At 44.6% G+C, this 118,359-nt stretch overlaps 3 protein-coding genes and 1 non-coding gene across 7 annotated transcripts; 3 read left to right on the top strand and 1 right to left on the bottom strand.

Moving 5' to 3' along the window:
- Nucleotides 1-14,622: 14,622 nt before the first annotated feature.
- ZCCHC14 (zinc finger CCHC-type containing 14) lies at nt 14,623-71,203 on the top strand. The gene is made up of 13 exons (XM_005432287.4): nt 14,623-15,834; nt 29,832-29,955; nt 53,203-53,276; nt 56,089-56,160; nt 56,373-56,482; nt 58,450-58,544; nt 58,637-58,691; nt 60,162-60,435; nt 61,791-61,882; nt 63,321-63,448; nt 63,863-64,003; nt 64,090-65,565; nt 66,907-71,203. The coding sequence occupies exons 1-13, from the start codon at nt 15,271-15,273 to the stop codon at nt 66,960-66,962; spliced, it is 3,261 nt and encodes a 1,086-aa protein (XP_005432344.2). The 5' UTR covers nt 14,623-15,270; the 3' UTR covers nt 66,963-71,203.
- An 850-nt stretch (nt 71,204-72,053) lies between these two features.
- On the bottom strand, nt 72,054-81,575 carry MAP1LC3B (microtubule associated protein 1 light chain 3 beta). The gene is made up of 4 exons (XM_055726413.1): nt 81,418-81,575; nt 78,652-78,707; nt 76,091-76,197; nt 72,054-73,996 (listed from the first exon to the last, which is right to left on the bottom strand). Exons 1-4 carry the CDS (start codon nt 81,455-81,457, stop codon nt 73,822-73,824), a joined length of 378 nt encoding a protein of 125 aa, XP_055582388.1. The 5' UTR covers nt 81,458-81,575; the 3' UTR covers nt 72,054-73,821.
- An 8,268-nt stretch (nt 81,576-89,843) lies between these two features.
- TRNAM-CAU (transfer RNA methionine (anticodon CAU)) lies at nt 89,844-89,916 on the top strand. The gene has a single exon. It is a non-coding gene; the product is annotated as a tRNA-Met (tRNA).
- A 349-nt stretch (nt 89,917-90,265) lies between these two features.
- Nucleotides 90,266-118,054, top strand: FBXO31 (F-box protein 31). 4 transcript variants are annotated; one of them, XM_055726688.1, is made up of 10 exons: nt 90,266-90,683; nt 98,095-98,166; nt 100,495-100,581; nt 105,042-105,118; nt 106,484-106,651; nt 107,401-107,475; nt 109,142-109,251; nt 109,998-110,151; nt 110,783-111,147; nt 112,342-118,054. In XM_055726688.1, exons 1-10 carry the CDS (start codon nt 90,302-90,304, stop codon nt 112,562-112,564), a joined length of 1,713 nt encoding a protein of 570 aa, XP_055582663.1. In that variant the 5' UTR covers nt 90,266-90,301; the 3' UTR covers nt 112,565-118,054. The 4 variants fall into 4 exon arrangements, with proteins under 4 accessions (XP_055582663.1, XP_055582664.1, XP_055582666.1 ...); XM_055726689.1 differs by lacking the exon at nt 100,495-100,581 and having other exon boundaries at nt 90,267-90,683; XM_055726691.1 differs by lacking the exon at nt 100,495-100,581 and having other exon boundaries at nt 90,580-90,700.
- Nucleotides 118,055-118,359: the final 305 nt, after the last annotated feature.

The following is a 118,359-nucleotide window of genomic DNA, read 5'->3' as shown; positions in this document are numbered from 1 at the left end:
TATTCCGTATTGGTTGCTGTTTTTCAAACAAGGTTTCTTTCTCACAGCCTGTTTTGTAGTGGATTTAAGCAGATGCACTCTGCAGTCTGGAATAGCGTGTCTAGACTGTCTAAACACATGAAACTCCTTTGCTTCCCAAAAGCTGGAGTAGAAAGCTATCCTACACATTTTATGTGTTGTGTTTAAAAAAAAAAAAAAAAGCACAGCACAAAACAAACCTCCACAAAACTCAAACGAAGCCAGATTTACCGCGTTTCAAGATCTGCTTAAGGAATCAGCAAGCAGGATTCAGGAGCAGTTAACAACAGACTGTTACATGGTACCTATTAACATGGGATAATCCAGGAGGAAAAGAAAGGATGAGGGATAAAGGAACATCACCCTAGAACAGCAAGGCATTTAGAAATCAAATCAGGAGAATTCTAAACCACCAGATTAACTCAGCTGTCACTGTCAAGCGACACCCTGGGCACAAAGCATGGGAGGCAGCAGGGATGGAGAAGAAAAGGGTATCTGAATTTTCACTGTGATGAAATGCACACCTTGGTCCTGCCAAAACAGAGGACCCCAGGAGCACACGGTGCTGATAAATCCCAGCTGGGACCTCTTCTAACATGGGGGGAAACTTGGATTTGGACAGAAACTCCACTGTTCAACTCAGGCACCGTGGGATGAATAGCTCTCCCCAAAAGGAGCAGAGCTGGAGGCTACCTTCCCTGTCCTCCATCTCATTCACTGCTTGCCCAGAATAATTTTCAGCCAAGAATACAGTCTTCATTGGGCTTCTACCTCCTAGAAATGCTCTTCTCATAACCACCCCAAGCTCCTCCTTTGCCCTCTGCTCATATTTATCATAGAATCATAGACTGAATCATAGAACGGCTGGGGTTGGAAGGGACATTTTAAGATCATCTAGTCCGGCCCCCATGCCACAGTCAAGGACATCTTCTACCAGCCCAGGTTGCTCCAAGCCCCATCCAGCCTGGCCTTGGACACTTCCAGGGATGAGTCATCCACAGCTTCTCTGGGCAACCCATGCCAGTGCCTCACCACCCTCACTGGAACAAGGTTATGAGTATTACATGACCCTTCCCTGCAAACTTCCTTTGTGATTAAGGTCACCAAGATTTTCATGAGCCTGTGAATTTTGGATGGTTAATTTTGAAGAAAGTCTCAGGCTGAAAGTCAGTGCCGAATGAATACCTGTTTCAATTTCTCACTTATTTCAGATGCCCCAGGGCATGTCATCTTCATTAGAAAACCGAAGAACATACAGGGGTCTGAATTTTTAAAGTAAGGGGCCCAAGTCAAATTCTGGAGTGAAAAGCCTCCAAGTTATTTGTTGAAAGTGAAAATTTGGAAGCAACTGGCTTTCAAGCCACATGCAAGCACCCAACTGATTACCAAAGCTGCTGAGTACTCAGTTTTGGTCTTCAGCTCTGAATGTATTGATCCTACGTGCCTACACATAGCTCTGGAGCGCTGCAGAGCATCCTTTGCTCCTACTGACATGCTGGCAGCACTCAGCCCCATACAGAATCCATCCTTAAATCTGCATACAAATTTGCAACAGCCTGCTTTCCCTGCTGGGCAGAGGGCAGCAAAATTTTCCCCCTAAACAGGGAAATCACATCCTGGGAAAAACCAGAACCATCTGAAATGAAACCTCGACCCAGCTGAAGTCAGTGAAGGTTTCACCATGAGTTTGAACAGGGCTGGGATCTCACTCTGTCTGCAACAGGCGTCTGTTCCGGTGTCCCAAAAAGACCTCTTTAAACAAGAGCAGGCTGCCCATGGTTTTCATCAGTCTCAAGTATTTCCTATGTTTATTTTCTTGGCCAAGCCCCAGATTTGCCAATTGCTGTACTCTGCCGGCCTGCTCTCCCTCCAATTTAGTCAGATGTCTTGAGTATTTTCCCTTCCTATCCCAAACTGCTGAGCTGTGCCACTCTGAGACGTGAGTCCTACCCCACGCTCCTCCCCAAATACCTCTGGTTTATATTTACTCCACAAAATGCTTCTGGATCATTTTGGGAAGAAAGACGCTCCAGCAATGTAAGATGACACCATCCTTCGGTGGCTCTTTCCGTGAGGATGTGACTGCAGCCCGGCAATTTGCTATTCCTGTCCCATGAAATCAGAGTGCTTCAGAAGCATGAGAGGGACCAGAGACTTGGGTGTGGGGTTTCTTCTTGCCCCTTGCTACAGCATCAGGGGAGACGCTGGAGATGGGCTGCCCATGGAGGTCTGCCGGAGTTCTGCATGGACCGCATGCGAACCACAGTTTCCATCTTTGCGACAGCAGGGAAACCACCCTGACAAAAAGGATGGCCTCAGCAGACACCAACACTTGGCCAAGCACAGTTTTATTGCAAAACTGCTGTCTCAGACAAGTCATTTGCTTCTTTACCACCCCTGTTTTTTCATCTGTCAGCTAGAAATAATTGCTGGCACATGATGCTAACTTTTGGATCCAGAAGGACCAGATTCCTCCCAGAGCCGGGGAGAAAAACAGGCTGTGTGCTGGCTACTGACATAGCCCTCACCCACCTGGTCGAGACACTGCTGCTCCTGCCTCACACTGAAATTCTGGGCAGGAAAGCACAGATCAGTCTTGCTGGTGGGGCTCAGGGTCAGCCCTCCGTCCCATCTGCTCTGAATCACCCACTGTGGCTTGGGACAGGAGCAGACAGCTCCAAATCCTGAGCCATGCTGGCTGAATTCCACAGGAAAAGCTGTCAGCGTGTGATGCAGAGCCAAGCAGCGCTGGGCTTGGGGATCTAGGCAAATTACCTTTCCCTTCCCCTCACTGCTAGCACCTATCACTTTCCAGCCACCAACACCAAAAATGTTCGTATTCCCTAGTTACCTTGCCCACCAGAAAGCCACATGCTCCAGAAGAAGACTGTGCTGGACAGGCAGGTGGGGAAAGCAATGCATGGGGATGGATCTGCCAGCATCGCACCAGGAATCACTGCAGAGGCAGGTCAAGACAAAGATATTTCCTAGTCCGATGCTTCATCTTGCTTTTTCCATGTGTCAGCAGCAGTGTGCCACCCCTGCAGCTGGACCTTAAAGAGGAACTGGTGTCCCATGTGTGGCCATCCGAGCTCTTTCCATTGGTGGCCTTGGGGACAGGAAGAAGAGCCAGGGTGTCCATGCTGCTGGGAGTGACTGACTGATCTGAATAGTTTCACTAACACTTCTTCCAAAAAACTATGGACCTTCAAATTGTTTTTCCAAAGGTTTAAAACCAAAAAGGAGACTTTCATCCCCTCTGCCATGCTTTCTCCCAAAGTCTGTGTTCCTTTTCAAAAGCCTAAATTGGGAGTACTGGGTTGCTTTCTCTTTTTTAAAAAAATCCTCTTACTTTTTAAACTCATGCTGTTAAGACTGGTCTCCTAATTTCTTTGGATTGTCATTTTTTAACGCTGTAGATGGCTGTTGCTAACAATTTAGCAGCACCTGTGCTGAGAAGTGAAGACCAAGTCCCATCAGTCGTTTCGGTGGTCAGACACACTGCATTTTGAGAGCTGGAGAGCTGTGCACACCCCTCTAACCAAGGAAGGGTTAAATACTGCTGGGTGTCTGCTGTATACAGCACAGACCTGTGGCTATTCTGCCTTTCCAAGTGGCAGAATAGCCACTTGGAAAAGCGAATCCATTTGATAACTGGGCGGGTTTTGTCATACCTGAGGTTGGGTGATTTTTGGCAGGCTCAGACTAGAGGATGGGGGCCCCATCCTTTAGTGTCTGTCCTCACCACTAGACCTAGAACACAACAAGTGATAGCCATACAAACTATTTTTTCCCACTACAGCTACTACTTGTTCTTTCACTTTTTGTGGTTAATACATCAGGTTTTTTTATGTGGATTTTCTATTCACATTCAAATAGTGTCTGGAATCCCTTGGCAGTGTTGAGATCACATGCACTCCTTCAAAATGCATCTCTGCCCCGTAAAAGACCCATCGTGCAGACAAGTTCCAGGAGAGAACCCTGACATTTCACAGCTGAAGGACAGGGAAGTGCTGCAGGAAGGTTTTTTCCGAGGAGGGACTGATGATGCAGGGGCCACCCCTGACAAGTGTCAGTCACCCCTTTTTCTTACAAGCATCCAAAAGAATGCCACAGCTCTCTAGATCTGTGTTTTGGGCATAACAGCTCTCATTTCCAGGCTGAGCAAAGCCAGCGCTTTGTACATCCATACTGTTGTCACTACCTCTTATATAGGGACAATATAAATTGGGGAACACTGGACTTCTTGGAATCATAGGGTGGTTTGGTTTGGAAGGGACCCTAAAGCCCCCCCAGTTCCACCCCCCCGCCAGGGGCAGGGACACCTGCCATAGCCCAGGTTGCCCCCAGCCCCGTCCAGCCTGGCCTGGGACACTGCCAGGGATGGGGCACCCACAGCTGCTCCGGGCAGCCTGGGCCAGCGCCTCGCTGCCCTCACGGGGAAGAATTTTTTCCTTATATCTAATGTAAATCTGCCCTCTCTTAGTTAAAAACCGTTACCCCTTGTCCTATCACTACAGGCCCTGATAAATTGTCTGCTCCTATCTTCTTTATAAGCCCCCTTTAAGTATTGAAAGGCTGCTATAAGGTCTCCCTGGAGATGTCACCCAAGTCTCATCAGCATCACAGTCAAGACTTCTCCCATGCCCAGCTGATGCTAGTGCCAACACACAGAAGAGTGAGGAGGGCTTCGTCTCACTGAGTTTGCTACAGGCTGTCACTGGCTGATGTCCTTTTGATCTAAAGCTGCCACACCAACTCTTGCCCACATGCATTTCAGCAGGGCAGCCAAGTCACTGTAGTTAGCCTGGCTGGGCAGTACGAGGACTGGGTCCCAAAATGGGCACGGATTTGCCTGGTCTCCAAATGTACAGGCCAATGTCACGTTTTCCATCATTTCTGGGGTCTGCAGCAACAGTAGGTTCCTGGCACCCTCTAATGGAAAAGATAAGTCACTGAACTACCATTCCCTCGGTCTGTGAGTCTTGGCTCCTGCATTTCTATTTTTAATCTAATACCACAGTAATAACTTCTAGCCAGGCACGATACGCCCCATGCCAGCATGGACCTGGAGAATGTGCTGAACAAATGTCAAGGCTGCTCTGGGGAAGGAGAGGCTGCCTGGTGATCGCCCTCCAAGCCCTGGAAGGCAGCGCGCACAGGGACTGCTGCTTTACTTATGGAAATGCAAGGCAATAGCTAATCAGCTCTGACATTTGTACCTTGTTTGTGAATTTAAGACACATGCTAGTGGGCTAGTCATGTTACATCGCCTGTCCTTCCCTTTCTCCCTCCCTCGGCCACATCTATAGGGTGGCATTTTCTGGGATGTTTTTCCAAGTTCAGCAGTCTGGAAGCATCTCAGATCTCTGCCCAGGTTAGCCTTGGCTCTGGAGCTGGTTCATAAACAGAATTACTGCTTGAATTATAAGGGGTTTTTAAAGCTTAGTTCTTGCTAGAAAGTGACACCCATAGCCAGAGAAGTCCTACACACAGCCCTTTGGCAGAGCTCGTGAAAGATTTGTCCCAGGGTGGTGGGGGACACCTGACATTTAGAGGCACAGAAAAAGCCTGGGTGGTGGCAAGCACAGCATTCCTGCAATGATCCGGCAGCCTTGCGCAGCCCGTGGCCAGGCCGAGGGGTCGCTGGCTTTTGGCGTTCCATGCAGGAGCTGGGCTTTTGTCTGAGGATTCCTGGATGGACCATGGGGAAGGACTTGTTTTTCCTTGGGCAGCTCAGTGAGGTTGCTGCCCCAGGTAAAGCACAGCATGTCTGCCAAGTGTGGGTCTGCCCATTGCTCACCTTGCAATAGAGGATGCAGAGTATAAGTAGGACCCAGCCCACGAACTACACTCTTGTCCTTTATACACTATACCCAGAGATAAAATAATTTAAATAACCATTTAGTACAGTAAAATCTAATTTCCAGGAAACACTGATCCATGTCAGTCTCAAAGCTCTGACTTTACTGCAGCGTGCAAGAGGTTTGCAAACTTAGCATTGCATAAGGTAGTATTTCCCTTGGCAAAAGGCTCCCGAAAAACAATGAAAGCAAAAGAAGAAAGCAAACTGCCCTGAGCCTGGCAAATGTGCCATTGCTAACAAGACTTTAACACCCCCATAGCTACCTGCATGTCTTTTGTCTCAACAGACACCAAAAACCAGGCTGCAAAGTGCCAGATGATAAAAAAGCATAGAGGACTAGTATCCCCTGACAGCTAGCTGAGATCGTCAGATGTATTTTACCGGTAAGTTTAAGGCACAGTTGAACACAGACCTCTGGAAGTGAAAGCTAGTACTCAAATTCAGCAGGTCTCTTCTAAAATCCCTTTAAAATTCTTTTACTTTTAGAATCCCAGTTTCCACAGCAACAAGACACACAGCTCTCTGCGGAGTTTCAAGCTATAAATAAACCCTTGATCTATAGTTGTGATATTAGCTATGAGGGCTTTAAAAAATTGCATGTGGTAATGAAGTGAAAGGATCGGTGCTGAAAGGAGACAAATTTAATGAGGAAAAGATGGTTCCTAATTCGGTTTAGAGCGTAGCTTTGAACAAAGGAAAACTGGCAAAACACACCGCCTGGTAAGATCCTGCCTTTTCTAAGGGTCCTTTTGATTGCAACCGAATTGTTGGAAATGGTGCCTTGCAACCTCCGTTTTACGTATGTTTAAACTCTGTATTTAAATGGTCATCTTAAAAAAAAGAAGGAGAAATGGCCATTAGCCATTGTTTTCACAGCCTTGCTGTTCCTGGAGAAGCGATTAAGCAGCTAACAGCGGGCCAGATTTTAACAGCCTTATGCATATTGAACCTTGCCTGCCATACCAGTGACTCCACTGGCTCCGCTTGAGCGAGCGTCCCTGTTTAGAAAAGGACTTCTACGTGTGCTAACTTTAAACATGTATTTTAATCCTAATTGCTTTTTTGAACTGGGATCGTTGGCTGCTACAGGACTGCTTGCAGGGGAAGATGCTATTCCATGAGACGCAGTCAGAGGGCAGGAATTTGGTCTGCTGGATCTAAAGAAGTGCTGTTCTTACCCCTTGACATCAGCGTATAAACAAAGACGCAATCCCATGAGGAAAGATAAATATTAGCTGTGTTAGAAGCAAAGAGGAAATTAAATAACTATCACATGGCATAAAAACAAGCTTGTCAGGGGAGAAAGAACTGGTGGTTTTGAGCTTGCAGAACAGATTTGTATACAGTAGTGAGGAGGAGGAGATGAGGAAGGAGAAGAAAGGAAACACAAATCAAAGAGTTATTTGGAGTTTCCTCTATTACAGACAGAAGGTCTGTGTTACTCAAACAGACGTACCGCATGTCACCAGTTTTTTGGTGTTTGTTATTTTAAGGATGGTCTTAGGAAGAAAATAAATTCCACTCTGAGGCTTCTTTATATCCATTTTAGGCAGTCTGTGGAGAGAAGCCCAAAGAGTGGGGCTGTGGAGATTCCTCCAGGCTGGTACATCCTCTGCTCTCTCTACCCAGGAGGCAGCTTTACTGAATTGCTGGGAAGGAAACCCACCAGCAGCTCCACCTTGGTTGGGGCAGGTTGGGGCAGAAACCCACCATCATTACCATGGAGCTGCATTGCTGCTGCTCGTCAATGGATCAAAAGAACTGGAAGAAAAAAGATGTCTGCTATGACATGGATAGACTTGGGCAAAATCCAGGCAAAACTTGCATGTGTCTACACGTAAATGGGGAGCTGCTATGTGGCCAGCAATGCTCTACACAGTTCCCAGTGAAGACACTTCTGCCTTGGGCTGGCAGGGCAGAAGGGCTCTGCAGCGAGACTGGGGTAATTTATTTAAATGTGATCCCTTCAAGTTCAACCTGGGATCTGAACATCAGTCTGGGTTCTCCCTGGCCTCATCACCAGCTGGAAAGATTATGTGGGTGGTGGTCTGCAGTTGTACCTCTCAAATTAATTGGCTTTGCAACCCAGGATAAAATAGGAAGCAGAATGACATTGCAGTCTCCCATGAGCTACACCAGCATCAGGTTTTTCTTCTCCTGGAGGTGTTGGCTTGCCCATGGTCGGAAAAGTGAGATACAAAGCATGTTATTCTGGTCACTAACACAAGTGGTCTGATGAGGAGACCGATGCGGACAATACTGTGTGTTATAAATCTGAAACAGGACAAGGCAGTCTGCTACTGGGCCAAGGGCTATATGGGACAGCGCCGACAGAGGCACGTGCACCAGTTTGAACTGATGTCTCTTTCTAACATTGCCACATTCAGAGCAAAACTGTGCTGTAGGAACTTTTTGGTGGGAAAGAAACATCACAAACGTTACCCTTACACAAAAAATAAAATAAAATAAAATAAAATAAAAAAATCTAAATGCCCAGATGCAAGTTCTGGGCTCAGCATGCAAACAATTGATTTCTGTGCCTTCTGCCTTAGTGACATTTCTTTCCAAAGGGTTTTCAAGCTTCTGTGCTGTTCTGTACCACTTATTCTGGATAAAAGCGAAGCAAAAGAAGACATATGAAAAACCTCCCCCTTCAGAGAACACATCAGGCCTAAGACACACACTCTGGCACTGAGAGTACATTTCTTTTTCTATGATTAATTGATCACCATGCAAGACATTTTAGAAGTAGTCCTTTTAATAGAAGACACAAAAAGTTGGAATCAATAAGCAATAATAAAAGAAAGGGAAAAAAAAGGCATTGCAGAGAAAGCAGGCACCAGGCCCATTCTCTGAGGGTTCTGTCCTGCTCCCACTGAAATCAAAAGGAGTTTTGGAGTTGGCTGCAGTGGGAACAGGAACAGTCCTTAAGGCACTAATTAGTACAGCTGGTTGAATAATGCATAATGAACAGTTCATTCAGCTAATTTCATCTCTTTTTCTATTCATGAATTGCCTGTGAACCAATCCCAATTTTCTCATTTTGGTCGTCATTCAGAAGTTATTTGTGGGTTTCTTCAGGAAATCATCCCCAGCGTGCAATTCCAGTGCACATTGCAACATGTAAATATTTGAAGTTTGCACAGAAGTGTTTGAAGTGTGGGGCTAGCAGGTAGGGCAGATGACATTCTCTCTCTTGTCCGAGCAGGTATTTCTGTAACCAAGTATAGCATGAATTTCAAATGTTGCAAAGAAATGCAGAACTTTATATTTGGTAAATAATTACGCATGTTCCTGTTCTTCCTCATGCTTTCTCCTGAGCATTTTAAATGGATATAGCTCGTTAGTGGAATACTGACCAAGGGCAAAGAGAGGAGGGATATGATGTGAAAACACCCTGAGGAATGTCACTGGAATAGTCAAGTAAATACTTCCAGACTTTCCTTTCCAGCTCGAAAGTGATTTGGCTGTAGCAAAAAGTACGTTAACATTGTGTGATGGATAAGAGTTGGAATCAGCCTGTGGATAGGAGAGCATGAATCCGCTCTGGGTTGCTGCACATCCCTCCTCCCAGGCTGCCAGAGCAGTGCCCTGTGCATGGGGCAGGGGTGGGCTCTGGCAACCTGGACCCCGACATGGCAAACAGCTGTGCTACCTCAAGTAAAAGGAAACTGAAAACGATTGCAACACAGCCTTGTTTTGTAAAGAGTCACCCAAAATGTGACTTTCCTGGGGTGAGATTAAAGTAAGGAAAAATTCAGAGCAGGAATCCAAAGGAAATAGCTGCCCTGTGACTGGGGTGGTGGGGACAGGGAGGCTGTAGCTTCAGCAAAGGGTGAGACATCCCTGTGCTTCCAGCCAGGCAGAGCAGGAGAGGGAGGGACAGGCCACAGCACGGGCAGTGAAAGACAGGGAAAACCAAGAATGTTTCTTTTGCAGCCGTTTCTGAGACGGATGTAAGGAGTAAGGGCAGGGAGGCGGGGGAAGCGTTTTTGGCAGCCAGGGACTGTGGATTTTCATGCTGAAGCAAGCCCTACAGGGAACCGCACAAAGCCAGAAGGTCTGCCTGGCTTCTGGGGCCAAGAAGGGACGTGCCAGGGCTGTCCCGCAGAGGAAGGGACATGGGGGACGCGGGGCAAGGGAAGTTCAGGGCTGACTCGCACTTTGAATTTTGAAAGGTGACAGATGAGACAGCGTGGTGATCCGGGGGGGGCCTTTACTCAGGGAGAGGCAAGTCTATCCCTTATGCCTTCAGCTGGAAAAAATCCCCCAAAAATCCGTATTTAAAGACATGTCTGTGTCTGCCACAGTCTATCGGCAGAGGGCAGTGACACTCACACACACACTCGTGCGCGCGCGCACACACACACAGACACACAGACACAGACACACACACACCCCACCCCCCCCACACACCCCCCCACCCCCACCCCCCACCCCCCCCCACCCCCCCCCCACACCCCCCCACACCCCCCCCCCCCATCCACACACATCGACATTGCTGCCAGCCTTTAATCCACCCTGCTTTTGCTGCTGTCACAGCAAGGACACCTTCCACCACCCCTGTCCGAACGCGTTCAGGTTGTTGCTTGAATGTCACACTGCAAGGGATGCTGCAGGAAGTCCGACAGCTGGCCTCTTTTTTTTTTTTTTTTTTTTTTTTTTTTTTTCCCTTTTCCCAAAGCCCACGTGATATTTTTCTATGTGCTTCAAAGCTGGGGTTTGTTTGTTTTTTCAAAACCAAGAGCTCCAATTCCAGCATCTGCAAGAAACCTTACAGGAAATCACCCGTGTGCACAGAAGTAGTTGAATGAACATGCAATGGCAATATTTATTTTTCCCTTCCATATAACGGCGCAGACGGCACGCAACGCTATCGCTCCTGTCACTCACTGCATCCCAGCAGAAAAGGGGACGAGGGAGTTTAGGGTGGAACTGCAGGATCAAAAGATTTCTCTGAGGCTGAATGGTGAAGAGGAATGGGAGAGGTGGATGTTGGGCAGGTCAGAATGGGCAGTTTTATTCGGCAATGGGGAGCAAGGTTTTGCGAGAGGGCAGCCAGGAAGGGCGTGTGGGGAGAGGCAGGGGATGATCAGCAGCAGAAACTTTGGGAGAGGTGGGATAGAGCAAAGGAAATACAAGGAGGTAGCACTGATACCACAAAAGGAGCCCACAACTCCAGGGCCAAAGCCCACAGAGGTCCCAATTAAAACAACACAGAGTTGGTCTGTCAGGTTTGATGTACATCGATATACAGAAATATGCTTTCTCTCAGCGTATTTTCCTGGGACAGCATCCAATCCCAAAGTGGGGGAAAGCTGGCTTGGGGTGGAACCCACGTGAGGGAAGGATGCCCATCACAGCTAACTCATACCCAGTGAGACCAAGACAGCAGCGGGTTCTTCTATGGCTTTGCAAGTCATTTTGGTAGAAGACTTAGAATTTCCAGGCTGAATTTCTGGCAGAAGTGCTAAGATTTAAGCCACATTGAGGAGGTCAAAAAATGCCAAACGTGCAAAACCTTCTGTCCGTTTAATGACAAGCGTTGAAGAGCCTCATAAAGGAACCAGAGAACTTTTAACAAGTGATAGACAAAAGCTCTGAAAAGGTCCCTGCAGAGGAGTCCTGTGGGCTGCGAGCACTGGGTATGAGATAGATCTGGGTAACGCAACTGGCCTTTTAACCAGCAGCCTCCTAAACAAAGGTCCCCCTCTCATGTTGATTCTATGGATGGGTAAAAAAGCGAAATACCTCCTTTCACACTGGACTCAGTTACCCACCTCACACTGAATTATTTCAGTTAATTTTTATATGCTTTTGGATATGTCATGTTGCCTTGAGTCAAACTCACATGAAGAAGAAATTATCTTCGTGGATTTGGCTATGTTTGCTTTGACATGCTGTTTAAAGGAAAATCAATACTTCAGCCAGGCTCCTTGGTTAGACCTGAGGAAATCTGAGTACAAGAATTCAGACCATTAAGGCAGCAGGTGAGAACTGAAGTAGATGCATCCAGTTCTGAAGAAATGGACCCTCTCCCTTCGCCTGAGACATTCAGTAACAGCCTCTGCATGTTCTGAAAATACGAAGAGAGGAAAACAACTGCACTTTCAGTTATTGTTTACCGATTACTCCGACTCTTCCCCAGCTGTTTGTCTCAAACATGCACAAGGAGAATTTACAGGAAGCGAGAAGATGCAGGAAATAGGGTGATCTGGGGATGAAAGAAGGAGCCAGTTTTGGTGTCCTGAGGGCTGTGGCTTACGGGGAACACGGCTGTACAGGCACTCCAGAACGACCTTCACTCACAACCCGCTGTCTCGAGCAAGCGGTAACACGAGCTCTTACGAAGTTGATTTATCTTGCTGAGGGTGGTTCTTTGCTTTGCCCACTGGCTAGCCAGGAATTCTTGGTGGCTTGTGACAGAATTATATGTCATGCTCCTTTTGGTTTCTCAGGCTTCACCCAAAGCCACTTCTAATCAGAGAAAAGGCTCCCAGTTCATACACTACACTTCAGATTAGAGTTTGTCTCACTGTCTGGCATTGAAGACAAACAATTTCTGCTCTGGCTGTAAACCACAGACTCACTCTTTAGCAGCAAAATTCTGATTCAAACTTTCATTTGGGCTCAGGCTTAGACCTGGTTCCCAAGCAGAAAAGTTTAAACCTTTACCTTGCTACAGAGCAGGCAATTGTCAGATACCTGACTTTGAGCACAGCGCAGTGCTTTCAGAACGGATTAACTCTGGGATAAAAACCAATATAAGCAGAAAGGCCACCAAAGAACTCAATGTCCTTATGCCTACTGCCTGGCCTGTGCTGCAATTCAATGCAAACCTTTCCTAAGGGACTGAGAGCACTTCCTCTGTTTTCTGCATATCCTTTCCTCCAATGGACAATGCTGGGCACGGCAGGAAAAGGAAGCGCATATGGTTTGCACTCAGTGGCGGATCACTACAAGGAAAGGACACAGAGAGGCTGTGGGATTTTCAAGGACCCTCTCACAGCAGGAGTCTGCAACACAGAAGCAGAGTTGTATAGCTTTACAATATATGACATTATGCAACCCCAGTAAGCGTCCTTTGATTGCTTACTCTTGCATTTCAGAGGACTTCAATAAATGCAGTTGATGGTCTACGATATTCCACAGGGAAATAAAAAAGGATAAACTACCAGCATTTGGAATTTTTGTGGTGCAGCAGTTCATCTTAGCAAGGTGTATAATGAGATTTCCAATAAACTGTCACCCAAAGGAATAAGCCTCTTTCTTTTACATGACATCAACACAAGTGTTCACACAATTCATGTGACAGAAAGCAGCCTGCGTTTGGGCATCATGTGCACCCCATAAAGATCAAGTCAAGACAAAATGCAATGCTGCTTTTAAAAACCTCAGTGTTAGCTCTTTTGTTTATCTGTGTTGCAGCAATATTGCACTTGCTAAAATAAAACACACGGTCCATCTTCCAAGATTACAATCTTATAAAAAATCAAGTCTGGAATCATCTTTGCTTGCCTGGGGCTGCATTTAAAAATGTTATTCCTGGCCCACTCCACTTAAAGATCTTCCCCCATATCATTTATCTAACTGATGCGCCGTCTGGCTACTGGGCTACAGCAGACATACAGCCAAGTCCCATGGAAAAACATTATGAAAAAAATAAATTATGCGTCCGCCCCTTGGCTGCCGGGTGCCGCCCGTGCAATCCATAGGCAAATCTGAAGATGATAAAGCTGCTTCAAAATGTGCATTGCCACATCGCTGTCGGCCAGATCCCCAGTTTAGAATGGAGAGTAGGGGGTAAAAAAAAAAATAATACCATTTTGACACCTTCAGCATCTCTTTTGTTTCCACACTGTATTTAAAGACAATCTGAAGTCAGCTGCCAAATTGGCTGTGACCGTAGAGCACGGCTTGGTTTGGTGAGGCTGCGCAGGGAAACGCTGGTGCCAAGAAGCTTTATCGGAGTTTTTGGCATCAGGCAGCCAGCAGCAGCTCATGCCATACTGCACCCCTCCGCTCCATCCTGGAGGCTCTTTGCCATCCCAAAACGCTAGCTAAGGAAAGAGGGCATCATAGCCATTCCCTCTTCTACTCTGCGAGGCTCTTCATGACTGAGATCAGGATACTTTTGACAGAAAAATCGGTGAAAAGGCACATACAGCCCCACATGAGGGTTAGCCAAGAGCACGAGTCAGCAGATGGGCTGGGAATATGCCTTCCAGGCAGGACAGAACGAAGGTGGTCAGAGAGAATTTGGGAAGTCAGTCAGGACAGCGGCCTGAGGCACATCTCCAGGCAGCACTGGCCATGCCGCAGGAACGGGAGCCCCAGTCCCCACAGCAGGGCAAGGCACAGCTCTACCCCGAGGGGGTCACTGCCCCAGGCCTGGCCCCGTGGGCTGTGACAGGGCTGAGAACACCATTTCCCCCCAGAAAAATCGTGCTCCCCGCCTCAGGGTCACCCCACGCCCCAGCCCGCCACCGCGGGCGCCTGCACACAAAAGGCGGGTTGTGCCCCCCCCCCCCCATATTTAATCGTCCTGTCAACCAATCAGCGCCGGGGGAGGGATTAAAGGGGGCTAAACGCTGGCGATTGACAGCCCCCCTAGACCCCGCTCCTGTACGTGAGGAAAGGGGCGGGGGGAAGCGCGCTAGCAGCCAATCCCCAGGTGCGAGTAGACGGCTCGGCGAATCGGAAGGGCGGTGGGCGGGGCCCGCCGCGGGGTCAGGCCGGGAGTGAAGGCGCTCCATCGCTCCTTCTCCTCTCTCTCTCCCTCCCTCCCGCTCCGCTCCCGGCTGGGACTTCTCACTCCGGGATCCCTCCGCCGCGGACCGGCGGTGCGCGCGCGGCACCGTCCCCCTCCGCCTGCTCGCCGCCTTCTAGCGAGGGATTATTTCCCGCGGTTGTGGCGGCGGCGGGGCGGCTCCGGCTGCGGCGGCGGGGCCCAGCGCGGCGGGACAGGCTTGCGCAGAGGATGGAGGCGACCGGCGCCCGGCTGAGAGAAGGAGCCGCCCCGTGAGGGAGGACGCGGGAGCGCAGAGGCCTGCTCGGGGCCGCCGGGCCCTGCCGGGCGGGGACCCCGCGGCCAGGCCGCGCCTCACTGCTCGGGCCTGCTCCCCCGGCGCCGCCGGCGGCCACCCTCGGGGGGGCCCGGCCCGGCCCTGCCCGCCGCCGGGGGCTGCCCCCCGCGCTCCTCGCCGCCGGGCCCCCTCGCCCCCCGGGGGGCGGGTTTGCCGGGGGGGCGGGAGCGCGGAGGGGGCCGCTTGGGGGGTGTGGGGGCGCCGGCCTTGCGGGCCCCCCTCGGGGCGCTGCCGTCCGCCCTCGCCGCCGCTGCCCCGACCAGGGTGTGCGCCCTCCGTGCCGGGGGCAGGCGGAGCACCATGGTGGAGAAGCGGTGCCCGCGGCTGCAGCGGGACGGCGTGTACCGCTGGTTCTCCGAGCTGCCCTCCCCGCAGCGTGTGGAGTTCCTCTGCGGCCTCCTGGACCTCTGCATCCCGCTGGAGCTGCGCTTTCTGGGCGCCTGCCTGGAGGACCTGGCCCGCAAGGACTACCACTCCCTGCGCGACTCCGAGATCAAGGCCAACAACCCCGCCGACCTGGGCAGCCTCACCAACCTGACGGACGAGGTGGTACGCAGCAAACTTTTGGTCTCTCTCGCCCTGCTCGGCTCTGCCCACCGAGAGGCGGCCGGGGTCCTCTTCCGTACCCTCACCCACATCGATTCGGTCATCAACAACTATGGGCTACAACTCAACGAGGGCCGCACGGGGGATGAGTTCCTGTTGCTCTTCACGATGGCATCCAACCACCCTGCTTTCAGCTTCCACCAGAAACAGGTGCTGAGGCAAGAGCTCACCCAGATCCAGAATATCATGGCCAGCACCAGCAAGAATCCCAGCACCTCTACCCTCAACACCATGGCAACCTATCCTGGCTGCCATAAGGTGGGTATCCTGCTTTTGCTCACCATCATGGCACTGGTGCAGGGCACTGGGTTGCTTCTTCATCTATTCTTGCAAGCCTGTCCTTTAGTACAGGCATCCTGGTGATAAATGGCAGCCTGAGAGGCTGGCAGGGATCACTTTGCTTGGTTGATGATGGGGATGGTCAACAGAGGGCAAAAAGAGGGGATGCGTGGAGTTTTTACGGGCTCGTGACATTTAAATGAGAAGGGGTTCACAAGCTGATCAACAGGCAGCAGTATAAACCTTAACTGATTGCTTCTGGTAATACATCTGCTGAGGGGACAGTCCTGCTGGCTGCATGGAAGACCAGCGATTTAGTAGGGGAAACAAACATGTAGTATTTCTAGATTCAGGAGCAAGCGCCTGTTTAAAAGTTTCCCTGGAAGAAGTTGGAAAGGAGGGTCGGCTTTGGGAGTAGCTGTCCAGTGGCAAAGGCATCTTGGTGAGTCTGGGGTTTTGTTCAGATAAATGTGATGGCAAACAGTTTTGCGTTTCTGATACTGAGCTTAAAGAAATGTTGTGGTTGCCTGTCACCCTGAGTCTCTCGGGTGTTGATCCTGGTGTCAGTGGTTCACCGTCATTAACTTGCTGTTCGTTCATTCAATTGCCAGCAATTAAGCTAGGCAGTAACGTTTTAAGACGTGCTGTTAGTAATTAGACATGTTACTGACTGCTTAAGTACTCTTAGCCTGCTACAGGTTAGGGAGTCAAACTGTCTTTTTGACTGAATTTAACATGTTTGAAAGTTCAAACCAAGTACTAGTTAAGTGGGTGTATGTAATCAGTTAACGGGATGCAGGTCTCTGTCAGCAAATAACTATCTTACCCTTCTATTGGGAAAGGTGGTGTATACCTGAAGGCTGCAAAAAATCCCTGTATTGGACTAGTATCCTAAATAAAGCTGTTTCTGAGGGCTCAGTACAGATTCCATTAAGTTGAGTATTGAATTTCAGACTGAAGACAGAAATCTATGCCTGGTCTTCTCCTGAATACAAATGTCCTTCCAGTTTCATGTTTCTTTGAATACCCCTGCTTCAATTGTAGAATTTAGATAAGTATTATTAAATTTCGTGTTTCTCTTAATCTTCCCTTCCTATGTCTTTAAACACTGCTTGTTCCTGACATTTTGTTTTACGGGGAAAGAACGAGGTATGGGAAAGCCTCTTTATTCAGTTTAAACCTCTACGTGAATAAAATATAGATGGAAAGAATATTTCACACGGATTGTAGAAGGGTATAATTAAAACCAGAAAAAGCTGCCTTTCAGACGCTTAACTACTTGCAACTTCCCTTATTCCAAAGATGCGAAACCCAAGGTTTGAAAGGAAAGACTGTAAATCACATACAAGTTTTCCCAAAATATGATGAGCAAAAAAAGGTACAATTATACAGGCAGGAATGTTTTTTAGAGTAAGCTTTCAAAGCTTCACAAATAGTGCACGATTTATGTAGCTGAAAAACTCTGGCACTATTTATGTCAATCTAAGATGGACGGAGAATCCATCCTACCATTTTTCATGCCAGTAATAAGGCATACAGGGCAGTCAATTGATTATTGTGGTGCGTTTTTTTTCTTCTGAACTCGCCAAAGGGTTATTTCTTTAAAAATACCTGTTGTTTTTTAAGAAATTGGCATTGAAGAATACTGGTTGTTGAGTACAGCATAGTTGAGAGGCATCAAAAAAGGTGATTTTCCTTTCACAGTCTCTTGAATATGCATTTTGTTTGAACAGATGCAGATTTCCTTTTTTTAAGATTGTTAAATTTTTTTCAGTGTTGATAGTCCAGTAATTTTTTTACTTTTAGAGTAAGCACTTGGCTTAAAACAGGAGTTGGGTAAAGCAAGTGGAAAAAAAATGTCTTTCTCCATTCAACCCTGTTTAAATATGCACAAATAAATTCCGACGCTGTGGGCTTAGATCTTGTGATGTTACCAAGTTATGTTGTGACAATACTTGTGTTGAAACATCATCTAGAAAAAAAACAATGTGGATGTCAAGAGAAAGTGAGCTGCACTGGGCTACTGCCTGCCAAGAGTCCGGCGCTCTTCGTCCTCTTCAGAATTGGAGGAGAGTTTCTTCCCTGGTGCCAGCACTTTCTCATCACTCTTGTTGCTTTACTAGAGCTTGAGCTACGCTAGGCTGGTACTTGAAGTCAGCACTGTGTGTTAAAATGGTATGAATGCTGCTCCTAAATTCCCAAGCTCAAACCTCTTTGAGCTCATCCTTAGAAAATGAGCTGGAGAAGTGGTCACCATTTGAGGTCCTGAGAAACTTTTGGAAGCTGGAATGGCATGGGTGTGTAATGGCATGCAAATAGGGAGCCCTTTGTGAAGAGGGCTAGTTACCCTTCAGCATTTCCCTTGTGCGGAGTGTGGGAATAGGGGCTAACACTTGTGTGACTGCCTGGTTTTTTTGTATAACTAGAGGTCTGTTACAATTTCTGATGATTTACATTTAACGTGTTTGTTAGAGAAATGCAACAAAAAAAGTTGAACAGTGCTCTCTGTTCTCTTTGCAGAGATAAATGGAAATGCACTGCTTCTGCTTAGTCAGTCCTATTAAAATATGATCCAACTCGTTATTAGCTCCAACTTTTTTACTGAGGGTTGGAGCTTGCAGTCTTCTTTCCATCTCTTCTCTTTCACATCTTATAGTGAAATCTCTCAAAAATAAGTTGTGTATAATAGTGAAGAGACTGAACAGTAGATAGAAAATTACTGTAAAGATTTCATGATACTTCATGCTTTGGGGGTAGGTGAATACATTTAAGGTTGGTTACTGATGCAAGCCACTGCTCTTTGTGGTTGTCTTATGCAGCAAATGCTGACTAGAAGGAGGCTCAACACAGCTGCCCATATATTTTTGCTTTAATTTGTGCTTTTTGAGATTATTCTTGGATTATATATGCGTTATATATATATATAAATCTTAACTTTACAGGAAAAGGTGTCTGTGGCTGGCTTTAAGTAGGTCAGTAATTATTAGATTCATGGTTTTACTTGATAGTACAAAATGAACATTAAGTTTCCTTGCCCCGAGTAGGGAGAACACTGTCCTCTCTACAGTAGACTATTGCTTTAGTCTCTAAAGATGATCATTTCCACCCTTGTGTATTTTCTTCTGGTTTTGAATGGTGACAACGCCTGCAGGACTTGAGTTGTGAATTCTTGAAGCTTTTTGCTTGTAGGCATAAAATCTAAGGTGGATATATGGTATTTAACAATTGAAATTGTTGTTTATACCTTTGCCACAAAGGAGAGAGAATGGTTTTCTGGCCAGCACTCAGAACCTAGCATCTGAAGGCTGATTTCTATGCTGATGTACCATGCTTAGAGCTGCAAATTGCTGCTCCCTTCATAGAGGAGGGGGAGCTGGAAGCATCAGGGCACATGAAAATGAGTAGTCAAATCTTTCCTGCTCTGCCTGTACACATCTGGGTGCTTTTATAGGCAGACTGACTGCTACTGCTGGATTTGTGACCCATGGAGAAGCGAGAAATGTCTCAAAACTGTCTCCCAACTTCTTGAACCACCCATTCAGACTTGGGTTGCATAGGACTTGTGACAGTGAACATCTGTCTCTGCTGTAGGTGAAAACTTAATGTTTCTATTCCTTCTTGGTTTCTTTGAGGCTGTAGCGATGCTATCTTTACAGAACCCCTTAGACTTATGTCTTGCAGATAGAGACATACCAGGACCTGCTTGGATACTGGCGCTCATCTAGACGTAATAATATGACTGTCTGCATGGGCTAACTTTTTCCTCTCAAGAAGTCTACATATGTTAGTGACACTGAGGACATGACTTCCAGAACTAGAGATTCATGAATCTGCCACCTTGTATTTCTTGGAGTTGTTTCATCAATTCATTGAGATCGTTCTGTAAAAACAGGGGAAATAAGATAATGCTTTGGCTACTTAGCACCTGCTCTGCTAGCTGGCTGGGACAAGAGCTCTTCAGTGCAGTTAGAGCCATGGTCTGGTTGTGGCTTCAGCTGCAGAACCAGGGTCATAAATAGCAGGTCTGACTACGGTTTTGTAGCTGAGAGGAAACAAGAGGCAGTGACACTGTAGTTATGTGGCTGTTTCAGGTTGGTATCTGGTGAATGGGAAAAAAGGCTCCTGCCTAGTCAGCTTCCAAATACTGCATCAATGGCTATTTCAAGTTTATAGCATAAGATGCTATTTTTCACCTGTTCTAATTCCATAGGCTCATCTAAAACTTGGAAGTAAAGAGTGTGTATTGGGAGTGTGTAGAGCTGATGTTCTGAGGGGGCTGTTTCAAATACCTTCACCTGTCTGCACTCTGTGCTATAGGTGATTGAAGTTACATACTCCAGAAATATTCAGATTTTTTTTCATCTGTGGAATGATGAGTTGGAAAAAAACCCTATTACTTGTTGGGTTGAAACTGAGTCCTTAAGTCCTCATGGAGTAAGCAATCTAGCTATTAAGTGATCTAGATCAGTTGCCTTTATGGCCTTTATGCTAGCTTTGTAGGGATAGAGTGAATCACGAAAAACCCAATTTTAGCCTCCTAACCCACTGAGGATATTTCATAGCTTTAGTAGATTACCGTGTTAATAGCAGTTGCTAGCTAGGATTAGAGGTGTTTACTCACTGATATCAGTAGTTGCTGTCCCAGGAATGATCTAATTTTCAAAAACACGTGCGACTAACCTTGGGAGCTGTAGGGGCAGGTTTTGCAGCTTCCATTTGGTGACACATGCCAATCTTTGCCCGTCCTTTCAGTATTCTGGATACTTGAGGCTACACGGATTACACTTGCCTCTTGATGTTCCAGTCAAGAAATGTGAGGCTTCCAGTGCTGGCTCATTTTTTACTGATATTCTTGTTTGAAAGTTGTGTGACTCTGATAAAATGGTTCATACTCAAACCTGTAATATTTTCAGAAATGAGCTTAACGTATAAAGGAATCCTTGGAAGATAAAGGTCTCCTGTAGTAAAAGTATTAATTGCCCCCAAATTCACTTTGCCTTATCCTATGTTACATGATGAGCTTGAGTTTAAGAACCTAAATGAGTTTGCTTGGGAAGTGCACTGTACATCCAAACATCAGGGACAGAGCAGCCAAAAACTTTGTGTTGAGCTAATAATGTTGCTTTTTCCGTGAACTGCTTTCCCATTTTTTTGTGCAGGCTGAATGAAGTTTTTGTTTTAAGAGTGAGTTCCACTTCACTTTTTTTTTCTATTTACTCTTTTCTACTAATTGCTTAACTGACAACTAACAGTATACAAGGTAATATTGAAGTAGGCCTCATCTCTTCTGGAATAAAAATGCCTATTGTAAGGTGTTGGACATTTTGAACTGGGCCAGACTTGAAACTGTTTTAATTGAATCTGTGTACAAGCTGTATGCAGATCCTGCTTGGAAGAGCAGAGCCAGTAGTAGTTAACCACACCTAACAAGCATTCCAGTGTCTAACTTCAAAGGTACTGAACAGCATCCTTGTGTGAAAGTATTTAACCATTTGGTCTAGTGCTTTTTCTTAAACGTCTGAATTGCTGAAACGGAGATCCTGTCATCTTTTAGCTGGATATTAGATACAGCACTGCCTCTTTCTAGCAGGATAGAGCTCTGATTCTTCTATGGACTTCTCAGTGCTGCAGTACCTATGATACTTTTAAGTGTGCTCTGCTAAAGGGATGTGTATAGTCATCTTCTGTATTCAGATACAGCAGTGTCCATTTTACTACTTGATCTTGAGTGCTTTTTCTACACCACCACCCCCCCCAAAAAAAAAAAAGCCAACAAAAGGAATGTTGTTCCCAAGAATCTAAAGAATATAGATAAGAGTTTCTGTGAATCTGCAGAATCTTAGTATAGAAATACTAGATGTAATTTGTCTGTCGAAATGAGAAGCATTGTCACACTTAAACTAGAATTTGACTTTACTCTTTGGCAAAAGAATTGGAACAAGTTGAATTGAAGTTATTCCTTATTTAAATTTGAAATGGTACTAAATCTGGCAAAGAGATATATTTCTTGGCATGGGTTTTGTAATGAGCAAACATCTGAATTCCTTGCCTTTGCCTCATGTTAAAATTGAATTTTTCCTTTGGTCCCATTTGTATGATTATCCAATAATATCCATTTGAAGAGATAAACTTTTTAACAGGTGTTCTGGCTGATGCAGGGTGTCAGGGTTTTGGTAAATAGCTGAAGTGATCCAGAAATAAGAAGATCAATTACTTAAGAGCAAGATCTTAATTTTAATTAAAGACCTGCCAAGTCACAATGATAAATAGTGAAAGTGAATATTTTTCATGCGTATTATGAATACTTTTCCAGTGTCACCTTTTTTTCACCATAAGTAGCTTTATTACACCCAAGCAATTACTTAAATGGATAGAGGAGGGGAAGGAGGGAGAAGTACAATTCAGTGAATTTGTGACTTGTCAGATAACTTTTGCCAATCTTGTTAATTTGTGAATTGTTACAGAAGAGACTGGAGTGGCAATGAACCATTCTACCAGGGAAAGGCTTATGGTATCATTGCTTGGATTATACTTCAGTGGATTTTGGAACTGCTTGACTCTGTTTACCTCCCAAATGTATATGCTGGCCCTGTGGGGGCAATTTCCCACCCATATGCTGGCAACGTAAGTATGGTAGCTTGAAAGTCAACATGATAATGTTTTAAAGGCAGATGTCATTAAGGGCTAAAGGCTTGCATAGCAGTTAGGACATAGCTACATTTTGAATTCTCTTGGGAAGTATAAGGTAATTTTCCTGTTTTGATGCTATGCTTCTAGCTTTTGGTAGCATTCAAGTGGACAAACTGGGACATACTTGCCCATCAGTTTTGGGATACAGAGCAGTAGTATCTCTTCCAAGGTCTGGTTAGAAGCAGTTCTCTGTTTTGACTTTGAGGTGTTTTTAATGATTGGTTTGTAAAATTCAGATTTTATTTCTCTTTCTGTTTTTGAAGGAAAAAGGAATAAAATATTCTTGTCATCTGTCTCTTTTGGAAGTATGATTCTGATGTACCAGAAGTCTAGAATGAAAGTGCGTTGAACTAGCACAATGTGAGTGAACTGGTTGCACTTGCAGCTTGTCCAGTAAGCTATAGTAAACCATGGAAGATCAGGTAGCTTAAACAGGTTGTTGGTTTATAGCTTATTTGTATTAATACTTGTGTTTTTCATGTTGCCTGTTACAGAGAGGTCTTCCCTTTAGTTTTCCCTTTAGAGTTCAATCTTTAACTCGGTGTATCTTTTCAGCGGGAAATCCCATGTTTTTTGCCTGTTTGGCAAGCTCATGTGGTTAACTGTTGGAGACTGTAGTGGTGGCAGCAAGCATTGCATTAGCTAATGTTAAAGAATTCTGAAACTTCTTTGCAGAGCGTGGCTTCGCCTGTTTGGCTTAAGGGGTGAGCGCACATCTTTGCACAAACTACAGTTGCCAGGTGTTTTCAAATGCTTCTTTTGACTGTCTGCCTTGAAGGGCAAACACCAGTGCAAGGTAGTTAAAGTCCAGTTACTCTGTAGTAGATTTATGTTCCTGGTGTTAACAAAGTATTCACAATTCTTTAAGCAGTGGATTTTTAGTAGAAATTACTTAGTCAATAGAATCTAGCCCAGACTTCTCTGGTCCATCTGCTCTGCTGAATGTATAATGGAGCCTTGTAGCAGGTGTGTGATTGTCCTGTAGCATTTTAGTACTGCATGCCTCATTTCATTCCAGTAATAGCCTCACAGGACAAAATCTATTATCCTATTTCACTGTGAATTGCCTCTTCACCCTTTGTGTTCAAAGATGGATATGTTTTTACCGGCCTCCTATGAGAATAGGTGTGGGACGTTTTGTAGTTGTGGAGAAACATGGACACACATGACTTGATTGCACCTGGTGCTTAAATCTTTTTTTTTTGTAGACCCTGGCTATACATACTGCATGAATTTCTAGCACAAACACTTTCAGTTGCATTCCTGTCCCAGTCCAACAGAGCAACTGAACACATGAATTTAAATGTTGAGCAGTGTTGAGGACTTTAAAAGGTACATGAAAGGTTGGGTGTGTTTGAGTTACTTAAACATCCTTGTGGAAGAGCCCGAATCTTCAAAAGGAGTAGTTTTTAATGTTGTTCTTCTACTAGGAGAACAGTTGGGTATTTGCATATATAAGTAAATGCAGAACGGGTGCCTGAGGCTATGGTTTCACAAGCAGCTGGGCAGACTAATGGCTTGTTGCTACTTAGAGGAGGATGTTTGCTCAGTCTTGCTCCTCCTGGTTTTGTAGTCTCAGTAGATTTTGAGTTTCAGCTCGTTGCATTGGTTGCTCTTGCTTCTGGCTCAGATTTAGCCTACTGAACAATCTCATACATCAGTAGGCTGACATCTGAGTGTCAGCAGTGCATTTCTAAAATATTTTTTTTCCCCCCCCAAGTAATTTGGGAACCTGAGTTATGTTCCTGCATTGGGAAATAGCAGCTTATCTGCCTAAGCATGCAAGGGCTGTATCCTTGCCATCAAGCTTCTGCTGGAGCATTTTTGCAAACAGCATTGCACTGTGTTAAAGACCTTGGTGTTAACCTCAAAATAAGCTGCTGTTAATACTCACTAATATGAAACTGGCAGGAGTGAATGGAGTTGACTGTTCTTTTTCCCCCCAGACTTCAGTGCTCCAATTCCTGAGTGCACTCTTATACGTTACCTGCATCAGCCTCAAGCATGGAGGTCAGTTTGTGATTATGAAAAACCTTTTTTAATTGAGACTTCCAAAGCAAGTATTGGCAGAAGCATTTATCTGTGGGGCTTCCCCAGTGTATCATTGGCCACTTTCGAAAACAGCATCATGTGAAAAAGTTTTTTCCTGCGTGATCAATGGGAGAATGTTTGTGTAGCTTTTAGCTGCAGCCCTAGTATCTCACGTAACTGACTCTTTGCTTTTATATTTTGTTCACTTTTCCTGTGTAATGCATGACCTAAACTTCATACCGACCTAGGTATAGAAATCTGTATTTTATTCCATCAGATCCTATATTGTTACATGTATACATGTTACTTTAGGTAGTAAGCTATGTTAACTTTTAGTATTGGCTCCACTTCAAACTAAGTCAGCAAATACTTTGCTATTATGCCATGTATTCTGTCTTCTGCTTAAGTTATTTTTAAAAGGAACATATTGCTGTTTTGGTAAAATTCTTGCCACATTAAGTTGATTTCTCTCAGTCCTGTTATTTTTATGAAAGACTTTGCTATATTAAATGTTAGGCATTATCCCTGGGGAAGCAAATCTACCAGTTACTGAAGCTGGCTTTACAGATTTACCATATTTTCCATACTGATTTCCACTGTCTTGGATCATGGCAGAGCCACTTCAGGTAAGAGTGGCTGAAAGAGAATCACCACCTGTGGAACTAACTGCTCCTGGTTTTGTTGTGTGGTTTTATTTATTAATTTTTCTGCATGTTTTATGATGGGTCAAGTGTTTTGGAGAGCTTTGTAGTGTAGAACTTTTTTTTTCCTGTCCGAAGAAAATCTCTGCCTGTTAGTACATCTCTTGCCAAAAAGAAGATCACTCTGCTGAAAAAAATGCTGCTGTTTGCTTGCAGGTGAAAAGGGGAAAAAAATGTGATAACAGCTAAAATTCTCGCAATTACATCTGATACCTTGGCATGATTGTCCTTGACCCCTGAATCAAAGCAATTTTTGCTCTTCCTGGTTAACTCCTGGAGGTGGAGGCCTTCAGGGTGGCATTCTGTGATCCTTCTCCTCTAGCCCTTGCTTGGGAGGACATATTTTGGTAACTAATACCAGTTTTGCTGCTGTCTTTACTAATATGGAGAATGAGGCACAGAAGAATTCAGTCTGAGCCTCAGTTAGTCATTAGGTAGTGATGAATTTTTGTTGTTATTTTTAGTTATGGCTACTACTTTAACTTGAAATTCAGGAGACAAGCTATGTTCTAATCTGGAAAATCAGAATTCCATCTGTGAGCCAGATGCTTTGCTATGGAGGGAGTAGATGCAACATCAGAGATGAGTAAAAATAGTTTAGGAATCTCTTCTGCAGCCATTTGAATCCTGCATCTTCTAGAGTCATTAATAAGCCTACAGGCCACTCTGATGTTAATACAACTTATGAGTAACCTAATGAAACTATGGATAGGTGAACAGAGGGTTTTCCTTCTCCCTGACCCTCTGCAAAATGCTGTGCTAAGAGTCAGGTTAGGCATAGTGAAGAAAATTTCTATTGCTTTAGCTCTCTGGGGTTGCTGTTGTATTTGAGTAGGCTTTGTGAACTGTTTCTGCTAATATTCTCAAATTTCAGTGGAAAAATCCAAAATCTCTTGTTCAGATGTCTGATACTGTACCTTCTTAGACCTTGAATGAATCATGAATTTTTCCGCATTTATAAAATGTCACCCCTGTGGTTTGTTATTATACATAGCCTGAACATTTCTGGTTTCTGTGATGCCAGCTTATCCACCTTTGCTGTGGACTGTTACAGCTTTAGAAAACAAACCTTTAGCAGCTCTTGAGCAGCAGATGCTTATTCTTTAATGGCATCTTGGCTTTCTTCAGAAATGTTAAAGATCCTAAAAGATCCAAAGCAATTTGCTAACCACTTTTCAGAATCTTCATCTCACTGGAATGCTGTGTTCTTTATTGAGAATCCAGTGAGTACTTATTAATAGTTGCTTCTGTTGACTCCAAACTAGGGATTACAGTAGTGTTCAGATATGGTGAACATTCCTCCCAGAATTTACCTTGTACAGTTGAATTTGGACAAGATCTCCCTGGACATCTACTGTTAAGCTTTTGCCACTGTTTTTCTCAACCGTCTCAGGACAGTATCTTCTCCAGTTCATAGCTGACAGGTTCTGTTCTGTTTTCCTTGGCCTCAAATTAAAAAAATAAATTAAAAAAACCCAACCGAAAAAACCCAAACACACGCTCACATGCCCCGTTACTATTTTGGAAATAAAACTTTGATTTGCAAAACATTTTTTGTTATTTTACTTTCCCTAAAAAAATCCAAACGTTTGCAGTATTGCTATGTTTAAGTCAGTGGAAAAAATTATTTAAAACTTGGAATGAGAGCTTTAAGCAGTCAGATTTACTGGTTATAGCACCATTCAGCTCACTAACAAAGTGCTCCATTTGGAACTAATCAGAGCTTTGTGATTTTTCTAGGCCAATTTGAAACTGCTTTGCTTTGATGTGCAACTGAATCAGATAGTATATGAGCTCAGTCAGTCAAGACATATGGGCTAAATTAATCTTCACCAAGTATAAAAAAATTAAATCTTTATGGAAAGAATTGGAGGTTATGTATAAACAAAATACAAATTTTAAACTGCACGCGATGTTTATTTTGAGGATAGTGGCGAGAAGGGAATACAAGATAGGAGGCAATATATTGTAACAAACTGCTTGTTTAGAGATTTTTTTCCGAGACCACGTGGTGATGTTCTTACTCTTTCAAGTACTGTAAGTGTTTATATTTGCTGATAGTCCTGAATATTTGGAACCTCGTTGTTTAGGATAACATTGTATTGCCTGAACATAATTTTCTAGCTTGCTCTGTGACTCAGTTGCTCTTCTGAAATCTCCCATCGCCAGGAGGATGGTGGTGTCATTGCTCAGTCCACTGGAACTTCCTCCCAGCAGCAATCCACTGGAGTGAGAGTTTAATGAGCTCCAGGAGAGAGGCGGTGTGAGATAAGCTTTGGTAAAGACTGACATTGGCAAGGAGACTTAAACTATTCCCCACCTCTCCCCAGGCTTAGAGTTTAATGGCTAGTCTTTCTAATAGGAAAGCCTAATAACGGAGGTTTTTTTATTGGTGGAAAGCTGTGCTGGAGAAGCATACGAGTAAATATTTTTTCATTGAAAAGCAGACTAACAGTGCTGAAAAGGAAAGCAGGTACTTGTAATCCTGCTTCCTCCCAACACTCTGCCTTTCTGGATTGATTTCTTTGCCACATACAAGCTTTTTTTTTATGGATGTGAAGTAGACAAAGTCTTTCACTTGTGCTGCTGGCTTAAACTGCATATAAATCCGTAAACATTGGTCTTAAAATGGAGCTTACAATAGGTAATTGTATAGAGTAGGGATGTGCTATTTTTGGCTTGCATTGTGTATTCTGATTGATGTCAATATGTAAGGCTAATGATAGGGTGAACAAAGTATTGTTTCAAGCATAAATGATTCTAACTCATGGCGCTGTGTCGAGTAAACAGTGTCTGAGTGAGACTTTTTCCTTACAGGGACCTGTAGTTGCTGGTATTGGTTGCTGTGAATCAAGAATAGTTTCTTTGGTTACGTAAAGATGCACATTTTCTCCTGTGATTTGTAAAAGGCTAAAATCCACGTTAAATTCTAATTACAGCTCTCCATACCAGGATTTCAGGTTGATTCAAAATGTGGCAATTGAAATTCAAGTAAGTTAGTAGGAGTGCTTTTGTTAGTCTTAACTACCTCTTTAAAGCACACTTTCCTCTTAAGATACTTAAACCCTTGTGTTCAAGACTGCTAATGTAACCGTTCATCTACTTCTGCTTCTCATTACCTAGAAAACAAGAGAGTAATTGCCTTGTTATGAGGTAGGCTTGAATGTTACAAGTAGGGTGGTTTTGTGTTGCTACATAATTGTGAATGCCTTTGTGGACAGCAGCTGAAGTGGGCAGTGTTCAGTTCCTCTTTTTCTATTGACTTATGTTTGTTTCTGTAGTTTCAAGTAATGGTGAAAATGTTTTCTTATGCTAAATGCAGTTTAGAAGGTATGTATTGGGTAATGAAGTCCATTCAGATGATGCAGCCTTCTGCTTGGGCATTTTTAGTGTACAGTTTTTCATTGAAATATGATCATGATAGCAGGCTTTTAAATGGCAAAGACAAGAAATTGAGTTTTTTGATAAATTGGAATGAATTTATTGTAATCTGTGTGGAAATACTTTGAAACGCCTTGAGTCTCCATCTGTGTAGATAGGTGACTGTCACGGTTTAACCCCAGCTGGCCACCTAGCCCCATACAGCTGCTTGCTCGCTGCCCCTGCATCGGGATGGGGGAGAGAATCGGAAGAGTAAAAGTGAGAAAACTCGTGGGTTGAGATAAAGACAGTTTAATAGGTAAAGCAAAAGCCATGCATGCAAGCAAAGCCAAACAAGGAATTCATTACCACTTCCCATTGGCAGGCAGGTGCTCAGCCATCGCCAGGACAGCAGGGCTCCATCGTGTGTAATGGTAACTTGGGAAGACAAACACCATTGCTCTGAACATTCCCCCATCCTTCTTACCCAGCTGTATATGCTGAGCATGACATCGTATGCTATGGAATATCCCTTTGGTCAGTTGGGGTCAGCTGTCTTGGCTGTGTCCCCTCCCAGCTCCTTGTGCCCCCCCCCCCCCCCCCCCCCCCCCCCCCGAGTCCCACCTACTCACTGGTTGGATGGTGTGAGAGACAGAAAAGCCCTTGGCTCTGTGTAAGGGCTGCTCAGCAGTAACTAACACATCCCTGAATTACCAATGCTGTTTCCAGCACAAATCCAAAATGTAGCCCCATACCAGCTACTATGAAGAAAATTAACTCAGTCCCAGCCAAAAACCAGCACGGTGACATAACATAAAAAGGATATTTTCCAAGATCCCTTTTCCCCTAGTCTTCTTCTTGAAAAGTTAAGAACTGCACTGTGGAGAGGTTAAGGGTCTTGCAATATCTCCACAATTGACTGCTGTGTGACTATTGTTTAAAAAAGAATTATACCTTAAGTAGCTTTTTAGATTAGCCAAGATAATCTAGATTTGTGAATAGCTGCTGACTAAAACAACTTCCCTGAACTGTTACTTGTGGAAAATCAGTAATAACACCCTTTGGTTTCTAAAGAAGCAAACTTCTCCTAACTGCCTTCAAAGTGGTTCTGCTCACTCTGGAAGAAGGTGTGATGTTTGTGCATTCCCTCAGTGTATTTTATTGGATTTTTGTGGTGGTTTTTTTTCTTTTCAGGTCACTCCAAGGTCCGAAACCCCCATCAGCAGCGTCAGTAACAGTTTGGAAAATGTACTACATACATCAACACATTCCATTGAGGAGTCGTTACCCAAGAGGCCTTCGGGGAAACACTCCAAAGGTGTGTCCTTTTCCGCATGCGTACTTCTAATGGGGGAACAAACTCATATCTCTTGATGGTGATTAGTGTTATTTTAATTGTGATTGGAGACTGGGATTTTGCTTTACTTCTGGGTTGGGTTGAGCAAAGGAAATCATAGAAAGGTTTTTGTGTAAATGTTAATGTATCAGTGAAAAATGGTCAGCAGCAGACAAGTATGCATATTCTTCTCTTGGGAAAATAAGCAAGACAGTCCCTTATGAGTCGAAATACCACCTTAGCTCTCATGAAGTACTATATTCTCAGAGTTGTTAATACATCTGACTCTCTACCTTCCGTCCTCATAGTAGCAGGTTACTTCTTGGATGAACCATATGGTAATGAGTAGTGCTTTACTGGGGAGAAGAGAAGCCATTTAAAACAGCAGTTACACTTATGTTCTTGGGAAACAAGAGAAACGTGGAATTGGAAGCTTAAGTGAGATGCTGAGGGAAGAGGAGGGGAAGACCGGAAAGTCCTTGCACCTTTCTCAGCACGTATGCACTCTGAATGTGGTTAAAAAATTAGTTTTATTTTTGTAATGCTATATCACATGCTGACCTGGTCAAAAACTGGGTTTAGCAAATTTGAGTTGATAAGTACGCATTCCATTTCCACACTCCAGGCTATGATTACAAATATTAAAATGCCTAGGTTAAAATCTGACTAACAGTATTTTTGTTTAATGCATACAAAAAGTACTGTTAGGTGGGGGAAGTCTTTGAACTGTAAGCTGCTATTTGTGTAGAATGGCTTTTGTGAACTCTTTGTGGTATTTAGAAAAACAGCTCTATGGCAGAACAAATGCAGGGAAAATATACCATCACATTAGCAGCATTAGTATATTGCCTTCAAACATCATTACAAATATTGTCATGGACCATATCAATTTTTTTTTTTTAATTTGGAATAGGTCTTCGGAGTTCTGTTTCCTTTTCTGCCACTGGCTTGCTGTATAACGTTGCAAGTAAAGTTTAGCACCATGTAAATGGTGATAAAGAATTTAAAAATACGTCTTTGCTCGGTGGAACTGATACAGGTTGGAAAGGGTTAAATGTCCCAAGGAAATGTTCTTAGCTTGCCTCCACCAGACATCCTTTTCTTTGACATCCTCAACTATAATCCTAGTAGCTGTAAGTAACAATAATTTTTTACAGTGGAATAGTGCTGTAAGTAGCTATTTCTCCAGCTGTAAAAACTATCAGGGTAGAAGAAAATGCAGTACTAAGCAGAAGCATGGCTAAGTTTGTGGCTTTCATCTGATTAAAAATAGGACAGGGTTCAACACTATTTTCATTTGTACTCTGTGATTGCTATTCCAGTACCATATATGCCAAGATTAGTCATGGTACACGGTGAAAATTAATTAGGTTTTCCTCTCATCTGGTTTTCTCTTATAGAATACCTGCTTAGTTTTCAGGGAATGTAGCTTTTTAATTTATAGATTCCCTTAGTGGTGGTTGGTAAAAGGAGTTTGTGGAACAAATACAGTTTTCTTAGGAACTGATACTCTGCTTTCTGGTTCACCAGCAGCAAAGATTGTGTTGAGCTTTCCTTGATACATGATGATCTGTCTGGTAGGGAGTTCTGTCTCTTAAGATTGGAGCACAACTGAAGATGATTTGCCAGCCCAGAGCAACCATTGCTGGCTTAGAGATTTCTGATTCTTGTGGCAAACAAACAAGTGCTAATTTAGCAGGACCAGCTAACTTTTTAAACTAGAGCATGTGAAATTCAGTCATGAGTGTATGGAACAGACAGGTTGCTTGGCCAGTTGTGTAATTCTTGTGTTGATACTTTCTAGTGAGTCTTGTTCCAGACAGCTTGAGAGGACAGGATTTCTTCTCACTTGTGGTCAGAAATAGTGAGCTGCCTAAGTTCATCATTCCTCTCTTGGCAAAGTACTGGAGCTGGAAGTGTCTCAGTTAAAAAGGCTGTAGCTGAAACAGGAGAAAAATGCAAAAGCTCATGAAAGGTGCAGTATCCATGGTGCTTAGTTGGATTAGAGACAGTTTGTATTAATTCAGTGAATGGTTTTAATCCTGATTTGTAGAAATGTCAGTAATGTAACGTACTCTGTATATGGTTGAACAGTGAATGGGTTTGTAGTAGGCTTGGACCTGAAAGCTATCAGTGGCTGTATTTTCCCTAATCCATGTTTTGAAACTAGCCTTTAGCGTAAACTATTTCAAGTTTCTACATGGGAGAGACACGAGAAGAGTGGACTATATTGCTCAATGCTTTTAAACTATGGTGAACGTCTGTATGCACTTGTGTTTGCATTAAGTGGTTAGCTGGAAACATTCATACATGCTTCATGTAGAGACTTGTCAAATACATAAGCTCTGAATAATTTCACCACCCCGTCCTCACAGAATATTGCTGCCTTGGGAAATGAATTTATATATCATGTGTCACTGTGAGAAGTCCATAAACCTTTCCTTTGATCTCAGAGGCCCAGCTAACCATGAGAATGTCATCAGGCACTGGGACACTGCATTCATGCTGTAATGCCCAAGTTGGAGTGGTGACCAGCAGGGGCAATCATGGTTATTTAGCAAAATTCACTCGTTTTCCTATGCTTGTTCTTCAGTCTCAGCTAAAGCCCCTTCTCCCTTCTGCATGTATCAGTGCTTAAAGCAGGGTAGACTAAGAAGGACATTTCTGCAGAGTAAAAGTTGTGACACTAGGAAGATCCTGTACCTGTTGACATAAGCATTTCAGGTATCTGTGCTTTATCTGGACTCTTCTGTTGTAAAATAGTTGCCTTGTGCAAAGCTTAGAAAAAAACACAGAATGAGTATTGACCTAGAAGGATGTGGACCTCTTTTGAAGTCTAATAGCTGTAACATGCACTATAAATTGTGGTTTTCAATCATATTTTTTGATTAGTGGTTTAGGATCGTTCACATCTGTGAAAACAAGTTTGGAAGTTGTTTTAACTGGAGGTGACTTTAGGAAGTGGAGACTTTCCCTGTTTTCAGGGACTGTCTGTTGTGCTTATAAGCTGCAGACAGGCTTATTTACAGATTTTTAAGGTATTGACAGATCTCGCTGGTCAAGGAGAAGAGAGGTAAACACAGATGGATTCTTGTGTTACATGTCACTGAGATTCCGAGAGAAATCTGTTGCTAGATCTCTTTTCCACTGTTTGTAGAACGCAGTCAGGTTTTAACTATGGTTTTAATGCTGATCGGAACAAAACTACCAAATTCAAATGAAGGTTGGGCACTTTTTGCGTACTGTGTGTGGGTTTAGTGCCACACTGTCTTCCTGGTTGTTGCTCTAAGCTTTTTTTTCTGCAATGCTACAAGAATTGAACCAGTGCAACTATAGCTGCAGAAGGTGTCAGAAATGTTGATTCTAGTTTTGATGAGATTTCATGCTTGCCTGATAGGTACCTACTTTAGCAACAGTGTAGTGGTGGTCCCTTCTCTAGGCAGGTTGTGTTTCCCAGCACAACACCAACAAAGTCCACAAACTTACTTGGAGGGATTCTGTTAAAGGCACTGATGTTGATTGTTTCAAATTTAGGATTTTACCCTACATTTTTGGGGGAGTTACCTTCAGAACGTTTTCCCAGCAGCAAGTCACCCAGGTGGTTAAAGGTCACTGGTTAAAAGTAGTATATTCACTAGCAGCCTTTGTTTTGTAGGTAGTCCTGTGCAGGTGGCTAAGAAATTCTGTTGTTATGCCAAAGTCCAGAAGGAGCGATCTGAGCTATGGGAAGTCCCATTCACAGAGCTGATTTCTAACAAGCCTATGGATGTGGAGTTGTTCTGACCTTGTGTGGCAATTCCCAAAGGGCGGTAGTTACGGCTGTCAATGCTGAATGAAAAATTCAGCTTATTTTGTATTTTTCTAAAAAAGCAATAGGAATTTCCCGTACACCAGGGATGTTACTCGTTACTCTTCCTGTAAAGTTCCAAGCAGAATGATTTGGCCGTTAAGGGGGATAGCACTTTAGGCAAGTACTACTTTGTGCGTGTGACATATTTTAGCAATGTATTAAACATGGTCAGTGACCACAGCATATTTTCCAAAAGCACAGTGGAATAAAGTACATTAGACCAGATGTTGAAGTACAGAACAAAAGAATCTTTATAATAAAGGCAGTGCAAGTTGCAAAACATTACAGTATGAAGACTGCGTCTTCATACCATAATTTCTCATAATACTGAGTAAAATTTTGATTTGTCACAGCCTCTGTTTTAAATTTTCTGCAGTGGAAGTTCTGTGTTGGTATTTATAAGATGCTTATTACTGCTGTGAGGCTTTGCAGGTGGCACTTACCACTGTTTTCCTTCATAAAGCAGTCTGGAAGATGGTTTCCTCGACTGAGCAAGTCTAATTTTCTGCGAAGTGACAAAAATCCCCCTGTTTTTGTGTTTCCTGTATATTTATCTTGCCTTTCCGCTGTTGCCACACAAAACCTCAAAATTGTTTCCAAGCCAGTCTGATTTCAAATGAAGCAACTGTTGAAATATGATCCTTATATAGTGAAGCTGAATCACAATTCTTGCAACACATGCATCTAATGATAGGCACAAACTGCTTTCTGTGGACAGAGAGGAGTAAAGCTTTTTGAAGTAAAATGGGTGCAGTAGGCTTTACTCCACAATATGTACTCCATTTAGTACTCCTGCTGAGCACAGTAAAGCTTCTTGCTTAATTGAAGGTATGCTGCTAGTCCACATACAGGGTCCTGCAAAGCCTCGACAGTGTCCCAGGCTAGAATAGCACATGACTTAGTGGAGAAAAGGAGCCGCAGTCTGTGGACGTGAGGAAAAACAAACTGCAGAGAAAACTCATCCCGGTAATATATTGATTTAATTTTGGATTAATATTAAGATGTAAAATACATCCTTGTCTGCAGTAATCCTGTTGACCTCAGGTAGGTTAAGCTGATTGTTAATGTGCAGCAAGCTTTGGTATCTAAATTATTTCATTACAGTAGGCAGCAGAAATGTGTGGTATAAGCTATCCAGAACTTCTAACCACTATTTTTGCTACCCAATTTATTTTTCTTGGCAAAATGTATTTGTATGGTCTTGCACCTTTTTTGTCTCCCACTTTGACGCATCCTTTTCCCCAAGAAACTAGACTGCAGGAGCTCTCTTAGTTAGTGGCAATCAACAGTCTTTTCATCCTGAAATGTTTGACACCAGTTGTTCAGTCTGTTGAAGGCAAGGAGAAAACAGAGAGGGAGAATAGCTCTGAAATCCTGTTGGCTAAGAGTCCAGACTTTAGTGCCTTGTTCTGCATTAGTTGTGTAGCTGGATTATTCTATTTTTAAGTAAATACATCATCTCCAACAATATTGGGTCAACTACTGTTAGGGTAGGGCTTAAAGAAGTATTTAGGCTATGATAAACCTTCAGGAAAAATCTTCCTCTACCAACTGTATATAATATTTCAGCTGTTTGTATATGTCTTTGTCCATTTTATCTCTGAAGTAGTAGAACTCTGCTTCTCAACTTCAGCAATGGAGATTGCTAGATCAGACACAAGGCATTGCATTCCTGGCTTACTGTCTCTAATATACTAGTGGGTTTATGAGTATCAGGTATTTAGAGTTAATTCTAGAAACCAAATCCAAGGATTAGTGTACTTAAAAAAAATAATAATGTTTTGATGTTGCATATTTTCCCCTGTGCTAGAAGATTATTGTATATTAAGAAATTTCTTGAAGCCTGTATGTTGCATAAATCATGCAGCAGCTTGTCTTACGTAGTTGGAGTGCAGTTAAGGCTGGAGGTTTAATTTTGCAATGGAGACAATACTCATGAGTCTTTAGTTTTTAAAATAAAATAAAACCCACTGCATTTCCTAACAAGTTTTACTGATTGTCCTTATATAGACAGGCATAGATGCCCATTTTATGTCCCCAAAGCCAGAGGCCAAGTTAAAGAGCTCACCCTTCGGCTGTGTCAGAGCTGGCAGTAGAGTTCCACGCTCCTGAGGCTGCACCTGGACTCTGGCAAATTTATGTTGTTAACTGTTAATAAGTTAACTTTTATACTCTCTAGAGGTTGGAGTCTGTATTTCTCTGGTGTCCTCGTTACCTCCCTTTCCACATAACAAGACTTGTCAGGAGTGATCTGGGATTGCTGTGACAAGATGCAAAGGGAGAGGAGGGGAGAGCCAGCATGAGGATTCGTCTGACTGAATGAAAAGTAGACTTCTGATCTGCCTACTCATGCAATAATTGTCATAACATTTTTGTGCAAGTATTTAGAGGTGCTCCTTACTGAATTTGTAATTCATGGCCTAGACTCCTTCCCAAGGGCAGCCCTTTGTGGTTCACAGGCACTTTGCATGAAGACTAAAAGGTCTACTACCCCTTGGCCAAGAGCTGCAGGGAGCTGGCTTCAGTGGAAAGTCATGCTGTATATGTTTACCAGCGACTCTTGTGTATTAGAGACTGTCATATGAACTCGGGCATTTCCTATAAGCAGTTTTAATTGTGTATATACCAGGTGCCTCCTTGTCATGTATTCACCTAAAATAATGTTTATATCAAGTATGTACCCAAGGGCATTTTGTTGAAGCTGCTGAGTGGCCCATTCTCTTGAGTCTTGTTTGGACTTCTTCCTTGGCTTCCCTCCATAAAGGTGATGGAATCTCTGTGTTTGGGTAGCTCTGTCGTGCTGTACCTTATTAAACCTTGAGCCTGTTGATGAAATTCACGTGAATTTGGCAAGAGGTATTTGGGAGTTTTTCATTTACAGTAGTGTCTGGATAGAAGAGACTCATTCATGCTTGCATCAAGAGGAGCGGTAAGAACAGTTCAGGCCTTTATCCCGTTTTGTTTGCCCAGCCCCTCACGGTGGTAGCTTTTTGTGGACCAGAGGCAACACGTGCTGATTGTTGCCCAGATCAGGACAGTCCTGTGCATGTCACTGTAGGGATGCAAGACTGAACTGGCGTTCTGCAGAAGTAAATGGGTGTGCAAGAGGCAGGTGTCTTGCTGTGGTACTTGTGCCTAAGGAAGGGAGGTAGCTGGTTATGTGTGCATGTTTAGGGAATATGTGGGAAGGTTGAGAAAATTCAAGGTAGATGTGGTAGATAAGGAAACTAGTATTGTCATAGGTCTGTTGTAGGGGATATGAGGCTGGAGTCTGCAGAAAAGACATACAGCATAGGTCCATGGGAAATAAGGCTTTATTTTGCTAATTACTAATTCATCTTGCTTTTATTTATTATTACAAAGACTTGTTCTGAATTTGTGTACCGGGCAATATAATTTTCTTATTAAGCATTAGAAAATGACCAGCTTTCTGCTGAAGTAAGGTTTGACAATGAAGCACTTGATTCTGGAGTACTCTGAAACCTGTTCAATTTGGCTTTAGTGGGAGTTGGATGATAGTTCCGTTTATAATGAATTAGAATCAAGCTACTCTGAAAAATAAAAATGCTAAGAATAGCGTGCTGGTAGATTCAGCCATGCCAAGGAGTTTATCTCACTGTAATGCATTCCTCAGGCAGATTCCTGATCACTGAATCATATAATAGGATGGTTTGGGTTGGAAGGGACCTTAAAGACCATCGAGTTCCACAGCCCCTGCCATGGGCAGGGACACCTTCCACTAGCCCAGGTTGCTCCAAGCCCAGTCCAGCCTGGCCTTGGACACTTCCAGGGATCTTGGATAATGACAGTGTAGTTGTCAGTGTCTTAACATGGGATGATAAACTCGTATTTAATACTATTTGCCTTTTTCCATGGCTCTCCTGAAGCACAGGAGGCAACACTTAGGCATGTATATTCCCAGGAGAACTCTTGTATTGCTACTTCATGTCTGTGAAGTGCTGGAAACGCATGCTATGGCACATTAGTTGTTAATGCAGATGAATTTAATAGCCATTACCTCAACAGCTATGGAAGCAATAGCATGACCTTCTGCCAGTAATGGAAACAACATAAGCAACTTGAGCTTTTTAATTAAAATTGCATTAAAACTGCAAAACCAGTTTTTCCTCAAATCTGTAGGTAATGGCTTAATGCAGTACATCTTCTGAAAAAATGTCGCAGAGTCAGAATAAAATGAGTTGTGAAAACTTTGCCTGATGCACATCTTGGTGGAACTAATGCTTAAACCTGCATTTATACAGAAAAGCCTTTATAAGGCGAGGGTGGGGGGAGAGGAAATTTGAAATGTCAACACTTATTGAAGGATAGAAAACATGTCATGCAGGACTTAAGAGAAAACTTGAAGAAACTTTCAAGAAAAAACAAGGGTGAACATTAACTGCTGAATCTTGTCTCCTGGCAATTCCTGCTGCAGCCTGATGGCAAATAGCTCACTGGGACTGGACATTTCTTTGTCTGCTGCTTGAAGATTGAGCGAGGGATGTGTGAAATGTTCAGAAATGTTCAGCTGTTCATTGCATCTCTTTAGAACTTAACACCCTTTAACATCTGGAAATGTCTGTTTTGAAATAACCCATTTCATTGCCATGTTAAACAGAGGTATACAAGAGTTTAAAATAAATGGCTTGCTTACCCTATCTAGGCTTATGTTTCCCCTAAACTAAACTGGACAAAGAAAAATCGCTTTAAAGAAGAAAATGGGAGTGATTCACATGTGTTCCTCAAATGCCATAATGTCCTTGCAGTCTTTTTTTTTTTTTTTTTTACATACTGTCACAAGTGTACTACTGACTAAATGGTAATTTTCATATGTATGGCATACTTAAGAAGCTTTCATAGCTGGTTAGTTGTTAGCTGGTAGATGTTCTTTCCCTTCCCTTGTCAGTTTATTGTTAAATCTCCCATTTTCCAAAGCGTGTTTTTCATTTTCATATACCTTTACATTTAGATTAGTCCTTTTCTCCAAAAGGTGGCTCCCTGAGGGTAATAGGCTTAAAGAACAATAATTTTATTGATAGGTAGCTGGAGTTTTTACAGGTAGCTGCATATACAAGTCAGAAATGTTGTCATCCCTCCCAGATTTTTTAGGTCCAGATCTGAAAATTAATGAGAACTTGAAGTAAATCTTAGGTTTCTTGCCTGATTTTTTTTGATGTCAGCATTAGGATTCTTACACTGAGGCTTTTTCTCTGCAAACATGGGAGGCTGGCAATTTTGGAAAGTATCCGACTATAGTGATTATATAGTCATTGTAGGACTTGAGATAGCATGAGAGGAATTGGTGCTCTTGGCAATTGGAAACAATAAATTCTGGTTTCAAGCAGGGCAGTAAGTCACAGGAGGAGATGCGTTATTGTTAGTACTGATCACTGACATGACATATTGGTCTGGTTTGAAAATGAGGAGGTGGGTGGAGAGGAAGGATGAGAACATGTCACAGAAAAAAAGTTGTTTACTTTGCCAGCAATTTTCTTTGCTTCCCCTGCTACTACAGCAAACGCTTCTCTACTCTGCTTCCCTTCTTTCTAATCTGGAAGTGACCTTATTTAGTAAATGACAACACTTTATTTCCATGGAAGTGATCATGATTTCTCACATTTGGTATCTGGCACAAGGGAACAGATGGACTGCAAAGAAGAAAACGAATGTAATAATACATAGCTAGTTGAAGAGACCTTTTGCAAATGGAAATGGTAACTCATGAGTCTTAACTGCAGGACGTGTGCAGTGAGAGGGGAGGAAACTGGTCATGTTTTTTTAAACGGCATTCTCCTGCACTTTGACTGCTAGCTGATGCCAGCCTTGATTCACAGGTCAGAAGACAGTGATTCTTTTTTTTAATATTTTTTTTGACTGCACATTCAAACTCAGAAGGAGTTAGTGCCTAGTGTCCTTTGAGGATCACTGTGCAAGAGCTACCGATTCTTGTGTTCTAGATATGGCAACTTGTGATTTACTGTAGTCTTGTTTATATATCCGTCCAGCTAGGGTAGTTCTTGCTTCACATCAGGGCTGGCTTAATGTTTGTAGAGCTGTCTGAGGAGAAAACCTCAGGTTTATATCAAAATGTTTGGGACTTTTCTAATTGGTGGTCACAAATGTTCTTCAGAACACTCTGTAGACAGAAGCAAGTTCCTACCCTTTGTTTTGCTTGAATAGTTAGATACTATTTCTTAAATTCTACGTGCCTTCACTGTTTTAGATCTCCTTTTGCTAATAACCAAACAAGAAAATGGTGCTATTAATATTTGGGGTTATTATGAAGAAAAACTGAAGCTGACAACAGTCAAAGCAATGAAATTCTGTGTATTAATTACATTTTATTTGGGGTTGGTTAAAGAAAGTTGGATTCTTCTGTTTAATGCGGGTTTAAAGTAGTTTTCATCAACTGCATCGGCTGAAAAATGCCAGAGCAGAGCCAGATACTGAGACCTGGATTAAGAGATTTGACAGCTGTATGGGTAATGAAAGCATCTACAGTTGTTTGTGCGTTGATGCTAAGAAGGAAATTGAGAATAAAATCTCATTTGGGGATTGCAGATAGTGGAAACTGGGAGGAGTTTAGGGGGTTGCACTACCCCAAACCTGCATATAGCAGGGTATCTTGTACTTTCCTTCAGCATTTGATGCTGGTGGCCCTGATCCGTACGGTATATCTGTTACTGTGCGCCACAGAAGTAGAGGAGGACACAAATAGTCAGCTTTGGCATTGTTAAGGTGCTTTGTCAGATTTCATTTCTAGTGGCATTTTCTCTTGCTCTTTTATGCTGGAAAGTCATAGGCTGTAATTATGCAAAACAATGGTTTTGATTAAAGTAAATTTTGTTTTTCAGGTGCACGGAAGTGCTAAGCTAAAAAGTTAACGTTTCATTTGCTCTTTCTCAGTTGTTCTTTTATCTCACTGGAAGAAAAAGCAGTGCACTTGCTGTGCTGCATTACTTCATTGCCTGGAGTGGATGCATTTCATCAGTGTATGGTGCAGATGCTATTTTTAACAGTAACTCAAAGGGGTAGCCCTGCTAAAATTACATCATTAATATACACAGCTGAAAGGAAATGGCATAAAACACAACAGTGCCTTAGAAGATTATCTCTATTGTGTTTTCCACTTCTGTGGATGAATTATTCAATGTGTATCAATCAAGCAGACATACAGTTGGACCACCACATTCGCAAAGGATTCAGACTGTTTTCTTGGAAACAGTCCTGTGGAAGAGTGTAGCAAGTGAACTTTGCAAAAACAGTATGTATGAAATGGATATTAGTGGCTTGGGAAGCTCAATGTTTGTGCTCCTTCCTGTCCCTGTTAAATAGTTCAGGGATTTGCTAGGTACCCTACTATTGAAAAAGATGGTGGGGAGCTAGAGCTTTGAACTTTAGTTTTGCTAGAAGTGTGTTTTGTTTCATTCTGTACTACATGCTGAAGAATGTGGTGGCGAGTGTGGAGATTCAAAGCCTCAAAGATTTTGAGGGTTTTAGTGGATGGGGTTTTGTTTTGTTTTCTGTTCTTTTTTTTACTTCAGTTCCTGGGCATTCTAACTGCCTTGGCAAATACTAAAAATCTACTTTCGTCCTCTCTTCCCTCTTGTATTTGCTTCATAGATGTGTTAGAGAAACAGTTGTCTAATAGTTCTGTAGTATCTCAAAATAAGCTTAAATGCTGAACTAGAACTTTATTCTGCCTCTTTGAGTTACTGGTCAGATCTTGTCTGGGATCCAGAATGAAGGAGCTGTGATTTATACAAAAGTATAAAAGGGAGCAAGAATATTAAAGCCTGAGACCAGCGACCTGAAAATGTACAAGGACATAACTTCCAACAAAAGGAGAACCTCACCGAAGTGGTTATGCAGAAGGATATTTGTTTCTCACTGAACTGAGCACTTGAATGCATTTGTGGCTCTTGGCAAGACTGTATGTACTCAAGGTTTTGCCTATTCTAGATTAGTCCCTTATTCTGGTGTTTTTATGTAGTATGTTAACAGAATATTTTTTCATTGTTAACAAGGTTTTCATGCTATAATCCTTTAGGGGGAAAAAAATTGAAGCTGGTACGAAATGACTTGCTGCTCATGCTTGCTTGTTGTGGCAGCCTGAGTCATGAGTTTCAAGATGCTGATACTGTTCTCAAAAATGCAGAAAACAGCACGTGCATACTTACTTGAGCATTAAACTATGCTGGTCTGGAGTAGCTGTCTTTCAAATACATCTGGCTGTGTGTGTTCATGTGCCTTTGAGTGTGCAATGTGTGTTTCCACTGTATTTTTGCTTTGGAGTTGGAAACTCTTTTAACTCCTGTAGGTAGGTGAAGAAATCCTTCGGCCAAGGTTGGAGCAGCCGGCCATCTGATCCCAGCACTCTGGTGTTTTATCGCCAGATTGCCCTTCAAGCCAGGGCATGCTGGCTGAGCAGCTGCTGTGTTATCATCTCACTGACACGGGTCCATCCATGCCGATATATGGTTACATGCTGCAGCCCACAATCTGTATTTGACTGTGCTGTAGAAAAAAAATTATATCAACATGTTTGTATAATATGCATAATTAATACAGATGTACATGTAGTGGTCAGGTCCTGACAAGGTGACTTTTAAGCTTAAAGTGTTGCTGGGCAAATCCTCACTGGATGCAATTGTGTTTAATTACAAGTGTAATTGTTTTTATGAAGTGGGGACTGGCTCTTACTATATAAGTGGCATCTAGAAGACTTAAATGAATAAAATCTTACGTAACAAAGAACTAATGGGTAGTAGGCAACCTTAACTCAGTTCTCATTTTCCTCATCCCTCCAAAAGAGGTGGCTCATTGTTCAAACTGTGCTCAAAGGTGGCATGTTGCATTATTTCAGTGGTGGGTCTGGTGTGTTGGTGTGAGGCTGGATTTGTCCATCTGTATTTAGGACATTGCTTAAAACTTCTAAGCAGATGCCAGCTCAGATTCCCAGCTGTGGTGACTACCTGAATGTGTCACACTTCCCTGCTCTAGTTTCCTTTCAGGATGCATTGGCAAGGTTTGTATTCTAAGCTCAGGGTAAGTGTTCCATGCAGACGTACAAACTTCAAAGGCTTCAGTAGAATTGGGTTTGTTTCCTCTGGTGATGTTTGGGATGTAGCGAAGCCTGGGTTTTCTGGGGTTTGATACACTGGAGCACAAAAACTGTGATAGGGAGAGGGCCTACACTGCCAAGAGTGTTTTTTGTGGCAAACTGACTTTGCATTTTTAGTTTTGTGGGCGAATATAGCGTTCGGATTAGAACTAATAATCTGGCTCGCCTTGGGTTTGCAGGGGTTCGGTGAATTATGTGCCAGAGAAAATCCTTTCTAGGGAAGCATAAGACCTCTCTAGGATGAGCTGACCTTTTCTTAAAAATAAGAAACAAAGCCAATGTTTTGTTGAAAAGTGATCTAAGAACAGTAAATAAAATAATCACTTCATCAGATAGAACTAGACTAAATATACAACTGCATGTTACTTACCCAGTAAGTATTTATATACGAAGTTGAACATGTCTCCTGATTGCGGAGATATTTTTACTAGCATGAGCTGTGTAATAAGATATGGGTAGCCTGCTTATTTTAATTGCCTAAACAAGAGTGTATGTTAGTGGTTACTGAAGCTGCCTTCAAACTGAGTATTTGGGCTTATGGTCACTTTTGCAGGAGTACTTCTCAAAATGAGCTGCCCGTTCCCCTGAGAAGTCTACTCTACTTACATCGGAGAAGGAAGATGAGTCATTGGGCTGAATCTCTAAGCAAATTGAGTACACAGCTGCCTTCATAACTTACACATGCTTTTCTCAGTTGTATGAAAATAGTTAATTAGCTGCAGTGACATGTAGAACTAGCCAGCCTGGGGAATTAGGCAGTAAATATATTTTACAGATTAAAAACTGAAGCCATTTAAAAACACATCAGTCCCACAGCCCCGAGCAGCAAAATGCGAGCACGTGCTTGGATCTTACCCACTCTGACTAGTCTCTGAATTTATTGTAGGATACTTTTAAGCCTTCAGCGTTGCATGTGTTTACCTAAAATTGTGCTTGAAAATGTCCAAGTGTTTCCGTGGTATTAAAAGCATAGTTGAGGATTCCTTTTTGGATGTGTTCTGCCTGATGCTGAGAGAGACCTCTTCACTTGATTAGAGCAACTTGAATTAAGGAATGTTTTACCTGTTGCTCAGTTGTCCCTACCTAATGTCAAACTCACGCAGCCTTTTTGGCTCTGTATCATGGCTCTCTTTCTGCCCAGAGCATTATTATATATATTTCAACAGCATATCCTGGTAAGTATATGTTTCAAGGCACAGCACCTGTTTAGTGACATGTGTTGGTGCTCAGATTTAGTAAGGCACTGGAGCTGTTACACAAATATGTCCAATACAGCAGGCTTTTCTGGATAATTTATTCTGTATAAGCTTTTTCTGGCATCGGAAAAGAAAAAAGGCAACTTGTAAGGCAGTTGTCTATTCAGTGGCAACGGCAGGCAGTTCAGCAGTAGTACTGCAAAAAAGTTGGTACTCTTGGCCTGAAGTATTTGGTAAGAAAAACCTTCAAATTAGCGTTTGAAGCTGTGTCTTGATTTTGAAAGCAGCTGACTGATTCTTCTGGGGTTTAGATTTTCCTGTCCAGATGGGAGTCTTCTCCAGCCTTTAGTGCAGACAGCGTTTTGTTTTTATTTAAGCTTTTGAATTCAATGAAGTTGCAAAACCTTTCTTTAGGTTGATTGGCTTTTATGGTTGGCTAAAGTGCTGACAGTATCATTCAGCGTTACTCAAAACAATGTATGAATTCAATTAAAAATCTTAAAAGCTAAGATACACAGATGTTTTTTTAGTATCTGCCTTTTTTTGGAGAAACAGAAGAAGGTCACTTAGTTGGCAAGTTAAATAAGCCAAACTGAGGAAGTAGCAGGAACATGAAAACTACTGGTTTGATTGGGGGCGAGTGATACAATCCCAGCATGTTATTGCTTCCTATATCGTGCCAAAAGTAAGCTAATGTCCTTGCTTTTTTAAAAAAACTGTGTAATTACTTCCTGTGGAATACTGCAGTTTGTAGTCCTCAGCCTTTTTAAAAAATAAAAGTAGGATTAACTTGTAACTTAAATTCATGTTGTAAGTATGTGTTGGTTTTGACCTTAAATATTCTCTAAACTGGAAGAACCCTTATTCCTTACAAAGAAAAATGACAGCTATAAGAGTTTCTTCTGTTAATGTTGCTGTTAACGGAGTTTTTTCGCTATGTCTATGAAGCTTTGATTTCGAGCATCTTCCTGTGTGTTTTTTGTAGAGGCAACAGCCAGCCAGAAGACTTCTTGCTAAAACTATTCTGCTTGGTGACGTGTTTTTCCCTAGCTGTACCTTCCTTTTAAGCAGACACCATGGAAAAGCTGCTGTCTGCTCTTCTACTTCCAATCTGAAGAGATATCAGCAAAAAACTGGACGGTCGACCCTGTTGCGAGGCTGAACTGGGTCCTAACAAGTCCAACATACCTTAAATTCGATGTTTGTTTCTCCCTTTTTCTACGCAAAACCATTTGTCTTACGAAGAGAAGATGAGCTTCACATTGACTTTTAAGGAACCACAAACTCTTAACCTTAAGAGAAGTAAAGGCCAAAAAGTGGAAATGCAGTGAGCAGCAAGTGATACGACGTGCTCAATATCTGCTAACCGGTAGTCCTTGGGTCATGTGCTATGACAGGCGCTGCTTCATCAGCTTCAGTCACAGGGATGGGCGAGAAGTAGGGGCCTCTTTTTGTCCTCTGCTAAATTTTCCCTACTTTGTTTTTCTAAATGAAGGATGTGACGGTAATTAGTTCTGTCGCCTGAATTAGTGTTAGCCAGGCAGAATTAGTTCCTGCGGGATACTTGGTTTAAATAATTTGGTAATCAGAAAATGACTGCTCCATTTGGAATCTCAAGTGAGTGTGGCTTCTTTTCAAGAGTATTTCAATGATTTTTGTATTGCTGTGGTCATTGCTAAGTTTCAGAGATACGGTAGACGTAGTAGTCTTCTCCTGGGAACACAGCCTTTGGTTTCCTGGATGGCTCAGGCTTCACGGGGTATTTTGAAGGTACCCGGTATGTAGATAAGCAAAGATTCTGCTGTGCTTTCATATCAACCGCAACTTTTCTGCCCTCTTTTGGGAGGGGGAGGTAAATGTGTGTAACTTATGGTACAACTTCAATATTTCTTAGCAGGCAGCAGCTTTATATTTGCACAGAGGGTTTTGGATCACTTAACTGTCCCAGTTACACCTCTTCGCACGATGTTTTCTCAATCCATAACCACTGTATTATGTGGAAGCAGGTTAATATCTTAATAAATTACCCTGCTGTGTCTGGAGAGCTCTGAGAATGAGATGTCATTTCTCTTCACTACTATTACAATAATGGAAGGTCATTGTTAGATGACAACTCAGTGTAGTGAACTGTAGAGAGAATTGCGGCATTCTTTCCTATATTTGACTTTTTTAGAAGTAGTAAAATAAGATCAATTTCAAAAAGAAACACTTGCTTCCTTACCTGTTTTCCCTCACTTTTAAGGAGATATTCCAACGCAATTCTCGATGCTCTTGAGCAGAAGCATTTCCCACCCCCCCCCGAACAGCTATAGATAAGCTCACAGCTGATACACACTTAGCACTTAAGTTAAATTTACCTGATACTCTTTCATTTGACACAGTCACATTTTAAGAATATATTGTATATCCTGCCTTTTCACGTTATTTCCCTTCCCCAGAAGCACAGTTTCTGTAAGAGTGAACGTTACATACCAGAGGGGCATCTCCCATTCTCCTGTTACTCCATTATTTGGACTGTGGCCCATCAATACTTTGAATGCAGATTGGGTATCTCTTAAAAGGAATAGTTTGTGTGAGTTAACATGTCATGAAACAATCAAAGATGTGCTTTTGCTAGCTGTTGAATAGGGCAGAGTTCAAGTTCAGTGGTTTCAGTGTCATCCTCTTATTATTTAGTGGTTCAGAACCTGCTGGGTCCAAGTTTGAAAGCTCAGAGTGAGGTGTCAGGGATACTCCTCTAGTGAAATCGTCCTCTGAAGAAGTCTCGGGGGACAGATTGACGGTGCCAGCTCTTTCTTGGCTTTAATGACAAAACTATTACAAGCTAATATCGTCATTTGCTGATTTGTTGAAAAGAGTTTTAGTAAACAAATGTGAGACTGACCTGATTTTTAGGTCTTGGGACACAGCATTAACACCCAGGTTCTCAGCAGCCTGGAAGATGCTGATCAATATCAGAGTTATTTAGATCTCAGTTCTCACTAATCTGCTCCTCTTGCAGACTCTGGCCAACCGTTTCTGTATGTGCTTTGAAAAGCTAATATTTGATTCTGCAAGTTTTATTCAGGCCTCCAGTATTCCAGCTGAAGTTTTGAGAAGTAGGAGGCTATGGAAAGAAAATGAATTTAGTTGATGAGAAAACTTAGTTTTGCATGTTTGTGGCAGAAGTTATGTATTTGCTGCTGAGAAGAGTGTATCTCAGGGTTGGGGATTTTTTTCATTCTCCATCATAGGCTAGGGAAAAAAAGCTTTTAAAAACATCAGGAATGTGAAAGTAGGAAGCTGTCTGAAAAACAGGCAAAAAACCCTCTTAAGCTGATGATACTTGTAAGCAGTTTCTCAGCTCCAATTCAATTGATCAGTTGATCTTTTTGTTTAAAAAAAAAAATAATAAACAGAAAAACCAACAAAACAACCCCTTTAATTTCATGTGCTGCATTGCCATGAATGTGCTTTGAAACTAGCAAATAAACTATTTCTTCTGGTTTCCCTCTCTTGCCTGTATGTATGGGAATATAAATAATGGTGGGTTTGAGGGTTGAAGGGGGAGACTTTGTGGGTTTTTGTTTCCAGTTTCAGTGCGGTCACTTGGGATTACCTTCCAATGTCTAATGGACGACAGTAATTGAGTAATGCTGCTTTTGAAGTATTTCTTCTAGAAAAGCAGGAGGAGGTGGCATGTGAAAGTCTTGGTGTTGCATTTTTGGTTACCACTTCTGTGTAAACAAGGATGTGGAAAGTATTTTATTAGTTCCCTTTTTGTGAGGTAGACCTTTTCAGCAAAAATTCAAATGCTGTGTTTGTGTTTGAATGCTTGCTTCCATGAAGGCACAACTTTGAATTAAAATTAATAAATCTGTAAATCCAGAAGCATCAAAAAGAGCTGTACAGAAGAGCAATGGCCTCCTGTATAGCACAAACTACATAGGATATTTACAAACTAAATAGGACTTTACATAGTATTTTTTTTCCTGCTTAAAAAGAAATCATAGCATTTCTGCTTTGTTGTCAAATACTGTGTCTCAAGAGCTGCACAGGTTCAGCCCAGTTTCACGACACTCAAATTTTACCACCTGAATGCTGGAGACTAGTATTTCTGTGCTACAGGCCACATAAGCTGAACCTACGTGCAGCAATTTAATAAAAAAGGAAAATTACTAGCTAGGTATGGAGTAGAAATTACTCTTTCAGGCTGTGTGGTAAATTCTTCCTGGTAGTTTCAATGTCATTCACTTTAACCCAATTGCTCAGCTCTAGTGATGTGCTCCTAGCTTGCAGTCTTATCTGTAGTTTTTATCTAGTGTAGAAAAAAAAAAAAGCTCTAGACTGTCATGTATGTTTTCTTTTGGTATAGAAAGCTGCTAAAAAAATACACTGTATAAAGATATTCATGAAATCAAAGGGAAAGCATACTGATAAATATACTGATATGCACAGTAAAACTGGTGAAGGATGGACTAGGTGTTTTATTAAATGGTAGAGCGCTGGTGTTAGTGCTGAAATACTGGATAGTTTGAAAAAGGGCCAGCCTTCAATCAACACTTGTGATTATCTTGATTTTTTTTTTTACTTTTTCAGGAGGAACACAAAAAGTCTGTGTGGACTTGAGACATTGATCTATCTAGTCCTTTTACTGGTTAACAGTGGCTGGATCCAGAAGTTGAAAAAGGGGAGTTACAAGAACCACAACCTACAATGGGATATTAAGGTGGTTTCCAAAAATGATGTATTTTCAGCTCTTGCCCACATCCACTGCATGTTTTGTCCTGACCTTGATCTGTCAGGAGTGGCTCATTCTAAATCATTTGAATTGGTCTTTCACGTTAGCTGCTGCCATTTCTGGGAGGAGGAGGGCATCCAAGATCCTGCTTTTTCAGAGGGAGAGGCTGGTCAGTGGCTGGCATCAAGAAAGCCAGAGGGTTTAATACCTGGTTGCGAGGAGAGGGAAGGAATTGTCTGTGCCTTCACAGAAACACTCAGCTGGTCAGATAACAAATGCACTAATATCAGCCAAATGGATAGAAACCCCAGGCTAAAATAGGAAAACAGAATAAAATGTCTTCAGGCTTACTGGATCTGTTTTACCTGGATACCTGTTTACCCGTGGAGGAAGCATTATGTGAAAAGGAGAAAAGACGACTCTAGTTCCTCTAATGGTGTGATTTCTGACTGCCTCTGTGCTGTAGCATTTCAAAGGCAAGCTTCCATAGCTGGTACAATTCTATGTACAATCGAAAACTACACGAAGAATGCTTTTCTTTTGTCTTTAACAGAAAGCAGCAAATAAAGTAATAAAAAAGCCCTACAACTTAGGAAATTTGATTACAGAAAATCTCTGTGAGTGAATGAAGATGTTTTTCTAGTCTGCTGCCCTTTCAAAGTGGAGTTTGGCAAAAGGCAAAGGTTCAGCTATTGAAAAAACTGATTCCTGGGACCTGTGAATGCATGCTTGGGGTGGTGTGGATCCAGCCCTGTACTCTGGCCTTTTCTGAACAATGCCACAAGACACTTGTAACAGAGAGGGTGCCACAGCCTCGATGGGGGTCTCTCCTACAGCACTGAAGTTCTACAAACCTCCTTTGTATTTCTCTGCCCCTCTTGTATGTCACTTGTGATCTCATCCAACTGTTTCACTTGCCTGCCTTAACTTCCCAGATAATTCTGGATAGATCTCCATGACTAAAAGCCTTCTGTGCCCCAATGCCAATGCAGCTTAGAAAGCCCAGCAGCGAGGGAGGCATGTATGCATGCACACAGAAGCACTTTCCTTGGATCATTTACAGGGAAGCGCTGGGAGAGAGGAGCAGACCGAAAGGTATGTCTCTGAGATCTGGTACCATGCCCGATGCCCTGCCAAGCTGCCCTGGTGGGTTCCTGCCCCGTGCACAGCGACAGAGCCTAACATGGAGAGCATAGCTGGACCACTTGTGGATGAGTTCCCATTGATTAGTTCCAGACCTAAAGCTCAGATTTAAAGTAGTGCAAATTTACTTGCTCTGGCTATCTCCCGAATTGGAAACATTAAAATTTTTTTTATTTTTTTTTTTTTTTTTATCCCCTGGGTTGGGAAGCTTGAGTTCTGCTGAATTCAGCATCCTGAAAAGACAACAGTATCATGTGTCCTTAACTTGGTACAAAGGTTTTTCTGGTCATGGAATCATTTATAGTGATACCGGGTAGAGTCAGCTGTGAGCAATTTCCCATGCTTTCAGAGTAAATACAGTAGAAATTAATTTTTTAATTTTTTTAATAATTTGTTAGACAGCTAATTTAGTATCCACTCACTTCTGCTTGGCAGATGGCACCTTAGTCTTCCTGAGTTTTGTGTGACGATTGCTCTGAATAAAGTTAAGCTTTCATGGTAGGTTTAGGAAGGCTATTTTAATAAAACCAACCACAAGCTAAATAATATGAAGAGTATGTGAGAGGTCACATAACAAAAGCACAGAACTCAACAAATTAAACAAGAATTTTAATTTATTTTAGACGGATGATATTTTTTACAGTGTTACCTAGTTGGGAGAAAATTAGTGGAGTACTTTGTATAACATTAGAAATTACTGAGTCGATTGTCCCTAGAAGCATATTGCTGCTGCATGATGAACTGTATTTCATGCTCTGGAACACACCTAATCTTACAAGATTCAGTTTAGGATCTTTGCAGTCAGTGCGGAAATATCTACCTAATGGTTCACTTTGCTAATTGCAATCATTTTCCAGAGGATAAATCCACTGCAGCAGATTATATTAACTGGATAAATTCAGACCAGAACTTTAGCACGAAAAGGTCATGTAGCTGTCAGCACAACAAAATCCACAAGGTGATTTAAAGTTTATTATTAACCCACATAGTGGAACAGAAATAGCTTTATTTTATGTGGAAAGGTAATACTATTTTGCTTGGATTACTTAGAGGAATAATGAATTGATAGACAAGATGGTAGAAATGCCAAGATAAGAACAGTTGTGGTAAAGTGATGCTGGATTTGTTGCAAATGACAAATGTTAAGTAACACTTGCTACGTCTTTCTGGCTTGCTTTGTCCTACTCCCAAAACAGATGTTGCAGCAGTTGACGCTAGGCTTTCTACAAGTTATTTGCTCATCCTTCAGCTGTTTCACCAACAGTATGGTGATACCCCCTCTCAGTATCCGCTTTACAAGTTCTTTCTAATTCTGAAATACATGTAATTCCAATCAATATTCAGTAAATCTGAACTGTGATCACAATTAAGGGTGCCCTGAATTCTCTAAAGTAAGTGTACTGAGGTAGATTTTTCTTAAAATGGCAAGAAAACCTCTGAACTATGTGTATGTTTAAATCTTCATGCCACTACGTACTGTCTAGATAGCTCATCACTATCTGGCGTGCAGGAGATTCATTCCTGTGGCGCTCAGCATGCGGTGTAACAGTGTGGTAGTACTGTAAAATCACTTTAGGAGCGTGAGAGGAATCCACTGAAAAATGTTAAGAGGAGCAAGTCTCTACAAAATCAGAATACGCAGGAGAAAGTAGTGAATAACAAATTGACATTATTCATAAGCTCAGGGATTTATGTTATTGTAATTGGGAATTACATGGAGAAGGAACGGTTGAGATGATCATAAAAGGAACGTTAGTTCTGTATTTTAAAGACAGGCATGAACATCTGTAGATCTATTTAAAACATGCCTGTTTTAAAAATTTTGACTGCAAGGAAGTAAGACTCAAAGAGGAGGTCCTTAAACAGCCAAGACCCAAACTGTAACATTTTTAAACGAACAGGACACAACAAAAATTTTTAAATGGTCATGATAAAGACTGTAGGTTATGATTGTTTAAGCTAGAGGAAGATCAAGCTCCAGGCAGGCGATAGGGTGGCTTTGGCTGAAGTCTGGCTGTGGGGAGCAGGGAGGTGAGAGGCTGATGAAACAGGTTGCCTTTAGTAATGTTGTTGCTGTGACTTTTGCACTGCAACTGTTCTGTCATGCAGTTACGTTATGAGGAAGTTGTATGTGATAAACATAGGTTTGAGTCCTACATGTAGTACTGTGTTCAGTCTTGAAAGCAGGTAAACAGCTTGGAAATGGAGGTTCCCCAGAAATGGAATGGTAGGGCTTTGGGTTTGGCTTCTTGCAACTGCAAGGTGAAACCACAACATACACAGCATTCGTCCCTACAAGCACCCATTGCTTGGAGGTAAAATTCTAGTGACTTTGGCTTAGTATAATTGCTTTGGAATTTTTAAGCCAGTGTAAACTGGCTCTTTATAAGAAAAAAATCTGTCTGTGTTCCTCCACGCATGCAGTAGGAGGTAGGAGAAATTTGCAAGAGAAATAGAAAATCAGTGATCTTAATAAAGTTTAGCATGATGGAATTTCTGATCTGTGTGTATTGGGAAATGAGAGTCTCCAAGAATTGAGCATATCAAATATCTGATGTGTGAGGTCGTGTCTTCAAAGGCTGCATATCGTATGTAGAGATGGAAGCAGTGACCTGTACCGTTACTCAACCCTTTCCACAGTAAGATCCTGTTTTTACTTAGAACTTATTCCAATTGCAGTAATTGAGGCTGACATTTTCCAGGAAACTGCAGTCAAGGAGGAGTCGTGATGTCAACACAGTAATAAAAACACACTAAACTCCTTGCAAAATCAGCCCCTGAAAACATGGAGACTTTTGCCTGTCTTCGTTTCTCTATGCATCAGTTTTCCCTCGGAGGGATGGTATTCGCTACTTGATGTTATTAAGATAAATCTGTACATGTTTGTGTAGCATTCTGTTATTACACCAATGAGTGGTATGATAAGGCTGTGAGGAAATAAAGAGCTTTGCACTTAGCGTGTTGCATGAGTACTGGTTGAAACAAAGCCTTGCTAAGGCTAGAACTGAAAGCCTCACAGAGCGGTGGTGTCAACCTTCCTGTCTGCTGAGTGAGGCGAGCCCGAGCTGTGCACCTGAAGCATCGCTGCAAGTTGTCGGATGTCCTCAAAGCAAGTGCCGGCACTACCAGAGTCGTTGCTTTCGCATGCATTTAAGAATATCCCCCTCATTCATCTAATCTCTTTGCTTTTTCATAGTGAGTGTTGAAAAAGTGGAATTAAAGGGACTGGCACACAAGAAGAATGAAAGAAATGTTGAATATTCCTTTGAGGTAAGTTTTGGCGATTGTGTTGGGTTTTTTTACTGGGAAAAAAAAGGAGGATAATACTTCAGGAGGAGTTAAATTCTCAAACTTCGTTGTTAGATCCCAGAAACAGATTTAGTGGAGCTTCTTTGGGATAATGGTAGTCATGTTTTTTAATCAGTTATTTGGAAGTAGTCATAAATGGCTGTTGATGAATATTTGTGGGTGATGCAGAGACTGTGTGGTAAGTAGGACACAGGAAAAAAAATAGTCACTCTAATGCAGCAGGTTGTGGCAAAGTATGTATTCAGGGGAAAATATCATGCCACGCTTACAGAATGGTTATCTAAGTGCTGGAATGCAGAAGCTAGAAAGAATTTAAATCTTAATCTGGACAAATGAGAATTTAGACTCTTAGGGCGCTGCTGCACGCATGGACAAAGAGGTAGGATGGTCATTCATCTTTGCAGTCCGCATTGAGGGGAGTGTGAGGCTGTGGCACGTGGTTCAGGCATTACTGGTTGTAAAAGGGGTATTGAAGAGTACAGAAAATAGCAATGGAAATTATTCAAGGCTTGAGGAAAATGCCAGGTAGTGAAAGTCTTAAAGAACTTGACGGAAAGATAGTTTTCAGTATCATCTGACCGTGCCTTCAAAGGGAAGAAAATATTTTATGGTGAAGGGGGCATTAATGTAGCAGAAAAAGGCATAACATAACAGGAACCGTCGTCTGAAAATTGAAGCCAGACTAATTCAAACTGGAAGTGAGAATAGTTTCTTTGGAATGAGAGTGGTTAACCACAAGCTGCTAGGAGAAGTGGCTTCCCCCCCGTTTTTATGCAACTTTTGGAGGTTCAGATTTGTCTCAGAAGTTCTGTGGAGGAATGACTTCATTCTGTGAAACCTTGTGTTAATAGCGGAGACTGGATTCTGGGTGCTGGCGAGAAAGAATGACAAACTGCTTTTTTCCCATCTAGTTGGAACGACATATTCCAAAATTTAGAATGCAAAGCCCAGAAAATGTCTTTGGTTTGCTTAATGAGGCAGCGGAGCCAAACAGTTGGTGAGAAAAGGAGAACCTGAAAGAAAATGGACAGTAGAATTACAATTATCTACAACTTTTACCAAAAAGAAAAAGTTACTCCTTAAAACTGCCGCTGAAGATAGAGCATCAGTTCAGCATCTTCTTGCGATGTTGATAACGTTAACCTCTGAGTGACTTGATTCATGGATAATGTTCTGAATTTTCTGAATCCCATGATTATTCCAAATGTCATCAATATTAGAAAGGATTTTTTCAAGGGGTTTTAAAAATCTTTATGAAGTATGCAGTTGTCTGGACTCCAGTTACATATTAATGGCTTGTGAAACATCTTTTCCTATTACAAATTTTTTCTATAAATACCAGAAATTACTTTTACCAGTATTCCACTTGACAGCTTGTAACTGAAAGAACAGTCCATAGTTTAGCTGAACTAATAAATTGCTGTTTGCTGGGTTAGAAACCCAACTATTAAATGTTTTGTTTAGTAGCTTGGGAATAGAAAGTCAATAGATAGAGCAGTTTAGTGTTTTACAGCATTGCTTTGCAATGCTATTGTTCCCTGCATTTATGGTTCACGGTATTGTTTTATAAGTATTGAAAATTACAACAAGTTAACAAAACGTAAGTCGTAACAAATGTCGGGTTATTACAAAACTAGAAAGAAAGAGAAATGTCTCCTCTATCTTCTGAAATTTTTCATGAATCTAAAAAAAGCGTTTATCACAAACTTTTTAAAAAAAAAAAAACCACAAACAAAAACCCCACAGGCTTTGTAAAAGCAGAAACTGCTCCAGTTTTCTTTCTTCTTTTCTTTTTTTTCCCCTTACTTTTTGTGTAACGGCTCTGCAGAGAGGAAATTCCTCCATTATGTAATATATTTTGAAATACTCTCCTCTCACCAGTCTTTTTGGCAGCATTTTGATGGCTGGAAAAACTGTGTATGTTTTCAGTTGTCATTGAAACCTAGTGTCATGTGAGAAGATGGTCTCCTGATTCTTAAACACGCAGACCCAGCTTCTTCCCCTATGGAACTGCTGAAGATCCATATGCCTTCCAAACGCCTCCAATAGATATCTTAAGTCTGAAGGGACTTACCGTTGGCCAGTCTCAGGCTGATACTCTTCGTGCCAAGAAATCCTGACTTTTGGCTCAGTTAAGCTAATCATCTACCAAGCAATAAATGCCTCTGTATTTAAGAATGTAATGACTTAATGTGTATGGGAAGAGATAGCGAACTATTTTCTTTTTCTGGGGCATATCCAAGATGGTGTCTAAAGAACGTAGCTAGAGCAGTAACTGCAGGTTTCATTTCTATAAGGTTTCGCCTCTTTTTTTGCAGTGGGGTGATTTGCTGCCATCTTCAAGTTTGCATGGCGTATGGAGTTGATTAATTATAAATAGGCACTGTTGTGCTGCGGTGACTTGTTCATATTGTACATCAGATTGTACAAACCAGCTGTTTTCTTTAACAATAATAAGAAAAAAAATTTCCATTACTTAGTAGTCTGTTGCTTAATACTGGATGTCTGCAGCATGCAATGGCTGTGTAAACTATGAAGTGCTTTTTTAAGCATTCAGAGTAGTTCTTAAGTATAATAACAGCGAGAATCAGGCAGTGAGGGAGGACTGAGTAATAGTTACTTGTGCACAAAAAAAGTTTCTCGTTATTGATGTCACCCATTACAAACTTCCTTGCAGTCTGGGGGGGACGTGTGGTACCTGTTTTGATCTTTTGGAATCACACTGAAGGCCCTAACTATTAGTTACTAAATGGAATACTTTTTACTTCTTAAGGTCCTGTGGTCTGATTCTTCAGTAACGCTGGTAACCAAATCTTCCACTGAAGTGACTGAATTTATTTCAAAGGTAAAGGCGATATGAAAAATATTCTTAAAACGGAGACATGTTTTGTCCCTGTGTGTGATTTTGTTCAATGACATTAAAAAAAAAAGGTACCGAGATAATACAGTTGGATTGAATTTCATGAAATACCTGACTTAGAAATTGCTGTGCCTTGAGTCTCATAAGAATAATAAGCCTTCCTTTCACTTATTACTTACAATACCCTCTACCTTTAGCTATCTCAGCTGTATCCAGAAGAAAACTTGGAGAAGTTCATTCCTTGCCTAGCTGGTCCAGATTCGTTTTACCTAGAACGGAACCACATGGACCTGGAATCGGACCTTAGGTATGCTGGATTTGTGGTGGTGGTGGTTTTTTTCATCTCGACACTTGGCTTTTTTTCACCGAGTGGAAGAAAAAAACAGGGCATAGAAATATTATGTTCATATTCTAAATTACTTTCAAGAAATTAGAGCCTGATCCTAAGAATTATTTCTTGATGTTCTACTAATTCCAGTGCATAAGAATTTTTCAGGAATTCTTTCTTCAGAAATACAGATGGTAATAATATTCTGTATTAAGCTTTCTGGAGAACTGACATTTCCTCATTCCTTGTTAAAAACAAATAGAGGATCATTGGCTTTGCAGAAGCTTGGTTTGCGCTCAAAAAATAGTCAAAACTGCTTTATAAAAACCACCAGAACTCAGGAAAAAATAGTTGCCTGAATTGTCATCCTTCTGTATTGAGGGATGAGTTGTGGGGATATTTTTTCCGCCTCTACCCTTTCACTGAGTTTTTTATTGTCTCAGTTGTTTTAGGGTGTTGTAGTGTTTATTTTACTTTAATTTGAAAAAGGTAGGTAGGTATATATTATAGCCATTACATTTTTGGAAGCTATTAACAGCCAAGAAATTTTTGAAGCCCTAGGTAGTACCTCCTCACATTATCATAAATCACCTGGCCATTATCTAATCTAAAACACCATTTTAAAAATCGTTGTCTGTGGCAGGTCATACCAGTTCTCTCTTTCTAAATACTGAAATAGTTCTGCTAGGAAAATTTGAGGAAAAATTTCTAGGAAAGTTCTGCTAGGAAAATTACTCAATTTAAATAAAATTTAAATTTTATTTTCAGCTGCTGCTCTCTATATCTATGCAAAATATTAAATGACATTTTAAAATACTAATTAACTTTTGTTAGAGCTTTAGCTAAGCACCTATTTTCCCTAAGTCAAGACAGACCACTGGCGGAGCCCTGGTGGATATTGTTTTTCCACAGTCAGAGCCAGCAGGTGCCTGCCTAGATTCTTTTTCGTGGCAAACAGCGTTAACATTTCAAACGGTCCCGTCTGTGCTTTGAGGATCACAGCCTATTGATGAGAATTAGGGAGGGTACGAGGGAATGCATGTTGCTGCGGCTGCTGTTTAGCTAGCAACAGTCTCTACAAATCTAGGTTAATAGAGCAGCAATCTGCATTTACACAGCAACGGCTGTATCTTTGGAGCAGAGAAAGAAGCTGTTCTGTTAAGTCCTGCGTATTTGAAAAAATCAGAAATGAACTGTGATTTTTCAAGGTGGAAAGCACATTTGTGTGTGTGTATACTTGAATTATTTTTACTCAAAAGACTTTTTAAAAATGACAAAGCTATGGTCAAAATGCTTTTTTTTTTTTAAAAACAACTTTCTGTATGTTTTCAATTCTACAGAAGATTTGGCAAAAGGCAGTCGAGTTTGCATGACAACGAAAAGTTTAGTCATGTTGATAGAACACACTTCATACGTTGCAAAGTTTTAGGAGATTGCCATTTTCTCCCCAAAAAAGAGGCACAGCAATCCCAGGAAAATGTGACATAAGTTTTACAGCCCTTTTCCCTACGCTGCCAGACTCTGCATCTGCTGTTTATCTCAAAGAGGAGAAAATTAAATAGCAGATACATCTATATTTTATGGTCTTCAGGTCTGTGAATTTGAAAGGAATTTTTCAAGTTCATATTTGAATATTTTCTGCCTTACAAGTGCTCAGTGCTCCTAAATTAAGCATCTTTACTGAAACACTGAATAGAGTGAAAGCAACACAACAGTAACCTGTTTAAGTAGTATTAAGGATAAGAATATCTGCACATTTCAAGTCTAGTTTGATTCAGAATTATATGATGTTGTTAATTTGAAAGGCTTTTTATGTTTTAGTTTCAAAATTTTGAATTCAGTGTGTAAGTTTCATGTACAGTCTACAATCATGCTTGCAGAGCGAGCTGCAAATCAAATGTAATGGAATTGGGGGGGGGGGTTGTTTGCTTTTGATGAACGTGCAGGTATTTGGCACCATTACCTTCCCATGTGGTGAAAAACGACCACGTTAGAAAGTTCTTCAGCACTTCCTCTCCTTCACAGCAACTTCAGAGTGCAAGTAAGTTTATATAAATTTTTTAAATTAATTTTTTGTACTGATGTACATTTCATAAACTGGTGGCATTTGTAACTTCTCTTCCCTGTTTTTAGATCCTGGCAACCCCTCCCTTTATAAAGTAGGAACTACGCTGGGAACATCTGGAAGGTGAAATATTTATTTTATTTACGTTTGTTCTGGTTAGTTGTAAAACCCCATTACACATGTAATTATGTGTCTCCCCTTGGGGGTTTATTTGTGTCTACCCTTTCATATTCCTCTGTGGAAGATTTTAAGAAATTCTAGCCTTAGTGTGCGGTCAGCCCAAAACAGACAAGTGGTAAGAATATTGCTGTAAGGCACTACTACTAGGGTTGTCATTTCTTCATTCTTTACGTGCTTTAAGAAAACATATTATAATAGTAACTGCAGAAGCTTGCTATAGGTAATTGCTTGAAGAAGAGGTTTGCAGTGAGTCTGTTGCAAAGACAACGAAACTTAGGTAGCAGACAGTTTGCAAGTCAAAATATAATGTGAGATAATTACTGGAAATGGAAGATGGAATTCAACTTCAGCTTCAGAAATAAAGGATATAAAATGTAATTACCATAGGACCAAACTTTTAAGCATAGTGACTGAATCTCTTGCCATTGGTGGTTATGACATCAGCAGTGGCTGTCTTGTCCTCTAAGAAATGTGTATGTTCAGGGAAGAATTTAGGGCAACCTTTTGACCCACGTTATATGGGAGATGAGGTGGGATGATGCCAGTGTTCCTGCTGGCAGTAAAACCCATGAGCACCAGTTCCAAGCAGCATTTCTGAAAATGTGTAAAGCTACTAATTGACATCAGCGCATCAATGTTGGGCTGTTGTGATGGATGACTGCTTTGTGATCTGCTGCTTACTGCAGAAGTCGTAATGGTCTCAAGCACATACTTAAAAGGAATAATGTTCATCCGAATTGTAGGCACAGATCTGGGCATCCCTAGTATAAGTCTTCATGGGCAAAGGGAGACTAGAGCATCTCTGAAAGTGTTTTTTTCTCTCTACAGCATATTTGAATGTTTCCTTGTACAGCAGGGGTTTGCCTTTCAGAGGGAGGAAGGAAACCTCTTCCAAGGAAGGTAGAAGTCAGCCTTAGGAAAAGCAGGAAAGAAATGCTCTTGCCTTGTGTTAGGATTTAACAAATTCAGAACTCATTCTCTTAGGACGCAATTTTCATTTTCTCCAACAAAACCCAGAACTGTCCAAGGAGACGGTATTGTGGGTTATTTTGCCACTTCCACATCCACGAGGTTATATTTGGGCTTCTTTTCTTCTTTTAAATAATGCAGAGCTGAACCATGGCCATTCTCTCTAAACCTTTTGTAAGTCACAGAGAGGTAGTAGAACGTATATTATCTGTGGTTGTAGAAGGAAATCTCTGCTTAAGCTGAAGGTAGGGCTTACACTTTGCCGTAAATGGCACGTTTTTTTATCGTGCTATTGAACAGCATAAGTACAAATCTGTAACTTGCATCAAACAGTGCAGGTTTTCCCAGAAATGCTGGAAGTGGTGGATTTGTATGGCTGTAGCAGCTGAACTCTGGGTGACACAGATTCAATGTGCTCAGTCGAATTCTGTTCCTATTTTGCAGACCTATATGTGGAGTGGCTGGCATTCAGTCTTCTCAGAATCATGTTCAGCACTCGGCTGCTGCTCCTGTTGCACTACCCCACTGTTCCCACGCAGGAGGTACTGGCTCATCGCTGGCCTATCGCACCCAGATGGACACCTCTTCTTCACCCATGTTAATGTCTTCCAGTCCACAGACCCCTCAGACACAGGAGCAGAATGGGATCTTAGACTGGCTCAGGAAACTGCGGTTGCACAAATATTATCCTGTCTTCAAACAGCTCACGATGGAGAAGGTAGGGCAGTAGATTAAGCAAAGGGAGCCAGCTTTTAAATCATCCCTATATTCTCTAGCGCCGAGAGAGAGGCTGCAAACATCTGCATTGAGAACTGCAGAACTCCTTGGCAAATGCTGTGAAGGTCTGCACTCTCTTGAAGCAATAATATTTGGATGAAAACCTTCTTTCTATTTTCAATCTGTGCTGTGTCCGTGGCCTGGGCTGTTCAACAGCTGCCGCCTGTTTTCAGAATTCTTCACCGAATGCTTGAAGATCCAGCTTCCCTGCTGTCTTAGGAGCTCTGCGTTGGCTCCCTGTTCACCCCTTTAATGTGCAGTAGATAACTGAAATTTGTTGATTTTTTTTTTTTTTTAATTTCTTCTTCTTGATCGATTTTTCTCCCAAAATACTCGTTCTCTATATTTTAAAAAAGAAATACACGGAGACTTCTGACATGAACATTAGCATGTGCACGTACCTGCAAGTGAACATGAGGGGTTTGTTTTCTGCAGAAATAATCGTTTAGGTATTACTATATGCATAGTAAATGTGACGAATGATACCTATGTGTGCTGGATTTTATCTGTCTGGAATACTTCTACAGCATTTACTCGGCTCCATCTGTAGAATTCATGTCCTTTCACTGTTTTTTAGCCTTGAACGCCCTCCAGTGGACTAATTTAGTCTAAATTGGGATGGCTTTGTGCTGGTCGTGGTGTATTGTGTGTGTTTAATTACAATCTGTTACCAGAGTCTTCTGATTTGATTGTCTTTATTATGTGAGGGGAAATAGATAGTGTTTTTTTTCTTTAATAAAGTAGCAAAACTGTGCACACTCTAGTGTGTTTTTAAAAAGCATACATTATTAGGCATACTTCGCTGGCTTTAACTTTCATTACATTATATTATACAGGTATATATTTTATTTTCATATTCTATGTCTATATTTTATTATAAAATTTAATTTTGAAGCATGTTTCCCAGTTAAACTGACGAGGTGAGTGCATATTGATTGCTGTGTTAAATGACACAACTAGGAAAACTAGAGGGGTTTTTTAAGAGAAACAGATCTTAAACTCATTTATAGCACAAAGCTCTTTTAATATATACATTAATTACTTCATTTTTGTTGTGAATAGTTCATATAAACACTTGCCTAATTAAATTCAACCTACAGATGTTCTTTCTTAAAGTCCTTCACACTTTTATTCTACACTGATTTTATAGTTTAAAACGGGAGTAGAGAGTGTCTTTGAATTAATATATGATTTAAAAATGGCTTTAAAGTTGCCTTTCAGAATTGATCTTTACTGAAAATGTAAATAAGTGTATTTCAGGCTGTAAAACTAAGCATGAATGTTTTTCTTTACAAGTTTCTGAGTCTTACTGAGGAAGATCTGAATAAGTTTGAGTCCCTCACCATGGGCGCAAAGAAGAAGCTCAAGACCCAGCTGGAGTTGGAGAAGTAAGTTCGGGGGAAACCATTGTTTTAAGGTCATAAGGTATTTAATGCAGGTTTTACAATGGTCTTTGCTTTCCAGACCGTAAACCTACCAGGATTGCCACCTGTAAATATGGATAATGCTTATCTCCCGTCCTCTGCGGTTGTGTGAGTTAATTTGAAAAGCTCCTGAAATGGGGGCTTACTAGAAAGTATTTAGTACTTGCTGGTTTAGTGTTGCCTGTTCAGGGTTGTGGTAAGGATAACTAAATGTAAAGAATTTATGAATTCCATTTTAAAAAGATGTGGCAACCCAGTCATAACATGAATGCCTGTCTTCACCTTTCATGTTGACAACTCTTCTAAGGAGGGGAATATTTTAAAAATAATTTACAAGAGAGACATGTTTTTGCTTAGGTTATATTATTTGCATATAATACTTGTATAATAAGTATTGTAAAACAGGTATGCAAAGCCCATTTAGATTTGGGTTTACTGCCTCTGAGATGCATGGGGTAGGAGGGAATTGGGCTAGCAAGCCACTGAGCTGTAGGGTTTGCAAGCTCAGGCGATGCACACAGCAGGTCAGGATGCCCAGCAGGGCTTTTTTCTTCGTAAGACCTGATGATTTTTTGGCTTCCAGTCAATGCGGATGGAGCACAGCTACTCTGAGAGCCTCCTTGGCGTCCCACGGTGACCCAAGCCAGCCATGGCAGCTCCAGCTGCTCAGGCCTCTGCTGACTGCTGGAGCTGGGATGTGGGTTGCCAGATGATGCCCATACAGGATCTGGACTCCTAACTTTGTCTGGGGACAAACCACTGATAGTCAGGGCTGTTGCAGGTAACCCAGGTCTCGGGAGGATCGCAGCTTTACGTGGCAACGGTGACATAAAGAGGGCCAGTGCTATGTGCAGTATCAATAGCCCTTTGGGGAAACTGAGGCAACAGATTGTCCTATTTTTTATATCTCCGCTTCAAGGGAAATGTTCATTCTGAAGCTACTGCAGTTACTTAAAAAGCAATTAAAAAATCCAAACCCATGCCCATTTATCAAAGTGCCTTGACAGCATTTTTCATTAGTCTTAGTTTTTCCAGACTGCGTTTGCAAAATGAAAACTTTGAACTGCATTTGGCTTCCCTTTGGTTTCAGTGTGCATGGCTAGGTTTGGGGTGTGCTTACATAATGTGTGATAGAATTTTAGTCACCATTGGGTGATGCTTTACCTTGTACAAAGAAGAGCATCGGTACTGTGATCAGATGGCAAATAGTCCAAATGTAACTGCTGGCAAGAAGCTGTGGTCAAGATCGATGTGATTTCCAAATGCTTCCATTTGAAATTAGCATAACATTTAGTGGATTATGTAGTGGGCTTGGTCTGCTTCAGTTCCATTCAGAAATTGATTTATCTGTTGTGCTTTAGCCAGTTTCTGTTTCTCCATATGTTTCTCCATCACCCTGTAGAGAAAAATCGGAGAAGCGATGCCTAAACCCCACAACACCTTCTTCGGTTACCAGCAGCGGTGTGGCAAGGGTTCCCCCTACTACGCATGTAGGGCCTATCCAGAGTATTCGTGGCAACCATGCTGCAGGTAAGAAAGAGGGGCAGAGGACACTGCTGTGCTCTCGGGGCTGAATATGTCCTTGCACAAGAGCAAGCTTGTTCTTATACTGCTTTTTCACCAACCTGTCGTAAGCTTTATCTTCCAAAACGTCATTGGCTTAATAGGGAGCAATCAAGAAGTCAGATTCCTGTGTCTGTGGAATGCAATAAAAAGTAGTTTCCTCTCCGTGGCTTCCCTGGGAATGGCTAGCTGTACTAGTTAGTCAGCCAGCGACTGTTACGCCTCCAGGCTCCTGCTTCTTAGCCCATGTGTATCTCTGTAAATCTTGAGCATCGCTGTAAATTAGATGGTGTCATGAAACAGTTGTAATTAGGTCCTGTAAAGTAGGTGTTTCCAGTCTTGTTTTGGTTCCCTGATCGCCTGCACACCCTTTATCTGCAGAGCTGCGAGTGGATGTGGATCAGCCAGCCCACCCACTGCCCCGGGAGGGCAGTTCTTCCGAGTACTCCAGCTCCTCTTCCAGCCCCATGGGGATCCAGACAAGGGAAGAGAGCTCGGACAGCGCCGAGGAGAACGAGAGACGTAAGCAGAAACAATCAGAGAGGGTGCCTGTGTTGCCTGGCTTTGTCTAGCAAAGCAGTTGTATTTATAGATGTTTCTGTCCCTAGGTTTGGAGATTCACTTAGACGGTTCAGAAAAGGAGAAGCCGGTGATGTTACTGAATCATTTCACTTCGAGCTCTGCCAGACCCACGGCTCAGGTCTTGCCAGTGCAAAATGACGCAGGCTCCAATCCGTCCGGCCACCATGCTCTGCCAATGCAAATGATGTCAGCGGCCTCTACTCATATCACCCCCATTCGGATGCTAAATTCAGTGCATAAATCAGACCGTGGCAATGCAGACATGAAGCTACTTTCATCGTCTATGCATTCTCTTTTATCTTTAGAAGAAAGAAATAAAGTTTCCTCTGGACCTAGGGGCAGCATAAAAATGGAAAAGAGCTTTGGAAATGCAGTGGTGGATGTGATGTCTGCATCTTCTCCCCACCAGCCCTTGCAAGTGCTGTCAGGGGCTGCTGAGAACAGCTCACCCACGTCTACTATTAACTTTGGTCCTCGAACCAAAGTCGTGCACGCTTCGACTCTGGACAGAGTGATAAAAACAGCTCAGCAGCCAGGATTAATAGTAGAAACAAGTACTGCTGCCACTGTAACATCCAGCACAGTCTTCCATGTGGCTCGTCCACCCATCAAACTCCTGGTGTCCTCGTCTCTTCCTACTGATTCTGCCATTGCCGGACAGACTTCCTGCTCCAGTAATATGCAAATAACGGTGTCCCCTGCAATAATAAATCCTCGGACTGCTCTGTACACAGCCAACACCAAAGTTGCCTTTTCTGCAATGAGCAGTGTGCCAGTGGCGCCAATGCAAGGCAGCTTCTGCGCAAACAGTAATGCAGCCTCCTCCAGCAGCCACCCCTCCACGTCATTTGCAACCATGGCGAATCTGCCCAGCTGCCCCGCGCCCAGCTCCAGCCCCACACTCTCATCTGTTGCCGAGAACAACTTCTACAGCAGCAGCAGCAGCAGCAGCAGTAGCAGCAGCAGCAGCAGCAGCGGATCCGCAGGGAGCATCCCAGTACCAAACCAGAACCATCACCACCATCACCACCAGCAGCAGCAGCAGCCGCAGCCGCCCGGCTGCATGGTGTGCAGCTCCTGCGGGTGTAGCGGGAACTGTGGTTCGAGTGGTATGACCGTCAGCTACGCTAACTATTTTCAGCACCCGTTTTCAGGACCTTCCATGTTTACTTTTCCATTTCTGCCCTTCAACCCTTTGTGTAGTAACGGCTACATCAACACGCAGCAGTACAACAGCAGCACGACTTTCCCGGTGGTGCACACCGCTTACAACAGCGGTATAGCACCGGACTCCGTAATGACCGGGCAGTCGACGTTTGCGGTACCGCCGATGCAGAACTTTATGGCAGGGACGGCAGGGGTGTATCAGGCACAGGGAATGATGGGAAACAGCAATGGTTCGAGTCACAAAAAAAATGGGAATCTCTCCTGTTACAACTGCGGGGCCAGTGGTCACAGAGCTCAGGACTGCAAACAGCCTCCGATGGATTTCAATCGACAAGGTAAAAGCAGGGGGGGGACTGAGGCAGGACATGGCTTGCAGGGCACCGCATTGACCCGCGGGGAATGGCTGCGTGCGGTGCTGGGTTTGGGTTCGACTCGATGATCTTCAGGGTCTCTTCCAACCTACATGATTCTGTGACAGCAGTGCCGTACCTTTTTAATTGCTGACTTGCATCAAAAAATCTAATTCGTGAAGGCTGGTGGGTTTGAGCTATGTTTGCAAAAGTTGAAACTGAAGTTGTGTGCGTACCCGACAGGAGGGCAGGGCCCAGGGAGGGCTCTGGGTCAGCCCCGGGAGCTCTGTGGGGCTGGGGCTGGTTTCAGGGGAGGGGGGGGAGCTTCTGTGGACAAACCGCAGCAGGATTGTTGGTGCTGCTTATACCCCCCGTCATCCAGGGTCGTCTTTGGTTATAATTGCAAGCTCCCCTGGACATTTACAAACTGAACATCTCCGTTCCCCCTTTCTCTTCTTCCCCAAAATAGGAACCTAAACGAAGAATTACTGTTCACGTGCCCTCGAAGGTCCCGTGTTTGCTGCTGTAATTATTTTGTAGGGCATGTTGCTTACACAGTTGCAGCACAGGCTGCTCCAGGAGAGAGTTGAAATCCTTAATTCCAGGAGGGAAACAACTAAGAGAAAAATGTTGCTTTACCGAGAGCACTTTCTAGTCCCATTTCCATTTTTCTTTTGATTGATTAACATATTGTGTTGAGATAATTGAGATAATTTGCGTGTGGTGTAGGCTTAAAATATTAAATACAACCTTTTGACTGGCGCGGACAGCAGTGAGGTGTTCTGGTTTACATTGTGTCTTGTCTATAGCGTATGTCTGTGTTCATTTTTATACGGTGCAGATGAGGTCTCGGGTATTTGAGCTCTATGAATTAGCAAGTGACTGGTTCTGAGGCAGCAATTTACAGCAGTGCTAAAATGTAAATAATTAGTGGAGTTTCTGTGGTTGATAGTGGCCAGCAGGGAAGAAGTGACACTTCCTTGTCAGTCCGAATTCAGAGAACTTCAGAAATGTAATCTGCTGTCTTTTGAAGCTGAACTTCATTTCATTAATGCAATTTCCATTGAAAAGATCCCCAACAAATTTTTGCCAGCCCTAAAAGTACATCTAAGCCGGTGACTTTTCCGATGTAAAACTATGCTTTGATTTTCGTTTCGGCCAGCTGCAGACACATGCTTGTTGGCCTCCCCTGCAGCTTCACTGCAGCGCTGCAAGCTGGTGTTACGCTGTAACGTTGCGCTACGTGGCCAGTAAGAAGTCGGTTCTTTTAGAAGGTTCTGAGATGTAACGGGTGTGAGATTAACTCTCCTGTTTCCTCTCCCCCAGGTACGTTTAGGCTGAAATACGCTCCTCCCTCTGAAAGTCTTGACTCCACAGACTGATATTTTATCATCTGGCAAGAAAATACTGTAAGCCATGGAGACAGAAGGAGATTGAAATACAAAACTGAGACGTCCAGTTGCTGTTAAGCTTAATGTATTTTTTAATCCAAAGGTGCTTTACTTTATTAGACTAGGTAGAAAATCTAGCTTAGGGGTGCATCAAACCCATTTTTGATTGCCAAATTCAAGCTTGGATCTTGTTGTTGAAACTTCTGACTACGTGTCATAGGACCGATGCGTACCGGATGGATGGTGGAGCTGGCCAGCTGCATTTTCTGTTGCAAGTACAATATCCAGTGTACATTTTTTACTGGAGAATGTTGCCATATGTGGACTTTCTAAGGGGAAATGTCTAACTCCAGGGCAGCTACATTCTGAAGTGGAAGCTGGAGGCTGAAGGCAGGAGTGGCCGTTCGCCAGAAGGACTTTGGCACCCCTGGGCTAGGTAAAATGTCTACTTTTTTTCAAAAGTGATCAGGCACTAATCTCTGGGATTTTTAAGGATTGCACTACAGAAGAATGTAAAACTCTTCAAGCTTTCTGCACTTTTAGCAGACAGTGTCACTCTGAGACCAGTGCAAGAGGCAAAGAAGTTCCAACTTTTAAAAATTGGCACCAGCAGGCTATGTGACTTAACTACACAATAAAAATCTTAAGTAAGTCTCTCCTTTCCCTTCCAAAAGAACACACATGGCAGTTTCAGTTCCTTCTGGAAACAAACTTGTGCTTCATTGTCTCACTTATTACTAGATAGTGCTGGGTTCCCGGCAGTGGAATAAACTTAGTTTCCAAGGGTCCAAGTCCCAGAGACTCTAGAGCCATAAAGGCTTCAAGGATATTTTCCTGTAATACACAAAACAACCTTTACGTCCTGTTACTGTATATAGGTCTCTTTCACAGAAACCTTATTATTCTGCTTTTGTAAATGAATTTTAAACCATCCTAAAAAACCCCCAACAACTCTGGCAGCAGAGTTTGTAAGCTTTTGCGTTACTTTATATTGAAAAGAAAAACCTTTGACTCCTACCCCAAGGCTTTTGCTACAGGATTCAGAAGTGGTAGAAGTAAAACATGTAAAAGGTAGTAAACTTCATTATTATCAAGACTTTGAAGGATTTATTGTCAGCCTCCTTCGTTGCAATAGATTGTAGATGACTAGCTTTGGTGTTAACTACTTAGCATACATAACTTGTGGGTGACAAATCTAAATTAGGACTTGAGAGGGAGCCAAACGAATCTGGAACTGCTAATTTGAAACGGTTTGGTCCTGTCTGGTTGAAAGAAGATACTAATCCTCATGGCTCACCCGAGGAATTTGATGGCATTAAATGGGTGAGGCCTTCTCTTTAAAATGTCTGACATAGAGATATTTGCATACTGTAATTTGAAGTCTGAAGCCTTGTTTACACTTGGAGGTATTTCTTACACCAATTTAAACCACACCAGGATGCGCAGTATTGGTAGTGGCACAGCTGACTTTCGCTTGGAAGCGAAAGGGCTGTTGAAGTGGTGCAGAGCTGCCCCCAGGAGATCAGGCCGTAGCCATGAAACGTCAGCGTGAGGGGGTGACGCGGTAGCTTGACAGCTGAGAGCTTCCTGGGCCATGTTCGCAGGGAAGAAACCCCCTGGGCCATCCTTCAGTCCCGCTTTTGGGGCTGGGGGGTCGGCAGCCTCGGCGGGGAGGCAGGCAGGGTGAGTGAGCATCACCGGCGAGGCACGGCAGCGTGAGATGGCCACAAACCAGACTCGGTCCAGGCAGTGATCTGCAGCTCAGAGCGGATTTGGCTTTGTGGAAACCAAAATCTAAATTTGTGTAACGCTTGGTCTAAAAAGAAAAAAAAAAAAAAAAAAAAAGTAATTTTTACGCCTATGCAATGAAAAAAAAAAAATAAACCTGATGTGTGTATTCCGAGCCCAGCTCACACTACCCGCAGCATTGCACACGCTGTTGAAATGCTTCTGTTTGCTCTGCCCGCGCTTGCAGAGGTTACCTGCATTCTAGTGAACAACCTCCAGAACCTACAACACTAAAGTGATGAAAACTGACAATGCAATTTACTTTGCCTTAATGAGCTTGAGACAATGGTAGGAACAATCTGTCACGCTGTATTACTGTGAAGGAAACGCAGTTTTTGGTGACGATGTTTACTATTTACAGCTTTGAGGGTCTCTCCAGTGGCCTGGAACATGTGCTGAAAGCCAAACCGTAACGGTTGGGGTTTTTTCACTTTTTTAAAATGATATTTTAAAACTGAATTGTATTTAAATAAACTGTATTTCAACACAGTGTTAAAAACCCTCTCAAAATAGCAAAAATCAACAGAAAAAAATAATATCTGTACTAGTTGAATTTTCTTTTAATACCCAAGGCTGGCACACGGTCTCGTCTAATACTCATCACCGAGTCGAAACCGTAACAAAAGGACTGTAAAACCGAACTTCTGTCTGGCAAACTGTTCCATTCCTTTCTTCAGAGCTTTCTTTGGGATTGTTTCCTTTATGTAAAGTTAAGGCTGATGTTTCTTAAAGTGGCTTATGTGTACTTCTAGGTAATGTTTTTAAATGGTGAAGTCTGGTTTTAGAATAAGTTCAAATTCAGAAGTCTTGAGTTTTAGAATAAGTTCAAATTCAGAATCCTTAAAGCAACACGAGTGGAATAGAGAAATGTTTGATGAGCCAGCAGCAATTGCAGAGCCCTTCCCTAGGTCAGGGCAAGTTGTGGCCTCAGATCTGCTGGCCAATGCTGTTCACTTTGTACCAGAACAACCAAAGGTGGTGAGTCCGAACAGAGCACTTAGTTCTGTAAAACAATCCTCAATCTCTTTTTAAAGGCACAAATCCATCTTCTTACCCCCAAAAAGCAAGGCAGCTTGTGTTAGAATAGTAGTTCCAGCTTCCCCGGCTGAAAGAACCAGTTCTCAAAACCTATTTTTATACATTGAAAGATGGAGATTTCAAAGAATGCTATTTATTCCTATCTTTGTCCTAAAAGTATAAAAAGAATTAGTTCTCAAAATGGATTTCACTGTGGCATAGAAACGATTTTTAAATGTAAGACAGAAGGGAATCCCAAGTCATCTCTCTGAGAGGGCACGGAGAAGTTAGCGATGAGTCTTCCCTCGGGGGAGTGAGCGACATGTTTTCTCTTTTTTCCAGAAGTGTTTTCCATTTGGGAGTGTTGGTGATGGAAATACTCAAAATAGGATGGAATTCCCAGCAAACTCCTCCTCACGCTGGCAGCCCGCAAATTAAGCATTAATAAATATGCCAGCCTCGACACTAAACAGCGGGAGAGTGAAGAGGGAAGCCTCCTTTTAGCAAGCGAGGCATCGATCGGAGAGTTACGTGATAGCTCTCCTTAAAACGGCATGTCACGCTCCTCCACTCCACTTTTTGTGAAACTTTTTCATACCCCGGTCGTTAAACCTTGGCAAATATAGCGCCAGGCTTCCGAAAACGACGGTCTGACGCCGGAGCTTTTACCATTACCCACAGTTCTGTTTCATGCAATTTCTCGCTGGCAAGCTTCAGGGTGAAGGTACTCAAAAATTCAACGTAGCCTGTGGTATTCGGCAGAGCAACACTCCTTCCCAAAAATAGAAATGACATCATCCAAACCCCCGCAGAGGGGTGAGCCGTCTGTTTACTGGAGGTCACGGACACGCGGGAGCTGTGGATTCGGGGTAGTCTAGAAAGCCTGTTAAATGAGATGGGTGTGGGCAAACCTGGACAGAAATCCATGGAACCGAGCGCTCGCAGGAGTCTAGAAAACACTTTTGCTGGTGGAGGCCCCAGTAACCCTGCCCACCACCCCTGCCCACCGACACCTCTTGTAATAAACCCTTGGAACTACCCGTTTGCTCTCTTAAAATTTTTCTTACGTAAGCAAGAAACGTGTTGGTACTGAAGCAGAAAGCAAATCCTGTGTGTTTTCAAGTGCAGATTAACAGCTTCTCTTGGACATAACTTTCCACTAGGAATGAAGGAAACTCCTGCTCCATTTGAGCCATTTCTTTTACTTCGGTCAATTCTAGTATTACAAATTGTGCATGTAACTTTATAAATATTTTAAATAGTTTTGTAAATATTTAATATTCAGCTAATTTGATTTTGAATTGTAAATGTCAAGTATTCTGGTATTGGGATTTTTATGTTTTATTATACTTTGTTAAAATTGTACATTTTTAGAATGTTTTTATCTGAGTAAATTTAATGTATGGAAAATAAAGAGTAAAACTGAATCCTTTTTTATTTTATTTTTTTTAATTTAAAGGGGCTTCATCTGTGTGGGGGCTCCTCCAGCTTGGCAGTGACCAGAGATTTTTTTTTTTTTTCCTCTTTTAATTCCTTTTATTACTTTTGCTGTCTCTCCACCCACAGACATCTGCTGGTGAATCCCAGATCTACTGCCGTGCTTGCCATCGCTCTCCTCTCCTTGACTCGGCCCCGGCTGAGCCGAGGAAGCCGAGCTGCTCTGAAAGGCTTTGCGCTTGCTCTCCGCTCCCAAGGGCGGCCGCGGCCCGACTCCAGCTGCCTGCCCGAGCCTGTACCCCATCCCACAGCAGAGGGGGTGGGGAGAGGATGAGGAGGGAAGCGTTGCGCCCCGTTCCGCAGGGAGGCAGCAGCCGAGCCTCTGGGCTCTGCTCTGCCACCTCAGCCTGCCCCTCGCACAGGCTGTACTGCAGAGGGAGGGCAGGCTGGGGTAAGCAAAGGGCATCACCAGCCTGCTGCATCCTTCATCCTCCTGCGGCCAGTTGTTGCGGACGAGCGGAGTCCTGCTCGCGAGAGCATCGGGATTCTGAAGCCGTGAGGGAGAGAGTCGAGCAGCAGGGGGAAGACAAGGGGGACGTGGAAACCCACGCCCCAATCCGTACCCGTCTGCAGAGCAGAACTGCTCTACAGGGTGATCACAGGGGAGATTCCTCCTCACAGAGGGCAGCAGCTCCCTCGGTGCTGGTCACGACTGGTCATGGTCCGCAGGACCCAGTTCAGCACCTTGTGTGACCTGATGCAGGTGGAAGAGCTTCTGTGCTTCTCCCTACAGAGATGCTGTTTAAGAAAACCGTCTAGAAATAACCACACAAGCCATAATTAAGTTGGGATGTAATCCATCCATACCAGCACTGTATTAATTTTAAAAAAGCAACATTTGTACAGGAATATCAGTCAATCACGTTGTAATTACAAGTATGGTTGTCAATTATGAGTTAAACAATTCCTTACACAAACAAAACTAAACATAGAACAAGCTGCACTTAAAAGTTTACGTTGGAGTAAAAACACAAAGAACAATAAAAAATCTGAAGTAAGCATTGTGAACGAGATGCATGCAAAGAGGTGTAAATAGGTACAAATTGTACACCTTATTGAGCTAGAGTGCCAAGATGCAGTAGTATTGCTTCTTTTTCCCCCCATGATAGTAAGTTAGCTTCCAGTAACAGATGTAGTTAGTTCACAGACACATAATATACAAGAGTAATCTCATCCTGCTACGCTTCACTTGACAACGACTCTAGAGGAAAAACACACGTCCTACGAGATACCTTTCCTCTGCACAGGCTGCCTCCCTGCTCAGGACAGTAGTAAGTAACACCAAGATCTTCCAAACCCCGTGCACGTGGCAGGAGACTTCAGCGATGGAAAAAAAAAAAATAATAATTTGTTCGTCAACTCTTGACAGCAACTCCTGGGCGTGAGATGCTTCTAAGAGCGGTTCTCCCTGACCCCCCCTCGGTGGTAACATGCAAAACGAGTGACAGACTGGGTAGGCAGTGTGGGTTGGTAATTCCAGTGGCGTGTCCGAGTCCAGCATTCGGCACGGAGGCGAGTATACAACAAAGCCGTTTGCCCGCTCGCTTCGGAGGGCTCGAACGCACCCGCCCTGCCGAGCAGCCGGAGAGGGCGAGCGGCGCTCCGGGGACCGCGAGCCATGTGGGCACTGCTCGTGTCTCTGCCCGCTCTGCGGCCGGCAGCACGCGTCCCGCCAGCCCCCTGTGCCGCGGCGGGGCCCTCCACCGCCTTCTCCCAGCAAACTGCCGGGCGGGGAACAGCCAAACCTCCGGGCTAGGGAGGGGGGTGACCTTTCGGAAGCGAGCTCGTATGAACAACGGTGTTTCACTGAACACGCAGGGATTGGGAATTCACAACAGACTGGAGTTTTATTTCAATGTTACCTGTCCAGGTGTGTATTTTACAATTAAACACGTCCTAAAACTACAATAAAGCTGTGATGTTTGGTATGAGTATTTCAGAAACCGGCACCATGCCTAAGTTTGCGGTGCCACAAAAACCAGAGACAAAAAGAGCTGTCCTCCCCCAGCTCACCCCAAGCACTTGCCTTAACTCACTGCAGCACTGACACGAGTCTGATCGAGCTGCAAAAGACAAAGCTCCGCTTTGGAACATTAAAACACATTTGCTCTCATGAGAGACCTTCCCATTTTTAAAAAAAGGGAAAAAAAAGAAAAGCTTTAAGGAATCATAGGGAGATTTTCCAGAAAACTGTCACAGGAAACACTTTAGCTCCTCCCTCGTGCCTGTTTGCTTGTTAGAAGTCAATCGAGTGTCCCTTTATTCACAATTGTCACATGCACAATTGGGTTCCATTCGTAAGGTCCAGAAATGTAAATGTGCCTGTGTGGAATATTACAGCAGGTTTCAAAGCCGGAAGTGCTCGTCTGTACTGTTTAATAGTCACAAACAAGGCAAGGTAAGATGAGACACCTGCTAAAGCAAGACTATGCTAAGGTACTGAGAGCGTAGGTGACATCCGTTTCTTTCCCTGGGGTGTGTGTGGGGAAGAGTGGGGGTGATGGCCAAGGGTAAACCAAAATCCTAGGCTAGAAGCCGCTTGCGTGTCTTAGACAGAAGATTGCACTCCGAAAGTCTCCTGAGAGGCGTACACCATGTACAGGAACCCGTCCTCGTCCTTCTCGCTCTCGTACACCTCGGATATGGGTGTGGAGACGCTCACCATGCTGTGTCCGTTCACCAGGAGGAAGAACGCCTGGTTGGAGTTCAGCTGCAGGCGTCGCCTGTTGGGGGGAGGCAGGGGGAGCGGACAGGGGAAGGAGTTTGACAGTGATGACCATGCATTTCCACTCACATTAACACAGGCTTTAGGACAGATGGCAAAACAAAGTCCTCCACCACTGACAGCAGCAAGATGTCCCCACCCAGAGCAGCCCTGCCACTGCAGAAGGCGTTTGCTTCCCACCTCAACGTCGTGCCAAATCCATCTACTAAGCCCAGCCAGACAGGTCCCCCCACAGAAGCCCCTACTTCCCTACGCTCCAGAAGGGCGTTAAACTGCAACGAAACGGAAGCGGTACTCCTTGCCAAGGCGGTCCCTGTACAGCCAGCCAACACCAAGGCCTGCGGGACCTTCGCTCCGCAGCACCTCGCTGGAAATACAAACCCCGGCTGACCTCGAGCAGCCTGTGTGAAGGCAGGGAGGGAGGACGGGCTGAGCTTTCATGCGCAGGCCCCGGACCTTTTAAACTCACTTTGTCACCAGCTCTGTAACAGCCTGCGTTTAACCTTTGGAGCACCTTGCTCCCTCTTCCCCTCCCTCCCGGGAGAAGCATCATGGGAAGGGCAGAGAGTGCCAGGCTTTACAGACAGCGTGGCACAGTAAACATCCAGCTCTGGCGTTCCCCTTGGATCGTTCATTTTAGTTGGGGGGAAATAGATATTCCTGCTAAACTGCCCCCTGGAAAGCAGGTTTGCAGACAGGAGCTCTCTTACTACTTCATAAAGCAAGCAAGCAAGAGGAGCTCGGATATGTTGAGGTGCAACCAAAGAAAGAAGGAAAGAACAACAGATAGAAGAGCTTCCCGCCGCTTCCGCTCGCTGCTGAGGGGCAGCAGCAGCTGGAAACCAGGATTTATTTAGCCTCCCAGGCAAAGGCCTGGAAAGGGACCCTTCCAAAACCAAGCTCAAATCACTCCAGAGACAGCAGGCTGAGAGACGGCAGCAGCTCTCCAAGGGCTGGGAAGGACAGGCTTTGCTATGCACAAGAGGAACTGGCTGAGGACCAAGTCCAGCTGGTACCAAGTCATCTATTAACAATAAAGCCAAAGAAAAAATGTGGCAAAAATCCTTTAGCTTGCCATTAAAACTTTTTGCCCAGGGCCTTTAACGTTCATGAGAAATTCTGGAAGACTTGAACAATCTGGTTCCTGCTTCCAAAACCCTATCTTACTTTCTTACACATGTAAGAGCTGGGATTTGCTTGCGACAGTTTTTGTACAAGCCTTGGAAGCAGGGAATTGTTTGGACATGCTGGACAACTCTCAGTTTTTACAGCTTGTGGCCTCCACAAATCAGCTCCCTGCTCCACCGTGACCAACCAAAAGCAAACTCTGGTTTGCTGCTAACTTTCAAGTTTACTGCTTGAGAACTCTTACTAATCAAAAACTCCTTCTAAGCCAGGAGAAATGCACCTCTAGCAGAATTTCTGACCACAGTTTTAAACCACATAACTTCCACTCTGTGGCTATTTCCCCTTTGCCTTTCCTTGTAAACAAAGCTCAAGCACCAGAGCAGAGCAGCGCTCACGCCACAGCCTGTGCAAACAGCTGGGACAAAAACACACCGGTCTGAACGTGTGTTTTTTCAGGCCTCAACGTCAACATTGAGGGAAACCTCATTTCACGATCAAAGGATGCCAACATCAACCCTAAGCAACGGCTCAGAGCTCTGGCTATGAGCCCAAACTCCCCCTGCAGTGGGTGGGTAGAGGCAGGCACTCCGGAGAGGGACTCCCAGGCAGAACACCAAGAAGGCAACCCCTAAAATAGCCATGCGGGAAGCACTGGAGCCCTGGGCCAGAAGCACCCATGTTAGACAGGGATTCACGGCCCCAGACTTCCTCCTACACCTCTGGGAACCGGTTACTTCTGAAAGCAGACTAACAGCTCTGCTCTTTTCAGAGGCTGGAGGTTTTTTTGGGCAAAGCCAAAGGAAAAGCACCATCTCACGAAGCTGTCTTATGATAAGACCAAGCGCTCGTTAGATGAATTTTCCATTTAAAGAGCTCCCAAATACATACACCAGGTGGGGAATTAACCAAGAATCATAGTCTTAGGCTGATACAGCCTAAAATCACTGAAATCACAGCGTACTACCTGATAATTTTGATTAGCTCGCTCATGTTCACGTGATCTGGCACCAGGAACTTGGTCTTATCCAAAACTGGAAGCTGCTTCTCTCCCTTGTACCTTTCAATGATCACCTAAGAAGAAACACAAAAAGACAGGAGCAGAAGATGTGAAAGGCAAGAAGCGGTGTCCGTGCCCTCATCTCCCCCTTCCAATTTTAACACAGCAAAATACAAGCATTTACGGTAAACTCCATTTCTCTTCATTTGTGAAGGCAGTTATCTCAAATCTGAAGAGGAACAATTGCAATTACCTTCACGTGCTCCTCTTGTTCTGTTTGCAAGAGTAACTGCATGAAGTAGCAAACAGGGATTTAACAGCACATGTCCACAGCTTCAGTGCAATTTTACAAGAGCTCATTCGCTGGAATCATTTAATCTAGCACTGAATTACCCAGCAACAAGGAAACCAAAGAAAAGATAAAGCACACCTCCCTCTAACGCATTACAGTGGCTGACTCGGGGCTTGAGCTGCTAAGGAAATCTGCAAATTCAAGCCGTTTTCCCTAGAATTTGTCCAGTTTCAGGCCATCTCTTTCTAACAACTACACCTCCAGATTAGTATGCTGTTCCATTCACCTTCCATGGCTACTCTAACGCATGAGAGAAAGCTACTTCTGAAGGGGTATAAAGCCTCAAAGGAGAGAATTTCCTCCTCCTTAATCTCAAGACAGCATGCTTAGGAACCAGTAATTCCGTCAAGATTGTTATGTTCCTTAATTCACAAGGAAATTGCAGATTTGCCAGTTTAAGTAGCACCCTGCCCAGCAACCGTATATAGTTCCTGCTTTTAAGAAATGATCTCAGAATTCGTGCGCTCCCTTTCCACAGCCATGTGGCTTTTGTTGTTTTTAAATCAACGGTAGCTACGTGACACCATTTACTTGGATCATTTCCATGCTCACGGGGTCTGGTTATGTTGATATTCCAAAGTTGCACAGGTGAAGAGATATTGAGCCAATTTAATTATATCAGAGAAAGACTTCCTTACACCAGTTTAAATAAATGCTGGCTCATTCTGGAAAAAAAACAATACCATTTTTAAAAAGGTAGACCATAACCAATAGATAGTATTTCCAACAGCAAAATGAAAGATGTCGACAGTACAGGAGGAATCTACCATCTAGCATGACATTGCCATCTTATCTCATCCAGAACCGCTAATGATGATAACAAGGCAGTGACTCAAGCTAGGACATGGACACGCAACTACAGCAAGCCTCCAGGGACCCCAGCAGGCCTCTGCCATAGTTGGGAGTTTGCATCACTGCATCTTCAGCAAGTTGCTTGTGTACCTCTGAATTTTTGCTAGCAATATGTCTGTGGCTGGCTTAAAATGAGAGCTTTGCTATAAATCAATGGCTTTCAATCTGTGGTCAAAAGAGCTTGGGGACTATGGCTAAGTGATCCGTGAAAAGTGGGTAAAAAAGCAATCTTCTGTGAGGAAACAGGTTTGTTAGGAAAGAGCCTTTTGGGAAAACTGCACATTCCAGGAAAGTCAGAAAATCTCTGCTATAAATTATTACTTGTTCCCATGCCCAACAGCAGAGTAAAACAGCAGCAGAAGCTTCGAGATGAAGTAGTTAAATGCTAAAGCTGAAAACCTTTCGGTTTCTATTTGACTCTGAGGCAACAATTGCTTCTGTTGAACAAACTTGCACCAGTTTGTTTACAGAAGAATTTCCACACACAAGGATCATCAGCTCTCATCACTGAGAACCAAAGGCTGAGGCATCCAATTAAGTTCTGTCTTCTGCCCCTCAAGATCCCCTAAGGTCTTCCCTGTTCCACCAAATGGCCATAAGGACAGTTGCATTTATTGCTTTCTGCAGTGACTGCCGTCACACAAAGCCCACCAGTTGTGAAGAACTCATCAGCAATAGAAGACAATCCATGCCCTTTGGTTCCTAGGATGCTTTGCTTTGCATTTGTAACCTTGAGGATGCCATAAAGAAAAGAAAATAAAAATTCAGGCAGCAATCGAAGCTGACCAGCTAAAGAAGAGTGATAAGGTGAGGGCTGATCTGCTCTTTGGAGGTGAGGTGGAGGGGTTTGACAGCCAAGCACCATTTCTGGAGACCTCAAGCACATGCCCATCTCCCAGAAGGCAAGCATTGCTGTCTTTCTCAGCACAGATTGGTGACAAAAGCGGTAACTGTCTCTACGTTACCATGTATTCTTCTTGGTTAGCCTCTGCAGATTCTTCTTTTATTGAAGAAAAAGAAAAGAGCTGAACACTCAGGAGAATCTCAAGAGTTCATCCAGGGTGTGGTTTTCTTTAATGTTACAACAAGCAACTGCAATACACAGGAAACCCTGCTTCCTTCAGTCCCCAGCTAGCGCCTTGCTCTATCATGCTGACTGCCAGTTACTAGTTTGAGAAAGTTTCTGAAATCCAGGCTTAACAACCCTGAATGGCCAAATTTTCATTTGGTGGTCTCACCAGGACAGCTTTTTTACAGGTTTCTAACTACTAACAAGAACATGACACTGGAAATCAAAGTGAAAAAAGAAAAGAATCAGACTTACTGGTATTTTAGTTGGATGCTGATCTCGAATCAGTCGTACATCTTCCACTCTTTGCTCTGCAAGAGATTAAAAAAAGTCTGTTCAAACATCCACACTTAATGCTGTTATTACCTTCAGTTCTTCACCACTGAAGAGAGGGACTGCATGTTAATAAAAGCCGCAAATTCAGGCAGAGCAGTTTTCGAATGGGACAGCACTGTCACAAGCCAAACCTCTCCTCTGACAGCTGATACTTTGCTTTTTCCCCCCAGGTGACAAGTACTGCACTTACACTGCTTCGGACTCCTAGAAAGTGTTAAAGGAGACAGCTTCCTCCCCACACACACCTCAATTTCTGCCCACTAAATCAGACGTTTAACCTCTTAAATTTATGGCACCAAATTACACCACCCAAGTTAATGACTAAATATCCTGTACTATTTTTGCCAGATCCCAGAAGAGGAAATTGTCAACAATTGAGACCTAGAACTAGCCAAAGCCTGGCAGCATCAGCTTACGCCGTGTGCTCTAGCGTTACTGAATTACAGTTTTCTATTTTGATTATGCCGCACCCATTGTCGCAGAAGCTGTCGGTAAGTTCTTGAGTACCTAGACATTTCACCGCTCTCTGTGCCAGTTTTCAGGATAAAGTTCACCTCTCCTCAGACACAAATATTAATAGCACAGATATTATAAACCAGGCTAAAGTACATGGCAAAGTAAACAGGCGCTGTTGCTTTTAGAGGAAGTTGCATCTGTTTATACCCTGCCTGCTTTCAGATTCAGTGAGCTGGATTTTAACCTCTCCAGTTCTTTTCAGCGGGCGGGAGCTTTCCAGGCCATTTCCATCTTATAAACACCTCTCAGAGAGAAGATTTAGTGTTGCATCACAGCTTTAACAGACATCTACCGAGGGAGAAGTGCTGCTCATGGGAGAGGAAGAGCTTACATCAGCACCCATCACCAACTCATTGCTGCTATGCTAACACACAGGACACACTACCTGTCCCATCACTCAGCAATGACATCACTCAGCTCTCCATTAGTCCATATTAAGTGGCTGTGCATTAAATACGTCCATGCGCCTTTTTATGAGCCCGGTAAGGAAATGCAACTCACGTGAATCACAGTTTAAAGCTGAAGGTGAATCAAGCAGAACTAAGGCAAGGAGCATGCAAAGCCTTCACCTGACTGTGAGACTGAGAACCTGAAAGCCATCCTGCCTCATGTCCCACAGCCTGAGCCACCTCTTGCAGACCAGCATTAACGCTTCAAGAGCAGAGATTATTAGCCAATTAAAATACTTTTTAAGATTAACCAGAAACACAGGAGATAGGGGGAGTGAATAAGACCAACCATCAACCTAGCAAGCACAGACAGATTTGACTAACTTTTCAACTGAAACAGGTTTGTTCACAGCGTTATTCAGCAGAACTCCCTGGAGTAGGAGGAACATAAACCGGAAAAATCATTGAGATTATTGTATACGGCGTGTTCAAAATCAGGCTTCTGTCAGCCACAGATAAACACTGTTCTCTGACGACATTAGTTGCAGTGGCAACTGCTTGGCTGCCGTCCTAGCTGAACTTAATACCTGCCACAGAGGCTGCTGACAGGCGATGGGGTCAACAACAGTTTTGGAAGACTCCAAGAAAAGGGGCAGCTTAAATATAGGCTCTGCTAAATCAAAATTCTCTCCGCTTCAACGTGGAGAACAGCTTACATTTAACAGAACAGCAAAGGCAAGGGTGGGCATACCAGAAAGCTCTAAGAAGCTTGACTTCAACCCAAAGGCAGAAGGAAAAGAAAATCTGGATCGCTATCTTCCACCAACTCCATTTTATGTATGGGATTTTATAGTTCACACAGAAATAGGTTATGCTGCCAGTTCTTGTTACCCTCAGAGCGTTTCAGCCTACCTCACTGACACACATGAACAGAGACTGAGCTCTTTGATCGCTCTGGTCCCATCCCAAGCACAGAAAGAAGTGCTGGCACCGCTCTATCAAGGCTGCTCCTTCTAGAAAGAGACTAATCTCATTTCTCCAGCCATCATTACACAGCTCTTTTTGATGCCTTGCTAGTTTTCAACAACCGAAGGGAGACGGGAGGCATCCATCCCAGCCCACGCCAAGCACCAAGCTGCAAGGGGAGCTTAACGCTCCCGTCGGGAGAGCAGTATGTCGGGAGGGAAGGGAGGCCCAGCTCCTGGCACACAACACACAGTGATGTTTCCAGGCTCCTGGGAATTTTGCAGTCGATAATGGATGCTGCGGAGAGGCGATCTCCCCCCGCCAAGCCCCCCTCCCAAGGCAGCGCCCGGCACAGCGCTGCCACCCACCCCAGCGCCTCGCTCCCCCCGCCCAGAACAAGACCGCTGGCCCCAACGCCCGGCCCACAGCCGACAGCTGGCCCACTGGGCCGGGCCGGGCCCCGCGGCCGCGCAGGGGAGCGCGGCCAGCCCGGGGTTGTGCCAGGCCCAGCCCCGAGCAGCGGCGGCTCCCCTCCGGCCCCAGCAGCCGACCGGGCAGGGGCGGCCGGGCCCGCTCCGGCCGCGGGCCCCGCGATCAGCGGGAGCCGGCCCAGGCCTGGGCTGCCCGGGGATCTCGGCGGCGCCTAACGAGATGTGCCCCCTCCCCGCATCGCCGCCCCCCCCCGCCGCCGGCCTGCCCCACCGGCCGCCCCCGCAGCCCGCCGGCCGAGCGACGAGGCCCCGAGGGGGGCCGGGGCAGCCGGCGGGCCCTGTCAGCGACCCTGCCCCGCCGCGTCCCTTCCCGGGGCGCTCACCGAAGGTGCGGCGCTGCTTGAAGGTCTTCTCCGAGGGCATGGCGGCGGCGGCTCGGCCTCAGGCCCAGCGGCTGCTCTGCGCGGCGGCGGCGGACAACTCCGAGTGCCGGCGCCCGCCCCCCGCCGCCGCCACCGGCGGCTCCGCCGTCAGCTGACGCCGCGCGTCACGGCGGGGCGGGCACGGCCGCGCCGGCGCCGACATGTTGAGTGTGGCGGGGAGGGCCGCCCGCCCGCCGCCTCCCCCCGCCGCCCGCCGCCTCCCCCCGCCGCCCGCCGCGCCTCGGTTGCCTCCGCGCCCTGCCGCGTTCCTCCCCGGCGCCGTGCGGCCCTGGCCGCCTGGGAGCGCGGTGGCAGTGTGCCCTCTCAGCGACACGCAGCCGTGGCCGCCTTGGGGCACCCTGAGGTGCCCCCCTCTCGGCGACACATAGCCATGGCTGCCTCAGAGTGCCCTGCCATGTGCCACCTTGGCGACACACAGCCTCAACAGTGTACTCTCTCCACGAAAGACAGCCATAGCTTTCTCAGCTGTGTGCTCCCTCAGACACAGCCAGGGCCGCCTCAGCAGTGTGCCCCCTCAGCGAGACACAGCCATGGCTTTCTCAGCAGTGTGCTCCCTCAGTGAGCCACGGCCATGGCCACCTCAGCTGTGTGCTCCCTCAGACACGGCCATGGCCACCTCAGCTGTGTGCTCCCTCAGCAAGACATGGCCATGGCCGCCTCAGCAGTGTGCCCCCTCAGCGAGACACAGCCATGGCTTTCTCAGCAGTGTGCCCCCTCAGCAAGACACGGCCATGGCTTTCTCAGCTGTGTGCTCCCTCAGTGACATGCAGCCATGGCCGCCTCAGCAGTGTGCCCCCTCAGCGAGACACAGCCATGGCTTTCTCAGCAGTGTGCTCCCTCAGTGAGACACGGCCATGGCCACCTCAGCTGTGTGCTCCCTCAGACACAGCCATGGCCGCCTCAGCAGTGTGCTCCCTCAGACACGGCCATGGCCACCTCAGCAGTGTGCTCTCTCAGACACGGCCATGGCCACCTCAGCTGTGTGCTCCCTCAGACACGGCCATGGCCGCCTCAGCAGTGTGCTCTCTCAGACACGGCCATGGCCACCTCAGCTGTGTGCTCCCTCAGACACAGCCATGGCCGCCTCAGCAGTGTGCTCCCTCAGACACGGCCATGGCCGCCTCAGCAGTGTGCTCTCTCAGACACGGCCATGGCCACCTCAGCTGTGTGCTCCCTCAGACACAGCCATGGCCGCCTCAGAGCACCCTGCCAGTGTACCACCTCAGCAATGCACAGCTATGGCTGCCTCAGAGTGCCCTGTCGTGTTCTACTTCAGCAACACACAGCCATGGCCACCTTGGGGCACCCTGACAGGCCTCTCTCTCAGTGACACACAGCCATGGCCACCTCGGAGTGTCCCACCATGTCCTCTCTCAACAATATGTACTCTTAAGCTACTTTGCCTCCATGCAGAGGTGCAAGTTCAGCAATTTGCCTTCAGTTTGCCTTCAGCATACGTAGGCACGAGTATGAGGCAGCTGTGGTAAAGTTTGCGTTCAGGGAACAAAGTGGTCGGAGCGGGTGTCGCAGTTCCCTGCAAAGCCCACCACCCGGCCTCGTGCGGTTTGTCAGGAATCGAGGAGATCGCCAGCAATCTCAGCCGCGAGCCACGTTCGCCTGCGTTCACCCTGCAGATACTGCGTCGCAATTGGAAATGCCCAACTGTTTCTTCCCCTAGCAGCTTTCTGACACAAGCTGTTGGCTGTAGACTTTCAGCTGCCTGCCTTTCTCTTCCTCTCACATATGTTCCCGGCACCGTGTTTTGAAATATAAGAATGATTTTGCAGCAATAGGGCTACACAATTTCGCTGTACAATCCAACTTGTGTGGCTGAAGGGATGGGGAGCTGCAGCCATCAGTGTCCTTAGGAGTACAGGGAGAAGGGCCGTTTCCTAACCAGCTTAGAGCTTATCAGGGGTTTTTGCATTTTTTTGGCCTGGAACGATGCATTTGAAGTTAGAGCCATGCTGTGTTCACACGCTGGAATGAGGGTTCGTTGCCTAATTCTGTGATTCAGGGTCATACAGTTCCGGTGGCTGTATAATTATAAGGTGACACCATTAAAGATGTGACTAACCAAGGAGAGAAAAACAGCCCTAGGGTCTATGAGTGCTCTATCCATCACATCACTGTCCAGGGACAGCAGGTGAGACATAGTGGATGATCATCAGAAGGCTGATACACCTGAAACTTAAACTAGCAAGCCCAGATTTCTGTTCCAACAGAATTCTTTCTTATTTAAATGACTGTCTTTTTAAAAAAAATAAAAAATTCTGGGCTGAAAAAATTCTGCCACGCTCTCAGAATTGGCTGTGAGGGGCTGCCGTGTGGCTGTGGGCAGGACAAGCCCCGGTGAACCAGGTAGTGTTGGTTTTGGGGTGGACAGTGAGTCCTGGTGGCAGGGCTGACAATACCGAGCGCTGCGCGTCATGCGGTTTTCATCCACACTACCAACTGTTAGCGGGGCTGCAGCTCAGGCTGAAAGCATCCATATGGTGCTTAGGAAGAGCCACAATCAGAGTATCTGCTGACAGGCAGGGCTATCACATGTTCCACTCATAAATAATCAGCAGAGACTGTGAGAAGGAAAACTTAGATCCACACCAAGACTCACTTGACCTTTCCCTCCTCATCTCATCCTTCACCTATGTCTGCATGTCGACAGCACAGACAGTTGGTGAGTCTGGATTTAGGAGAGGTGTTAGGCGCAGTTGGAATGACAGCATGGACATAGCCTTTGGTACCAGCTCTGCCTAAGCACAGTTCTCCATCCCTAGTGAGAAAATGCTGCTTTTGAAAATGCTTTTCCTTCAAACTTGGTGACTATGCCGGAAAGGAGCCCTTTAAAAATCTAGCCCGCAGAGCATTTTTATTCTAGTCTTGGAACACTTTACAAAGCATTTAGTCTGAAGAAGAGAAGACTTAACTGAAAGGAGACATTGTATTGTCTTCAAATATGCAAAAGGTTGCTGCAGAGCAGGAGGGTATTAGTTCTCTGCGTGCAGTGAGTCTAGGACAAGAAATAATGAGCTTACATCTTGGAAAAGGCGATAGAAATTAGACATTGGGTTAAGGGTAAGAATAGCTGAGCACCAGAACGAATTGCCTAGGAAAGCAGTGGAATAGTCACCATCGGATATTTTTATTTAACAAGAAGTCAGTAAAAAATCTGTTCTGAAGAGTTTAGGCAGAATTGTTCTTATCTCAGGGAGAAGGATGGGGTAAATAATCTCTTACAATACCTGTCAGCCCTAGTTTTTCATGAAGCAAGAGAGATGTGATTTGCCCAAGCTTACAAAGCAGGTTAGAGCACAAGCTGGGTTCGCATTCCAGCTCAGATCCTCATGTCTGCAGCCGACAGAGCTGGCTATACTAAATCTGAAGTCTGAAGTGAAAACAAAGCCAGGTTTTCCCAACCATCGTATCTTCCACAAGGTTGGTTTTCGGTGGCATGGGTTTTTTTTTGTTAAAAAGCCAGTATGAATGGCGGCCCCAAACCCTAGCTGATATTTGCAGCATTTCCCTGGGGAAAAACTCCCACTTTTCCTATTTTTTTCTGTATGAGCTGCTTCACAACAAAGTGAGTGTATCTCACAATCAGAATTCTAAACCATCCCCTCATTTCCCTGGTACAACAGTACTGGAAAGGCTTTTTACAGTGAACAGACAAAGCTATTCCTCTGCAGTGCTACACCCATGCTGGAAGACAGCACTTTAGTGTCTAGGGCTATTAGCTCAGCAGCTGTCAGCAGGATTAAATTCGCCAGAAACATGGAGAGAAAACCCCCATAAAAGAAAAGGAAAAACACTGTGCTGAAAGTAACTTGCATTTCAATCTGAATCAAAATACCTTCCCTCAGTTATTTTCTCATGAATTGTTCTTATTGATCTAGCTCAGCTAAAGATCAATGTGGGCCTTCATTTTTTTAACGCAGTGTGTGCAGCCATTACCCAGCCACTCTTGGAGATTTTCAGACAGGATCAGATTGTACTGAATTGTTTGCAATGCCTTAAAATAACTCTTCTGAGAAGTTTTAATATCAAATTTGTCTTAAGATGGTGACTACCCTATGAACAAATTCCCAAACTTCAAATTTCTCTGCAGAAGTTCTGAGTTAGGAGAACTCTAGCAAGAATGACAAAATATCTCTGTTTGTGGGGAATGTAAAAGTGTAATTTGAGAAAACTGAAAGTAAAGAAACCACTCTCAGTACATTTTCCCTGTGTGGGTTTTCTCTGAGGTCTAACAACAGATGAGCCTGTCCCTCAGTGGGAACGCTAGCACTGTCTCTCTCCTCTTTCTGGCCGCCTATTTCACAAGACTTTTGGAATATAACACTTTTGAGATTATTAGACAGATGTTTTTTTGGATGGCAAATCCAAACTTACAGACACGTATGCAATTCCATCACAAAAACATAGTTTTCTTACAATGTTTGCCTAAAACCTCATTGCACTCCCCGTGCAAGAAGTATTGCCCAAGACATCATTGCCGTGTACCATAACCCTGACATCAGTTACTGCCATTACTGCTGTTCCAGCAAACATTTCTTGGCTTCAGGATCAGGTTTTAAATGGGAACCACTGGTTTCACAAGGAGACACAGTAAATCAGTTGGTATAAGCAGCAATAACTTATGTTTATGTACTACCTTTCACTCAAAAAGTTCCATAACCTCTTGGCAAGCAGTAATGACAGTGTGAGTGCAGGAGGCATAGCAGGGAAAAAACAGAGAATAATACAGCATGCAACAAAGTCTTCCGCTGATTTTTAGTACTCCCGGGATTTAAGCAATTGCACGCATATTCAATTATTAACCGAGTACTGCGTAGCCTGTGGCTTCAGTAAACACCCACCTTATTTACATCGTGAGAAACTGAGGCATGTGGAGGTTCAGTGTGTCTGTGATTGCACAACCATTGCTCAGCAGCCGAGCCAGTAATAGCATCTCAAACACCTGACTGCCTGTCCCATGATCTGTCCTGGGCAGGATAATGCTTCTGTGAACTAGAGCTGCCAGAGGTGTTGGGCACAATGAAATTGTTTCAGGCTGGACCGTGGCCAAAGCTGAACAACAACTGCTGCTAGCAGAAGTGCTATAAAGCCTTCTGTGACCCTAAGCTGATCATTAGATCAACTAATAACTCATTGCAAGGACAGTATGCTGAAGAAAGACCGTACCCTCTCTCATCAAGGGAGGGCACCGAGCTCAGCTCTAAAGCAGAAGGATGCAAAATGCTTCCTGAGTCATCAGCAACATTTTCTGCAGTGTTCTGGATTTTTCCTGAAGAGCCCTGTCTGTCCTCTGATCAGTTTATCCTGCAAAATCTGGTGAGATCAGTGTCCAGACAGAAAGGAAGAAGGTGGAAAATACTAAAATCAGGATGAGAAGAGCTATTTTCGCAGCTTAGAATAGCAAGGAAAGGGTATCTGAGATGAAAATAGGAGATCACAAAACCCAAAGCAAAATTCTTTGGTCTTTTTATTGAAATATTCTCTCTTCAAGTGTCCTGCCTCCAAAGATGCTTATTACAAAGCAGAAATCACACTGCAGGCTTATGCCAAAAAAACGTGCTGCAGATACTTTGTGTGGCAAACAGGGCTTGCAAAAAGGGTTTGTTCATCTGTCTTGGCCTGCCTTGCCATACTTTTCTGTCCCTCTTGCCAAATGAAAAATAAATAATTCTCTCCTAGCTGTTCAGGTTATAGTTGGCTGGATATGCCATCAGCTGGCTCATCCCTGCTCAGAGGATGGGAAGGCGTAAACACTTCCAGGATTACAGAAAATGAGGACACTAACTTTGGGACCAGTCCAAAGCCCTTTAGAGTAAGTGGGAAGACTAATTGACTATAGCGAGAGCTGCATCAGCTACTTAATTGCTGAAGGGAAATGAAACAATAAAATTTCCCCTTTTGGTGCATCCTTTTCCAAGAGCCCTGTGGTAATGGCTGCAAGCTGCCTGTCTGAAACAGCAGGACTGGAAAGTGCTGGACTATTACTCTGGTAATATTTACAAAGAAAGGTTCTCAGACTCTTCGTAGTGCTAGAGAGGATGGGAGATGGTGATAACACACTTTTACCAGCTTGCCTATTGTCACAAACAAAGCTGGTAGATTCAGATAATGGATTCAGCAACATAGAGGAGAAAGTGCTGATTTTATAGTCTGGCCACAGGGTGGTAAACACTGACGTTATAAGTTATATTCAGTTACAAGCACCCTGTTCAACACCAGCTCTCTGCCTTCTGGGCGCCAAGGACCTTTGCTGTGCCCAGACTCTGCTTGTAACTATTGTGTGATGCTCCGCAAGAACAGCACTGGAAACTTTTTCTGCCTGGGCCTTGAAACTTGGAGTGGAGACAATGATTGTTTCTCCTCTCTAATATGATGAAAAGCTGGGATTCCTCCACTCTGCTCCACAGGAAGGGGAAATTGGTCACGTTGAGCACTGAGAGCCCACAGGGCTTGTCACGTTGCATCTGGCTTTGCTCTCTGCCGGGTGACATCAGTGCATCGTGGAGGTGGGCACTACCTTTCAGCCAGACAGACTTTTCCCCTTCTAAATCTGGAAGACGTGGGCATGGGGTGATGGAGCACTGTGGGAACTGGCATGGATTTATGATGGGCTGTCCTGCCTTCTGCTGGGTTGGATTGGAAAGGGGGTCAGCGGGGCAGGGGGAAAGTCTGATCACTGAGGGATGGGGCAGGATGCGGTGGCTCAGCATCCGTGGAGCCAAGACTGTGGGTTAAGGTGATAGGGGTCAGATGGGTGAGGGGAAGGCAGAGAAGGTGGTAGGGTGATTAGGCACCGTAGGAGCATTCAGAGGAAAAGGAGAAAGTCCAGATAAAAATAGAAAATGCAAAAGAGAGATAAGCATGTGTGTGCTGTAGACTGCTGAGTTTCAGCTCGAGGCAATGTCACCAAGGACATCTTTTGTTTCATTCACACGAAAATCCTTGCCATCAGTACTTCTCCTGTCTTCTCCATGAATCCATCAGTCCCTAAACAAACAGATATGACAGGGCCTTCTACAGCTGTGTCAGAAACCTTGAGGACCAGCTCAGCATCATGTAACGTGGGGGGGAAAACCATGTGATTCAGTACAGGTGGAAAATGGTTACAGACATATTTCCAAACAGTCGGATGTTCGGTCGAGGTGACTTGTCCATGTGCAGGGTTTTAAATGCTTGGAGCAGCTTTTCTTAATTTAACCAGAATTGTGGGCACTAAACTTGTCCGTCACTGAAGCCCCAAAGGATTAGCACATTGTTAAAAATGACATCCTCATTCTGGACGTGGGTAGTGTTGGAAGGAGGAATGCAGTGGTTCAGGCTGTAAAAAGTCATGCATTTACTCATCCTGTGGTTGCAGCAATTTTGTTCCTACCACAAACCTTGCAGCCTGGACTCATCATCTGGCCATCCCATACACATAGCCACCCAGACCTTCGGGAATCAGGGCATTGTCCCCCTGACGACCAGAGCTGCCCACTAAACCCTTGGCAAAATCCTTGGGCTGTCCAAGGCGACCCAAACACCTCTTTTTGTCTGGTGGGACTGATGTCCAAAGGTTGTTCCTCCTTCATCTTCTGCCAGTGGCTCGCTTTGCAGGCAAAAAGCTTCCCTGCAGTGATTCTTGCTGGCAAGGTTTGGAGACTTTCTGCATCAATTAAACGTCTGCTTTCCTGCCTTCTTCCAATTTAGGTATTTGTCGCTTGATTGTCATGGTGATTGCTGCCTTGAGCCCCTCACTGAGCATGAAGCCTGTCGATTAGGATTCAGGGCAGCACTTGTGCTGGCATCGCAGGGGACCCTCTTCTGCTGAGCGCTTCACTGAATGCAGAGAGTTCATTTTGCTGCGGAAATCCCAGTCGAACAGCGACTCTTCACAGCGCGCAAACCAGGTTGGCTTTGATTTTTGTAATTACGTGGAAACAACTTGATTTCCTTGCGAGCATGTTGTCAGTGCGGTCCTCACAGCCTGTTCCTGGCCAGAGGATCTGGATGTGGGTGTTCAGGAACCCCGAAGGACTCTTTCAGGAAGGCAACTGTTTTGCAGAACATGGGGAAAAGAAGCCCTTAACAAAAAACCCCAAGGTCTCTCTGTGGAACAACATGGGAAAGAGGAGCCATTTACAAAAAATGTCAGTTCTGTCTTGCTTCTAGAAAAGCATGGGAAAAGAATGAATTTGGGGGGGGGGGGGAGGAAGAGAGAGAACGCCAAGAGGTCTCTCCTGCAGAAAAGGAGCCATTTGCGAGGCAGCGAGGTTTCTCAGGCAGCATCCCAAAGCACAACTGCGCCAGGGGGAAGGCCAGGGACGCAGAGGCAGGTAGAAGGGGGGCGCGCGGGCGTTTCCATTTGAGGAGCCTCGTTAGCGCAGTAGGTAGCGCGTCAGTCTCATAATCTGAAGGTCGTGAGTTCGATCCTCACACGGGGCAGGTGTGGTTTCCTCATATTTTTGATCCCGTGGAGCTTTCCAAGGGACAGCAATATAGTTTTATTTTTTTTTAATCGAATTGCAGCAGGGGGTGCGACCGAGGCGGCGGGACCGAGCCCCGCGGGCCTGGCAGCGGGCTGCAGCGCGGGCCGTTACTGGGCACAGCCACCACTCAGCGGCGCCCCGCCAGGCTCTTGGTCCTCCCGGGCGCTAGGGGGCGATCCTGCCGACCGCTCTAGCCGGGGAGGGAGGGGGGCAAGCTCCATGGTCAGCGGGAGGCGTGGCGAGGCGATGGTGGCGGCGCTGATTGGTGGCGCCGGGCATGAGGCGGGCCGCCGGTGCCGCCGGCGCCGCGCAGGGCCCCGTGAGGCAGAGCGACCGCGGCCATGGCGGTGTGCGCCCGGCTGTGCGGGGTGGGCCCGGCCCGCGGGTGCCGCCGGCGGGGGGCGGCGCGGGAGCAGCGGCGCGGGGGCGCCGGCGACAGCGAGCCCGACACCGATACCGACCCGGAGGAGGCGGGTGGCGGCGGTGCCACGGAGGACGAGGAGGCGGCGGAGCGCATTGAGGGCGGGGGGCCCGCGGCGCACCCCGCTGAGGCCGGCCCGGTCGGGCGGGCGCCGCTGTCCCTCCTGGAGCTGCCCCCCGAGCTGCTGGTGCAGATCTTCGGTTCCCTGCCCGGTACCGACCTGCCCAGCCTGGCCCGCGTCTGCACCACCTTCCGTCGCATCCTCCGCACCGACACGATCTGGCGGCGGCGCTGCCGCGAAGGTACCGCCTGCCTCGAGGTGGGGGGCCGGGGGAGCCCCCAGGGGCTGGCCCCGGCGGGGTGCAGGGAGGAGGATGGGTCGGGGGTGGAAGGTGAGGGGCCCGGAGGATGCAGGAGCACCCGGAGGGTGGGGAGGTGGCGGGGTGCGGAGCGGGGCATCCTAACGGGGTGCAGAAAGGAGATGGTGTGTGGGGTCGGGAGGAGCTGGGGCCTGAGGGGGGGCGGGTGTTGGGGCCGGGGGGGTGCGTGCAGGAGGGAGAAGAGGGCAGCCCCGGGCGCCTCTGGGGCATGGGCCCTTCCTGGTGCACTTGCTGCAGAAGCCGTGATGTGAGCGGCTCTGGCAGAGGGCATCAAGCAGGGCTTCTGCCCCGGGGAGCACGGGGACGGCACCAGGCCCAGGCCCTGGCAGGTGATGCTTCCATGTGGGTGTCCTTGGGTGAATCCTGCGGATGGGGTGCTGCGGGCGGCGAGGGTAGGGAATGGTGGGCTGCCACAGCATGGGGCTGTGCTGGGGAAGGAAGGAGTCGGTGGGTGTGCGGGGCTGGGGGCCCTGGAGCCGCAGGCAGAGCAGGAGCAGGGAGCCCGCTGGGGTCTAGCGAGCGGGTGGAGGAGGCCAGGCCTGGCTAAGGTCATCCCTTCCCATCCTGTCTCGGGAGGTGCAGTGCCAGGTTCCGAGGGGTTCCCACTGTGTTCCCAGGGGAGTGTGTATTGTGAGGATGCTGTGCCGCATCAGCGCGAAGGCTTGGGGTGTTGCTTGTCAGTCGTGTCTCGGGTCTGTGCTGCTTGGCCCTGCTGCGATTCTTATTCTTTACACATCGTCCTTTTCCTCGCATCAGTGTGGCTCTGTCCCATGTTTGTTAATCCAGCGGCTCTCCCGCGCTCCAAGGGCTGTCTTGCTGTGCTCATCATCTCTCTAAATAGTGTGATCCTGCCAGGTGCATCTGATGCCAGCACATGAAGTCATGTATTTTTTTGTTGTTGTTGTTTGTTTTCTGTTTTTAATAGCAGCGAGGGCATTGGGATGAAGAATTTAGGTATGTCAGAGTGGCTGGCTGCCATGGGCAGTGGGATCTGTTCAAATGTGTTAAACCTTGCAGCAATGAGTTCGTGCCTTATCAGCACTATCCCAGAACCCTTGGACAGTACAAAGGCTGTACCTAGAAAAAGTATACCAAAGCATTCTCATTTCTTAATTTGGCATGGGGTGATCTCATTGTCCCAATAACTTAACATTGTTTTTTGGAGATAGGCTAATAAAATGGTGTTCATACTAACACAGAATCCTCATGGACTTTGTGTATTTCATGAACAATTTGTAAAGGTCACTGATTATTATTTTGATAATTATGATCCTGGCAAAATCTTTATATAGAAAAGTATATAACTTTTAAATGTAGTCTAGATTGTTTTGTAAAGGAACCACTAAACTAGGCCTAATGGGGAAATTTATTTATTAAATTAATGACCACTCCTTGGATTTTCTTGCTGGTAGATAAAGCAGTGTTCAAAAGCTTAGCTGAAATTTAAAGAAACAATGGGCTTTGTATGGCTAAAACTAAACTGGACAGGAAGGGGAAGTATGAAGACTACACTTTGTTCCCAAGGCCCTTAGCTAGCTACAAGGCGAGAGGTGCATAAAATAAATCTTTATGCTCTTTTTGCACATTTTCTTACATGTCCCCAGCATATCCGTTCTGGCCACTGTCAGAGAGCACTTTGGTGGACTGCTGGTATGATTAATCTTGTACCAAAGGCATGGTGTGCCGTCTGTGCCAAACGGATAAGGGTCAGGTTCCTGGCTGGAAAACTACATCTCCCAATCTGTTAGTGCCATCTTGTAACCAGTCACGGTTCTCAGAGCGGTTCCTGATCTAGACTTCCTGCATAGTGCTTTGTGTTGCTCTACACAGCAGTGTAAGTAGTTACTGTTGTGGTAGTACTGTAACTTTGAGTATTTGTATGTATGAGCATAAAATCGGTCATCATTTCATGGAACTGTTTTGTGGTTAATTTCTCTGCATATATTTCAGAGATGTTGCACATGCTCAGCTGTAGAGTGTGCTCAAACGTGAACATGCCACTACATGATGAGTACATCTACTTAAGGGTGTATATGGACATTGGATATTAGTATATAAATACACATACAAAATTTAAAATATCCTGCCCTGTATCTCTGTATAGCAGCACATTGGTGACTGTATGATAGTCGACCATAAAATTTAATTACTTTGTGTAACCTTTTTTGAAAACAAGCCATTTCCCAACTGAGGACAGTTCTTAAGTGTGTGCCTGTATCTGAGCCTTGTGAAGCTGCACATCCTAGAAACAGAGCGAGAACATGTGTGACTCTCCTAGCATACTCCTTATACTGGTGGCTTATTCACTCTGAAGCCTACTGATATGTTCCAGAGCTGAGCTCTCTGAGGAAGTAACTGGTAAACTTTGTCAGTCGTATATGCAAAGCTATTTGTGTTCTCAGAAATGCACAGCAGTAAAGAGACAAAGATGATCCTAAAGTTAACCAGAACACTTCTCTGAGAAGTTGATTCTTGCAGTGCTATGTTTCAGCCATTTTTTTATCTTCATCTTGGACAGGAGTAGCGCTGAATGTAAGGCAAAGCCTGGCCGTCACCCAGGTCAGATGGGGCACTCAATCCATTGAGCGTTGATACCTTGCTCTTGCACTGCTGTGGGCTGGCTCAGCTGTAGATTAGTCCTGGGACCATGTTGTGATTAGTATGAGCATCCAGAGGACTTGCCTTCCTGAAAATGGAGTGGCTTTTGCTGGTGATTGTGAACTTGGAAATTGCTGGGATTAACCAGAAGTAGTTTTGTAACACTGGTGTGGCTGTTAGGGCTGTTGTCCTTTTATCATTGCAACTGTTTGGAGTAAACAATGTCTCTGAATTGCTTCTTTGGCAAGACAAGTATTGCAGTCGCTTTTGTGTTTTCTATAAATAGGAGATTGCTGATCTCTGCAGTGGGAGCAGAATTAAAGCCCGCTTCACCCTGGCTGGCGGCCTGACCTACCTTGATTAACACCTGATAGTCCATGCTAAATGGTAACCACTTTCATCTGAAAATAAAACAGTGCAAGTGCAGCAGAACACCTGGAAACACATCAGTAATTCACAATAACCAAATCTAGAACTTGGATGGAAAAGCTTTTGTTTGGGAGAACAATCTCCAGCAGCTTTTGGAGCTGCTGAAACTTGTCAGCCAAGGTGTTAGCGTCTTTAACGTTCAGCAGGTTTTATAGAAAGAGGTGCCCGTGGAGAAGAGTGGGAAATCTGGTTTATACACTCGGTGAGGGGACTGTTGCACGGAGTTTAGGTCTTAAAAGACTCCAGAGAATCCATGCAGGGGTTTGATGTGCAACTGTTCCCACAACAGGAGCGATTTCTTGTTTACTAGGGCGCAGTGCTACATGAAGGTGGTTTTAATAAGTCACAAGGCTTTAATCTCCCTTTATGTGAGGTTAAGCCATTGTATAATGTGTTTCTTGGTGAACCATGATGGGCTTTTCCTCAACTCTGACCGCATTCTTTGGCATTTCAACTACAGCTTGGCAATGGTTTGCTGTCTTTTGCTGCTAATGGCAGGTGCTCACTATCTGTCTCGCCATCCTTCAGTCTTCCTTAAATCTGTTTGGGAGCTGTCGATCTGCAGGTACACATCTTTTGCTTTAGGATTTCCACAAAGGCTTTCATTTGTTGCAGGTCAAATCTCCTTTTGCTCAGCTCCTTACTTGTGGCTGCAAAATATCTCAGTGGTAACTACAAGCCTTCCTCTGGGAGAAGTACTTGGGAAAGTATTTAATGTATTTTATTCCGATAGTTCAGCCTTTAGAAACAAGAAGCTGGTTCCAAACTTGTTCACCTGATATTTCGGAGATGCTAGCCTGAGAATCTTCCATTTTTGTGGTCTCTGAATTAACCCAGTAGGTTTCTGTGCTTTCTGTTCTGTGTACAGCCTTGTAAACATGCATTTATCCAGGAGTGATTGGAGGACATGATTACATGTCCACAAGCACAGTGGAAGCTTAGCAAAGGTAAGGATGTCAAGCTCTACCAGACATCCTAATTTGCTCTCAGGTGCAGGTGTCCACATACAGTGCTAGCAGCTGCTTACTGGCATTGCCATGCTGAGAAAATCAGAAGGAAAAACCATTTATTTGGTCTTTGAGAGTACAGGGGTTCTTCCTGATATGGGTTGGAAGAGCCTTGTTTGTTTGTTGTTTGTTTTTTAAACTTCAGCATAGGCCACACAGAAGGAGGCATGTGACATGGCTTCTTGTAGAAAAGACAGGAATGTGAGGCTTAGAAGAGCATATGGTGAGAGCAGGCCAGGGAGTAAATTACACTTGCAAAAGTATTAGCGCAGTTCAGAATAAATGGAGACTGCCTTTCAAAGTCGTTTAAATTCCAGTGCATGTGACCATGGAAACAGCACTGTGTCACTGTGTGTTTGGTAAAGCTTTCAAGCACTCCTTATAAACCTAATAAAACAGGCTTCCCAGCTGGTCAAGTAAAACCTTTAAAACCAATTTCTATCCTTGCTTTTGAAGCAGGATTAAGTAGCCATTTTCTAACGGTATAAATTTTGTGTGTGAGTTTCTGTGACTATTAACTCCTTAAAATACTTTACTCGGTGAGCTGTTGCACTGAGATATGTTTCCTTAAAATAGACTTAATTACAGTGAAGTGGAATTTCCCAGGAAGCTTGAGCCCTGCAAAGCTTTCTTGGAAAAGGCTTTCTATTCTCTGTAGAGAAAAATCTTACCGGTTTTATTTTTCTGTAATTTATCTTGAAGCTCTATTTACTGTTAAAATTTGTCCCTCTTGTATTCTGGATTAAAAAGAGATGGCCAGCTTTCTTGCTTATGGTATTTGGAGTTTCTGTTGGCACTGAGCCAAAAGACTGATTTCCCCCCCCCACATGAAGTGGCCATCGTGGTGTTAACAGCTCAGGAGTCAGAAGAGCTGAAGTGATGCACTTACCTGGACCTAAGCCATCACTGGGCTTCTGACTCTTTGTAGTTGTTTGCTGAACAAAACAGGGTAAGGGCTAGTTATCATAAAATGACATGAGTGGTAAAACACACTAACATGAGATCTTTTTTTCCTTGAGAATAGTTTCTTATAAGAGACTTGGATGTCTAATGTTAAATAGCATGTAGCAATATCAAAATTTGAAATTTTTGCTGTTTTTTTTTTTTTAAGGAGCTTGCTATTACTTGGGAGAACTTTGAATCTTTCCAGGAAAGACTTGACCTATAACATTTAGGAAGTACACCTTTAGTAGTGATTTGGCATTCATAAAATTTCACTGCGGGTTATCAAGGGCACTTGCATGAAATTGGGATAGAGCTGTAACACTTCATGACTTTCCACCTCACCCCTGTTGTTTCAAGATACCTGATGGTAGTGGATCTACTGTGGTACTGCACAGAGACCGCGCTCAGAGGGATTTACAGATCTGCTAGGGAAAACACTTTGTGAAAAATTAGCACCTTCTGCAGGAGGAGAGAATGTCACTGTGCTAGTACTGCTGTTGGAGAGCAACCCGGAGAAATGCCATTCGGGCAGGATCCTCTGCATGTCTCCTCCCTTTATGATGCAGTATAAATATCTTCAGTGACACTGAATTTAATCTAGCTGCAATGCCTGCTGCGCAAAGTGTGCATCTTACTGGTTGTGTGGCCAGGTGAGTATTTGTTTACATGGAAAGAGTTGGCTGTTTCTAAACCGTAGCTATGACCACACTGTTTCTGTCATCTTACAAAGATCTCTAGCTTTCAGATCAGCTGAGGAAACATACTGTTCCCTCCATCCCTTTGATGTAATTACCAAACACATACCCACTTATGTACATATGCAGGCCGGTGGTTGGAAGCCTCGGTAGCTCTGGCAGGAGGGGTAGGCATGGCGTGATCTGCTGGGAGGGTCTGAATTTCTAGCCTCCAGCAGAGCTCTGGTTTCACAGATCTGCAGAATGGCTGTGTCGGGTCAGCTGGCTGTAGCCAGCACTAAATAGCTTGTGCTGGGCTGGATGTACTTTCCTGTCTGCTCTTTGGCTAATTGCGCTTCCTCATCCCACTTTGTGTTTGGTAACGCTTAGAGCTTGCTCTGGCTTTTGCTACAGAAGTCAGCAGGAATTTTGCCACTGACCTTTGCATCTTTTAGTGAAGGGCAGTGTGCGTGTTTGTGCCTTCTGCCCACTCTTACCTTTATTGAACTTGCCGCTTACCCGAAGTGATGTTATGAAGAATGTATATTCCTCATAGGTGGGCTGACAGTAAGCTTTATCATTGTGTATGTGTACCACAAGTGTATTTGTAGATAGGAGGAGGCTGAATTCATTCAGGGAAACTTCGGCTTTTCTCGTGTATGAAAAATGAATTCTCACTTTGCAGCAGGTTACTAGCATTAGGTCTTTGGCAGCCATGGTAAATCATTAATTCAGGGAGGTTTGACTGAAGATAAGTTTCATATTTAATGATTTGATGAGGGTCTTCACAGACTTGTGTTGAATATCTGGCAGCTGTTTGGTATTGCTAAGGAAAGCTGGTGTTTGATCTGTGCTATAGATGTCTTTGATGTCAAGGAGGGTAGTTCTCCGTACTGAGATCTATTGGGGTCACTGCAGCAGGATGTTTTTTGTTGCTGATGATTTTTTGGGGTCTCCCTCCTCTCACTTCCTCCCTCTGGTCCCCTAAGGATTTCTTGCATTGAGATGTTAGTGCTTGCTTTTATTTATTTAAAGTTTCTTAGAAGTTTGGCATTGACTCCCTGAGAATGAAAGGAGAGAATCTCATTTTCTGCTTCAAAGCTGCCTCGAAGATCTCTGGACTGCTTTGTTTTCAGGGTGTTCTGTAAGCAATCAGAGGCATTTGAGTGTACAACAGACCCATCTCAATCTGATCAGCTTTCAAGTGTAACCATATTTGTACATGCTGATGCCTGTTTTATGTCTCCATTTCGTTCTCTTTAAACTCTGTGACCTTTTGTTTAGGATCCTAATAAGCAGTTTTCCCTATTGGATACCTCAGTGGGAGCAGATAATTACTACACACAATCATGATTTGATCTGAACGAGCATACAGTCCCAGCTGGAATGAGTACACCTTCCAGATTTTGCGCTCTTTCTGGCCTGGGTGTAAGCATCTGTAACTGTGCTGTGTTTGTTGCAGGCATTGCTTGTAAAATGTGTTAGATTCCCAAGCTGCGATGAAATTACATCTAGTTTTCAGCTTTCTTTTCGAAGCAGAAATAAGATCCTTGGACTAATGTGGCAGCTTGCAAGAACGCACCTAATAAGATCTCATTTTTGCTCCAACAGTCGATATCAAGATCGTGGGTAGCAAACACCTTTGTGCCAGGACTGACATTATCATCTGTGTCATTGCAGAATATGGCGTCTGTGAAAACCTGCGGAAATTGGAGATCACAGGAGTGTCCTGTCGAGATGTTTATGCCAAGCGTAAGTAATAAAGCTGATATAGATCTGTATGTTCTTGCTTAAGTACCAATTTTGAAAGCATATATGTGTTGAATATTTATTAAACTTTGATGACGTAAGTTATTCAGACTTACTTGTTGATGGCAGGGGTTTCATCCGTGAAGTTAACCTGTTTGGAGTTTTATTTAATACTAAGCAGATGCCCAGAACTGGGATGTCTGTGCCTCCCAATCCTTTAGTGGGAAAAGAGCATGTAATTTAACTTTATGATAAAGCGTACTGAGGATTTTTTTTAATCCCATCCTGTTCTGCCATTTTCAGATCTTGCTAAAGAATTAACTGGTATTTTTCCATAGCCCTAATGTTGCCAAGTCTTACTCTTGGTGAAAGGATGCTGTTACGTTGACACTGGCGAAGTGCTGTAGCTAAAGGGATGAGCATTCCTCTGGGCTGTTCCTGAAGGAGGAGAGCCTGGCAGGGCTGGGCTTCTGCCAGGGTGTCGGTGTGTTTTAGGAATGGCTGTGGGAGTGGGACCCCCAGCTCCTTAGACCCGCTGTGCCTTCTGCAAGGCAGATGCACATCTTCTCTCTTGCAGTAGGAAGGGGTGGGGGCATCATTGGATGAGAGAAACCAGGGTAGGCTGAGGACTGAACGGAGGCCTGGGTCCATGGTGAGGCTGTCTCTGCTGTCACCAAATCTTGCTCTTTGCAGTCAGAACCTGAGCTGGTTGCTCAGACAGCCTGGCATAGCCCCCCCAAGAGCTCCCATACCAGCACTGGCAGGCTGTGTTGTCTCTATCCCTGCCCCCCCCCCCCCAGTTTTTGTAAGGTTTTGTAATGATGTGTGGTCCTTGGGATAAAACAAGATTTAACCTGCAGCACTTGACCTATGGCTTCTGGATGTTCAAAGAAGGCCCTGCTTTATGAAACAAAAGCAGAGAGGTCAACTATGAGAGGTCCCTGTAGGCTTTGCAGACCCAAAATCTGGCTCAGCTTCTACATGTACTGTATTTGCTGAACCTTGAAGCAGTGATGACCTCAAGCATTGATCTTTAATGCTGGAAAGAAGAACAGGTAGAAGTGTTTTAATGCCATCTTTAACAGACTTGCTGAGCATCCACAGGAAAATTATTTCATTAGCTAGCGTCCCTCTTTACCTGTTTGTATGCCAGGAATAGGACTGCCTAATTTTTCTGGGTGGGAGGGCTTAGTCTCATTAGTACTTGAGGCCTCCCTTACTTTCCTTTCAGCCAGTATCTCTGTATGACATTGGTGTGGTAACAGCCATACAGCACATACCATATCAGATCTTAATTCTGCATTGCCAGTCTTAAATGGCAGAACATCTCTTCATGTCCTGTAGTCTTTTTCACTAGCCCAGTGCTGGATCTCGCAGCCACAGCTGTGAGCAGTCACCTGGGAAAGACTGAGAAGGGGGCAAGCCTATGTGGTACTTTCCCATGTACTCTCCCAGCTTCTGACTGTTTTCAGTTTTGGGGGATTTTCAGTGTCTAATGCAGTCTGTTGATTCAGTAGATCTCTTTACATGTATGTTTCCAGTCTTTGCACCAAAGCAGTTTCTGAATCCTTAGCATCCATTGGCAAGTAGTTGCACGTGATGTGTGAGAACCACCTCTGTGACAGACTTCGCTGTGCTTCTGAGTGAGGGCTGTGTGTGTAGCCTTTCAGCAATCCTAATCAGCAAGGGTTACTCTGAAGTCAGAATGCTCAGCAGCTGTTTCTGACTGTCAGGGATGTACCATCTCAGTTCTCCTGCTCAGATTCAGCGGTTTGCCCTGTTGCAGACACTTAGTGAAACAGTTTCCTGGTGGCGTGACCCAGTTTTCTCTCCAGTCTCATAAACCTCTTTAATTGCAGAAGAGTTAATCTGCGGGTACTGGCAGGACTTTCATGCATTTTTGTCTACTGAATCTGCTTCTCTAAGTAGTAGTGTGGGAAATGGGGAACTGAGCTTAAGCACTAGAAAGAGTTACTAATCCAAGGCCTGGGCTACTGTCCCTGTAGTTACTTGGCCTAAATGGTCTTCTGAGACAGTGGTGCTCATTACAGTCACACTACAGAGTTTGAGGAGGACCCCCGATTCCACTTTGAATTCACTAGATGCCCTTTGTAAATATTGTCTATGGGAATCTTGAACATGCCAAGTTCTGTGCGAGTAATCCTGCTAACCTGAGACCAGGGCGGACTGAAACAAGTGGTGCACCACAGCTGGAAGTGAAGTCAAAAGAGTTTGACTTTCCTGTGGTGTTGGGCCAGATTCATCATACTGTTACATGCTGGTTACAGTGGAGCAGAGTTCGCTGGTACTTACCCTGCTGTGTCTGTTCAGGTATAAACCCACGAGTGAAGTCGGGGCGTTTTATGAAAATCCTTCCCGACTACGAGCACATGGAGTACAGAGATGTTTACACCTGCCGTACGTACCTCCTGCTGGTTGATGCTTCCTGCACTAAGCAGATATAAGATGCTGCATGGAGTGTGACGTTGCTTTATTTTGGGGTGGACCTTGGGACAGTATGGAGGGTGCCGGTTAGTCGGTTCTTTCTGTTGTGCTTTCATGGAGTGTTCTGCCCCTTTGGAGTGACCACGCGTGTAAGGTGGGCAGTGAGGTATGTTGGTCTCCTTTTGAAGTGCTTTGAGTTAGAGAATTGTCCTGACCGAGTGCAAAAAGGAGGGTCTCTTGTCACAGGGAGGACTTGCTCTGCTCTTCATGGACGGCTCCCTTCTTAAAAGGAAGTATTCAGACACCCTGGTGAGGGCTCCCAAAACCAAGTTTAAATAAGCCCTGTACTGACAAAAATCTTTGTCTTGATTCGGATGAGCTGCATCCAGATCCATAGCCTTACCCAGTGAAGAATGCTGGGGGTTCCCATACTAATTCCTTCCCTGCACAGTGAATCCTTTTAACTACAATCTCTGTCTCTAGGAAACATTCTGCTGATGTTTCAGAGATTGTGATTTGCCTGCCTTAGTCAAGAAGCCACTCTGGGTAAACTGTTCTTTCCCTCCTAATGTTGTGTTGAGGGAAGAATAGTAAAACATTGGGAGTTTAACACTTCCTGTTCAGCAGGAGTTGGGGGGAATACTGGTTAGTTCACATCAATTAAGAAAGCCAGTACTGCTTGGTATTTGGAAGAGCTGTCTCTAACGCTGCTTTGGGTCTGCAGAGTTCAGCAAACTCAAGTTACTAACTCACTAGTGCTTGGGAATGTAATTTTTCACACATGCTCCTGAGCCGAGTGGATGCTGCAGACTAACCTGTGCTAAAGAAAGCAGTTGACCATGGGTCACGCAGAGAAGATATGCCTTTAATATGAGTCATGACAGACAAAGCAGCAGCAGTGCTACAGCAGGAATTGGTAGAAAGTTTAATTTAGGTTTGCAGTCCTGCCTGTCGACATCAGCCTTGTTCTGGAGCTGGAAGGGAAGGAGAGGCATGTCCAAGCTGCCTTGCAGAAAGAGGCATCTACATCTACGAAATCTTTTGTAGACTGCTACCTGGGTGTTTGCTCCAAATGTGCCACTTGTGGTCGCTCTCAAGCGGCATTTTGCGCTCTTCCCTCAGTTAATTCTTTAGCTGCAGCCTCAAATTTCTGATGCCTCATGCCCCTTCCCTTTAGGGGCATGTTGTATTACTTGAGAAAAGCCAATGTGGTTTAAGATGCGACTGCCCATTTCCCCCTTTATCCCCCTCCTCTGTATTAAGACTGTGTCGCCAGGACTTACCATGCGAGTGCTCCCTGATTCATATTTACGCAGCATTAGCCAGGTCAGCTCGGATCACTTTCTCCAGCGTTTTGAACCAGCCTGTCTGATGCTTAGCTTGTTCCACTAGCAGGTCATTAATCGCCAGCTGAGGGGCAGTAACTGCTTATACTGTTCTAACTCATTGTGCTTATGGATACCCTGCTATCCTGAGGGTCTAAGAGAGTTGTAGCGGGTCAGGTCTTTTCCACTCAAAGTGAGCTACCGGTGCTTTAAAGGCTGCAGCTTTCACTGAAAACTCCCATATCAGGTTTTTGCATTTCTCTGAGCTGGACACGGTGAATAAGATTTGGTTAAAACAGTAACATCTGAAAGCATCTCCTCCTGTTCTAATAACCCGTTCTGGGGTTGGAACTTGTCTGTTCATACCTATGGTGTCTGTGGCGTGCCAGCACTGCAATACTTGAATTGCTGTGCATTTGCTTAGTGTCATTTCCTTATCCTGTGCCTAACTGTAATGAGGAGCACAGGTATTAGACCTTGCCCAGACAGCCTTCTGTTGGTGACAGCTTGGGCATTCACTGCTTTTCCTTGCCCGTTCCCATCTGGATTCAAGCCACCTTCCCATCCGAAGAGCGTGCAGTGTTGCTTGTGGCAATGTGGGTAATAGCCAGGCTGGGTGGACTTGTGCTGAAGTGTGCAGTGGATGTGTTTTTGCTCCATCTGGCAGGATGTGGGCTCAGAAATTCAGATAAGCAAGAGGCATCTTTAGGATTGAGAAAAACAGGCAGCGTGCATAGCAGAGGAAAACCCTGGAGAAAGACCCAAGTGCTGTTTTCTTTTGAGGAGCAGGGAGGGAAACAAGTGTCAGATCCATCCTGTATCTTGCCAGGAAGAGCTAGAGCTGGAATTCATCAGGTTTTTGCTGCAACGAATATAGCTGCTGGCTTGCTGGAGCTCAGAGACACCTCAGGCTTGAGAATGGAGCTGTATTTTTGCTTGGAGAGTTTTTTGGGCCTGTGATGACCAAGTACTAGTGTTTTCCCCAGTAACTTCCTTTCCTGAATGAGCAGGAGGAGAAGCCCACAGCACCCTGAGCAAGTGAGGGAGACTACTTGGACGGGTCTGTTAAGGAGGGTGAGTCTAGGTGGAGCGCTGCTCACATTGCAGCCTCTTCCCCATCAGCTCATCTGGATGCTTCTGTGGCGCCAAACAGCTGGGTTTTTAAAAAATTAAACAGGAAGAGCTGCCCACAGGATTGGTGCAAGCTACACACATGAGCTGCTGTCCAGGGGGTAGGGTTCTTTTGGAGGTGAATGGGATTTTCTTGCCGCCTCCTTCCTTTGCAGCCCCAGGTTTCCAGGTGGTCGGGGCAGATGGTGAAGCAGGCTCTGTCTGTGGCTCATCGGTGTTTCCTGGACTGCCATGGCTCCTGGCGAACCAAGCTGCAGCTGGAGCCAGCTGTTTACCCAAAGTGAGGACACAAACTGCCCTCGGCAGACACGTGGCTTGGAGTAGAAGGGCTTGCTTCGTCAAGCAGACACTTTCTGTGCTGTTGAATCGTCCATCAGCCCTGAAAGTGCTTATGACAGGAGCTGGGGGAGGAGGAACATCCTCCTCACTCTTGGATAGCTCAGCATCAAGTTTTCTGTCCTAAAAATAATAATAATAAAAAAAGAAGCTGGGTTTTATCAGCTCCATGCCAGACAGGGTAGAAGGCAGATTGTGGTGGGTGAAGTGGCTGATGCACATAGCAGTTATTAATGTGTAATTACTGCACTGAGACAAGAAGACAGGGAACATGATTTGCTTGCTTGCCTTAGTGCTGTTTGTGCTGCACTTGATTCACTGGGTCAAACCAGGCCATCAGTCTTAAATTGTTTACTGCACAGGAAAAAGGCTCCTCCAGGCCAGTTGGCAGCAGCCCTGGACAACCCTCCCTGCTGCCCTAAACCTCTGTAGAAGTTCTCTGCTTTGGTGTAATAAAAACACTCCTGTAGTTCTTGTTACCTGAAGTAGTTAATGAAACAAAGCTGTTCTAACATTTGCACTGAAACACAGTTCTTCCTATAAATTCATGCAAAGCAAAAACCGTTTTTCAAGCCAGTCCTGTAAGTTTAAAATGGGTTATTGTGGCCTTCTGAGTTGGCCACGAATATCGTTGTAAGGCAAGTGTAGTATCATCTTGCCCTCCTTATAGAAATAATCTGCACCCTGTTGTTCCTGCCCAAAATACCAGCTTGTGTGTAATGCCTTCACGTGAAGGTTACTGGTCATGTCAGGAAAGTATACGGACAAATTTAATGTCTGCCTCTGTAAGGACTGGAGGCAAGTAGCATCTCTCAGCTTTCCTTGAGAGGAGATTGTTCTGTAATAGGCATTTTCTCCTGCTTGCTGAAGATGTTCCTACTTGTCCTTCATTTTTGGTGGGACTGAAGGCGCACCTCTCTCTGAGATGGCAAGTGGAGAAGCCTCACCTGCTGCAGTAGGCTTTGAGGGGCACTTTGAAGCAGCTTTTGGGCACTGCTGCAACAGCTGCTTACTGAGAATTCTTAAGGCTGTTACTGACCTAATAACGCTGCCAGATCTCCTGAGCTGGTGTGGTCTGTGTGCTTTGCCCGTGCTCTCTCAGTGGCTGTTTTTAAGGGTGCTTGACTCTGGAGACAAGTTTGTCTATACAAGGCAGGGAGATTACTTCAAAATACTCCTATTTCCCTGTTCCTTACTGCCTTTCTGCCCGCCCTTATTTCCTGTTGCTTTGCAGTCTGAGGCATCAAGTACATTTTTGGTAACTGGAGACGGCAGATACTTTATTTGGTTTTAGCTCTGGGTATATCATATGATTTGCATTAATGGGACCGTGTTACAAAAGTTTTCTGGGAATTCCTGGTGAGGTATCTGGTTGTGTAAAGTCCTGGAAACTAACTCCTGCCCCTGCACCAGGGCCAGAAGCAGGGCTGCAGAGAACAACATACATTTGTGCGAGCTTGTGGGAGGCCTCAGTTGAGAACTGCCTGGCTGTGGTCAGATGTAACCAGCTTTCCTTAGGAAAGGCAGTTGTGGGTAGTATGGGTCGGTGTTGTGTGCAGTCTGGTAGCAGTCTTATTTTCCTTCCCCAAATCCTAACTCCTTAGCTTGATGTGCTCACTTCAGTGTCTCACTGTTCCCTAGTGCTGCACCGATACAGACACATCCTGGGATTATGGCAGCCGGACATCGGGCCCTATGGGGGGCTGCTGAACGTGGTGGTGAGTACGTACCTCATTCTGGGGGCTGTGGTGATGAGGACTGATGAGTCTTTCGTGTACTGCTTTCTAGGCCTGGTTACCACCTCCATGCTACCGAGAAGTCTGAACAGGCAGCCCTCAAGCAAGTGACTGGGACCCAGAGCTTGCTTCTTGGATCTTTTCATCATCACCACCTTTCTCCAGACAGTCCTTTTGTTTTTCAGCTGTACTCCAAACAGCCAGAGGAGCACAGAGAGAACATGAACAACGTTTCAGGGAAAGGCTTGATTTAGATTTTAATGCTCATTATTCCAATGGCTGGCACAGGAGTCTATTCCTTGTGCATTGAGTACAGCAGAGGTTTTAGCACTGGCCTGTCGCTTACTGCGTTATTTTTGCCTGCAGCTGAATGTTTGGCAAAGGGTTTTGCCCTGGCATTCGTGCATTTCTCCTTCCTGTAGTCTGCCATACTTTTCACCAGCCCTTGTCTTAAGAATAATGTATCGGATGTAGTGATACTTCTGCACGACTGGGGCAAGACCTGTGCAGTCTGGCAGCTCTTGTGCTGCTGGGGAGAGTAGTTAATGACCAATGTATGGGTGAGAGCTGGGCTAGATGTTTGCCTGAAGCCCTTGTTCTTTGCTCCAAGGTTCAGTAGGTGACAGGCTGAAGTGTAGCAAATCACGAGGCCTTTGGGTTTTGCGGGGTTCTGTTCCATGAACTGGTATAAGAGTGCATCCAAGTGCGCCAATACTTACATGATATTGTGACCTTATAAAGACAAGTGTGCCTCTGTGGCATTGCTCTGCTTTTGTCTCAGCTCTCTGTATTTAGAAAATCCACTTTCTCTGGAATTGCATGGCTTGAAGAAAGGATTGTTAGGCGTGCAGGAACAAGGTTGGCACTTTCACCTCTGAGCAGAGGAGATTGTTGCTTCCTGTGCTGGCTGTGAGTAATAGGGCCAAATAATTCCTTGTCCAAAAGGCGTGGATAATCATGAGAGGCAGAATTCATCTATTCGAGTATCTGCCAGCATGAGCTCTCAAACCAATTACAGTTCGACTAGCTGTGTGGTCTCTTCAGTGCAGTCTCTCCCTCTGGATCCTGTGCACCAAGTATCCGTCACAAAGTCATTTGCGGTAATAAAGGCCTGATCGTTTTCCAGTGGTGCAGGAAGCCCTGTAAAGAAACCCTCTCCCTCTTCACCAGGGCTGTGCTGTGAGTGCATATGGTCTGGTTTAATTGCTGGAAAGCACTTTGGAAATGCAGCAAGCTGTTCTGCAGCTCCTGCCCTGTTGCAGAATAGGCCCCAGGGTTGTTTGCTGCAAACTCAACAGAAAGCGCGCAAGGCTGATGTCGTGTGCCTTGTCTCCCATCCCTCTGCAGGTTGATGGCTTGTTCATCATCGGGTGGATGTACTTGCCACCTCATGACCCCCATGTTGATGATCCGATGAGATTCAAACCTCTCTTCAGGATTCATCTCATGGAGAGGAAATGTGCAACGGTCGAGTGTATGTATGGTCATAAGGGACCTCATAACGGCCATATCCAGGTGAGCTCCTGTAGCACTTTCAGCATCATCTGTCCTAGGTGTGATGTGCGTGTGCGTGCATGCACATTGGCTCCGGAAATGGATTAATCGAAAAAACGTATGAGAATTTTAAGTGATACGGCTTTCACCACCTTGTTGTATGTGTGGATACCAGCTGTACGCTCATTATGTGTCTGGCAAGTTGTGTGGGCTGTTCCCTGCTCTGAATTTGTTCACTGGCAATAGTACAGCAAGGCTGTTAGACGTCTTCTGTTGGGCTGGAGCGCAGTGGGAGGGTGGGAGCACCAGTATGCGTACAGGCTGAGGGAAAGGGTATGTGAAATGGCCTTGTGCAGCCAGTGAATGTGTCCAAGCAGACACACAGACGTGTTCTGTTTTACAGTGAGACATTGAGAAAGTGATGTAGCATCCGTTCAGTACATTGGATGCTTTGAAAAGCTTCCTGAGAGGTTGCTTCCTTTTCTTTGAAGAAGGAAGCTCAGAAGGAAAGACTGTAAAACTAGTGTCTTTCATTAGAATGCATTGGGGGTTTATTGCTTTCATTCAGCTGCTCTGTAGCTGATGCACTGGGTATCTTAATTTTTAATTAATAATAATTAATTACATTTAATTTAATGATTTCTCTGTTGTAGCAAATTCAGTAGCCTTTGTTGTGTAAAGCATTTACTCTAAGCAGCCTTAGTTACATCATCCTAGGCATCTCTAAACAGGTCTGTAACCTGTTCAATTCTCCTCCATGGTAACTACAGATTGTAAAGAAGGATGAGTTCTCCACCAAATGCAACCAGACGGATCACCATCGGATGTCAGGGGGAAGGCAAGAGGTAAGAGTGCTCTGCCAAGCGTCTGCATTAAGGCTGTTTGTATGTCCCCTTTCTAAAGATAAAGCATTGCTGTCTTAGCTAAGCTCTTAGCTAACGTTGGGGTCTGGGATGTGCTCTTCTCCCTGGTAATTTCTGTGTATCTGAACCTAGGTGAAAACCCAGGCTGGGTACCCTCTGGTTGATTTTCTGCAATCTGGTTTTTTGGGTTTTTTTTTTTTGCGTAGAACTGGTCTGTTACTTGAATCAGCACTTGAAGTGGCCACACTTGAATAATTGCAAGAACTTGGGGAACCTCTTCTGTACTTGCTGAGGTGTGGTTTAAGGATACAGTATATGGGATCAGTTTGACATTGCACCCGTAGAATGTCTGGGTGCAGGCTGTTAATATCCATCCTGCTGAGCAGAAAGCTGTTTTAGGCAGTTCTCTGTGGCAAGGTGCTCTTTGAGCACCAGCACCTCTTTTTCTTTCTGTGCTGTGACACCGTTCCTGTTCGATAGCAGGCCTGTCCAGAGAAAGACAGCAACATGCATTGTATGCTGTGCAGCACTTGCCAGGCACTGATCTCCGTGGTATCGCTGTCTGAATAATTAAGATCTTTCAGATACAGGCCTAATACTGAGTACCATCTGCATTTGAATACCTGCTTGTCAGTGAAGCACCTTTCTGCTGCTTGTTGTCTTGGTCAAGGGATTAAAAATCTTATTTGGTTGGTTATCCTGTGTCAGCTGTAGCCAGCAAGGCAGATTCCTGACTCACACTGCATGTTTTAAGGTGCAGGTATAAACGTCAGGATGAAGACCTTCAGCTAATACCTGTTCCAGGTAGTGCTGTTTGCTGCCAGCTGGTTAAACATGACAAATCTGATACTTCAGTTGCTTCTAACAAATGCTTTAAAATGTCTGTCTACTAATGGGAAACAGCTGGGTGAAAGGTTTAGTTAAGTGTTTTCTGGTTCTGTGGCAGATGAGAAATGCTTTAATACTTTCAAAGCACTGCGTTAAGTGTGCGTGGCATTATGGTAATTGGAGGATCTGGCTTTAGAAGATAAAGCAAGCAGGTTTGGAACATCATTTGGTAGGCAGCTATCTTAGTGTAAGCTGTTATCACACTAACTCATGGAGGGTATTAACTTGTCAGAGCTGGTGTAGAGGTACTTCAGGAGATGTTTTCAAAGCACCCTTTGGATTTAGATGCATCGGTATTAAATCAGCAGGGCTTAACCACCTAAATCTTTAGCGCCTTTTGAAAGCTTCTGCTTTTATGTTTAACATGCCAGGATAGGGCACAGGAGTCAGCTTATGGGCACACAAATGAGTTACTGCAAGGTAAGTCACGACATAAAGAAGTAGTAGATCAGCTATTTTGCAGAAACAGGTGATGCCTTTGCTTTTATTCTGAGGAGGCATATTGGTTCTACCTGTAATTTGTTTGAAGGAGAGTGTGTTTATTGTGTGGTGTCTGGCAGGTATAGGGCAGTTACCATTATCACTACGTGTTAGGCGTATTTCCAAGCCAGCTCTGTAGCAGCACAGTCTTCTTCCCAAATCCAGTCATGGTTTTTCTGTAGCTTTGCCAGGGATTCATGCTGACAAGGTGAAGTCATGTTGGGGTGCATCAGTGTCGCAAATGAAATGCCTTTATCTTCCCCCTTTTCTTATGTTGCAGGAATTCCGGACGTGGCTAAGGGAAGAGTGGGGTCGGACTCTGGAAGACATCTTCCATGAACACATGCAAGAGCTCATCTTGATGAAGTTCATCTACACCAGCCAATATGAGTAAGGGCACCAGCTCTTTCTAGGTATTGAGGCTGCTGCAACTGCAAAAGCACTTAGTCATTTGTTCCAAAGATGGGATGCTTGCGGTGGGCTTTAACAGCCAGAGGAATGGTCTGTCTGTGCAAAGGCATGGTGAAGCACAGCACTTTCCAGTTGTGCAGAGAGATGAGGTGTAATGACAGCCATAATAATAAGGTTCCAAGTTCTTTACAATAACTAGGCACAGTAAGGTGGTTTTGAGTCATTTAACTGTTTAATTTGAAGACGGAGCAAATGCCTGTGATCCCAAGAAGCTCGCTGCTTGTTACCCGTATTAGTAAGCAATATACTTTGCAGTGTGCTAGGCAGAAAGTCTCTCAGTCAGTCACTCAGACACTCCCTGAGAACTTGGGGTTTTTTTTAACTGTCACTCCAGACTTCTAAAGCAGCCACCTCACTGTGGCAGATGTTTAAATGTGCTTCATCCTTCAGTTCTCGGGAAATCCCAAGAAATGAGGAGGTTTACCGTGACATTGCTGCAGGAGCCTCCTGGTATGCTGATGAGGACTGGTAGAGAGAAGTGAAGGGAGGCAGTGCTTGCATAGGTCGGAAGTGAAATCTGTTAAGCTTGTTGGTATTGCTTGAAACACAGATCCTGTATCAATCGTGACAACATCCCAAAGCTGCCTGGAGGAGCAGACTGCAAACACATTCCTCATCTTGAGGGATTCTCGCTTAACCCCTCTAATGTGTTGGTTTTTGCACAGCAACTGCTTGACGTACCGACGCATCTACCTCCCTCCTAGCAGCCCTGATGACCTTATAAAGCCAGGTCTCTTCAAAGGAACATATGGGAGCCATGGGCTGGAGATTGTCATGTTGAGCTTTCATGGAAGGAAAGCGAAGGGGACTAAGATCACCGTGAGTGTATTTTCCTTTCTCTCAGATGCTCATTACAGTATTCTTGATGCCATGGATCCGTAGAAGATGTCTCTGAGAGGTAGTCGGCTGTTGCCACCCTAAACCCTGTTCCTTGTGGGGATTGGTGGCACCGGGTGAATCTTAACACATGTAGAGTAGCTAGGACCTGCTTTGCAAAGTTTCTCATGATGCCACCTGGCTCCCCCTTCCTTTCTTCTCCCTTCCAGCTGCTTTCTGTGAGCAGCTGGTAGCAGGTCACTGGAGATCACCTGTGTGTATCTGAGCAGGCACCAGAGGTTGGCAGCTCCTCACTGAAGCCAGGCTAGTGAGCTCCTTCCTCTTTGCAGGGAAGGATTCTGACAAAATGCAGTTGCAGCTTTGACTTAAACCCTTGCAAGTACAGCCTGACTTGTAGCTTTTGATTTAAAATTCTCTTTCTGGGAGGGGGGAAAACAGAGAGATGATGTAAACAGCTTGGGGAACAATAAACAAGGTCCAAGCAGGGTGGGGTTTTTTTGTGATTGTGGTATAGGGTGAGCTATGTACGAGTCAGATGATGGACACGGGGAGGAGGCAGGTCTGAACTCTGGCACCCTGCCTTTGTAGTCATGCTGTTGCTTCCTGTCTCTAGGGAGATCCCAACATCCCAGCTGGGCAGCAGACAGTGGAAATTGACCTGGCGCACCCTCTGCAGCTACCCGACGTTGAGAACCTTCATGATTTCAGTGAGCTCTCTCGCATCGTCCTGGAGGTCCAGGAGCAGGTGCGTCGGGAGGAACAGGAGAAGGAACACCGGCAGGAGGAAGAGGACCGCTCCCAGCAGGCTGCCTCCCAGCCTGCTGCAAAGCCCCTGGGAGGAGAAGGTGCCGAGGGGGAAGAGACTGCAGCTGGGGCAGAGGGAGCAACCCAGGACAAGGCACCAGCTTCCCAGTCCTTCGTGCTGCCCATGGGAGTCATATCAAGGAATGAAGACTATCCCCGGACCTGCCGAATTTGGTAACGGGGACTAGTGGGTTTAATAGCCTAGTCGTGCCAGTCACTTTTTGAAACAGAACAGGGAAGTCCCTGAGGCATGTTCTGTATTTGCTTGTGCTTTACCTGTGTGCAGATCTCCCAGCCCCTTGTGCTCAGAGTTGCTGCTGCTGCTGTCCTCTCTCCCACGCTCTTGTTTGCTCCCTCTCTTTCTTACCACACTGTCATCTACCATCCTGCTTCCTTCCTAGATTTTATCCTGTTACTTCTGAAGCTAGCACCTATCCTGTATTCCACCCCCGCCTTTTTTTAATGGTGCGTTTTGTTTCCCAGAGCTGCCCAGCTTGTATGTTTGGAGACCTGTTCAAGCTGCTTCCCGTTCCTGTGTGTGCCATTTGTGGTGTTTGGCTGTGGGAATACAGTGCGCTCTCCCACCCTTCCCTGTCTGCTGGTGCCTTGGGGCTAGCTCTGGAAGGTGCTGAGCACCCTAAGCAATAGGTGCACGTACGCAGAGAGCCTTGCTGAATGGGACCTGGAGTCAGTGAAGCAGTGTACTAAATGAAGTGTGGAAAAAGAGCCCAAAAGCTGAGGCTTAGGCAGGTGATCTTCAGCCAAACATCTGTGCTCATGGAAAAACCTACCAATAGCTGGTTAATCCCAGAAGGCCCCTGCTGACACAACCGAGTTGTGTTTGAATAAAACCCTGCTCCACCTGCTGCTTGCTCGGAGGTTAGGCTGACCTTTACTCCTCCTCAGCTCCATTTAGATTTTTTTTCTGGGGTTTAGATTTTTCTTTCTCTCCCTCCCGCTAGGTTTTGTCACAAGGTTTGCCTCTCTGGTCACCCTCTCAACGTGCCTTTCCTTTTCTGTGGGGAGTGTCTGGGCCCTGGTTGATCCCTGAGTTGCAGAAGTAAATCTCACATGGATTTCTGGGCTGAACTACTGAAAAACTCAGCCTTGGTGTGCAGGTGCTAATTAGAATAGTCTAAAGCAGCAACCTACAAAAGCAATGGAGAGTTTCTTTTTTCAAAATGGTATCAACAGTGTTTTGTGCTGTGTGATAAGAACTGACTTTTGAGTATAAAACTCTGTTCTGTAGCTCCTGGCAGTGTGTTGGACAATGGCTTGATTGTAGTTTTGTGTTTGTTTTTTTTATTAAATGCTGGGTAATTATGGCTGTTCTCACGTCTTTTTTTTTTTTCTCTTCCCTCCTTGCAGTTTTTATGGGACGGGGCTTATTGCTGGCCATGGCTTCACCAGCCCTGAGCGAACACCAGGTGTTTTTGTTCTCTTTGATGACGATCGCTTTGGATTCATCTGGCTGGAGCTGAAGTCATTCAGTCTTTACAGCCGGATCAAAGTCTCCTTCCAGAATGCCGAAGCGCCTTCCCGTGAGGCTTTTGATGAAATGCTGAAGAACATTCAGTCGTTGGCTACTTGACGGGTGATCTGTGATGGACAGGGCTAGGGGTTGCAAAGGCTGCTGCACTCCCCAGCCAGGGCTGGGATGGGGCGTCCTTGCTCTCGGTACCTCTGAATAAAAGCATGCACTTTTAATACAGCCTTTTTACCCCAAATGTACACATCCCGGTTAAAAAAATCCATGACTGCCCTTTCCTCCCTACCGCTCCACACTGCTCCCTAGCAGTCCTTGTTACCCAGTCTGTAACGTAGCTTTGTATAGCTGAAGGGATCCTGGAGAGGAGGAAACAGACATTTCTGATTGCAAAAAGAATGTATTGGAACAAAAGTAACTCAAGGTCAGAGCTGGATCAGAAGAACATCTAACTGACTGGATGGACACAAGCCCTCTGCTTTGACCGTTAGCAGTCTCCTGGGGAAAGAGCTCTTCTTCAGGCAAGGGACTCATTTAAGCCTTTGCTGCGCTCTAGACCTCCTGGGAGACTTGCTTTACCCTCCTGAAATCAGCACGGTCCCCTGCTGCAGGCTGAGTGGCTGCTTAATGATAAATTGCATCAGCAGTGACAAAGCATGTCCTCCTCTCCAGAAACCTTTCTCTGTTGGGTGCAGCATTGTCAAGAGAGGCTGGTGTAACAGTTGCATCCCTGGCTTAGTAATTGGAGTGAGTGGTTTACTTTTGAGAAATTCCCTCAGCTTGGCAGCAAGGGGAGGATTCCCACTGTAAATGACAGTGTATGTAGTGTTGCCCTGGCTTCTGGAGCTTGATGGATGTGCTGTCCCTTGGGCTCCAGGTCTGGGTGTCTCCCTGAGCCTAGAGAAAATGATTCTTTTTTTCATATAGGAGCTGGGTATGGAACTGGAAATGAGTGTGAACTGCAGGAGCTGGTGCATTCAAACCGGTTTTGTACCGGGAAGATTCACCTCAGATCTTTTAAAGTGGGTCTGCAAATGTAAAGGAAGGAGAGGAAAGAAAACCAGCTGCAGTCTGCTGACTCCTGTCTGTGATGGGCAGCAGAAGGTGCCATATGTTGCTGGTACTGATGTGACCCCAGTTATTTGTCATTCTTGTATCAGGTAGCCCCTCACAGTCTGAAGGAACAATGAGGGATTCTCCTAACATCGCTGTGGTTGGTTCTGGCACCTTTTAGGGTTGGTGCTGACAGGTGGGTGCTGCTGCTCCACTCACAGGACCTTTCTGTTCCCTTTCTAGTTATACTTGTTTCATTTCAGATAACGGCTGCTTCCACAGAAAGCTCCTGGGCCTGATTTATTTCCATGATAACTGCACTCTGTGTGGCAGATCTGAGCTCTGCTGGGGAGTGTGGGCTGCAGACGAGGAAGCAAATTCCCCATAGACTGTTCTGTGCAGGAAAATCCTGGCCAGTGGTTATCTACAGACTGTGGGTTGTGCTATAAACCATCGGCATTTGCATCAGCCTGTGTTATTAATCCTGTGTAGGAAGAGGTGATAGGGATCCTTGTGCAGAGAGAAGAGCAGTTTGTAAGGAAGCTCTTGGTTACAAGCAGAACACCTTTGTTGCAGTTGGTCTCTGGCTGTCACGATAAACTCCAGGTTTCTTTTCCCACTACCAGCCAGATCAGTGTCTAACAAAACTCTGCCTTTACATCTGCAGGTTTTGGTTTGTAAATGTGTCTGTACGTGTGTTGTGCTGGGTGGATTCAGGCCCCTTCTGTGGAGAAGTTTCAGTCGCTGCCTCGTTTCACTGACTGCAAGCAGCTTTTATTCTCGCAAGGGCTTTTTGCCACCTCTGGCTCTTGAGTGTTCCCTCGAGCTGCATGAGAACTGAGTCTCCAGCAGAGACTTTGAGCAGAAGGTCTTGTCACTCACAGGATTAATTCCTGTCTCTTTGGATATAGTTTTACAAACCCCTGGGAATGTGAAGGTGATTGAAGGCACTTTTTCTTTGTTTCCTACGGCTTTGTCAGTAGTGGAAAACCTGCCTCAGTGTTAGAGGTGAGGATCTGAAGTGCTATTACTGTTCCAGTGAATAAGCTATAAAAAGCAGGTTGTTTCTGAGCAGCCTGTTAGAGGTGTTGCTGTCGGCATCAGCAGAGGGAAGAGTTGACTTGAATCTCCCCCCCGTTAGGCAGGGCTGGGAGGGAGGAAGGGGAGCAGTTCTCTGAACCTTGGTGTGTGGGCAGAGAGGTGAGCTGAAGCTAAAATCGGGCATCTCGGCCCCTGGCTGCAGCTGCTGAGCTGTGCGCAGGAGAGGATGTGCTTAATCTTGCAGACGGAGGTTTCCAGCTTGATGATGCAGATTTCTGGAATACCTAAAGACATTAGGTATTCCTTGCAGACTGGGTGGCCAGTTTATCTTGGAGCTCGCTGTTAGGCTGGTGCAGGCAGTATGTTGGCTGCTATGTATTCTCCCTAGCAGCCTAAACGGATGGGAGAGGTCCCCTTGAGCAGCTGCTTAAATTGCTTATCTCTAAAACCAGCTCTGCTTCAGCTGCCACTGGATCCTTAGCTCTGACTGTGTGGATTCCTCAATTTCTTCAAAGTCCCTACTCACCCGAAAAAATAAAAGTCCTGAGGTTTTACATAATGACTTAATAGTTTTTGCTTTTTGTTTTCAAAGTAAGATTGAAAATCCAGACTGTATTGAATGGACTGCAAGCACTTGGCCTGAGACTTGAGCCATTTTCTTCTAAGTACAGATGCTGGCTCTGTAGCCGCTCTCCTCCCTGTAACCTGCTCTGTTGGGCTGGCTGAGTAAAGGCAGTGTAGGTACGTGTCACTGCTGTGTCATACAATATTTTTCATAGTTTTTACGTACAGCTTAAATTCCTTTTGATACCAAGAGTCTCCTGGGGGGTGCAAACCCATGGGTAGCAGGAGCGTTTCGCTCGGTGCTGAGTACAGGTCTGCTTTGTCACTTGAGTGAGGACCCGTTGGCTAGCGGTTGGCACAGGTTGCGTATCTGCTGTTCTCCAGGCGGAGATGGTTCTTCTGCTTGTAGCCTGTCCTTTCCAAACCTTTTCAGTGGCAGTGTAAAGGGTGTCCCTTCTGAAGGCAAGACCTGCTTGGCTGGCTGGGGAGAAGGGTTTTGCAGGGGCTTGATGCTCTGCAGGAACTTTTCACAGCTCGGCTTTGCCCCTGTAGTAGCATCCTTTTATTTATAGTGTACCTGATTGTGACGTTTTGAGGCCAATGTGCTAGTCCTGATTAAAGGCAAAACTGCTGATACACTGTGGCTTTACTCTGTCTAGAGCAAAGGCAATGCACATACCAAATTTCGTATTAATGCTCCTTCCCTGCCGCCTTAATTTCTGCTCCTCAAAGCCTGGCAGGCTTTTGTGGCATTTCGGAAGGAAATTCCTTCTAATTTGGCTTAGGGTGAAGAAAGCGGTTAAGATAGTGAATTTGGAGAGACTTGCTTAAATGCTCTGGGTGCTCCAGTGCCTTTGCTGGTTCCTTTGTGCATGGCTACATCTCTGCTCTCGGAGAAAAGCAGAATAACGTGGTGAGGAGTTGCAGCTTGAGCTTCTGAGAGCTTTGGGAAAAGGGAACAAAAGCAGTGCAGCCGGGTTTAGCGGCAGGCCGTTTGGATCTGAGCATCCCCCATCCTGCCTTCCCTCGTGGCACCTGTGGGAAGCAGTGCTAACGGTACCGGGGTTTGTTGGATTTGTTGGTGTTTGGGATGGGCTGTGCCACCCTCCTGCGCAGTACGTCTCGGTGCATACCCTGCTTGTTTCCTGAGCCCTGGTTGTCTAGCTTGTTGGGATATTTCTGGGAGCTGTTGACAGGGATAATGTGTGGTGGTGCCTTGCAGATGGTGATAAATTTCTGGTGCTGACGTGTCCTCCTCCTGTTCGCTCTGTAGAAAATCTTGGGGACAATTGGCTTTATTTCTTGATCCCAGATGGATGGAAAGAGCTGAGGAAGATGGAAAACAACTTGTCAGGGGTAGGAATACTGTCTTGGCAGAAGCCTTTTGGAATAAACAAAGCGCTTGCAATTAGGATGCAGAGCAGCACTGCCCCAGTAGCCACAGCAAGACCTAGGGCTTAATTCTAGCTCAGGAGCAATAAGCACTGCTTACGTGCCTGGGCCGTGTTGTGCCCCTACATCATGCTTTCTGTGTTGTCAGAACACATGGGTTTGGCCAGCTGGAAAACAGAAGCATCAAAGATCCTCACCCAGCCAGTTTGTTTGCCTTGGGCCTGTTTTCATAGCTATAAATGTGCTGTGAGCAGGCGTTGTGGTTGTAGGAGACTCACTGCAGTCCACATGGACTTGTCAGGGTTTTTTTTTAATTATTATTATTGAGGAGGAGGAAAAAGGATGGCATTACTTGTAACTTTGGCGGTCGGCTTCCCTTTGGAGTGGACAGTGCAGTGCTGCCACAGGTACTCTGGAATGGGACAGCAAAGGTTGGATGGCAATTATGTTGGGAAACTTGTACTGGGAAGAAAGCAAATACATGTGCAAGCGTGCTTGGAGGTGTAAGCTACCAGGAAAAACCCAAAATGCAGCTGGATTAATGTTTACTTTTAAACAAGGTTGACTTTTTATTACTCTTTATTAATTTAAAACTAGTGGAACTTAATGGAAGTGTTGGGTGTTATGTGGGAATGGGCTGTATAATCCTGACTTGCTAGTTTAGGAAATGATAATATATTAACTCTGTCTTGTAGCTGGTTGCTCACATGGCCAATAATCTTCTGTTGTGTTCAGCTGCCAAAGGATTGCGTGCTGGCCGCCGTGCCGCGGGCCAGACGGGCAGCATCACTCACCAGTTGGACAGTGAAATAGTTGAGATGTGTGATCAGGCGGTGGAGTGGAAGATAAGGTACCAAACTGTGAGTGCCACTGACCTTTTTTGTGTGTGCTGAATTAAAATGTATGATTCTGGGTTTTGTTTGGATTGCAGTCTCTTTAATTTTTGAGGAAAAGAGCACTCAGATGACTGTGTTCATTAACTTAATTGAAGCAATCTGCACTTTTTTCATTAATACTCTTGCTTCCCTTAAGCAGGTGTACCCCGTTTCTGTGTGTATTTTGCACTCACCACTTTAACATGACACTGACAGATTAATCTGGGCATCTCCTGTAGGCTCTGAGTGTAAGTAAGTCCCTATAAAGGACCCTGTGGGGCTTATTAATAATGAAAGTGAAACACCAGATCCCTGCCTCACACAGAGGGTAGTGCATAGGAAAAAGGGTGAGCTTTTCTTTTGAAAATGCCATTTGACATCAAACACCTCGGTTTCGTGCCACAAATATCCATGTGGAACACAAGAACTGTAGTTTAAACAACTCGCCTGTAGTTTATACAACTCTGCTCCCCTGTCTGAGGGATTTTGTTTGTGGTTTGAGAAGAACAGGCTGTATAAAAGCCGGACATAATTTTTCAACACTTGGCCTGCTTCATCCCAGGTATCACAAAGCTGAGCAAAATGCTTGTATTACTTTTACACCTGATCATTGTTACCCAAGGAGCCTTTTCCAGTTTCAAATAATAAAAAGGAAAGTTTTGTGAACGTACTTCTGTTTGCTGCTTGTTGTTGTTGTTCCAAAGGAAAGTGGCAGGTGAGTCCACCCTTCTGACATGCAGCAGCCTGTCTTCCGCCTGTGATAAAAATTCATTTTCCCTTGTTTGGGTATTTGGTGAGCAACTAAACTGATCTCCCGAAGGTGTGAGGCACACACCTCATGCTGTGAATTCCCAACTCTTCCTTGTCCCTGTCTTCTGTTCTTTCTCCCTGCATCTACCCCCAGCAGGTCCTGCCTGGGGAGCCCAGCTCCCTCCCTCAGCACAGGCTGGAGCTGGCAGAACTAACGGCCTGAGC

Source organism: Falco cherrug, chromosome 14 (assembly GCF_023634085.1).
Source record: "Falco cherrug isolate bFalChe1 chromosome 14, bFalChe1.pri, whole genome shotgun sequence".
Lineage (NCBI taxonomy): Eukaryota > Metazoa > Chordata > Aves > Falconiformes > Falconidae > Falco > Falco cherrug.
The sequence above is the reverse complement of the archived record's forward strand: the minus strand, read 5'-3'. Positions and strand labels throughout refer to the sequence as shown.

Bases quoted from the DNA above. Each gene is read 5' to 3' on its own strand.
- MAP1LC3B (XM_055726413.1), bottom strand. From the start codon at position 81,457: ATGCCCTCGGAGAAGACCTTCAAGCAGCGCCGCACCTTCG. The intron at 76,198-78,651 runs GTAAGTCTGATT...GTTTCTTCTTAG, and splicing joins AGCATCCAACTAAAATACCA to GTGATCATTGAAAGGTACAA. The intron at 73,997-76,090 runs GTAGTACGCTGT...TCCCCCCAACAG, and splicing joins GAGCTAATCAAAATTATCAG to GCGACGCCTGCAGCTGAACT.
- ZCCHC14 (XM_005432287.4), top strand. From the start codon at position 15,271: ATGGTGGAGAAGCGGTGCCCGCGGCTGCAGCGGGACGGCGTGTACCGC. The intron at 56,483-58,449 runs GTATGCTGGATT...ATGAACGTGCAG, and splicing joins GACCTGGAATCGGACCTTAG to GTATTTGGCACCATTACCTT. The intron at 61,883-63,320 runs GTAAGTTCGGGG...ATCACCCTGTAG, and splicing joins ACCCAGCTGGAGTTGGAGAA to AGAAAAATCGGAGAAGCGAT.
- FBXO31 (XM_055726688.1), top strand. From the start codon at position 90,302: ATGGCGGTGTGCGCCCGGCTGTGCGGGGTGGGCCCGGCCCGCGGGTGC. The intron at 106,652-107,400 runs GTGAGCTCCTGT...TGGTAACTACAG, and splicing joins CTCATAACGGCCATATCCAG to ATTGTAAAGAAGGATGAGTT. The intron at 110,152-110,782 runs GTGAGTGTATTT...TCCTGTCTCTAG, and splicing joins CGAAGGGGACTAAGATCACC to GGAGATCCCAACATCCCAGC.